Raw genomic sequence first — 118,590 nt, forward strand, 5'->3', positions numbered from 1 at the left:
CAGACTTCTTATTCTACCTAATAGTAATGTAGAGATGTACAGTATGTAGCATCCACACCCACTGAGCACTTTATTAGGAACACCTGTACATCTATTCCCTCGTGCGACAGGAGTGCAAAACATACATATATTGCAGAGACAAGTCAGGAGTTTTCAGTTAGGGCCCGTTCAGACTACAAAATGCGGACCGCAACGCATGCGGACCGCAACGCGTACGAACGCACGCATGTCCGCGTTCGTATGCGTTGCGTGGCTGATCCCATCACTGAAAAGTGAATGGGACAGCCGCGCGTTTTTGTAAAATCTGCGTGCAGCATGCGTTCCCGGACCGCACAGGTCCGGAACGCATGCTGTGTGAACATCAGACATTGCACTCTATGCAATGTCTGATGTCGTGCGTTTTGGCCACCTGCACGCGTTTCCAAAACGCGGCTGGAAACGCGTGCAGTGTGAACGGGCCCTTAATGTTCACATCAAACATCGGAATGGGGAAAAAAACTTTTTCAGGCATTTTGATCCTGAAGTAATTGTTGATGCCAGATGGACTAGTTTGAATATTTTTGTAACTGCTGAACTCCTGGTATTATTTACCCATATTGGTGCAAAAAAGAGGGAAACCATTCAATAAACAACAGATCTGTGCACTGTTACTGCCTTGTTGATTGCCGAGACCAGAATAGAAAAGCCAAACTAGTTTGAGCTGATTGAAAAAAATAGACAGTTGAAGACTTAGAAAAGTAAAACCTGGTCCGGTGAATGCTGATTCTGGCGAGGCACGCAGATAGTAGGGTCACAATTTAGCGCAGAAAACATGAATCCAAGGCACGAGAACATGGCTCTTATCTGGGCGAAACATGCTGGGTTTAGGGTCTCATTTGCACTTATCAGTTTATGTATATTTTGCAATCCCTTACAGCTGGCTGAGCACTGGTACTATTAATTGTACTATGCCACAATCAGATAGATGGGAGAAACTATTTCTTTCCTCCCCTTTCTATTGCATAACAATTGTAGATTTCTGTGCAAGGAAAAATTCATAACATAGATCTATGCTGGTATAGCAGTTTGTTATTTATCTCTTTTCATAAGGACAGTTCTGCTCTGCATTATACACATATGCTCTGTATCCTAGTACTGCTAATATTTTTACATATCATTTACGCTAGCAAATTACCTTTACCATGTATTTTATCATTGAACCGCATTTGTACATTCCCCCACTCCTAGCCTTTGGTTGACAGCTAAGGCCAGTGCAGGGTCTTGGTAGGGAAATGCCACCTATACAGCTAATGGAATGGGAATAACTATAAATCTACCCATAATATGACATGTCTAATAATGATCTTGTTTGCTGCAGGATGACGTTGATGTTATCTACATAATGCCAAAGTTCAACACAGCAGAAAAGACAAAGCAAATTAAAAACACTGAGTGTGAGACCGAATATACTGTCCTGCGACACCTGTGATCCTGATCTGCCATGGAATTCCAAAGTGACAAACTAGTGGATCATTTGATTCAGAACACAGTTTCCCATTCCCCACTTCAACCAGTTTCCAGTGTACTTTATAAAGAGAGCATGAAGAATCTACCTGTTGCCAGTGTTCACTTTCCACATAATCTCACAACACAAAAGTAACTCTTTGTATACAACTCTCAAACTGGACCTCCATCCAAAACATACAGTCTGTCGCTTTAGGAAAGTTGTTTTAATTATTTCCTGCCCCATAACACCCCATGTTCTGCTTTTGAGCCGATCTTCCTGTTATCCCTCTCTAGAGTGCTGTTTTTATATATTGCTGGGCGGGGTGTATTCTCTAGTAAGAATTAATGACAGTGTCATGGACTCCATTGTGGATTTGCTATGTTATATATGTACAGATGATGTGTGGCAGAGTGTGAAAAAAGAGGAATACAGGCACTCTGAATGAATACCATTCCAATCCACCAATCCATCACTGTGTGTTCCAGTCCAGTCCAGAAACAAGTAGTCAAGAATAGTAGTTACAGTATTTTTCGGACTATAAGATGTTCTTGACCATAAGACGCACCTAGGTTTAGAGGACAAAAACCAGGGGAAAAAACATATACTAAACCATGGTGAAGGGGCATCTTGTGGATTATGTCCCCTTTGTACCTCATGCCCCCTTGTACCTCTTGTGTCTCCCTGTGTCCTCCTCTGTCCACCTTGTGTCCTCCTGTGTCTTCCATGTGCCTGCCTCTATCCTGCTTGTGTTCTCCTTTATGCCCCTTTGTGTTATCCATTTGGCCCCGCGTACTCCTCTGCATGGGCACACTACAGGGAGTTCCCGACATTGCGGCGGGTTGGAGGTGCATATTGGCAGGCATTAGCAAGCCAGGAACTCCCTGCATTTGGACTATAATGCTGGGCATACACGGCTCGTTTTTGAACCATTAAGATGGCTCGATAGATAATTTCCAACATGTCCGATCTCCCGACTGATCGTTTCGCCACTCGATTCCGGATTGCAGTGAATGGAAAAAGATAAGAAAAATGAGCCGAACATAAGAGAATTGACTGCGGAATGGAGCAGTGAAAAAATCAAGCAGGAGAATCGAGCTTAAAAAACGAACCGTGTATGCCCAGCATAAGACGCAGTGACCTCCGCCCCCCCCCCCCCCCCCCACACACACACACACACACACACTTGGAGGAGAAAAGGTGAGTCTTATAGTCCAAAAAATACAGTATATAGAGTTCAAAACAACAGTCTAAACTAATAGAAGGATGTAAGACAAGCATAATTGCCTTGAGTGTTGCAATTCCGGCAGGTCCAGTACTTACATTTTATAATAATAATAACTAAAACCAGTTTTTTGTTTTTTTAAAGATACTAAAACCATTTTTAGTGCTAGATTCAAGGCATGGATGTATATTCTAAACTGAGAACTAGCATCATTTGACAGTTCTGCTGAATCAGCCAATGATATGAGCTGTTTGTGATGCGGCTTGCTTCTCCACAGGTTTCACACACAAACTAGCACATCACAATAGCCAACCAAAGGCTAGACTTACAGATGCATGTTGCATTACTGCTGACCACAATCTGTGGTCATTTCAGGTGACATTTTATGCCCCGTTTCAGCTTTCTATTTCTTAATGAATATATTAGTACATTTACATTAATTAGCAATGTATGATGTTTTGTGCATTGCATCTCTGTACTTTTTGCAAGAAATATATTACAAATACAAGCTGATTGAGTTCAGTTTCTTTATTCTCTGTTGAAATTAAAACACAATATTACTGGAGAGAATGTCATCCACATTCCTCACCCTATCTTCTGACTTCTCCCACATCCTCCGTCTGCTGAGATTAACACTTTGTGGCCAGCACTTCTGGTACAGCTCAGTCTCATAATGCTTAGAATCTCCTTGATCAGGAAGCAATATGAGGCTGATGGATGACATTTTTATTAAAGGTATGCTTATCCTTTAAATAAAAATGTACACCGGGACAGAAATCTAACAAGTAACATTTATAAATTCAAGTTGGCATAAAAGGTACATCTGTCTCATTGCTCTTTAGTTTCCGATGTGATAATGTCCTTCCTAGGTCCATGTACTTGCACATAGTGATGTACTGCACAGCAAGTCTTGTACAGGTGAAAAGCTTTTTCTTTACATTGCTGGGTATTTGACCAAAAATAGTGCTTCTTTCAATAGCATTTGAGGACAGTGGTGCTCTGCAAGATTTCGAATATCTGAACTACCCAAATAATCCAAACTTTTTCCACTATCCGAACTTTGAATAGCAATTCGGATATTTTTTAAAATCCGAATAGACTATACGATCAAACTCGGATTTCCCATCTGAAATCCGGGCAGATAGTTAGTTCAGATAACATAGTTCAGAAAAATGTAAAGCCTCTAAGTTTTTTTTTCCTTTCATGTCCCAATGAATCTCTTACTCATTACCTGTTTCAGTGAGCACTGCCATCTAAAATGGAAACACAGATAAATCTCCACAGCAGGAACCCAGACTGTACTTTCTACCTTTCACCATCCTTTCAAAAAAGAAATAAAATTGGTTAGAGTTCCACTTTAAAGTGATACATAAGTGAAAACGTGTAGAGAAAAATAATTGTATCTATCCTCCTACTCCTAAAAATGACTTTTAAATACCCCACAGTTTTATGTTATGTTTAAAGGAAACCTGAGATGAACAGGTACCTGTAACGATTGGGGAATTATTTCCGTGGTCAGCGCACAGGACGCGCGCTGACACTGCGGAAATCCTCCACAAGCGTGTAATTTGATAGAACCCAGCTTGGGTGCGATGCACCTGTAGAGGGCAATTCCCACCGGCAGATGGAGCTGTGGAGTGCAGACAAGCACAGCCTCTGCACGGCCACAGATGCCAGATGGGAATTGTACGAGTGAAGCAATGCAGGGCAAGATAGCCCTTAAAGAGAGAGAACACAGAGACAGAATGTATGTGTGTCCACCAATCTAGTCGCCACCCAGCGACGGTGAACACACAACAACAGAACCGAAGTGGGAATGCAATCACAAGAGTGGCGATTGCAAAAAGTGACACAAGACCGAATCAAAGAGCACAGAGACAGAATGTATGTGTGTCCACCAATCTAGTCACCACCCAGCGACGGTGAACACAACACAACAACAGAACCGAAGTGGGATTACCAAAAGTGACACAAGACCGAATCAGACAGAGCACAAGTGTAGCAAGAAAGACATAGCAAATAACAACGATCAGAACATCAAGGAAAATAACAAACGCTAGCTAAACGCGAACACCGCACTCATTCGCAACAGCGAACGCGTTTAAGACACGATCACCGCGCGTTAGGCGCCCAGTGATAAGCGTGCCACCCTAACTAACCAATGAAACACAAACATGAAATAGAGAACGCGAACGCTTGCTAAATGGTTACCTCACCGAGCCTACAGCAAGCGTTCGTACCAGACAAGACAGGCAGATGGGGCTACCAGTAGCAACCGCTGCTCTGGCTAGCACCCCTAAGGCAGAATACAGAAGGAACCACCGCTGCTACCGCTAGAGCGGATGTGATCCAGACAGACAAACAGATGGGGCTACCAGTAGCAACCACTGCTCTGGTTAGCACCCCTAAGGCAGAATACAGAAGGAAGCACTGCCACTACCACTAGGGCGAATGCAATCCAGACAGATGGAGCAGCCAGTAGCAACCGCAGCTCTGGCCTACACTCCCAGACAGAACGATTTCCTGTCGACCGCCGCTGGCGACAAGACAATCGTAACAGAGAGACAGAACAAGGCAATACAGATAATACAACCTGACTGCACTAGAAGGGATGCCTAGTGCAGTCCCAAGGAATTACTCTAAGATAATCTTAGCAAACTATAGCAAGGCTGATACTCCAGGAGAGTTTGCAGGAACAAACCATCATGACCAGCAAGGAATTCTGGGAGCAAAAGGAGCAGCTAAGCAATTTGCATGACAAGTATATGCAAATTCCTCACCAGCAGAGCAACTCTGAAACTTGCAAAGCGAAGACAGGTCTCTTTTCCAGAGACCTGCAACACTCAGACCTAAAGAATGGACAAACAGCTGTCTGCCCGTGCAGACAGCTGAGCAGATTATTACAGTACCCCCCCCCCCCCACACACCCTCTGGTGATGGCTTCCAGACGTCTCTCAAAACTGAAGACTCATGATGGTCGGGTCAGCCCGACAAGGCCCAATTCCAGAGTCAATCCTCCCGAAACCGACCTTGTTGGAAGCAGAAGCCACCGAAACATGCCCATCAGTACTACGAGTCTCAGCGTAACACCCACCAGAACTGTGAATGCCAGAGAAGAACCCATCGACACCCTCCAAGCAATACCCACCACCTTCCAGGGACCGTCCAAAAATACCAAACCTGCCACAATACCTATTCGAAGTGTCCCGTTCAACACAAAAGCCACTGTTGATCCCATCCAGGGTACCAAGCAAAATTTCTCCCGGAATCTCCCAGGACACCTTGAAGCTCCGCAGAGATCCCAAGAGGCCAGAATGCTCACCAGGCTCACATGGAGAACTATCAAGAACCCCTATGGAACCTATGACAATTCCGGATTCAGGATTACCAGGACAACCATCAAGATCAGGGCTTTCAGGGACCACTTCTGGGCATGCAGGCAGGCAGGCAATATCAGAACATGTCTCCACCGAGGAAGCATCTGGGCATGCTGGTAAACGAGGCACACTTGGGCTTTCTGGGTCACAGAGCACATCGGGGTACACTAGCACAAGAGGAACCTCAGGACATGTCGGGGAACTGCCAACCTCAGAGTCCGACACGACAAGACCAAAACCAGGACCGGGCAGAAAATCATCACGAGTAGTGGTCACAGGTACTGGTCTTTCAAAAGAAGACTTGGACTCAGACTTAGAAGTTTCTGTGACTGTAATTGTATCTAACCAAAACTTATCATTGACTATGCATGACTAAAGCTCCACAAGAGCTGCAAAGGTAGTCAGCATAATAGTAATGCCTACTGAATTGGGCAGTACCTCAGACGGACCTCGGGGGCAGGAGGCATCTCCTAAAAGTTCTGCACCCTTTGGGAGAAACTTGGAAACCTCCAAAACATCAAACAAGACCTCCGAAGTATCATTTCTCAAGTTTTCTGACAAGGATTCTGAACTATCCATGTTACAGGGCCAAACATCAAATACCTTCTGCAGACAGTGCAGATGTCCCAGGAATGGTTCTACCATATGCTGAGACTGAATTTCCTCATCAAGAACAGGATGCACATAATCATCTAGTGAAACTAACTCTGACTCCCTGAGTCTTGCTTCACTGCAGGCAGAATCCTTCATAGCAGTCAAACCAGATTGCAATTCTGAAATGGCAGAACAACAGATGCAATTAGCTGCAATACCTAAAGGAGCCTCTGGGCTCCCTGCAGGAGATTCATTGCAAGGTAATATTGACTCATCCAAAGTACAGGGTGGAGAGTCATCACAAATGTCAGTGTGAGTGAACATCACGGTTTCATTCATGGTGCAGGGCAGGCTAACAGGAACACCTGAAAAGCAGGCATTATATTGCACAGACTCAAACTCCACACAAGCAGAAGAAAATCTTTCAAAATTCACACAGGTGTCCACCACAGTGGTACACCCATTCATTTCAGGTCGCACAGTGTCTAAACTCACTTGCTTTACCCCAGGAAGACAGGAACAATCATCTGATAACGGTGTCTCTTTATTGGAATCAATTGGTTGATGTGTGTGCAATTCATCCAAAATCGTCTGCCACACACAAATCACCGGATCCACAAAACACTCGTCACACTCATCAGATTCAATCAAAGTGTACATACAGGATCTTCTCAAAAAATTAGCATATTGTGATAAAGTTCATTATTTTCTGTAATGTACTGATACACTTTAGACTTTGATATATTTTAGATTCATTACACACAACTGAAGTAGTTCAAAGCCTTTTATTGTTTTAATATTGATGATTTTGGCATACAGCTCATGAAAACCCAAAATTCCTATCTCAAAAAATTAGCATATCACAAAAAGGTTCTCTAAACGAGCTATTAACCTAATCATCTGAATCAACTAATTAACTCTAAACACCTGCAAAAGATTCCTGAGGCTTTTAAAACTCCCAGCCTGGTTCATTACTCAAAACCGCAATCATGGGTAAGACTGCCGACCTGACTGCTGTCCAGAAGGCCATCATTGACACCCTCAAGCAGGAGGGTAAGCCACAGAAAGAAATTTCTGAACGAATAGGCTGTTCCCAGAGTGCTGTATCAAGGCACCTCAGTGGGAAGTCTGTGGGAAGGAAAAAGTGTGGCAGAAAACGCTGCACAACAAAAAGAGGTGGCGGGACTCTGAGGAAGATTGCAGAGATGGACCGATTCCAGACCTTGGGGGACCTGTGGAAGCAGTGGACTGAGTCTGGAGTAGAAACATCCAGAGCCACCGTGTACAGGCATGTACAGGAAATTGGCTACAGGTGCCGCATTCCCCAGATAAAGCCACTTTTGAACGAGAAACAGCGGCAGAAGCGCCTGACCTGTACTTGACACTGGACTTCAGGCATTTTGGCATTTCCCTTTCCCCAGTCTTCCTCCACACTCTGGCACCTTGATTTCCGAATGATGTGCAAATGTTGTTTTCATCCGAAAAAGTACTTTGGACCACTGAGCAACAGTCCAGTGCTGCTTCTCTGTAGCCAAGGTCAGGCACTTCTGCCGCTTGTCTGGTACAGGTGCCGCATTTCCCAGTGGCTTGACCTGGGAAATGCGGCACCTGTAGCCCATTTCCTGCACATGCCTGTACACGGTGGCTCTGGATGTTTCTACTCCAGACTCAGTCCACTGCTTCCGCAGGTCACCCAAGGTCTGGAATCGGTCCTTCTCCACAATCTTCCTCAGGGTCCGGTCACCTCTTCTCGTTGTGCAGCATTTTCTGCCACACTTTTTCCTTCCCACAGACTTCCCACTTAGGTGCCTTGATACAGCACTCTGGGAACAGCCTATTCGTTCAGAAATTTCTTTCTGTGTCTTACCCTCTTGCTTGAGGGTGTCAATAATGGCCTTCTGGACAGCAGTCAGGTCGGCAGTCTTACCCATGATTGCGGTTTTGAGTAATGAACCAGGCTGGGAGTTTTTAAAAGCCTCAGGAATCTTTTGCAGGTGTTTAGAGTTAATTAGTTGATTCAGATGATTAGGTTAATAGCTCGTTTAGAGAACCTTTTCGTGATATGCTAATTTTTTGAGATAGGAATTTTGGGTTTTCATGAGCTGTATGCCAAAATCATCAATATTAAAACAATAAAAGGCTTTGAACTACTTCAGTTGTGTGTAATGAATCTAAAATATATCAAAGTCTAAAGTTTATCAGTACATTACAGAAAATAATGAACTTTATCACAATATGCTAATTTTTTGAGAAGATCCTGTAGAATCAACACAAGGATTAAGAATCTCTTCGCTTTTTGCGATGTAAAAATCGCAAAACGCCTTCCAATCAAACTCAAACTCCTCAATCAAAGCCCCAATCTTCCACGTAGCGAATGGAGGCTCAAACAACCCTGTACCAAAAAAAACACTCATACGGGTTGGGATCAGAAACAAGCATGGACTTTCTTATAGCTTTAATATAATGTATAATTCTGCCTATAATAGGATCCACATATGCTTTTGCCTTGGGCAATGAAATCTGAGACAAATCGAACATTCCCTCTACACTGGGAATTTCGGTTTGGCTGGTCATACTGTAACGATTGGGGAATTATTTCCGTGGTCAGCGCACAGGACGCACGCTGACACTGCGGAAATCCTCCACAAGCGTTTAATTTGATAGAACCCAGCTTGGGTGCGATGCACCTGTAGAGGACAATTCCCACCGGCAGATGGAGCTGTGGAATGCAGACAAGCACAGCCTCTGCACGGCCACAGATGCCAGATGGGAATTGTACGAGTGAAGCAATGCAGGGCAAGATAGCCCTTAAAGAGAGAGAACACAGAGACAGAATGTATGTGTGTATACCAATCTAGTCGCCACCCAGCGATGGGGAACACACAACAACAGAACCGAAGTGGGAATGCAATCGCAAGAGTGGCGATTGCAAAAAGTGGCACAAGACCGAATCAAAGAGCACAGAGATAGAATGTATGTGTGTCCACCAATCTAGTCACCACCCAGCGACGGTGAACACACAACAACAGAACCGAAGTGGAAACGCAATCGCAAGAGTGGCGATTGCCAAAAGTGACACAAGACCGAATCAGACAGAGCACAAGTGTAGCAAGAAAGACATAGCAAATAACAACGATCAGAACATCAAGGAAAATAACAAACGCGAACACCGCACTCATTCGCAACAGCGAACGCGTTTAAGACACGATCACTGCGCGTTAGGCGCCCAGTGATAAGCGTGCCACCCTAACTAACCAATGAAACACAAACATGAAATAGAGAACGCGAGCGCTTGCTAAACGGTTACCTCACCGAGCCTACAGCAAGCATTCGTACCAGACAAGACAGACAGATGGGGCTACCAGTAGCAACCGATGCTCTGTCTAGCACCCCTAAGGCAGAATACAGAAGGAACCACCGCTGCTACCGCTAGAGCGGATGTGATCCAGACAGACAAACAGACGGGGCTACCAGTAGCAACCACTGCTCTGGTTAGCACCCCTAAGGCAGAATACAGAAGGAAGCACTGCCACTACCACTAGGGCGAAGGCAATCCAGACAGATGGAGCAGCCAGTAGCAACCGCAGCTCTGGCCTACACTCCCAGACAGACAGAACGATTTCCTGTCGACTGCCGCTGGCGACAAGACAATCGTAACAGAGAGACAGAACAAGGCAATACAGATAATACAACCTGACTGCATTAGAAGGGATGCCTAGTGCAGTCCCAAGGAATTACTCTAAGATAATCTTAGCAAACGATAGCAAGGCTGATACTCCAGGAGAGTTTGCAGGAACAAACCATCATGACCAGCAAGGAATTCTGGGAGCAAAAGGTATTTATACTGCAAGCCATCAAAGGAGCAGCTAAGCAATTTGCATGACAAGTATATGCAAATTCCTCACCAGCAGAGCAACTCTGAAACTTGCAAAGCGAAGACAGGTCTCTTTTCCAGAGACCTGCAACACTCAGACCTAAAGAATGGACAAACAGCTGTCTGCCCGTGCAGACAGCTGAGCAGATCATTACAGTACCTTTAAAATAAACATACCCCCCGAAAGTGTACACCAAATACAGGCTATTCCTGTAATTTTTGTTGCTCTCCTGTACTTATTTCATTCTTAAATTTTAATTTTTATCCGGTCTAAAATCAATGATGGCCGCCATCTGCTTCCGAGTCAGTGTCACTGTGTGTAAGTTCTCCATCAAATAATGTATGCAGGGATATATATATATATATATATATACCAAAGACAAGCACAGCTGCTGCTGCCAGTGATCTGTGTACAGTTATCACAGCAGAAGAGCAGTGTCCCTGTATGTTCCCAGCTCAGATGAGGAGAGATAAGTGTGTAACTCAAGCCTGGACACTAATTAACTGGGTAGATAAATAAATCTATGTTTACTGAGCTGCTTCTCTCTTCACAGGTACTGCTCTCTGTGATGCCATTCTGCGCACACATAGGAAGAACACAGGGAGATATGAGGGTGGGCTTGAGCAGACTGCTCTCACAGATAGGGAGAACACAGGCAGAGAGGGGGGCGGGATTGAGCAGACTGCTCTCACACATAGGAAGAACACAGGCAGATAGGAGGGTGGGCTTGAGCAGACTGCTCTCACAGATAGGGAGAACACAGGAAGAGAGGGGGGCGGGCTTGAGCAGACTGCTCTCACAGATAGGGAGAACACAGGCACAGAGGGGGGCGGGCTTGAGCAGACTGTTCTCACTGCTATAGAGCTTCCTGATAAAGCAGCCGACTGAGAGATCAGCCAATGGTTTTTACAGGGTGGATTACAAGCTCACTGGGCAGATCAGAATGAAACAGACAGCAGGGTAAGTGTTTGTTCTCATATCCCTACTAGTATAAAGTATTAATTAAATCAGGTTGCTTTGACTTTGGTACACTTTAAAAACTTAAAAAAAGATTTATTGTTTTGTCTCAGCTGAATGTAACAGTCTTTCTCTGTGTCTTATCTATCCTCACCTGGCAGAGAACTGGGCTTCCTAAAGTAAAGTATGTTATGGCTTTAATTCCTTATCAGTAGTCAGACTAGGTACCGACAGGAGAAAAACTGTCAGTTGCATAGCAGAATATTAACTCTTTTAGGCAGAGAAGGAAGAAAAGCATCACAGCATATGTATTTGTGTGCTCTGCACTATACATACACAATGTCTATCTCATTATGTCACATGTCACTTAAAGAGTAACTGTTAGCCCCCAAAGTGAAATTTAAATCTCTACAGCAATGTTTTATTTAGTATTAAAGTGATCCAAAAAGCCAATGCAGAACTTAAAAATCAATATAATTTTGTTACTATGTAGCCTTTTGCCCAAGCTAATGACGCAAAGCCGCATATCTGATACTGATGAGCATGCAGAGCATGCCTATGTCTGCCCGACCCCCTCTCCCCCCTCTCCCCCCCAGGACCAGGTGCCGATCTATTCGCACCACAAACAGCTGACCGCTCTGACAGGGAGAGAGAGCGGCAGCACTTCCAGCGCAGCCACGGCAGAGCAGCCGCCACCGAGTCACATGTGAGACATGTGAGAGAGATGCACGGTGGCGGCTGCTCTGCCGTGGCTGTGCTGGAAGTGCTGCCGCTCTCTCTCCCTGTCAGAGCGGTCAGCTGTTTGTGGTGCGAATAGATCGGCACCTGGTCCTGGGGGGGAGAGGGGGGAGAGGGGGGTCGGGCAGACATAGGCATGCTCTGCATGCTCATCAGTATCAGATATGCGGCTTTGCGTCATTAGCTTGGGCAAAAGGCTACATAGTAACAAAATTATATTGATTTTTAAGTTCTGCATTGACTTTTTGGATCACTTTAATACTAAATAAAACATTGCTGTAGAGATTTAAATTTCACTTTGGGGGCTAACAGTTACTCTTTAAAGCAGTATAAAACCTTGACATTATTTTTTAATAAAAACATGTTTTCCTACTTTTTATTTGCTATACGGTTATTATATTTGCATTTCTGCACAAGTATTATTATTCATTTAGAAATTACGAGTTCCCAAAAGTACAGTTTTTTGCTTTGAGAGCTGCCTTTGCATTTTACTCATAACTGGTTTTACATAGTTACATAGTTATTTTGGTTGAAAAAAGACATACGTCCATCGAGTTCAACCAGTATAAAGTACAACACCAGCCTGCTCCCTCACACATCCCCGTTGATCCAGAGGAAGGCGAAAAAACCCTCACAAGGGTCCAATTAGCCCCTAAAGGGAAAAATTCCTTCCCGACTCCAGATGGCAATCAGATAAAAACCCTGGTTCAACATCATTAGGCATTACCTAGTAATTGTAGCCATGGATGTCTTTCACCGCAAGGAAAGCATCTAAGCCCCCTTTAAATGCAGGTATAGAGTTTGCCATAACGACTTCCTGTGGCAATGCATTCCACATATTAATCACTCTTACTGTAAAGAACCCTTTCCTAAATAAATGGCTAAAACGTTTTTCCTCCATGCGCAGATCATGTCCTCTAGTCCTTAGAGAAGGCCTAGGGACAAAAAGCTCATCTGCCAAGCTATTATATTGCCCTCTGATGTATTTATACATGTTAATTAGATCCCCTCTAAGGCGTCTTTTCTCTAGACTAAATAAACCCAGTTTATCTAACCTTTCTTGATAAGTGAGACCTTTCATCCCACGTATCAATTTTGTTGCTCGTCTCTGCACCTGCTCTAAAACTGCAATATCTTTTTTGTAATGTGGTGCCCAGAACTGAATTCCATATTCCAGATGTGGCCTTACTAGAGAGTTAAACAGGGGCAATATTATGCTAGCATCTTGAGTTTTTATTTCCCTTTTAATGCATCCCAAAATTTTGTTAGCTTTAGCTACAGCGGCTTGGCATTGAGTACGATTATTTAACTTGTTGTCGATGAGTACTCCTAAGTCCTTCTCCAAGTTTGATGTCCCCAACTGTATCCCATTTATTTTGTATGGTGCCAGACCATTAGTACGTCCAAAATGCATGACTTTACATTTGTCAACATTGAATTTCATCTGCCATGTATGTGCCCATATAGCCATCCTATCCAGATCCTGTTGCAATATGACACTATCTTCCTGAGAGTTGATGATTCTGCACAATTTTGTATCATCTGCAAAAATAGCAACATTGCTCACTACTGCATCTACGAGGTCATTAATAAATAAATTGAAAAGCACTGGACCCAGAACAGACCCCTGTGGGATCCTACTGCTAACAGTCTCCCATTTTGAGTACGATCCATTGACCACAACTCTTTGTTTTCTGTCCATTAGCCAGTTCCCTATCCATGAACACAGACTCTCCCCCAGTCCTTGCATCCTCAACTTTTGCACCAGACTTTTGTGGGGAACAGTGTCGAAGGCCTTTGCAAAGTCCAAGTATATCACATCTACAGCATTCCCAATATCCATATTAGCATTCACTACCTCATAAAAGCTGAGCATGTTAGTCAAACAGGACCTGTCTTTAGTAAACATTTGTTGATGCTGAGAAATAAGATTATTTTCTACTATGAAGTCATGTATAGTATCTCTTAGTAACCCCTCAAATAGTTTGCATACAACTGATGTTAAGCTTACAGGTCTATAATTCCCTGGATCTGATTTTTTGCCCTTCTTAAATAATGGGAAAACGTGGGCTGTACGCCAATCCACTGGGACTCTGCCAGTTGCAAGAGAGTCACAAAAGATAAGATAAAGGGGTTTATCTATAACTGAACTTAATTCCCTTAGGACCCGAGGATGCATGCCATCCGGGCCAGGTGCCTTGTCTATTTTTAATTTATTTAGTCTTGCCTTCACTTCTTCCTGCGTTAAGTATTTAATATTACAGTTAGAAGATTGAGACTCTTCCGCCTCTGTAGTTTGCAACAGTGCTGTTTCTTTTGTGAAGACAGAAGCCAAGAAAGCATTTAATAACTCTGCCTTACCTTGGTCGTCCACCATTGAGTTCCCACCCTCATCCTTTAGGAGTCCTATACAGTCAACCTTTCTTTTTTTAGAGTTAATGTACTTGTAAAACTTTTTTGGGTTAGATTTGATATCCTTAGTGATTCATCTTGTATTGAAGGCAGAAATGCTTTAAATGTCTGTCTGTCCAGGAGCTTCTGCAGTCAGAGAATGTGTCACATTCCTCACTTGATACAATTAAGTAAACACAAGATAACATTATCCCCACTTCGGATGCGTCAAGCTGTCTATGCACTGAACTTTCAAGCCCTGTGTTTAACTAATTGGATGCTGTTCTACTAAAAAAAAAAATGGTGGTAGTATATAATATGCTGTAAATATTTTTTTACAGCAAAGAAGAAATGCTGGGTTTCATTCCGCTTTAACCACTTTATGACATGGTGATTTATTAAAACGTCCTGATTGAACCTGTTAACGGCTCCAGGACATTTTATTAAAGTTGCTCACTCCCGCCGCTGCTCTGCACATGTGCACTCCCCCCCCCCCCTCCCCTGCAGCTGTTTACCATCGGTACACCGCGATCTCTGATTGGGGAAGAGGACCGAGTGGTCCTCTACCCAATCGCAATGCTAGGAATGAATAGACATGGCCGCGATCAGCGGCCTCATCCATTCATAAAACAGGAAACAGTTACAGTTTAGTGAAAAGTAAAAAAAAAAATGAACACTTCCTATAAAACAGGAGAGTGTTCACTAGTGCCATCTAGTGACCAGAAAGTAAAATTACACATACAGGCACATACATGCACATACATACACATACACTTATTGAATATTAATCAAATTAATAACTTACACTTCCAAAGCCCCCCTCCCCCCCCAAAAAAAAAAACACTTGTAAAAAAAAATATTACATAAATATTTGCCTTAGGGACTCAGCTTTTAAATCTATATTTTATGAGAGAATATTACTATTACTTTATTGCAGAGGGGCTTGTAGTTATGGACCGAAAGACAAGACAGAGAAATAACACCTATATTTCCAGAGAATAAATTGCCGCCATAAATTGTGAGAGGGACATAATTTAAATGGTTTAATAATCAGGACAACTGGACAAATAAAATGTGTGGGTTTTATCCACAGGAGAACATTTTATTTTAAAACTATAATGGCCGAAAACTGAGAAATAATGCATTTTTTCAATTTTTTTTATTTTTCCCGTTAAAATGCATTTGGTATAAAAACATTCTTAGCAAAATGTACTACCCACAGAAAGCCTAATTGGTGGTGAAAAAAACATGGTATAGATAATTTTGTTGTGATAAGTAGTAATAAACTTATTGGCGAATAAAAGGGAGGAGCACTGAGAGGTGAAAATTGCTCTTGTCTGTTAGAGTAAACGCCCCTATGGGGTGAAGTGGTTAAGGTTCCCTTCAAGTACAACTCATGAACTGCCTCTCTCCTATGAAACTTCCTAATAATGATAAATGAATGACCTGATTGCTGTTTGCTTTTTTCATTATGTTTTGATGATGAATATTTACATTCCACAAATGTATCATATTCCTGGGAAACACCATGAAATGGGCACACCTGTTTGATTACTTCACCACTAAAGTCTACATCTATGAAATCTACACTGAAAACAAATAATAAACAATGCAATCTATTTCATCAGTCTCTCACCAGCAAGATGAAAAGGATTGAAATGTTTGGTTTCCTTTCCCATGCCTTGCCTATAAGCAGTTCCCGCAGTTTGTGAGCCCAGGATCCCTCCTATGAGATGTGTGTCTCCAGCAGGGCTCACAGATTGGACACTTTCTTCTCTCCATAATGGCAAGCTCAGACTGAGTTGTGACTGGATTGTAAATTATGTTCATATAAAAGACTTGCTCTAATGCTTTTCCAATAGCCTCGCCATCAAACCAGAATCGGCTTCTCTGTCAAGCAAGCAGACGCCGCTCATTACTACCATGTCAACTTGTCTTTTTGTTTTTAAATGGCAAACTTTAGTGGTGTCTCTCAGCTCTTACGCTTTTACTGCTTTATACAAAGCACTAGTGAAAGTTTACTGAAGCAACACAACAAGCAAGATTATATTTATTATTACATATGGTGGTAGTTATACAGCACTGATCTGTTTTCCACAGTGCATTACAGAGAACATCAAGCAACTGACACAACCCCTCATTGGGGCTCACAATGTCCCTACCACAGTCTATGGTCGATGTTACTGAAGAAGCCATTATTAATGTACTGGGCCATATGCAATTCCTTTCTACGCCTGAGTTTTCTAGGAGATAATTCTTCATCTTTGAATTAAAATAACTTTTTAGCACCTTGCAAATAGAAAAAAGTACAAAAAGGTTGATGAAACAGTACTGTCAAAAAAATGTCAGTATTCATTTGATTGATGATGGTTTAAAAAGCATTTTATTTAAAAGTTCTGAAGATATCACCTAGGAGAAAACTTAGGTGAAAAAGTGGATTGCATAAGGCCCATTGTGTGTTATAGAAGGAAATAGGAGGTCCCAAGGTAAACCTATGCAAAAAAAAAAATGAGAACTTACAAACACCAGGGTGTTCAACTTGAAGAACCACACTTTCCTGATTCAGTTCCATCAATTAATTTGAACTGGGACAAAAATGTGGAAAGACTTCGGTCCATGAGGATTGGAGTTCAGCATCTCTGGTTTACAGAGTAATAAGGCCCACTTATTACAAATTTGAAGACGTTCTATCCAAGAAAGCATTCATTTTCTGTGGCGGTCATTATCGCTGCACAATGCTAAACAACGTTCACCTGATAGTGCGCATGTACCTATGTAGCAAGATTAAAAAATCGCTGGTCTTCGAAAAAATCGTCAGAAAAACCATGAGGTGGGTACAGGCCTTTAGATGCCAGGCTGAAACTACAAATTCTGTCCCAGGACAGTATTTACGGGGTCTTCCTTTATTCACAACTCCTTCTTGCCTAGTGATCCGCCCACGATCAGCCAGAGGTTATATAACAATTGTGGCCACCATTACACCCCTCCAACCCATAACAATGCAGACACTATGATTTCCCCACAAAACACCAGCCCTGGAGGGGGGCCCCTGTATCAAAGAAAGGGAGGAGGTTGGGAGTGGGACCCCCCAAAACCAACCCCCCCCCCCCCCCCACACACACACACACACACAGAGGATGCTCCTCTAATGAACCAATTGTATTTCAGCTGTTAAATGAAACAAGGAGGATTATGATTGGTTGCTGCACCACTTATGCTTCAGTTTTCTTTGCATTTGTCTTGATAAACTGAAGCCCCATCATATTTTATCAGAGCAAGCTTATACATTCCGATTATCTTTCTGAAGGATCCGCATAATGAAAGGAAGCTCTATGGCTTCAGTAAGTGTTGAATAACCATAAATATGTAAGTCTTCCAGCATAATTCTTCAAAGTCACATTCTTGAAATGCTTGCATGACATTAGTTTCTGTGTTGGCGGGGTGTGACTGTCAGGTGCTAGAGCTAGTCGTTTTTTCCACTTCCTTTTCTCTGCAAATAATCCAATAATTTTAGTGCTGCAAACAGTGACGTAAATACAAATCATGGGACATCCCCAACAAATCTTTAACGGGTCCCCCATATGTCACACTCTCTCCCTTGCCTATCCCTTGGTTGTCCTCAAAGTCTGGGGACCCATCTTGCAAGGGTCATAAAACAAGTGGCCATCGGGATCTTCACATCCATAACAAGTGTAACCACAAGACACCTGATCTAAAGCATGGACCCCTTTATCTGAGGGAGTGAAGCAGTAGTTGGGGCCCCCTTACAGCTCTGGCTCCCCCTGCGGTTGCAGAGGCTGCTCCCCTGTAGTTACGCACCTGGCTGCAGATGTTAGCAAACCGATAAGGGGAGAAAAAAATAAGAAATATAGATGCTTATCTAAGTAGTGGGAAGCCTCTGGATGCTCCAAAAGCTTCCCAGATGTTCAACAAGCCATGCTGACCAAGACCTTCTTCTTCTTTATGGCTGTGCTCCCATCCATATACAAGCATGACCTCAATACACCTACACAAGTATGGTCCACGCATGCCCAGTAGCCCTTAGTATGAATCTGCACATGCATGGAGAAAAATGCCATGCACAAGCAGTTTCATTCTACTGTGCATTCATGGACGTGCTCACGCATGTACAGTAGTCACGCTCATACACGCATGGTTGCATGGCCACGACGGCATATTCGACAATCCCTTGTCAAATATGCTCAGAGGGACCCAGCACTGGAATGGTGAGCACCAGGGGAATCCAGGAAGCCTCTGGACTATCTATCTCTACTGAGGTATCTATTTTTTATTTATTTTTGTGTTCACTATTTAAAGGGAACCAGAGACGAAGCACCCTCATGTATTTTACCATATAGATCAGTGGGAACATTAGAGAAAACACCTACCCTGTTCTCTGTTTCATTCTGCACTGCACAGCTTGCTTCTAATCAGCCGCGATAAAATCCGACTGAGCATTTAGTCTGGCTTTGCTTAGGAATATTTATAGCTCAGTCTGTGTTCTCTCATGTCTTTTCAAGTCCAAGCCTGCCCCCTGCTGGCTCTGCTCAGGAATCATTATAGCTGAGTCATTATAGAAAAGCAAGACTGAATGCTCAGTCGGGGATTTTATCAGGTCTGATAAGAAACAAGCTGTGCGGTGCAGAATGAAACAGAAAGCATGGTAGGTGTTTTCTCTAATGTTCCCACTGATCTATATGGTAAAATACATGAGGGTGCTTCGTCTCTGGTTCACTTTAAAGGGAATATACTGTACGGGAGTAATCCTGTTTTCATCTCCCATTAAAGTAACTAGCGTGAACTGCTATGCTAGTTGCTATGGATAACAGCCCTTTGCCAACAACCAGTGGACTCACACATGTATTGAGATTATACTGAAATAGGTATCTGTTATCATTTATAGTACAGTTGTTCATTTGTACTGACTTAAACCATGTCCAGACTAGCGAGAATGGCAGTGATATATGAGAGACAGAATACCTAGAGTTATGTTCAATCAGGGGGAGGACAAACATGACTGAAGAAGGCTGCAAATGCAATAGAAAAGCTGTACAATGGGGAACTACATATGGAAGCTGCTGCACATGGGAGACAGCACATGAAAGGCTTGGGGGGATATAGAATAAGGACGGCTGAATTAATACATATATGTGTTTCTTCAGCTGGTAAAGGTGGGTGGCTATGCATGAAAGGGGTGCCGCACATGGAAGAAAGAAGCTATTATATATAGAAAGGTGGCGCTCATGGAAGGTACCAGACTGTCTTTATCAAGCCAGTTGTCCTCCTTGCCTCTCCCGTCTGAAACCAATCCATCATGCCATCTTCCTTCCTCCACAGCAACAGAATGCATCATTAATCTGCTGCGTAGCCAGTGGCGTAGCTAAGGAGCTGTGAGCCCTGATCCAAGTTTTACATTGGGGCCCCCCAAGCACTCTATACATAACAATTAATAAGGTTCGCCAAAACCTGCCAATGGCTACTGCAGCGTCAGAGGTGCAAGAAGGGGATGGGGAACAGTTTAATGATTACCACTATTCATTGTACCTATATAAGTGATTTTTATGAGCACAGGACCAATAGAGAGCTAATACTGCAGTTGAGGGAAGGCCCCTCGGGGCGCTCTGGTCCAAGGGCCCTGATATGGTCGCAACCTCTGCACCCCCTATTGCTACGTCCCTGTGCGTAGCGATGTGTCTGTACAGAACTCACCTGAGGGAACAATTCCCAATCACTGCGTGCATGTGTATGCATCTAAAGACTATGCTTGTAGCTAGCTTGTAAAGTGTAAATGCATCTAACAAAGTATTGGCAGATTGACCAAGAGACAGATCCTTCTCCAATCGAATCCGATCAGAATGAGATCTGTTGGCTGCCCATACACCGCAGGCTGATTCCTGGAAGATTTCAACATGAAATCTATCAGGAATCAGCCTTGCGACACTGCAGATTCTGCCCGCATGACCACCCCTCAGATGCATATGTCCCCTCCCTCCCAAAGCCACAACTCCCAGTCTCCACCACCGCCGTCTTCCCCGAGCCCCGCTGTCACACTGAGCCACCACATGGTGGGGCGCGTATACCATGTGGCGCCTGTGACGTCACACACATGCATTTGGTGCCACATGGGGGAGAAAGAGGAGGAACCCGGAAATCTGGCATGGGCACTGACAGCTGGCGAGACAGGTGAGATTTTACACTGCATGGACACCAGGAGAGGACATTTTATACTTGGGCCAGCAGGTCCATTGCGTTCGTCCCAATATAGCACGCCATTACCGCCTCGCAACTAATCGACCATGTCGGACCAAGATTTTCCAGCATGCTCTATCAATACATTCAACCGCTTTCTCATCAGTCGAGTCATCGCTCCTGCATGCTTGTTGTGGCGCCGCTTTTCATTTGATTAAATTGTCGAATCTGATGGTCGATCAAACAACAATATTGGTAGATCTATGGCCACATTTAATACAAAACAATTATTTGTGGTCATGTTTGCTGAAATGTAAACGTGTCCCATAGTGGAGTCACTGCTGCCAAATGAATCAAAATTAACCTCAGAATAACACAAAACACATTAATTTTCGAACTGACATTAAAAAAAATCCCTCCTTGCTGAAAAACTACACTGGGCGTATGAAATAATTAAGACCATGGGAGCGTCCCTCTGCAGTGGATCAGTTTCCCCAGCGGACACCATATGGAGACTGTCTGTCCCCGGGGTCACGCTTCTGCGATCAGCCGAGAAGCCATTGCCCCATACAGGTGTTCATTCCTTCCGAGACTCTGTGATCGGCAGCTGCACGCACCAATCACTCTGCACACAGCAGTCCGCTCTCCAATCAGCAACAGGTGAGCGCTGCTTTTCTATGGAGCCCTAGCAGAGTAGTAGTGACAACAATCCTGCTGTGCACAGCGCTGAAGGAAGGAGGTGATCGCCAGGCTTGAGGCTTGCCCTGTCTGTCCCCAGCGTATGCTGCTCACTCTTTGATCAATGACGATTGTGGCTCGGAACGCTAGCGGTCGCTGTGCTCCCCCAAGCATTGTGTACACATGTCCCCGGGGGCTCCTGCAAAACAACGATCTATAGGGAACACAGCGGACTGGCCATGGCTAGGAGAGCGGCTGCCAACGTCAGCGGGGATGACTTCTCCTTCGTCAGCCCTGTTGTCAAGTACCTGCTATTCTTCTTCAACATGCTCTTCTGGGTAAGTTGTCTCTCTCTACCATGCCTTGTATCGTTATAGAACTTGCCACTGGGGGCACAAGTCCCCTTCTTCACATCCCTAGGCAAAGGTCCTATCTGTCCTGACCCTCCGCATGCCATTCGGGAGAGTTGTGAATCAGGAAGACTCTAATGAAACCTGCTGCATCTCTGCCACTCAAGGGACTGGTCACTGCTGTGTCACTGGCTTGGGGATGGGTGGGGACACTTGCATTGCCCACAGGCTGTCTGTTTTCATAGCCAGGCTGCAGTGATAGGCAATACTGCTTTATTATTTGCTCTTATATTTGTGCTTTTATGGCTTTTGCTATGCTTTCATCTATGCACAATGTTGCATATTTGGTTTCAAAACTCCATAATAAATGAAACAGTTTCCCCTCCTCCCCCCTAAAGAGAATGATTTGCATCAGTTGACACATTATGTTACAACCACAATTGCAGACCATGCCAGCAGTCATCATTGGCTGTTGGTATTACATGCATATGGGAGATTTATCAGGTGATGTGAATAAGATGATCAGTCATCATCTTGTAGGTTAAAAGCAAAAGTGTTGCCCAGACCAACTAGTCAAAATTCTTGTTTAATTTAACCACTGACATCTAATTGGATGCTATAAGCAACTGTTCCACATTTTATTCAGGTTTCTTTGCACTTATCTTAATAAAGCAGCCCTACAGTCATACTAATAATATGAAATGCATCCAATTCACTTTTTGGCAGAGAGCAGTCGGTGGTTAACATCTGCCAGAAATCTTGCATGGTGAAAGAAAAAAATGCAGATGATTGATTATGTTGAATATTTTTGTTTCTGAGACTGTTATTTTCTATCGCACACGCTGAGTTACGCTATAATGTGGATGTTGGGTGGCCGCAATGTGATACAAGTTGAGAGATAGTGTATGTCATCTGCAAAAATGTTCTCAGGTGTGTTACACTGCAAGGAATTGGAACGTGCATTGTACTCTGAGTGGTACCAAGAAAGTCTGTGGAATTGCAGATCGCACACCATGTTTTGTGTGTCAGATGTGACAGCACCTCACAATGTTCTGTGGCCAAAATCGTCATTCGAGATTGTCTCAGCAAAAATGTGGAGTTTATATAACTGATGATGTGTTTTAGATGATCATTAGTGTTTCATTGAGCGGAATTACTACCCTGAGATGGGGGGAACAAGATGACTTTTACTTACCTTGGACTTCTTCCAGCTCCCCTTCCCAGCAAGCGTTGTCCCTGCTGCTTGCCTTCTCGATTGCGCTCCCACAGTTGGCAGTGTTCTGTGCAGTTACAAGTCTATAGAATTGTACATGCGCAGACTGCTCCAGGCTACGGGAGCGCAATCGAGGAGGTGCACAACAGTGCATGTGCAGTAGCCTGTGACTCAATTTGAAACACACTTTAACTAGGCCGACAGCAGCACATCGAGGGGACCTGGAGGACACCAAGGGACCTGAAAGATTACAGGGAGCTGAAGGAGCCCCAGGTAAGTAAAAGTCATTTTTTTCCCCAACTCAGCTACACTTTAGTACCTTTTCTGTTAATCGAGGCTCCTCCTGCCTGTCCTTCCCCACCCCTCTCCCATAGCACAGAACAGTCTCAGCAGTGTGTCCGTACAGGGATCATAATAGCAGCTTTGAACTGTGTTTTTGTTTGCTTCTACAAAAATTGTAGCGCACCACTGTAGTGTTAAGTTAAAGAAAGGATCCTTAAGTGATCAGAAATACGTTTACAATTGTGGGCTGTAGTATGTGTTTCTAAAACAAACCATGTCATGTGTTTCAACAACTCCATGATTTTAGTTTTAGTTTCAAAAGTTTTTTATTTGTCATTGCCAAGGAATCATGAAGAGATTACACAAAAATGTCTATAACAGATACTAACAGATACTAAATAATACTAAGCAGGGATCATTATCAACCCCTGATGTTAGCTTTGATCAGTAATATGATTTGAAATATTTGGGACTGCACATAGATGTCATGTATCAACTCATGTAGTTTTTCTTGTACCCACATATGAACCTGTCTGTATATCACAATAAGAATGGCTTATAAGTTGCCCTGCCTGTAAATTGGCAGGATAAACAAGTCCAGTCTGGAATTGGCTGTGCCATTGTGTTTTTCTTACAGAAGCAGGGGTTGAAGAATTGTATGAAAGCCTTTTTGGAATGTGTCAAGCTCTTTAGCAGTGGTTGCAGGAGAAGAGAGGAGAATACTATCAAATGAACAGCCATGGGTGGAGGTGTAAATGATACTCATGTGATCTCTGTAACTTCCCATCCCTGTTTTCATGCCGTTCACTTACTGCAGGCATTACATGGGTGTTCCTGGTGTTTGAGTTCACACGTAAAATAATCCACTGCACAGTTAAGTAATGGTCTATATGGTATGCATTACATTTTGGTGCCATGGGAAACTACCTACTTTAAATTCAAATTATGTTCTTTTTTGTTGTACATTAAAAGCTTAGCTTACTATATGTACAAGTACAAATCCTACCTAAAAATTGAACTTACACAAAACACTTCTCACCTTTACCATGGCAAATATGTATGTTTACTAAAACTGGACAGTGATTGGCCAATCATAACTGAAGTACCAGGCTTACCTGTTTCTATGTTACTTTACTGGAAGAGGAAGGAGGCAAACTACATGAACGCAGTAAAATTGGTCAGTGATTGGCCAAACATAATTGAAAGTGTGTACCAGGCTTTAGCCCCATTTTTCAAGAAAAAAAAAAGATGACCTGTCCTGTCAAACATTTTAGATGCCTCTTTCCTCTTCCAGTAAAGAAGTAATCATCATAGTGTAACAGTAAAGCCTGGTACTTCAATTATGATTAGCCAATCACTGACCAATTGTTCATCTCCATGTAGTATGAGAGTCAACAGATATTGAATACTAGGAGCAGATTGTGAAGAGAAACCCTACTATATGGAGGTGGGTGTACACACAACCAATTTTGCCACTTCCATGTAGTACACAAGCTTACCTACACCGTCTGTTCATATTATTCAGTATTTCTTGGCTCTCATACTACATAGAAAGTGGTCAAATTGGCCATTCATTGGCCAATCAAAATTGGATATGTGCACACACACTGTGCAGGTTGCATTGCAATACCATTGTGATACCATTGCAATACAACGCTGCCAAAAAGTCGCACCATGCATTTAGTGATGCAGTGCAACTATACAGTAAAGCATACAGTACAATGTTAGTGTGCTTCACTGCCACTGTAAATGTGCATGTTACCTAGTAAATGCACAGTATGCTGTGCTTTACTGTGTTGTAACCTGCTGCACTGCACTAGTATAAATAGTAGTATGAAAGCCCCATAGGAATATCATCACATCATCGCATCACAACAGACTGAGTGTGAAAGGGCCATAAGAAAGGCCCAAATACATTATTTTTGAGTTGTAGCCACCCAGTGACAGAAAAACTCCTTGGTAAATTAGAAGAGGCACGCTTTCCAAACTTCAAACTCCGCCTACCTCTCCATTGATTGCATTAGACTGTGAAAATTGCTGTTTAGAATCTGTTTAGAATCCACGCTCTGCCTTGGTACGCTGAAAGAGAAAGTGAAGTAATGACCCTTTGAACTTTCCTGCATTTAAGCCTCATAAGAAGCCTTGTCTCACTTTCTCAGCTGTTGTAGCATTTATTTACTTTTCAGGAAACCAGATTTAATTTGCCAAACTGACAAGCTCTTGTGCTTATATAACAACTATATAAAAAGTTTTTTTTAGCTCTTGCTGTGCTGGAAAACAGAAAGGGACTTCAGAGAATTTCTTACTTGGGCTAGTATTAGATTTACTTATGTTTAATGCACCCTGTCACATGTCACTTCATGCACTCTTTAAGGTGACTTGAGTTTGTAGTTGCCAGTGATCATCTTGTGTCTTTTATTCACGTTCTTTGCATTTTCTGAATTTTTGTGTTTCCGAGACATGTAAGTCAGTGTTTTTGCTGAACTGTCTTATCACTCAAATACTTGTGCAGCAATAAAACACTGTGACTTTCCTGTGAATGTCATACTATTTTAATATGCACGGCTTACCTCTGCGCAATGCCATAAATCCTGCGGACTGATTAAAAACAAGAATGCTGTTCTCTTCACAAAGGTCAACAATCCACAATGTCCTTTTTAAACCTAACTCCAAAAATCCACATTTAAAAGCATACAAATTCTGCATACAGCAAGACATAATTTTAAATATGTTGGACTCAACCAGCTGTTTTAAGAAGATATTTAATTCACTTTTACAGAGTGCAATATTTATAAGGCATGCTAAGACTCAGCTGTTCTCAGTCTATTAGTAAATGATTTGCAGTTAAGGAAGTAATTTATGGTAATAAGTTCAGCTGCAACAGAATACACTGTGCAGAATTTTAGACATATGTACCCTAAAAATCATGTTTTGTTTGAGTTTTCTATAAATGAATGCAGTGCATAATTATTGGCGGCTTGCCACAGCAGCAGCATCTTATCCTGCTGGCAGCCATGCCAGGCTCCCAAACACAACGTGTTTCAACTGAGAGCATTTTATATCAAAACCTGTACAAAGGGAACCAAATCAAAAGGCTTTTTTTTCATAAATAACGAATCAGATACCTAGTTTCACTTAACGTCTGAAATCTGATTGGTTCATCTGAGCAGCTACTTAATTTCTGCTACAGTATTCTTTACATTGGTCTCCATAAATCAGACTGTTTGTTTTTAAAGCCATATTTTACTCTCCCAGATTTTTCATTGTAGGTTAAATGTGACTAGGGGACTATGCCCTCATTTACACCATTTGTTTTATTTGGTGCAGTTGTTAAAGAACAAGCGACCCCCATGCTAACCTAGAAATAAAAAAACACATATATAAGTAGATAAATACTATTTCTACTTACATAACAGATGTATTGTGCTATCCATGTAACGATTCCTGTGAATTTTATAAAGGAAAAGCAGAAAATCCTATTCTAGGCAGTGGCCATTTTGCCAAGCTAATGCTGACATCATATCATCCCTTCTCTTGTCCCCCCCCCCCACCCCTTCTCTTGCTAATTGCGTATTCATTAGCTGCCCTCCTCCCATAGTCTTCAGACACTCCCACTACAGTGTATACTAGGAACTGCACTTTTTTTTTCTTTTCTTCTCCAATCGCTGAGTCACCTCAGCCTTGCTTGCAAACACAAGTGAGCATAGGTGTTTCAGATAAGAAGCTAGGCAGGAAAATAAATGGAAGAGGAGGAATATATTATAGATAAAAAGAACCCCCAGCATTCAACTGTTTGGCACTGACTACTAAAGGGCCAGTGCTCTTAAAGTATGTGACAATTCCAAATCATAACAACTGGAAAAGTTTTGCAAGTTTTGAATGCAGGATTAGCATCTTTATCACTTAATACACTCAGACCAGTTGCTGTTGAAATTTGATTTTTATGGTGACAATACCACTTTAAAGTGAAATTCCCTTTGGAAAAGTCAACCACAGGACCCAGAGATATGTGCAGAAGGTATAGAGGTGTTAGCAGAGCTGGAGTGTCTTCCTCTGTACAAAGCAATGAATCACCTGACTTTGTCCACCTCCTCCCTTTGCTTCCTACTGTTTTGGCTTCCCTTCCCAGCTCCTCCCTGAATACCTCCTATAAGTGACAATGGGAGAGGGTGAGGAGTTTAAACAGAACACGAACTGCAGTTCAGTCCAGCCAAGCAGTAACTGACATTCACATGGTAATGTAAGATCAGTTGGTCTCAAAGAGAGTCAAAATGAATGAAACAGTAAATTATTACATGTAGTGTACTTGGACTTAACAAAAGCTCTTGATGCTTTTCCCTACAACAGCCTGGCACAGAATATGAAAATGCAAAGAGTAGAGGAAAATGTGTGACTGCAAAAAGAACTGCCTAAGGGAAGAAGGCAAAGAGTCTAGTAGTAGAAAACAGATAATACTGACAATGGTGTCCCGCAAGAGTCAGTACTGGATCCACTACTCGTCAATTCATTTATTAATGACTTTGTAAGATGGAATAAAAAGACATTTTGTTGTTTGCTGTCTTCATAGACGACACTTAGCAATAGTGGCATACAACTCATGCTATAGAAGGATCTACTGTATGCTATGTCATGCACGCAAATTGGCAGATTACATTTAATGTCAACTAATGTAAGGTCATGCATGCCACATATAAACAATATGGACTAAATACAGCTGGGATTATAAGGCTTGGGGAAGGACTTGGAAATACTTGGGTGGTACGGTGTCATAGAGCATTCCTCTCACCTTGCAGCACTGGATTCCAAGTTTAAATATGGACCAGGACACTCTGTATGGAGTTTCTAGTTTTCTCGAGGTTGGCATGTATTTGCTCCAGGCACTCCAATTTCATCCCACATTTCAATTGTTACATGTATATAGTTGTCTGTTCCAACATCTTGTGAGAAAACAGGATTGAAGCCTGACAAAGGCTATACAGCCGAAAGCTTGCTTATTCTTGTTCTGTTAAGTTAGCCAATAAATGGTATTATCCTGATTCCTCTCCCAAAATTGTCCTCAGTCTATGATTGGGGCATTTATTATTATTATTATTGATTTATAAAGGGCCAACATATTGATGTATAAAGGGTCGTGACCCTGTACAGAGTAAGAAACAAACATGGGGTACACAATGATACAGACAATGGTATATGCAAAATATCAACATTGGTACATATTAAAAAATTGCTAGACATAGTAATTACAGTGACAAATGTAACATGATGATCAAAATGTATAGCACATTTCAGGACACAAAATAGTGAGAATACAATCTAAAGGAATGCTTTAGAAGCAAGAAGTGGGGTAATATATAAATATGAATACTAGAGATGGCCCGAACTGTTCACCGGTGAACGGTTCCCGGCAAACTTCCATGGTTCGCGTTCACGAAGAACCGGGAACTTTTCCGGATGTTCGATTCGCCCCCATAGTGCATCATTAGGGTCAACTTTGACTCTCTACATCAGTCAGCAGGCACATTGTAGCCAATTAGGCTACACTCCCTCCTGGAGCCACTTCCCCCCCCCCCCCCCCTTATAAAAGGCAGGCAGCGTCAGGCATTGGACTCACTCGTGTGCCTGCAGTAATTAGAGAAGGGAGAGCTGCTGCAGACTCTCATAGGGAAAGCTTAGTTAGGCTCTTGTAGGCTTCTTAGCTTGCTCCTCGCTGATTCTTATAGCTAAAAAAGCACCCCTCAACAGCTCTTTTGAAAACTAATCTTGTGCTTGTGATCTATTTTTTTTTTTGTTTGTGGCCCACTTGCATTATATACAGCCCTGTCAGTGCAGCTGGCCTTTGGTGTAATTCCTACTGTGCCACTGCCAGGCCCAGCACATTCAGTGACTACCTGTGTGTGTGTGTGACAGGCAGATGCAGATTTGTAATCCCATCCCAATCACTGCACCTGTTCACTGTTCAGTGCACCTACCTTCCTACCTACCTACATGAGCGCACGCATTGTTAATACCACCAGTCATTGCACCTGTTCACGGCGGTACCTGTGTGCGTGTGTGTGTGTGTGTGTGTGTGTGTGACAGGTGCACATTTGTAATACCCATCACTGCATATACCTACCTGTTGTGTTCAGTGCACCCACCTACCTATGTGAGCGCATGCAGCGTGATATTTAATACCACCAGTCACTGTACCTGTTCATGGTACATGTGTGTGACAGGGGCACATTGGTAATACCCATCACTGCATATAACTACCTGTTGTGTTCAGTGCACCCACCTACCTACGTGAGTGCATGCAGTGTGATATACCACTCCGTGCATACCTGTTAACTGCACCTGTGTGACTGCACTTTGTATTAATCAAGTCAGTGCATACCTTTCACTTCATCCCCCCAATATGGACAAAACAAAAGGCAGAGGCAGGCCACCTGGCAGGTCTGTTCGAAGTCGCGCTGTCATGATTTCGTGCGGCCCTCGACCAAAGTACAGTGTTCAGAAGAAGACACGTGCCATCAACCCTCAATATTGTCAGGACGTAGTTGACTATTTAACACAGAACACCTTATCCTTCTCAGCTTCCGCACGGAAGCGTGACATATCTTCCTCCTCCTGCTCTGATTATGGAACCCCACTTAACACTCAGTCGGCCGCCACCACCAAAGTGCCATCACCCCAGGGCTCAGCAGTGTGGAAATTTTTGTGTGTGTCTGCCTCAGATGAGAGCAATGCCATCTGTACTCTCTGCCACCGAAAATGGAGCCGTGGAAAGACCAAGACCCGCGTAGGGACAACTACCTTACGAAGGCACATGATTACAAAGCACAAACTGCAATGGGATGACCACCTGAGGAAAAGCAGCACACAAAAGCAAAGCCACACACCGCAGTGGAAGATACCAGGCCGCAATTTTTTCTCAAAAAAGCCAATACTTAAACTGTACCGTGATGTTGAAAGGCAAGTGGTGACATCTCTGGCACACAGCGTTGGGTCTTGACCACGGATGCCTGGTCTGCAAAGCATGCTTAGGCCTGCCCGAAGACTAAGTCAGTCCCCACACACAGCATCTCTGCCTGCACGCCGTGTGACTGCCTTCCCCAAGACTAAGTCGCTCCCCACACAGCATCTCTGCCCATAAGCCGGTTGACTGCCTTCTCCGCCACCACCAACAGGGTCCAGGACTCCAGGTGGATTCTAGCTGCTAGCAGCGGCCGCTATAAAAAATTTTCTGGTGCGTTTACATGCCTGCCTAATTTTTCTGGCTGCACTGCAACAACAAGACAAAAGGCATGTACATGTGCCAATTCCCCTTCGTGATCATTAACTTGCCGCGGTGAAGGGGCTTGCGTATCACAATGAAGCAATGACCGCTGGCTATATGAGTGTCGCGGGGGGGGGGGGGGGGGGGCACACCCACGATAATAAGGTCATTGTGGACAGACCAAATTTGATCAGCTGGACAGTCACTGTTCTGTCATTCAGCTACCTCAGCCCGGCTTCCACATGGGCTGGAAAGCCGCCATCACCTGCACTCTCGTCATGATGCACACCAGTCCAGCACGGCCGTCACTACACAAACAGCTCTTTGCAGTCACTGCATACCTTTCATTGCATCTTTGACTGCACATTGTATTATACCTGGCAGTCAGTGCATACCTTTCACTTGAATGGATGGCAGACTTGCCCTCCATAACAGATTCTCGTTAAAGGATTTAAAGTTGATTCATCTCATATACAGCTGGGCCTCGAAAGTCCTCCTGTATTGCTATTTTTGGTCACTACCTTGGGACTTGCATGCCATGCCTGCTGCCTTCCTTGGATGTGTGGTAGCTGTTCCTGCTCCTTTGCCCACAGTGTGCCTGCTGCCTTCCTTGGATGTGTGGTGGTGGTAGCCGTTTCTTAGGCTCCCACTCTGGACCAGAATCGAACCAGGATTCCCCGGCCATTACCCATGGTCACCATGGTACTGAGAAAGTACCATCGAAAGTTTCAAACAGTTGAATGAATAGCAGAATTTACCTCCATAACACATTCTTGGTAAATGCTTTTGATTTTATTCATTTTGCGCTAGGTCAAGGGTCCATTTGACCACAGATGCCTGGTCTGCAAAGCATGGTCAGGGCAGGTACATTACTTATACAGCAAATGGGTCCTTACTTGGATGTGTGGTGGTGGTAGCCGGTTCTCAGGCTCCCACTCCGGACCGGAATCGAACCCTGATTCCCCGGCCATTACCCGTGGTCACAATGGCAGACTTGCCCTCCGTAACAGATTCTCGTTACAGGTACTGAATAGCCAGCAGAAAATGTAATTAAAAAAAAATAGATGTAAGCTTTAACAATGGTAGAGAAAGAACCATTGAAAGTTTATAAGGCAGTCAGACATTACCAGATATCACTGAGGAAGAGTAATCTCACCATGGTGCGCACCAGTCCAGCACGGCAGTCACAACACAAACAGCTGTTTGCGTTGCGTTACACAGTTAGTTTGGTGTGTCAGTGTGAAGCAGTTTTCTAATTATACTCCCTGATTGATGTATACACATGAAAGATGTTTTAAAGCACTTTAGGCCTGCAATTTAGCATTCAATGTGATTTCTCCCATTAAAACGCTGCTTTGCGTCAAATCCAGATCTTTCCCCGGGACTTTTGGCATCTATCCCACTCATCCATGCAAAAACTCAGATGTTAGACCCCTTGAAACATCTTTTTCCATCACTTTTCTGGCCAGCATAAGTGTTTCTAGTTTTCAAAGTTCGCCTCCCCATTGAAGTCTATTGGGGTTTCGCAAAAGTTCGCGAGAACCAAACTTTTGCGGGAGTTTTTCGAACCTAAAATCGGAGGTTCGGGCCATCTCTAATGTATACCTAGAGCAGGGTCGGGAACCTATGGCTCGCGAGCCATATATGGCTCTTTTCATGCCCGCATATGGCTCTCTGGCTCGCCAAAATACGTGTGACAGAGCGGCCAGAGAGCCTGTGTTTACTTTTGTAATCTGCGCCGCCGCCCCCTCCTCCATGCCGGGTCTTTATATTTACACGAGTGCCTCCTTCATCGGCACCGCCTCTCACCTCCCCTGCCAGAATTCTCGATCTCCTCCATCTCGCTGGCGCTGGGTGTGTGTGATGTCACACGTTATGTGTGATGCATACACGTCGGCGCAGCCAGCGGGAACAGAGGCAGCTCAGCCATCACGCTTGGCGGGGGGGAGGAGCCCACCCGACGACGTGCGACCCAGAGGCAGCCGCACCCGCACAAGCATAGACCAATCCCCCTTCAACTTCTGACCAAGTTGTGCTTCTTACTAATTATAACCTAAAAAAAAACAGTGCCTCTAGGTCTTTGTCTAAAAAAAAGTGAGTTTTAAGGGAGCACTTATAGATTTCAAAGATTGCAGAGTGATGGGTGTATTTTGGAAGGGGATTTCAGAGGAGCGGTGAGGCTTGTGAGAAATTTTGTATATGTGAATGTGAGGAAGTGATTCTGGGGAGACCAGAAGGTCAGTGCAGAGCAGAGATTGCGGTTGGGTTGGTATCTGGAAACTAGTGAGATGTATGGGGGAGGGCTTTGTGAGCTACAGTTAAAGTATACCTGAGACTAGTAAAAAAAATATTTCATACATACCTGGTACTTCTTCCAGCCCCTTCAAGCTAATTGGTCCCTCGCCTTCTTCCCACGCCGCCTGGATCGATCGCCAGTTAGTGCAGACGCAGTCCGGCCACATGTACTCCCCTTTGCGTTCCTGCAGCCGGGAGTGTTCCGCAGGCACAGAACTCTCCAGGGAACAGGAGCGCAGTGGGGCACGCGCGCATGTCCAGGTTGCGCATGCGCAGTACGCCCTGACTTGAGAAGTTACTGGGCCACCTAGTGGAGGATCCAGGTGGTGTGGGAATACAGCGAAGGACTGATCAGCCTGAAGAGGGCTTGAGGAAGCCCTGGGATTGTATAAAACTTTTTTTTTTTTTAACTCTTCTCAGGTTCCCTTTAAGAGTTGGAAGTCAGGTGGTACTATGTAGAGCGGTGAAATAACACTCGGCACTCAGGCCCAGTCCGTGCACTTGAGGGGCAGGCTCTGCACTTGCTTGATGTACTGTAAACACTTCCCCTTTCCCAAGACACTCAAGTGGATGGCATATAGCTGGAACTCAGGGCGTGCACCGGTATCTAATTCTGTGAACAACAGTCTGGTAATATACATACATGAAGACAGACCGGGCACCAATCCCTATTCCACACAGGACGCAAGCACGTGAGCAAGCGCCAGTTGGGCGCGAGGCTGTAGTGCCGTCCACTATTCCCTGGTCACCAGCATCCCGCACTCCCCGGACACTCATCTATGCAGGTTTGATCCATCCAATGTGAATTGATGTGAATGTACCACTGCAATGTCTTTTGGCAAAATGCTATATTAAAGAACGTAAAAGGGATTGGTGCCCGGTCTGTCTTCATGTATGTATATTACCAGAGTTGGAAGTCAGCTTATAGGTAACCAAATAAACATGTATAAATTCATCAAACTACAATATAAAAGCTTTGCAAATGAGCTTTTTTTCCTTAGTTCTGCATAAAGGACTAGAGACAGTGAACTTTGGAATGCGGGAGTAATTAAGACATGGAATATCTTACCACAGGAACAAGTTACAGCAAACTGTGTACCTGCTTTCCATGTACCCAACCAGGACTCATATAAGAAACCGTGGCTTGGCAGGAGCAATCAACACATGGCAACATACCTACTAACACTTCTATAGACAATGCCCTCAAAATTGTGTATTTTTGAAAACAAGACTTTATCCACTTCAGCATTTAGGAAGTAGCTCCTAAGTCCAAATATGCATGCTGGACATAGGAGCTATGTCCATGAAAAAATGGAGCCGCGGGGATTCACAGGGCCGCAACTGCCAGGGTACACGGGCTGCCCGTTAGCCCGTTCCCATTCATTGATCTAAGTCCCCGTTAGAACGATCATCGCTGGCTTATCATTCTGTTACACATCCCTTCTTCACATCCTGTAAGTACGCTTACAGGAAGCCAAAATTTGTGGCCAAATAGTAAAACTACATCTACATAATTTTTTTTTAAATGAATAGACATTTTTACATTTAAAATTAACGGTTTACCTCCCACACACCCAAAAATACTTAAATCAAATTTTTTATTTAAAAAAATTACAATAATTGAAAAAAAATATATAGTTACCTAAGGGTCTGAACTTTTTTAACCACTTCAGGACCACAGTCTTTTCGCCCCTTAAGGACCAGAGCCTTTTTCTCCATTCAGACCACTGCAGCTTTCACGGTTTAATGCTCGGTCATACAACCTACCACCTAAATGAATTTTACCTCCTTTTCTTGTCACTAATACAGCTTTCTTTTGATGCTATTTGATTGCTCCTGCGAGTTTTACTTTTTATTATATTCATCAAAAAAGACATGAATTTTGGCAAAAAAATGATTTTTTTAACTTTCTGTGCTGACATTTTTCAAATAAAGTAAAATTTCTGTATACATGCAGCGCGAAAAATGTGGACAAACATGTTTTTGATAAAAAAAACCCATTCAGTGTATATTTATTGGTTTGGGTAAAAGTTATAGCGTTTACAAACTATGGTGCCAAAAGTGAATTTTCCCATTTTCAAGCATCTCTGACTTTTCTGCGCACCTGTCAGGTTTCATGAGGGGCTAAAATTCCAGGATAGTACAAATACCCCCCAAATGACCCCATTTTGGAAAGAAGACATCCCAAAGTATTCAGTGAGAGGCATGGTGAGTTCATAGAAGATTTTATTTTTTGTCACAAGTTAGCGGAAAATGACACTTTCTGACAAAAAAAAGGAAAAAAAAAAGTTTCCATTTCTTCTAACTTGCAACAAAAAAAAATGAAATCTGCCACGGACTCACTATGCTCCTCTCTGAATACCTTGAAGTGTCTACTTTCCAAAATGGGGTCATTTGTGGGGTGTGTTCACTGTCCTGGCATTTTGGGGGGTGCCTAATTGTAAGCACCCCTGTAAAGCCTAAAGATGCTCATTGGACTTTTGGCCCCTTAGCGCAGTTAGGCTGCAAAAAGTGCCACAAATGTGGTATTGCCGTACTCAGGAGAAGTAGTATAATGTGTTTTGGGGTGTATTTTTACACATACCCATGCTGGGTGGGAGAAATATCTCCATAAATGACAATTGTTTTATTTTTTTTACACACAATTGTCTATTTATAGAGATATTTCTGCCACTCAGCATGGGTATGTGGAAAAATACACCCCAAAACACATTATACTACTTCTCCTGAGTACGGCGATACCACATGTGTGGCACTTTTTTGCACCCTAACTGCGCTAAGGGGCCCAAAGTTCAATGAGTACCTTTAGGATTTCACAGGTCATTTTGAGAAATTTCGTTTCAAGACTACTCCTCGCGGTTTAGGGCCCCTAAAATGCCAGGACAGTATAGGAACCCCACAAATTACCCCATTTTAGAGAGAAGACACCCCAAGGTATTCCGTTAGGAGGATGGTGAGTTCATAGAAGACTTTTTTTTTTTTGTCACAAGTTAGCGGAAATTGATTTTAATTGTTTTTTTTCACAAAGTGTCATTTTCCGCTAACTTATGACAAAAAATAAAATCTTCTATGAACTCACCATACTCCTAACGGAATACCTTGGGGTGTCTTCTTTCTAAAATGGGGTCATTTGTGGGGTTCCTATACTGCCCTGGCATTTTAGGGGCCCTAAACCGTGAGGAGTAGTCTTGAAACCAAATGTCGCAAAATGACCTGTGAAATCCTAAAGGTACTCATTGGACTTTGGGCCTCTTAGCGCACTTAGGGTGCAAAAAAGTGCCACACATGTGGTACCGCCGTACTCAGGAGAAGTAGTATAATGTGTTTTGGGGTGTATTTTTACACATACCCATGCTGGGTGGGAGAAATATCTCTGTAAATGACAATTGTTTGATTTTTTTTTACACACAATTGTCCTTTTACAGAGAGATTTCTCCCACCCAGCATGGGTATGTGTAAAAATACACCCCAAAACACAATATACTACTTCTTCTGAGTACGGCGATACCACATGTGTGACACTTTTTTGCAACCTAGGTGCGCTAAGGGGCCTAACGTCCTATTCACAGGTCATTTTGAGGCCTTTGGATTCTAGACTACTGCTCACGGTTTAGGGCCCCTTAAATGCCAGGGCAGTATAGGAACCCCACAAGTGACCCCATTTTAGAAAGAAGACACCCCAAGGTATTCTGTTAGGAGTATGGTGAGTTCATAGAAGATTTTTTTTTTGTCACTAGTTAGCGGAAAATGACACTTTGTGAAAAAAAAAACAATACATATCAATTTCCGCTAACTTGTGACAAAAAATAAAATCTTCTATGAACTCATCATACACCTAACAGAATACCTTGGGGTGTCTTCTTTCTAAAATGGGGTCACTTGTGGGGTTCCTATACTGCCCTGGCATTTTACGGGCCCAAAACTGTGAGTAGTCTGGAAACCAAATTTCTCAAAATGACTGATCAGGGGTATAAGCATCTGCAAATTTTGATGACAGGTGGTCTATGAGGGGGCAAATTTTGTGGAACCGGTCATAAGCAGGGTGGCCTCTTAGATGATAGGATGTTTTGGGCCTGATCTGATGGATAGGAGTGCTAGGGGGTGACAGGAGGTAATTGATGGGTGTCTCAGGGGGCGGTTAGAGGGGAAAATAGATGCAATCAATGCACTGGGGAGGTGATCGGAAGGGGGTCTGAGGGGGACCTGAGGGTTTGGCCGAGTGATCAGGAGCCCACACGGGGCAAATTTGGGCCTGATCTGATGGGTAGGTGTGCTAGGGGGTGACAGGAGGTGATTGATGGGTGTCTCAAGGTGTGATTAGAGGGGGGAAATAGATGCAAGCAATGCACTAGCGAGGTGATCGGGGCTGGGGTCTGAGGACGTTCTGAGGTGTGGGCGGGTGATTGGGTGCCCGCAAGGGGCAGATTAGGGTCTAATCTGATGGGTAACCGTGACAGGTGGTGATAGGGGGTGATTGATGGGTAATTAGTGGGTGTTTAGAGGAGAGAAGAGATGTAAACACTGCACTTGGGAGGTGATCTGATGTCGGATCTGCGGGCGATCTATTGGTGTGGGTGGGTGATCAGATTGCCCGCAAGGGGCAGGTTAGGGGCTGATTGATGGGTGGCAGTGACAGGGGGTGATTGATGGGTGGCAGTGACAGGGGGTGATTGATAGGTGATTGACAGGAGATCAGTGGGTTATTACAGGGAATAACAGATGTAAATATTGCACTGGTGAATTGATAAAGGGGGGTCTGAGGGCAATCTGAGCGTGTGGGCGGGTGATTGGGTGCCCGCAAGGGGTAGATTAGGGTCTAATCTGATGGGTAACAGTGACAGGTGGTGATAGGGGGTAATTGATAGGTGATTGATGGGTAATTAGTGGGTGTTTAGAGGAGAGAATAGATGTAAACAATGGATTTGGGAGGTGATCTGATGTCGGATCTGCGGGCGATCTATTGGTGTGGGTGGGTGATCAGATTGCCCGCAAGGGGCAGGTTAGGGGCTGATTGATGGGTGGCAGTGACAGGGGGTGATTGATGGGTGGCAGTGACAGGGGGTGATTGATAGGTGATTGACAGGTGATCAGTGGGTTATTACAGGGAATAACAGATGTAAATATTGCACTGGCGAATTGATAAAGGGGGGTCTGAGGGCAATCTGAGCGTGTGGGCGGGTGATTGGGTGCCCGCAAGGGGTAGATTAGGGTCTAATCTGATGGGTAACAGTGACAGGTTGTGATAGGGGGTGATTGATATGTGATTGATGGGTAATTAGTGGGTGTTTAGAGGAGAGAATAGATGTAAACAATGGATTTGGGAGGTGATCTGATGTCGGATCTGCGGGCGATCTATTGGTGTGGGTGGGTGATCAGATTGCCCGCAAGGGGCAGGTTAGGGGCTGATTGATGGGTAGCAGAGACAGGGGGTGATTGACTGGTGATTGACGGGTGATTGACGGGTGATTGACAGGTGATTGACAGGTGATCAGGGGGGGATAGATGCATACAGTACACGGGGGGAGGGGTCTGGGGGGGGGGGTCTGGGGAGAATCTGAGGGGTGGGGGGGTGATCAGGAGGGGGCAGTGGGCAGGGGGGGGATAAAAAAAAAAATAGCGTTGACAGATAGTGACAGGGAGTGATTGATGGGTGATTAGGGGGGTGACTGGGTGCAAACAGTGGTCTGGGGGGTGGGCAGGGGGGGGTCTGAGGGGTGCTGTGGGCGATCAGGGGGCAGGGGGGGGAAATCAGTGTGCTTGGGTGCAGACTAGGGTGGCTGCAGCCTGCCCTGGTGGTCCCTCGGACACTGGGACCACCAGGGCAGGAGGCAGCCAGTATAATAGGCTTTGTATACATTACAAAGCCTATTATACTATTTCCATGCGGCGATCCGGGTGCTAGTAACCCGCCGGCGCTTCCGAACGGCCGGCGGGTTACTACGAGCGGTGGGCGGAGCCAGTCCCCGGCGGCTGATCGCGTCACGAATGACGCGATCGCCGCATAGCCACCCACGCAGCCGCCCCCGCCGATGGGCGTATTGCGGTCGTTTGGGCCCGGACTTTGCCGCCGCCCATCGGCTGGGGGCGGTCCTCAAGTGGTTAATATGCATGTCAAGAGGTTATATTACTAATATGTTTTAAATTATAAGCTTGTAAATAGTGATGGATGCAAAACTGAAAAAAATGCACCTTTATTTCCAAATAAAATATTGGCGCCATACATTGTGATAGGGACACGATTTAAATGGTGTAATAACTGGGACAAATGGACAAATAAAATAACTGGGTATTAATTATGGTAGCATGTATTATTTTAAAGCTATTATTGCCGAAAACTGACAATGATTTTTTTTCAATTTTTTTCTTAATATTCCCGTTAAAATGCATTTAGAATAAAATAGTTCTTAGCAAAATTTTCCACCCAAAGAAAGCCTTATTGGTTGGGGAAAGAAACAAGATATAGATCATTTCATTGTGATTAATAGTGATAAAGTTATTTGCAAATGAATGGGAGGTGAAAATTGCTCGGATGCATAAGGTGAAAAAACACTAAAGGCGGAAGTGGTTAAACTTCGTAACTACTATAACTTCCTGTATTCAGGCTGCTTCCTTCTAGTAACTTTATTTCTGGTTTAAGTATGTTTTATTTTTTGCCTCTGTAGGTGATATCTCTGGTGATGGTGGGAATAGGCGTTTATGCCAGACTCTTGAAACATGCAGGTAAGCAGAGGAGAGCCTTCAGTGTGGCCTGTTTTGCTTCCTTTCCTTGCTGCATAACTAAACTGGGATGTGTGCAGTGAAATCTAATGACAGTATCAATGTTCTTGAATAAAGCTATCTATTATTTTAAAACAAGAATCTGGAATGCCTTTATGTCATAGATTTGAATCAGTAAATTTTTCTTTCCTTGGGGCGCATTTATACAGAAAATATTTATGGGCTGAGTCTCTGAAATGTCGGAGATTATAAGATTTATTTAGGTATAGCTGAAAGGGTTGTGAAGGCTTTGATCTTTATTCTCTTTTGGAAAATGCTACTTCACTGACTGCTGTGCTGATTATTTGTATATAATGCTTTGAGTCACAGACTCAGAACAGGTATGCAGTCAAGGTGTGTGACTCCACTGGCTGCATGCTTGTTCCACATGTGTGTTCTAATAACTACTGGAGGCCAACAGGCAGAAGGCAACCTCCATATCCCTCTCACATTAAAGTGAGCCTAATGTACAAAATTAATGTGAAATTGCTATAAACAGAGACATGGCAGCTTCCTAACCCTGGTACAATCAGTATGCATGTATATGCACTGTTTTTGCAGCTGAGTTTCCCTATGTCAGCCATCAGTCAGGTGCCGGGTTGTGTCTGGTTGGAACAGATACCTCTTTACTAATCAAATTCATTTTTGGTCTTTTATGACTGTACATATTATCTGGGTAAGATAATTCTCTATGCTTTGTAAAGGCCTGACGAAGGGTCAATAACCCGAAACGGACTAGTGTCGTCGCCTGAACTAAAATTAACTTTTTTCATCAAACAAAGCACACAGTGTCTATGATCTGCTTTTTGTATTGCTTTTTATGTCTGTACCACAAATTCTTCTGCTGCTTTACAAATAATTTTTCTACCTTCTTGAAGAAGAAAAATAATTTTTTGTGAATATAATAAAGTGTGAAACTAAAATTTTGGAAACAGATCGCTATTTTGTGGCTTCACTTGATTTAAATTGATCCTCCTATAAAGAAACCTGTATATGCATCTAACCATGGCATGCATATACAGTACTCTGTATCAGCACTCTGCAGAAAGGTCCCTGCATTGCATTCTGGGAATGTGAGGTGAGGGAACTAACAATAACTAAACTCAGGTTCAGGAGCCACCAGGGTGCTCAGAAAAAGTCAGGGTGCACAGGTAAACCCCACAAGCATAGGAATCCCTCCTGTACCCAACAACAGTGGCCATTGTGCTTTTAGATGACGGGAATTGTATGTTCCACTCCTATGCAATGCACGTCTGCCCACTGCTGACAACTTTAGAGTGCTGATGTGCAGAATAAAGGGAATCCTTATACTCATGCTGTTACACTCTGCTCCTCATCAGCCAGGGAGTGGGGCTGGTATAATAGCCGTAAGGAAGCCATGTGCATGTTTTACTGGCTTTCTGCAGAGCTGAATATATTTAGCTCCATGAAATGCATCTTTAGCAAATATGCTCAACCATCCACAACTCATAGTAAGTAGTGATTACTCAGAACGCATTGGCGGACACGTGAGGTAAATCTTACATTCATTTGCTGAATTAGGCATACAGTAAGCTGATATTTTGTTCACAGGGTACCACAGCTTACTACATGGTTGTTGAATTTTCCCCTTTGTTTCACATTATTTAGTTCGCTGATATTTCAGTCACAGAAAATACAGTATATATTTTTGCAAATATCAAATTTCTGACTAACAAATAATGCAATTCATCAATAACTTAAGGTAGCTTAACCACTTAAGCTCTCAGTCGTTTTCACTTTATGCATCCGAGCAATGTTCACCTCCCATTCATTAGCCTATAACTTTATCACTACTTATCACAATTAACTGATCTATATCTTGTTTTTTCTGCCACCAATTAGGCTTTCTTTGGGGGGTACATTTTGCTAAGAGCTACCTTACTGTAAATGCATTTTAACAGTAAGAATAAGAAAAAAAATGAAAAAATTCATTATTTGTCAGTTTTCGGCCATTATAGTTTTAAAATAATACATGCCTCCATAATTAAAACTCACGTATTGTATTTGCCCATTTGTCACGGTTATTTCACCGTTTAAATTATGTCCCTATCACAATGTATCGCGACAATATTTTATTTGGAAATAAAAGAGCATTTTTTCAGTTTTGCATCCATCACTATTTACGAGCTTATAAAAAAAAATAGAGAAATATTTTATCTTTACATAGATATTTAAAAAGTTTAGACCCTTAGGTAAATATTTATGTTTTTTGTTTTTTTTTATAGTAATGTTTTTTTGTTTTTTTTATTAAACACTTTATGTGGGTATTTTTGGGAGGGTGGGATATAAATAGTGTTTTATTTGGGGAAATATTTGTGTATTGTAATGTTTTTTTACTTTTACTTGTAGTTTTACTTTTTGGCCACAAGATTACTTTTTGGCAATCTTGAGTTTGTTTACATGACGTCACTCTAAGCGTACAATGTACGCTTAGAGGGCCATAGTGTCAGAAAAAGCGTAGCTTCCGAGAGAAGCTGTCGCTTTTTCAGCGGGGGAGAGGAATCAGTGATCGGGCACCATAGCCCGATACATTGATTCCTGGGCTAACGAATGCGCGGCCGGGAGTGCGCGTGCACACGCGCGATCGGCCGCGGGAGCGCGCATGTCCTCCTTGACGTTTTTATACGTCAAGGAGGACAAAGTGGTTAAGTTGGGTAAGGCCACACAAACCATAGCACAAACTGGGCTATTTGTAATTTAAAAATCGCAATGTGTATTTTAATCACTGATCTGATAACATCAGTATCAGCTCCACATAACTAATGAATTTGAAGTGAACATATTGCTATAGCTGTTTCTACGGAAGCCATTCCGGGGCAATGGTATGCTAGCCTCATCAGTAGGGGTGATCAATGAGATGCAAAAATTTCCAAGTTTTGCAAATGTATGTAATTTTTTTATGCAAATGTATGCAGCTTGAAATTGGACCAATCAATTTAAACCTGAGTGGGACTTGATTGGACGATTTTCAAGCTGTATATATCTGCATAAAAATGTACATAAATTTGCAAAAACTTGGAAATATTTGCATCTCATTGATCATCCCTACTCATGAGTTCAGTGTATAAAATGTGTGCTGTGATTTCCAGTTTAGAAGATTGCTGTTTGGACTCCTGCTCATGTGTCCTCACCCTTCAGCAGCATATTACAAAATAGCATTACTTAAAATTGTACTGTTTCCTGCTGCTTAAGCTTGTCATACATCACTCCATATATGGCCAGATTCACTATTAGATAGATCGCTCTTTGATTGCCATTACCACTGGGCACACGATTGAGCCCTTGTAACTGAGATTTTTCCGTCATTCCTGATCGATCCAATTGACTCATTTTGTCTGGAAATCGATTGAAAGATTGGGCGGCCATGTTGCAGCACCCATTCTCTTCCGTTTTAATAAAATAATTGAATTGAAAGGTCGATAAGCCCGCAATATCAAGTAATCTATTGGCACCTTTGCTGTTAAGAAAATAAATGTATGGGCACCCTAAGACTATTATTACTGATTTGATTGTGATTATTCCACAGAGGCTGCTATGGCTTGTCTCGCTGTGGATCCCGCATTACTTCTCATAGCAGTTGGCATTCTCATGTTTCTTATTACCTTCTGTGGATGTATTGGGTCTCTTCGAGAAAACATCTGTCTTCTGCAAACTGTAAGTTTTATAACTTGAGACAGATGTTCACACTTTTTTTATACGTGTTATTTTGCAGTTGTAGTGTAACTCTGGTTTTCTAGCTGGGTAGATCAGGGAAAGGCTAGAATGTCTGTTTCTACATACACACATAACACTTTTCAGCCTTACAGGATCATCTGTGATTATTTCCGGGGATAGTCAAATATCTGTACAGACATACCTGTCCTATACATTTGCCTCCTCAGCAACTGACCATGTTCGATTTACTGCAACAGTATTCTCTGAAATAGGGCTTCTCCTCTCTTAGTAAGACAGTACATGCTACTTGTCAGAGAACCAAGCGAAGCACAGATCGCAAACTTGCATTTGCATGGTTGGATTTGAGACAAGGCCACAAAGGCCATGGCCTAGGGCGCTAGGAAGCAAGGGGCATGCAGCAGGCTGGCACACTCATGCAGTTAAACTGCCAAACATGTAAACCACAGTGGTCACAGACCTGGTCTGCAGCTGCTGTACTTCCACAATGCACATTGTGGCGGTGCCAGCACCTCTGTGTCTCAGCATGTCACTGATGAACCCCTATCATTCCTCCCCATACCTGCTTGACTAAAACTATGCTGTGCTTGATCACTCTGTCAATTGATGAACTGTCGAATCGTAAAATTTGTATTTTGTGTCAAATTGTAAAATCAATCTGAACTTTATTGCTCAGATATGCTGGGTGAACACTGGGTGAACATATTTCTGGAGTTATTTGATCATGAAGATCCAAACTGCAGAAAATATCAATCTGTGTACGGCCTCCTATACAGAAGCTTGGATGGACTGTCATCCGTTAGAATTAACCATTTGGTTTTTAAACTGAATTCCATTCTCCCTTTCCAAACCCTCATGCAAACGAAAATCGTAAACACATATGGCAAAATCTAGAAATATCCAAACGTTACCTTCCTGGTGCTAATGTCTCCATTGCGTGAGAGACAAGTAAATAGAAATGGTGGATTGCATGAAGATACCCAGCTGTTCAGACAACAACTTCAGGAGATGTTTATACCCAATACTCAGGGAGAATAAGGAATAACTAGACCTAAAAAAATAGTTACCCTTTTTATGGCTACCTGAAGGTTCATAGAGCTGGTACAGCTGATGCTGATGTTGTGTGTAAAATGTGTATTTGTTTTATTAGTTGTGTTTTTCCCTGATGTGTTCTATTATTTCTGCGCGTTTTCCTCAGTTCTCCATCTGTCTGACAATCGTCTTCCTGCTGCAGCTGTCCGCGGGAATTGTGGGCTTTGTGTTCTCCGACAAGGTAATATGGGATTCTTCTCTGCATGAATTACTTTTAAATTCCCATCCACTCTGTTAGGTTATCTTTTGCCCGACATGTCTGATATATTGTAAGGACCCCAGTTCTCCCATTCTTCAGTGCTGGACACACAGGTTGCAAACAGCCAATAAGAATTAGCATAAGAAGCTGAGAAGAATGTACTGTAATAATATAGAGGCTGTAACGGGCACACAAGTCACAGATTAGGATAAAAGTAGAGGCAAATGGAAGGTACGACACAAGCTTGAAAAATGTCACCCACAGGGATAATGGCTTGCTTCCTTGGGTGACAGTTCTGGGCTGTGTGCTGTACAGATGCATTGCAAGGCTACGGGGGAGGGAAAGGGAGGGGGTGATGGTGCAGTGCATGACAGATCAGCTTCAAGTGGGCAGGGAGGAGAACAATGAACTTGGCTGAGATGACCCCTGGCACTCCGTATATCTCAGTGATGCATCATGGAGACTGCACACTTGCTAGCTTGTTACCAGACATGGACCCAATTGGATGCTTCAGCCGAGAGCCATCCATCCTGTGTATGAGGCTCTAAAGACAATAAATAAACATGATGATTACGCATCTGTCAATGATCTGACAATCAAACAACATATTCTCAAAAAGGATAGCAATTGTACTCTAGTAATCTCCAAGCACGTCTATAGTGTCTTATCTTAACATTAGCCAATACAGGACACCTAACAAATTATTATTTGTGTGAACCTGAAGCGAAAATATACTTATGAGATCATTGATTGTATATGTTTTACTAATGATAAATAGAACATTAGTAACATAGAACTTTGGGCCTGACTCAATTCACTTTTTCTACTAAGTTTACTCCTAGGAGATGATTTTTCGTCTTCTGTTTAAAACAACTGTTCAATGCACTGCAACTGAAAAAATGCCAACATTTAGGTGAAAAAGTACTGTCCAAATTATTCTGAGTATTTTTTGCTTGCTGGTGGCTTAAAAGGCATATTATTAATAAGATGTGAAAATAGCACCTAGGAGAAAACCTACAGGTGGCTAGGGGGACATCGGGGAGGACCGGAGCTGCGGCGAGGGATCTGAAGGACTTGTAGGGTCTGGAAGAAGCCCAAAGTAAGTAAAGAGAGATTTAATTATTCGTCTCAGGAGTCCTTTAAGGGCTTCACTTTTATTTAAAACCAGATAGATACCTTAAAAGAGGGAAGCATCCAGATCCTATCAAGGCTTCCCTTTCTGCTGTAAAGCCCCCGTTGCAGAGCGCAGCCCCCCTTCACATTGGGGCCAGGCAGCTCTTCTTCCGGAAGCAGGTCAGCGCAGTAGCCCGCAGCTCCGGCTTACTGTGCATGAGCAGGCGGGCTGGGACGGCTATTGCGTGGCCACGCTAGAGCAGGAAGAGCAGTGCAGCCCGATTAGGATTAGGCAAAATGTATTGTCGCTAATCTTCTGGGGGGCCGCGCTCACCCACAGGGAACAACACAGCAGGCAGGGGAGCCTCAATAGGATCCTGATGTTTCTGTCTCTTTATGTAAGTATCTAATTCTGTGTACCCGAGCTTTGGCTTGGGTACTCTATAAGACTGCATTCTAAACAGCAGCTGTGACAGTCTGATGTAAAGTCTGCTTTGTTGAGCTGCAAAACGGAAGTGATCCTATAGAAGCTTCCAATGCCATCATTATGTCCCCTGTTGCCAAACGCAGACCCCCAGAAGATTATTGACAAGGGTTTGTTGGTAACCACATCAGGGCCGCTTTCCTCTTCAGGAAAGAGGGCGGTCGTACTGTGCCTGTGCAAGTCCGTCTGGGCCTGCACAGTAAGCCAAAGCCATTCATTCTCACGCAGGTGCAGTATGGAGGAAGAGAAGCACAGCTTCGTTGTTAAGGAGAGTCCTGGTGGGCGGCTCAATTATGACCCCATGTGCCTGTCTGATCAATCTCTCTCCAATCAGAATCTGTGATCGATTCCTTTCACCCACAGCACTTTGATTTATAAATAGATTGAAGCAGGAAATCTTTTGAAAATCGATCAAGCCGCTGTTCGATAAAGTGCAGGCTATGGCCCATACATCCAATCTGCTGGGAATGGAATGGGAAAATCGATGTGTGTAAGTAGAACTAGTACAATATATACCCGTGTTTATCTCATCATGTCACTTCTGGTATGGTTTAAAAGCTTAACCCTAGGCATACATCCAGATATGGCTAGACCACAGTATAGTATTTGGAATATCTTACCTGTGATTCAGACAGTCCAGCAACACAGAGCAGCTAACACAATCATCACAATCATTATGTGCAGTCAATATTATCCCATCTACAGTCGACCAAACCACCTGTACAATGTTCCTTTCCAGGTTAGGCAGATGAGGAGATCAACAATCATATATTTAGGCATTCTATTTATCTGGTATTATTGATGGCAGTACATATGGGTGGTTTGGTTCAGAGATGTCCTGTGTATCAGCTGAAGTCCAGATATCCTAGAAAGCAAATTTAGCATTGCACAGTGTATGAGGGACAAGCATTTCTCCTGTATAAATAAACTCTCAGCATCCGAATTGGCACAAAATGTGACCATCTGTTCGGGGATTTCATACATGAGTACACAGAAATGTCGTTCCAGGTGTCTGCCCTTACCAACAGATCCCGCAGTATTCTCAGGGAGGGATTATAGTGTACCTGAACACTGTATATGCACTTTTCATAAAATATCACAGTACGCAACATCTGTCTGTGAGATCTTTATTACACAGCACAGTACAGCTATAATTTAAGAATAAAATGATTCTGCACTTAGCTTCATTATAAACATGCCTGTGTATAGCTAGCTGCTTTTGTAAATGGTTGCACTAGATTGCAATGGTGTTTATTCTGTCTATTAAACAGTTACATCCTGTGCAAATGTGTCCAGACATATCTCTGCAGGTCAGGGGACGCCCACCTCTTCCACAAATACTTTATGTATGAAACACGCCTTTCCAAAAGTGGCATTTATGATTTACTGACACAAGCTGTACATGAACCCTTCACTTGAAGCCTGACAAGGCTCAACTTATTAAGTGTACGATTTCGTATTTGTATTCTTGTGATTTAGTTCTTCCTGTTTTAAGTATAAAGCATGATGGCAAAACAGATCACATCTGCAACATTTGCTGAGCAGATTATCCCATGCCTGTCAGTTAGGGCCTGGCTCTCAGTAAAAATGCTTTTCTGCAAGCGTGCAACTTCCGGCAGCACTTCCCGTTTGATTTTTGCGTCATGTTTTGACCGCCATGGTTGCCCAATCCTGGATGTACATGTAGTGTCCAGGGAGAAACAAAGCATCGAAAAATGATGTGAATGATCACTGCATTTGTGCCAGTGCTGGTAAACAAACATGCCCAGCAACTGTCCATCCACTTGAAAGGACACTTAAACAACAAGCATCACGGCCGCCGTGTACTGCCACAAAAACGTCCATCTGAACCGATCCTAAATAATATTCTGCTGTAACCTGGGTAGAAAAAATAGACAAATGAGACATAATATTTGTGTTTGGTAGATACTTGAAATCTGGTTCAAATGTTTAAATGCAATGTATGCACAGCTATCAAAATAGTCAGCCACATGGCATGTTCAAATGTAACTGGTATGGACCAGTTTTTTGTTTTGGTTTGAAAGTATTCTTGAAGTGACATGTGACAGGATGAGATAAACATAGGATAATATAATACTAGCTGCTGGCTGATTGCTTTGTGCACACTGCAGGCCCTGTCCGCAGAATGATGTCACATCTGCGCCGCTCCGTTGGCCCTCCGCCTCCCCGCATAGCAACAGAATGCATTGTCAGCTGACTCCATATCTGTACTGGATCCATCCAGCGATGTCGCTCGAGGGATCAGGTCCCAATTTCCGACGGGCGACATAAGTGCAGGAAAGATCAAAGGAACATTACTTTTCTTTCTCTTTCAGCTTACCAAGGCAGAGTGTGAATTGTTAGCAGCAGCAGTGACAGTCTGATGTAATCTTAAAAATAAGAAAATAATAAAAATAGGAATCCATTAAACTGAAAATAAAAATATGAGACTCATTTCCATGGTACTAATGTTCTGTTTATCACCTGCACTACACGCAGAATTAATTATCTCTTAAGTCTGTTTTCACTTCAGGTTAAAGCCTACATCCAGAAAAGTAAGAAAAACATATTCAGGTCTAAAAGCTATTGCAATATGTTTCAGTTTAATAAAGCAGCTACATACCTACGTTGCTTAGTTTGCATTTTTATCACAACAGTAACATTTGTAAAGCACTTCTCTTCCATAGGACTCAAAGACATGTTTACAATTTTGTTGTTTTTATTTTAAATGATGCTTAAAAGGAGGAACTGTATGTGCAGGCAGCAGACAGCATTTGCTTCAAGCTGGGAATGAGATGAGCTTTTTAGGCTGTAGCATACTGTTAGTGGTGACATGTGTCTGAGTAAGGTTGCAGAGCAGAGCTCTAGTGCCTAAGGAACCACCCACTACAATCCATATACTATGCTCCCATCATTTTATAAACCAAAACAGATACTTGACAATGCTGAAATCACCAGTATATTTCATATATTGTTTTGTTTCTGCTTGGACTTGCGCATCATTCATAAGTCACTAAGTCCCATAATTTGGCTTTTAATTATGCAAGAGACTTACAATTGCAGGTAAACAGCAACAAATATCCTTGATTTACTCATTAAACAAAAGATAATAATAATAATAATAATCCGAACATTTCTATAGCGCTTTTCTCCTGTTGGACTCAAAGCGCTCAAGAGCTGCAGCCACTGGGACGCGCTCAAGAGGCCACCCTGCAGTGTTAGGGAGTCTTGCCTTGAACTCCTTACTGAATAGGTACTTGACCTAACCAGGATTCGAACCCTGGTCTCCCATGTCAAAGGCAGAGCCCTTAACCAGTACACTATCCAGCCACTAGATATCAACAGAAATGTGTATTCTAAATGAGGAAAATGTTAGGACACCCTACCCCATAGTAGGTAGGCTGTGTTGCCCACTTTGGCTGAAATAACTGTAGTGAGACACTTCTTGTAGCCATCTATCAGTCTTAAGCTGGCCACTAACGGTCCAATTTCTAGCGAAAAATTGTTAGAGCGATCAGAAATTATGATCGGATTGGTGGTAAATAATCTCCATTGGTGGACACAATCGATTATAGATGGGAAGCAATGATTGGTTAGTTGATGGTGTAGTGAATGATTTTTCGTCCGATCAGAATTTCTGATCGCTCGAACGATTTTTCGCTAGAAATTGGACCGTTAGTGGCCAGCTTAAGGAAAGTTTGCGCCACTCTTCCATGCAGAATTATTTCAGCCTGAGATGTTTGAGGTTTTTTTTACAGGGTGTCCTAATTTTTTCACAGCTGTATAGTGCACTTGTCAAAAATAAATGTATTCAGAATCAGAAATATTCAAAGTTAAAGTTCTGTGATTTGCATAGGAACTGCAAGAAAATATTGGATAATTGAAACTCAAGTGTAGGAAGCCAAAAACAATGCTCATTTTATGTTTGACAATCCTGCAAGGTGTGAGGACATCTCACCAGGAGTAGATGTGTCATTGATATTGCTGACATCCTGTTGTCACTATTTCATCATTCCTTTGTCTATCACCGGAAGTAAATAAGGAGACACTCTCATGTGTTCATCTTCCTCATCAGAAATGCATAAAATATAAATGAGGTTAGCATGTGTTTGCATGTGGTAAGGGTTATATTGATTCCAGTAAAAGACATTCATCTACCATACAATGTGAAGGTATATATTAAAGTGGACTTTCAGAGCAAAACTATATTTGTTTTGGATAGTGTGGAGAAACATTAGAACCCCAGTATTCACTTATTCATTGGCCCAGTGATCAAGTGACAAAAACTGTAAAGAAGGGTACTGGGAACACAGATATATATTTATTTATTTTGCCTTTGTCCCACCTAAAAATACTCTACTCGGTGCCTGTTATTAACAAGGCCTCCTAGAACAGAGAGTATGCAGAAATCTCTAAAATATAGAGACATATACACTTACAGATGTTCTTACATTTTCCACTCTACCCAAATCTACCAAAGAAGTGTGGGGTAGAGGCCCCCTTTATTTGCTCATACTAATAGTGTCATAGTCCTTGTTAAATAAAATTTACAGTGTCCATCTTTCAGTTAGAGCCCATTCATAATGATGATCAAACATAACCCATGTACGACCCCCTGCCTTCTTTGCACCATTTTAGGGGTGACAGTGTTCAACACTGATCTACTTCTTTCAGTTGCCATCTGGAATAAAAGAGTTTCCAAAGAGGGTACTGCATTAGCTGTCTTGCTCATCATAAGAAATCTTTCCAGGGATTAAGGGCTCAGACATAGTATAAGTGCTTTTATGAGAGCTTTTTGGCCTCCAGAACTTTCTAAGAGCTTTTTAAAAATGCTCCAATTGACTTACATTAAAATCGTGGTAAAATCCCGCAATATTACCGCGATCGCAATTTTACCCTGATTGTAATGTAAGTCAATGGGAGCGTTTTTTAAAAAGCTCAAGCTCTGGAGGCCAAAAAGTGCTCAGACAAGTGCTTATAGTGTGTCTGAGCCCCTCTGTAAGATAGAAGATTTCACTTTGTTTCTTTTTTCACAGAGCAACAAAATGTTATCCCATTTTATTGAATGTGTTACTATGTATCATTATTATAATATATAGTGGATGCTGGCCATTCTCTAGTCTAAATAATGTGGAATGTCTGTCTTGTGTTACAGGCTCGGGGAAAAGTGAGTGAAGTAATTGGTAATGCTATCATACACTACAGGGATGATCTGGACCTGCAGAATCTAATAGATTTTGGACAAAAAGAGGTATCTTTCCTAAGTATTGTGATATATTTCTCAGATTTCTTTTGTGAAACATGTCTCAGATTTGAGCTGTTATGTGAGCGTAGAGGTGGTCAATGCCATACAAATAATTCCAACTTCCTTGCACATTTTATGCAAATGGTACACAGCTTTAAATTGGACCAATCAGATTCACTTTCTGCTTAAACTGATTGGACCCATTTTCAAGCTGCATGCAGTTTGTTTAAAATTTACATGCAAGCCTGAATTGCTTATATCTCATTGGTCATCTCTATTCAGCAATGTGTTTTATGCTGGGAATACATGATTCGTTTTGTAGCTGATTAGATGGTTCGATAGATAATTTCCGACATATCCGATCTCCTTTTCGATTCTTTTGCCGTTCGATTTCTGATACAAGTGAATGGAGAAAGATAAGGAAAACGAGCAGAAGATAAGAGTATCGACTGCAGAATTGAGCGGCAAATACGATCGAGAGCAGAAACGCACGGCAGAAACGAACCGTGTATTCCCAGCATTACGGAAAAAAGTGCACTCATTCTGCTGCCGCTGTGCAAACAATGCACATTTCTCTGTACAAGTGTGCACTGCCTTTTGGACTACCTTTGATACTTTTTGGTACTGTTTTACTTGCAGAGTGCAAAAGCTATTTTGAAATGAAAAAGAAAGATTGAAAATAATTCTTGTCAATGCAAAATTGCAAAATATTGTTGGATTTTATCAACAGTATACAATATAACACAGGTCTACAAAAAATAATAATTTGAGAGCTGTTTTGGTCATTTCACCTAATCTTTATGTTTTTTGGTGCTGTGAATCTGAAAATTACCTCCATTTTGTCATAGGACATCACATTTCCTGACAATTTATGTAACCATCTTAACTAAGGCAATACCTCAAAATAAATGGAAATAGACTTATAAAATTAAAGTTTTATTACAATTTTTTCATGAAAATCCTTATTTGAACTGAAATGAGTTCACCAACACACACTAAACTCGATTCTTGTTCCCTGTGAGGCTCCTCTTGGTGCATTTACGCTTGTGAGTAGCATCTGCAATGTCTCTCTGAAGCATCCAACAGCAGTCTGCCATCATATTAAGGCTCCATTTTCCCTGGTGTCTCCTTTCCATCTCTTTAATGTCTTGGTGGAATTGTTCACCTTGTTCCTCACTCACAGCTCCCAAATTTTTAGGGAAGAACACACCTCCCAACTTATTGAGATAAGAAAGTGGGACACTTAAGCAACGCCCCTGCCACACCCCTAACCACGCCCCTGGCACACCCTTTGTTACGCATACCATAAAGATTTCATAAGAAAAATATTTTTTTTCCTAATTCAAGCCACACTGGTTCTTTCTATCCTGGTTCAGTGTCCTTCATATTAACATTTGGAAATACAAAATATATTCATTTACTGTAAATGAAGGGAGAGTCAATTAAAGTCTTATTAGATTAGAGTCAATTAAACACATATTTCAGTAGATAAAATTCATATATTTACATAGATCTGTGCATGAGTCCTGAAAGAGGGACACATGAAGCAAAAAGGACAGAGGGATTGGGTTCCCAAAGAGGTACTGTCCCTCCAAAAGAGGGACAATTGGGAGCTATTAAAGTAGTCAAGGTGGAACTGTAAGAAATGCACTTTCAAACTTATCGGGCAACCTTAAAGGAGTTATCCAGATAAAACGAGTAAAATGAGCTTTACTTACCTGGGTACTTTCTCCAGCCCCTCGCAACCGACTGTCCCACGGCGACCGCTCCCCGCTGCTGCCCGGGTCTCCGTGATCGGTATTCATGCCGACCGTGCAAAGCGCCGCTGTCAATCATGGCATCGTGGGCTTGCGCAGTTCACCGCGACCCACGAGGGCATGATTGACAGCGGCACTACGGTAAGGCCGACCCCGCTGAATACCGATCACGGAGACCCAGGCAGCGGCGGGGAGCGGTCAGCGTGGGACAGTCGGCTGCAAGCAGCTGGAGAAAGCCCCAGGTGAGTAAAGCTCATTTTGCTCATTTTAGCCTGATAACTCCTTTAACCATTTTACCCCCAGTGGTACGGATTTCTCCATCCCTTTTTACACCTGTTAACACCAAGGGATGGAGAAATCCGTACCTGACGCCGCTCCCGCCGCTGTCCGCGCTCCCGTTTGCCCGTCCGCGCGCCCCTGCGCTCGTGCACGCTGCCGCCGCCCGCTCGCCCGGAGATCAATGAACAGGAAAAACCTTCTACAAGAAGCAGCAATCATTGTGAGGAAAAAAAAACAGTGTCCCAGCCTCCTAACCCTTCCTGCAAGCGTACTTCTTGTACGCTTTCAGGACGCATAAACAAAAAGTTACTGTGGCCAAATCGTAAAACTACACCCTAAAGCATTTTTCATATACAAATACATTACTTTTACACTAAAAATTAACTCATTACCTCCTACACTCCCCAATTATTATTTTTATGTAATTAAAAAAAAAAATTACAATTAAAAAAATACATAAATAGTTACCTTAGGGACTGAACTTTTTAAATATTTATGTCAAGAGGGTATAACACTGTTACTTTATAAACTATGGGCTTGTAATTAGGGATGGATGCAAAACTGAAAAAAATGCACCTTTATTTCCAAATAAAATATTGGTGCCAAACATTGTGATAGGGACATAATTTAAATGGTTTTATAACCGGAACAAAAGGGCAAATACACTTCATGGGTTTTAATTACAGTAGCATGCATTATTTAAAAACTATAAAGGCCGAAACTGAAAAATAATATTTTTTTTCCCCACATTTTTTCCTATTTTCCCATTAAAACACATTTAGAATAAAATAATGCTTGGCATAATGTCCCACCTAAAGAAAGCCTAATTGGTGTCGAAAAGAACAAGATATAGTTAATTTCATTGTGATAAGTAATGATAAAGTTATAGACGAATGAATGGAAGGAGCGCTGAAAGGTGAAAATTGCTCTGGTGCTCAAGGGGTAAAACCCCTCAGTTGTGAAGTGGTTAAGCTTGAAATGCTTTCTTTTTGTAGTGAGGATCTTTGTTATTGCCTAAAAATTTCTGTACGACTTCTTTAAATGCAATCCACCCTTCTTTTTGAGGATCCAAAAATGTAAAAGATTTGATAAATTTGAAGACAATTTTGTGGCAAATCATGGCATCTAGGAGTTTTTTCAATATTTTATTTGTTTTTAGCAGGGCTGTGGAGTCGGTGTTGGAATCGGAGTCCGTGGTTTCATAAACTGAGGAGTCGGAATTGGAGTTGGAGTCGGATCATTTTTGTACCGACTCCACAGCCCTGGTTTTCAGCACACCAAAATACAAAGAAATTTGATGAAAATATGATAATCAAACAGCTTTTTAGTCGCAGACCTCTGTAATTTAAAGATTTTGAATATTGAGAAAGCTCTTCATTAAAAGGACAGGGCTTGGGCTTAAAGCCATAATTGAATGGATGGCTATGATCTTCAGACAGCAAAGTCAAGGCTGTCCAAGTGCTCAAACTGCTTGCAGATTTTTCAGTACCAGGCAGTCAACCAGCCTGCACCTGGATCCCACAAGGTGTGAGGATAGACAAAACAGCACAACGTTTCGGCATGCAGGCCTTTGTTGAGTGTCCTTGTCGAAGGCCTGCGTGCCAAAACCTTGTGAGGTTTTTTGAATATGATGCCACTAATAAATTGAGCTATAATTGCTAAATCTAGGTTGATACCCAGTTGATTTATTTCTTGCTATGATCTTCAGGCCCTCAGGAGGACCCTGCATTAAAATTCTACAGAGGCAATTATTGCATGGGCTCAGAAACTTCAAAACCCACTGCCTGCAGACATAGCTCATTACTGCATCTAAGTATAATTGGCCTTTTTTCAAACAGAAAGTATTTGCGATAATTAAGCTTTAAAGAGACTCCGTAACAAAAATTGCATCCTGTTTTTTATCAACCTACAACTTCCAAAAGCTATTCTAATGTGTTCTGGCTTACTGCAGCACGTTCTACTATCACCATCTCTGTAATAAATCAACGTATCTCTCTCTTGTCAGACTTGTCAGCCTGTGTCTGGAAGGCTGCCAAGTTCTTCAGTGTTTTGGTTCTGTTATGAACTCCCCCTTCCAGGCCCCTCTATGCACACTGCCTGTGTATTATTTAGATTAGGACAGCTTCTCTCTTCTCTCTTATCTTTTACAAGCTGGATAAATCCTCCACTGAGCTGGCTGGGCTTTCACATACTGAGGAATTACATACAGGCAGAGCTGTCTGCACTCTGCAGGAAGAAACAGCCTGACACTTCAGTGGATGATAGCTGCAGAGGGAAAGAAACACACAAATGATCTCTTGAGATTCAAAAGGAAGGCTGTATACAGCCTGCTTGTGTATGGATGTATTTTCTATGTGTGGACATACTGTACATCAACCTACTTCCTGTTTTGGTGGCCATTTTGTTTGTTTATAAACAAACTTTTTAAAACTGTTTTTAACCACTTTTAATGCGGCGAGGAGCGGCGAAATTGTGACAGAGGGTAATAGGAGATGTCCCCTAACGCACTGGTATGTTTACTTTTGTGCGATTTTAACAATACAGATTCTCTTTAAGTGAGCAACTGTGGTTTCCCATGATGCATCACTCCTAATTATGCAAATTACGGTATCTCTTTATGCCCCTGAAGCCAGGCTCACATCCAGAACCGCTGGTATATAGCAAGCCTATAGCTTATACATTTTACAGAGCCACATCAATCCCACATGCAGACAGCCTGTTTCTGACTTTTTGGTCCTCATTAGTACATGGCAGCAGGGATTGATATGGCTCTATGGGATAGGGCTCGTACCAGTAGCTATGCAAAGATGAAAGCTATATTTAAATATGTTCCAGAAACACAACTGCCTTCTCTGGTCACAGGCTACTTTACAACTATCCTGTGGTCTGAAAAACTGAAATGAGACATTTTGGGGATAACAGGAATGCTGCATTCTCAAGCTAAACAGAGGGTCCATCTGACTTTTTATCAGCACACAATTGAAAAGGGAGCCTCTATAATGCTACAAGGGTGTATTGGTACACATGGCATAGGCAGCTTGTACATCTGGGGAGGCACCATTAATACTGAACAATATATACAGGCACAATGTATTCTCCCATTCAGATGTCTTTTTCAGGGAAGGCCTTGTTTATTTTTTAGCAAGACAATTTCACACCACAGGCTGAGCATATCACAGCAGCATTGTTATGTACTAAAGAAAAAAATGCTAAAATGGACTGCTTGCAGTCCAGACTTGTCATCCATTAAAAACATTTGGCATGCGATTAAATGAAAAGAACAACAAAGGAGTAGCTGAAATCTTATATCAAGCGAGGATAGATGGGCAAACATCACAGTTCCAAAACTACTGCAGTTAATCTGCTCAGTCCCCAGATGTTCACTAAGTGGTGTTAAAGGAAGAGGTAATGCAACACAGTGCTAAACACGCCCCTCTTCCAACTTAATCTGAAACGCATCTCGCGGGAATTAAATTCAAAAGCAATATATATATATATATATATAGAGAGAGAGAATAGAGAGAGAGAGAGAGAGAGAGAATTTTTTTTTTAAGTGAAAAAGTGAAACTGAAGCAGGGCAAAAATAAAAAGTTGCATACTTAGCTCAGTGAAAAGAGCCTTTGGAAATTCCAGAGGCATCCCTCATTGTCCTCAAACCCATGCATGCATGCTCAGTACAGCTGTGCTCCTACACAGATGGGTGCACAACCTCGAACAAGAAGAGAATCCTAGCCAGTGGTGGTGTGGTCAAGAAGGACATGGGAAGCCTCTGGTCAATCTAGAGGTTTTCCACTACTTAGATAAATATATAACTTTTTTTATTTTGTCAAAGGACCACTCCAGCGAAACAAGTAAGCAGTTAAAATCTGACAGAAATGACAGGTTTTGGACTAGTCCATCTCCTCCTAGGGGATTCTCAGGGTTTTCTTTGTTTTCAAAAGCATTTCAGTAAATCTAACTGACAAAATAGTGTGCAAGTGAGTATTTTAATATGGTATGCCAGACTGTAATTCCACTTTAAGTAATGCCACTTCTATGTTTTTTCTATACCTTATATACTCACGTATAAGCCTAATTCTTCAGCACAAAAAATGTGCTGAAAAGTTACCCCTTCGGCTTATATGCGAGTGAGTGGAGCAGAAGGGATGGTGGAGCAAATTTTGTTACTGGCAGAAGAGTGTAAGGATTGTGCACCAGTGATCCTGCTCTTGTCAGCTGGATCCCTGTTGTGTCCTTCCCCACATCTCCTGCAACATGGTGTGCAGAGTGCACTGCTCAAGATTACCTGTGTCCCCTGGCTTGTGGATCAAGGATTCTTCCTGTGTGGCAATCCCTGTGTCTCAAAACTATGACGCCATCTAGTGGCATCTTGAGACACAGCTGTATCATCCTTGGGGCACATCTGGCTATACGTAGGGGGTTGACTGGTACTGGGGGCACATCTGGCTACTGTGGAGGGGGCTAAATACTGGGGAGGGGGCTTATACACGAGTCAATCACTTTTTCCTAGTTTTTACCTGGGTGGGTCAGCTTATATGTGAGTATCTATGGTATTTATCCTAAAGTTATGAAACATTAGACTCTGCTTTAATGAAATCTAGTAGGTGTAAACAAAATAAAACTGGATATCAAACTGAAAAAAAAGTCTGGCATGTATGGTATGTCATGTTTTTCTGTTATTCCTTGCCCCAGTTTATTAATGTGTCTCCATACCTCAGCAATAATGCATTTATTTTACATGACTAGTGCAGTTAAAGTAAGCAAAAGTCTTGCTTCACAAATTTGAATTTACAACATTATGTGTGAAGGAGTGACAGTCAGCTAAATCCTGGCAGCAGAATTGTTGCCAATAGACAGAGTAGCTGTTGGCAGCTTAACTTTAGTTGGTCTCAGTTTCCAGTGATTGTTATTATATTGCATGCACAATCTGATAAAATTTCCATTTAAAGGGAACCTGAAGTGAGGGGTATATGGAGGCTGCCATATTTATTTTGTTTTAAAAAATACCAGTTGCTTGGCAGTCCTGCTGAGCTTTCTGGCTAGTAGTATATAAATCACACACTTGAAACTAGCATGCAGCTAACCTTGGCAGATTTTTGTCAGAGCCATCTGATCTCCTTGCTTGTTCAGGGTTGAGGCCTCGTTCACATCAATTATCACAGATGGCTGTGCAATCGGAACGCAATGCATACGATTGCACGCTATCTGTGCTGCTGATCCCATTCACTACAGTGAGTGGGTCAGCACTGCGATTCTTGAAAAATGCATGCAGCAGTGCGATTAATTGAATGAGTTCAGTGAACTTCCACCTGGCGTACGTATTAGTATACCGCTGGTGAGTTGGGTGCAGGGTGAGCCGAAAGAAATTCCCAGCGGCGTTAAATACTATTTCCCCTATGAGTCGTAGCGACTCGGAGGGAGAAGTAATTCAGGGTCCCACGATGGCGGGGACCCCAAATTACCCGTCTGCGGGCAGCATAGTATAGCATTGCTGCTATAGTAGCACCCAACTCAGGCGATGCGCTGTCAGCACACGGCGCTGAGATTACCTGCTTTGTTCATGTGGAATAGTCAGTTCCTAAAAGCAATGCATACATTACAAAGTATCTGCACATGTAATGAATTTGTTTTTCTGTGTTTTTTGTTTTTTCATTGAAGTTTAATTGCTGTGGCGGCATCTCCTACAAAGACTGGTCTCAGAACATATACTTCAACTGTTCCTCAGAGAACCAGAGCAGAGAACGTTGCTCAGTGCCCTATTCCTGCTGCCTGCATGCCGAGGATGAGGTACAGTCGGACAATAGCTGATACTGGGGTTTAAAAAAACTGAGGAAGTCAACTTACTGTATGTTAAAGCCCTTAGGTGCAGCCCATCATCACAAAACAGTGACTCATAGGCCCATATGTAATTAACTTTTTCTCCTAAGTTTTCCCCATGTGATATTTCCACAACTTGTCAATAAATTGCTTGTTAAACCATTAGCAAGCAAGAAAATACTCAACATAATTTCTTTTTTTTTTTCAAATTATTTTGAGTAAACATAAATTGTAATAGCGATCAAAAGGTACAATTTGGTGAGTAATTGGAATGCATGTCAAACATCCATCTATAAGAGCTAAGGATCTATATCAGTAGTGTAGTTGTTAAAATTATTATGCATGCATAGGCTAACATTTTTATGCGAATAGTGTATAACACATGTGATAAATGAGATTTCATTAGCATATACTGGTTTACTCATATAAAAATAAAAATAAGTAATACCTGAAATAAACAAAAAAGAAAGAAAAACAAAACAAAACTGAACTATAACCATAACCATGAGTCTCGAGGGTTCCGTAGATACACATAGATGTTTTCTGTGCTCTAGAAAAAGAGGTGCCTAGGTCTCTCTCCCAGGATTTCATATAGGGTAGCGATTCCACATCTTGGTTAGACAGTAATGAGTAAAGTATGGACAATGTCTTCCTAAGAGGTTCCCTGGACATGCACAGCTTTTCAAATTCTGTGGGGCTTCTCAACATAGTAGGAGAAATACCCATGGATTGTGCAAAGTGTTTGATCTGTGTGTAACCCCACCAATCCAAATTGGGATTTTGATATCTGATTTTTAGTTCTTCCAAGGATGCCCATCTATTAAGATGATATAGATCCTGAGGTCTCATGGGGCCCGCCCTCTTCCAATGTCTCAAGTATCCCGAGCCGAAGCCCTGGGCGAATTCCGGGTTATCCCATAGGGACAACAATGGTGTGGGCCAGGAAGAGAGATCAGTCAATGAGCGCACTCAAGCCAATACTTTCAGTGTGTTGTTGACCAGGTCAAGAGAAGACCAATTTCCTTTTGGGGTAGCTAACGACAAGGGAAGGTTAGTTAAAGGGTACAGGGACCGCGATTGTTCAAACTTTACCCATTGTTTAAAGTTGGCATGTCTATGCCAATCAACCAGTCTGGTAAGAATGGCTGCAAAATAATATTTTCGTACATCTGGTAGGCCAAGTCCCCCAGCATGTTTAGGCCTGAATAGTGTCTGTCTATGCACCCTAGCAGGCCTGCTTTTCCAGACATACTTGTTGAATACCATTTGAGCTTTTTGAAGGAACGTATTGGGTATCTGAATTGGGAGAGCCTGGAACAGGTACAAAAGTCTGGGCAATGTTCATTTTAATGATAGCAATACGTCCAAGCCAGGAAAACTGTGGTTTGTCCCATTGTTTGAGATCTGCGGACAGTATGTCTAATAACAGTGGGAAGTTTTTTTGGTACGTGTCTTTATTATCTGGAGCAATTTTAGTTCCTAGGTATGATATATAATGATCATTCTATTTAAAGGGGAAATTTGAGGACAAGGAAAGTTTATGTTCCTGGGAAAGAGTAATTTAAGGGCCTCACATTTATCTAAGTTAATTTTGAACAGTAAAAGCTCACCAAATCTGTCAAATTCTTTTAACAAATTGGGTAATGAGATCAATGGGTTGGATATAGCGAACATAAGCTCATCTGCGTAAACAAAACAAACAAACAAACACAGAACATTTATATCGAGTTTTTCTCCTGGCGGACTCAAAGCGCCAGAGCTGCAGCCACTAGGACGCTCTATAGGCAGTAGCAGTGTTAGGGAGACTTGCTCAAGGTCTCCTACTGAATAGGTGCTGGCTTACTGAACAGGCAGAGCCTAGATTCGAACCCAGGTCTCCTGTGTCAGAGGCAGAGCCCTTAACCATTACACCATCCAGACACTATTTTTATTTTGCAGCTATTTTTATTTTGCAATCTTTCTGGTCAAGCCCTTTAATATCAGGGTTATTTCTAACGTGGCAAAGGAAAGGCTCCAGGGTCAGAGCAAAAATCAGGGGAGAAAATGGACATCCTTGGCGAGTGCCATTGGAAATATGCAAAGATTCTGATAGAGTCCCATTAATCTTGATTCGTGCAGAAGGTTTGGAATTTAAAGCTTTCACACATTTGAGCATCCAGAGTCCCATAGCTATATGCCTTAGGACAGGGGACATCCAGGTCCAGTCCACCTGGTCAAACGCCTTTTCAGCGTCCGTAGAAAGTAGCATCAATGGAGTGGCATCTGACCGGGCGCACTGGACTGCGTTTAGCACTTTGATGGTGTTATCATTCCCTTCTCATCCTGGAATGAAACCTACCTGATCCTAATGTATTAAGTGAGCCATATGACCAGATAATCTATTAGCTAAGATACTCAACATAATTTTGATACTACTTTTCCACCTACTTTTTGCTACCTTTTAATTTACCTTTTAATAAGTACTGAAAAGTTATTTTAACCACTTCCCGACCGCTGCATGTACAAATGGCGGCCGGGAAGTGGATCCCGCAAGGACCGGCTCATGTACAATTGGCGGCGGTCCTTGTACGGGCATGGGCGGAGCGATCGCATCATTCGTGACGCGATCCTCCGCCGGGGACTGGCTCCGCCCCCCTTGCGCTGTAACCCGCCAGCCGTTCAGAAGCGCCGGCGGGTTACTAGCATCCGGATCGCCGCATGCAAAGTGTATAATACACTTTGTAATGTATACAAAGTGTATTATACAGGCTGCCTCCTGCCCTGGTGGTCCCAGTGTCCGAGGGACCACCAGGGCAGGCTGCAGCCACCCTAGTCTGCACCCAAGCACACTGATTCCCCCCCCCATGCCCCCTGATCGCCCACAGCACCCCTCAGACCCCCCCTCTGCCCACCCCCCAGACCACTGTTTGCACCTAATCACCCATCAATCACTCCCTGTCACTATCTGTAAATGCTATTTTTTTTTATTCCCTAAACTGCCCCCTGCTCCCTCCTGATCCCCCCCCCCCACCCCTCAGATTCTCCCCAGACCCCCCCCCCCCCCCCAGACCCCTCCACCCCTGTGTACTGTTTGCATCTATCCCCCTGATCACCTGTCAATCACCCATCAATCACCCCCTGTCACTGCCACCCATAAATCAGCCCCTAACCTGCCCCTTGCGGGCAATCTGATCACCCACCCACACCAATAGATCGCCCGCAGATCCGACGTCAGATCACCTCCCAAGTGCAGTGTTTACATCTGTTCTCTACCCTAAACACCCACTAATTACCCATCAATCACCCATCAATCACCCCCTATCACCACCTGTCACTGTTACCCATCAGATCAGACCCTAATCTGCCCCTTGCGGGCACCCAATCACCCGCCTACACGCTCAGATTGCCCTCAGACCCCCCCTTATCAATTCGCCAGTGCATTATTTACATCTGTTCTTCCCTGTAATAACCCACTGATCACCTGTCAATCACCCATCAATCACCCCCTGTCACTGCCACCCATCAATCACCCCCTGTCACTGCCACCCATCAATCAGCCGCTAACCTGCCCCTTGCGGGCTATCTGATCACCCACCCACACCAATAGATCGCCCACAGATCCGCCGTCAGATCACCTCCCAAATGCATTGTTTACATCTGTTCTCTACCCTAAACACCCACTAATTACCCATCAATCACCCCCTGTCACTGCTACCCATCAGATTAGACCCCTATCTGCCCCTAGGGCACTCAATCACCCGCCCACACCCTCAGACCCCAGCCCTGATCACCTCGCCAGTGCATTGCTTGCATCTATTCCCCCCTCTATTCACACCTTGAGACACCCATCAATCACTTCCTGTCACCCCCTAGCACACCTACCCATCAGATCAGGCCCTAATTTACCCCATGTGGGCTCCTGATCACTCGGCCAAACCCTCAGATCCCCCTCAGACCCCCTTCCGATCACCTCCCCAGTGCATTGATTGCACCTATTTTCCCCTCTAACCACCCCCTGAGACAACCATCAATCATCTCCTGTCACCCCCCTAGCACTCCTATCCATCAGATCAGGCCCAATACAACCTGCCATCTAAAAGGCCACCCTGCTTATGACCGGTTCCACAAAATTCGCCCCCTCATAAACCACCGGTCATCAAAATTTGCAGATGTTTATACCCCTGAACAGTCATTTTGAGACATGTGGTTTCCAGACTACTCACGGTTTTGGGCCCGTAAAATGCCAGGGCGGTATAGGAACCCCACAAGTGACCCCATTTTAGAAAAAAGACACCCCAAGGTATTCTGTTAGGTGTATGACGAGTACATAGATTTTATTTTTTGTCAAAAGTTAGCGGAAATTGATTTTTATTGTTTTTTTTTTCACAAAGTGTCATTTTTCACTAACTTGTGACAAAAAATAAAATCTTCTATGAACTCGCCATACTCCTAACGGAATACCTTGGGGTGTCTTCTTTCTAAAATGGGGTCATTAGTGGGGTTCCTGTACTGCCCATGTGTGGCACTTTTTTGCAGCCTAACTGCGCTAAGGGGCCCAAAGTCCAATGAGCACCTTTAGGCTTTACAGGGGTGCTTACAAATTAGCACCCCCCAAAATGCCAGGACAGTAAACACACCCCACAAATGACCCCATTTTGGAAAGTAGACACTTCAAGGTATTCAGAGAGGGGCATGGTGAGTCCGTGGCAGATTTCATTTTTTTTGTCACAAGTTAGCAGAAATGGAAACTTTTTTTTTTTTTTTCTTCTTGTCACAAACTAATTTTCCGCTAACTTGTGACCAAAAATAATATCTTCTATGAACTCACTATGCCTCTCAGTGAATACTTTGGGATGTCTTCTTTCCAAAATGGGGTCATTTGGGGGGTATTTATACTATCCTGGAATTCTAGCCCCTCATGAAACATGACAGGTGGTCAGCAAAGTCATAGATGCTACAAAATGGGAAAATTCACTTTTTGCACCATAGTTTGTAAACGCTATAACTTTTACCCAAACCAATAAATATAGGCTGAATGGGTTTTTTTTTTTTTTTATCAAAAACATGTTTGTCCACATTTTTCATGCTGCATGTATACAGAAATTTTACTTTATTTGAAAAATGTCAGCACAGAAAGTTAAAAAAATCATTTTTTTTGCCAAAATTCATGTCTTTTTTGATGAATATAATAAAAAGTAAAAATCGCAGCAGCAATCAAGTAGCACCAAAAGAAAGCTTTATTAGTGACAAGAAAAGGAGCCAAAATTCATTTAGGTGGTAGGTTGTATGAGCGAGCAATAAACCGTGAAAGCTGCAGTGGTCTGAATGGAAAAAAAGGGTCTGGTCCTTAAGGGGGGGTAAAGCCCGCGGTCCTCAAGTGGTTAAAGAAAAGATGAAAAATTATCTCAGAGGAGAAAACATTCATTGCATATTGGTCATTTTATGATCCTTCTGATGTATTCTGTGTGCCCTATCCTACTTTGTGTCCTGTACGTGCCAAGACCAATTCCGGGCACGACCCAGTCGTGCTTGGCGAAAATAAAGATTCTGATTCGTGTTCGCCACTGTTCGGGTTCTGCAGAACATCACCCTGTTCGGGTGATGTTCGAGTTCGGCCAAACACCTGATGGTGTTCGGCCAAACCGTTCGGCCACATGGCCGAACTAAGAGCGCATGGCCGAACGTTCCCCGAACGTTCGGCTAGCGCTGTGATTGGCCGAACGGGTCACGTGGTTCGGACCCGAACGCGCTCTGATTGGCCGAACTGTCACGTGGTTCGGGTAAATAAATACCCGAACCACGTCATATCTCCGCCATTTGTCTGTGGGTTTAGCTTTGGGTAGGCAGGCAGGGTAGTTCGCGCTCCAGCCACGCTAGCCAGGGTCCCCCCTGTCATTGTGTCGCTGCTGGGAACAGTAGTACACCGCTCGCTCAGCCACACTATATAGCATTCTGTTTACTGCCACTCTGTGTACCTCGCTCAGCCACATTATATAGCATTCTGTTCACTGTTCTGTGTCTGCTGGGAATAGTGGTACACCGCTCGCTCAGCCACACTATATAGCATTCTGTTTACTGTTCTGTGTCTGCTGGGAATAGTGGTACACCGCTCGCTCAGCCACACTATATAGCATTCTGTTCACTGTTCTGTGTCTGCTGGGAATAGTGGTACACCGCTCGCTCAGCCACACTATATAGCATTCTGTTTACTGTTCTGTGTCTGCTGGGAATAGTGGTACACCGCTCGCTCAGCCACACTATATAGCATTCTGTTTACTGTTCTGTGTCTGCTGGGAATAGTAGTACACCGCTCGCTCAGCCACACTATATAGCATTCTGTTTACTGTTCTGTGTCTGCTGGGAATAGTAGTACACCGCTCGCTCAGCCACACTATATAGCATTCTGTTTACTGCCACTCTGTGTACCTCGCTCAGCCACATTATATAGCATTCTGTTCACTGTTCTGTGTCTGCTGGGAATAGTGGTACACCGCTCGCTCAGCCACACTATATAGCATTCTGTTTACTGTTCTGTGTCTGCTGGGAATAGTGGTACACCGCTCGCTCAGCCACACTATATAGCATTCTGTTTACTGTTCTGTGTCTGCTGGGAATAGTAGTACACCGCTCGCTCAGCCACACTATATAGCATTCTGTTTACTGCCACTCTGTGTACCTCGCTCAGCCACATTATATAGCATTCTGTTCACTGTTCTGTGTCTGCTGGGAATAGTGGTACACCGCTCGCTCAGCCACACTATATAGCATTCTGTTTACTGTTCTGTGTCTGCTGGGAATAGTGGTACACCGCTCGCTCAGCCATACTATATAGCATTCTGTTTACTGTTCTGTGTCTGCTGGGAATAGTGGTACACCGCTCGCTCAGCCACACTATATAGCATTCTGTTTACTGTTCTGTGTCTGCTGGGAATAGTGGTACACCGCTCGCTCAGCCACACTATATAGCATTCTGTTCACTGTTCTGTGTCTGCTGGGAATAGTGGTACACCGCTCGCTCAGCCACACTATATAGCATTCTGTTTACTGTTCTGTGTCTGCTGGGAATAGTGGTACACCGCTCGCTCAGCCACACTATATAGCATTCTGTTTACTGTTCTGTGTCTGCTGGGAATAGTAGTACACCGCTCGCTCAGCCACACTATATAGCATTCTGTTTACTGCCACTCTGTGTACCTCGCTCAGCCACATTATATAGCATTCTGTTCACTGTTCTGTGTCTGCTGGGAATAGTGGTACACCGCTCGCTCAGCCACACTATATAGCATTCTGTTTACTGTTCTGTGTCTGCTGGGAATAGTGGTACACCGCTCGCTCAGCCACACTATATAGCATTCTGTTTACTGTTCTGTGTCTGCTGGGAATAGTGGTACACCGCTCGCTCAGCCACACTATATAGCATTCTGTTTACTGTTCTGTGTCTGCTGGGAATAGTAGTACACCGCTCACCCGCCACTGTATAGCATTGTGCTCTGTGTCGCTGCTGGGAATAGTGGTACACCGCTCACCCGTCACTGTATAGCATTGTGCTCTGTGTCGCTGCTGGGAATAGTGGTACTGTATAGCATTTCTGTACTGCCACTGTACTGCTGCCAGTCAGCGTGTACTGTAAGGATAAGTGAAATGAGGAAGAAATCCGGTGAAAGAGGGAGGGGCAAGGGAAGAGGTGTTTCCCCTGACGGTTCACGTACAGGCCACAGGGGAGCACCCAAGAAAACCCACTTAATACCGCCCATGTTGTCCAGGACAACAACCCTCACAAATCCAAAAGAACAGGACCAGATAATTACTTGGATGACCTCTCAAGCGTCCAGCAGTGGGTTAAGCAGCACCAGCACATCACGCACGAGGTCCGAGTCCTCAGCCAGTTACAAGGAGCCAGTGGGCACAAAGCTGACACAACCGGCAGCGACACCACGCACACAACTGCCAGATAACCAGTCCGATGAATTACCTCAGGACACAATGGGGTATTCGCAGGAGCTATTCCCAGCCCAACAAACTTCCACCTTTCAAAGGTCAATGGAGGAACAGCCAGAAATGTTGTGCCTGGATTCACAACCGTTAACTGTGGGAAATGCACCGCGCACTGAAATACAAGGCGAGTCCGAGGAGGACTCGGAAACCCAAATCCCAGAGCAATTTGGGCAGGAGGGGTTGCAATTGCAGGAGGTCGGCCGACAAGATCTGGAAGACGACGTTGGAGTGTGCTGCGCAGAGGTTGTTGTGGGGAGCTCTACTCCACGGCGGCGGCCCACAATGACATATGACGAGTTTGAGGAGATGGAAGAGGAGGGTATGGACAATGTGGACAGAGACCCAGATTTTGTTTGTGAACGAGAACATCGCCGTCGTAGCAGCAGCACAGATGAGTCTGTTGAAGAACCCACTGCTGCACGAGTTCGCCTTGTGCCACAAGGTAGGCGGCGCGCTATTTCAGGCACCACAAGCGTGGAAGTTCAAGTGAGAGGCAAAAGAGGAGCAAACAGAAATCGCCAGCAAGGAGGCAGGTGCTCCAAAGTCTGGGCTTTCTTTGAAGACTGCACTGAGGATGTTACCATGGCGATTTGCAAGGTGTGCAAGACCCGCCTGAGCAGGGGGAAAAGTATTATATATTATAACAACCTCTCCACCACCAGCATGAGCCGTCACATGCTATCCAAACATCCCACTCTGTGGGCAAACGCGTCAGGACAGGGTACCAGCAACAACACTGCCTCCCTTGGGTTCACCAGACTCACCACCAGACCCGCCTCAGCAGCAGCAGTAGCCCAGCCATTGCGTGGTTCACAACATTCACAAACATCAGACGACGCTGACACTGTCACTTTCCGGAGTAGTGCTCTTGAGGTCTCCCAGTGTTCATCAAACACAACAACCAACAGCCCTTCCGTGTGCAGCGCTACGGTTCAGTTGTCTGTGTCGGAGATGTTTGAGCGCAAGAGGAAATTGCCAGCAAATGACCCCCGGGCCGTGGCAGTAACAGCCAGCATAGCCAAGCTTCTGGCCTGCGAAATGCTGCCATATCGAGTGGTGGAGACAAACAGCTTCAAGGGCATGATGTCAGTGGCCATCCCACGTTACGTGGTTCCCAGCCGCTACCACTTTGCGCGCTCTGCAGTGCCTGAGTTGCATGAGCACGTGGTCAGCAAAATAACCCGAAGCTTGAAGAATGCCGTTGCCTGCAAGGTTCACCTCACCACTGACACCTGGACGAGTGCGTTCGGCCAGGGTCGATACATCTCCCTTACCGCGCACTGGGTGAACCTTGTGGAGCCTGGCAGCGATTCCTCACCTGCTACGGCGCGGGTGTTGCCCACGCCGCAAACAGCTGCACCGCCGTCCCTCCCACTGGATAACAACAGCAGCACCTACCTCTCTGACTCCTTCTCCTCCAACGCATCTCAAAGCTGTACCTCATCCGGAAACGCTAACCCAGCAGCAGTAGGATCGTGGAAGCAGTGCAGCACAGCTGTTGGCATGCGTCAGCAAGCGTTGCTGAAGCTAATCTGCCTTGGGGATAAGCAGCACACAGGGGAGGAAATTTGGAGGGGAATAAAGGAACAGACGGATTTGTGGCTGGCACCGCTGGACCTGAAACCGGGCATGGTTGTGTGTGATAATGGGAGTAATCTCATTCGCGCTTTAAGGTTGGCTAAGCTGACACACATCCCTTGCCTGGCGCACGTGATGAACCTAGTAGTTCAGCGGTTCCTGAGGACATACCCAGGCGTGGCCGATCTTCTGTTGAAGGTGCGTCGAGTGGCCAAACATTGTAGAAATTCCAGTACTGCTTCGGGGGCACTCGCCAAGATGCAGGAGCGCTTCAATCTCCCCCACCATCGCTTGCTGTGTAATGTCCCTACGTGCTGGAATTCTACGCTGCACATGCTAGCCCGCTTTTGGGAGCAGAAGAGTGCAGTGGTCCAGTACATGACGGCGCAGTACCGAGGCGCATCCGGCCAGCTGCCAAGCTTCTGTGGATCCGATTGGGCCAACATGTTGGACCTCTGCCAAGTCCTCCAAAATTTTGAGCAATCCACGTTGCTTGTGAGCAGTGACAACTCTTCAGTCAGCATTACCATACCACTGCTGTGTTTACTGAAGAGGTCGATGTTAAAAATCAAGGAAACAGCTGTCATGATGCAACTGGGGGAATCTGAAGGAGAAAACGATCAGCGTGATGGTACCAACATCAGGCCATCCGCCTCAGGGAACGCTGGCCCCAGCAGCTATGACGAAGAAGAGGAGGAGGAACAGCTGGAGTTGGAGCAGGAATTTCATGCCACCACTGACGAGGGCCAGAGCGGTGCACGTTGGACTTCCGCAATTCAACGCGAATGGTCAGCAGAAACAGACCAGGAGGAAGGTGACGACTATGATGCATCACAACAACTATCACAACGCTCACAAGAGGATGATGAGGATTCTGGTAGGACTCTGGCACACATGGCTCAATTCATGCTAGACTGCATTGAACGTGACCCACGCATTGTGCGCATTCTGGACAACACCAATTACTGGGTTTATACCCTTCTGGATCCACGGTACAAACACAATGTTCCAAAACTGCTTGAAGAAAGAGTCAGACAGGTCAAAATGGAAGAATACCAGCAGGCCCTTGTGGAGACTTTAGAGAGGAGATTGACATCCTCCCCCTCCTCTAGCCAGTTGTACGCAGACAGACTGACTTCCGCAAACCCAGGACGACCAGGAGGGCAGCAAACAACGCAAGCCGCAGCTAGTACCCAAAAGGGAACGGTATCGGCAGTGTCCTTGGAGTGGGAAAATTTTCTGACACCCATGCAGCAGCAGCCCACTGAACAGCAAGCGTGCAGATCCACCTCCAACACCGATCGCCTGGAGAAGATGGTCAAGGACTACATGTCAGATGACGTAGCTGTGTCGAACAATCCATCTGCACCCTTCAACTATTGGGTATCGAAGCTAGACACCTGGCACGAACTGGCAATGTACGCAATAGAGGTGCTGGCTTGCCCGGCAGCCAGCGTTATGTCGGAACGCTGTTTCAGTGCTGCCGGAGGCATCGTCACAGATCGGCGTATCCGCCTCTCTACAGAAAATGCAGACCGTCTGACTCAAATTAAAATGAATCAATCCTGGATTGGAAATGACTACGCAACACTCCAGGACCCCAACCAAGTAACATGACCAATGAACATCTGGGATGGTGTAGCGTTTCCGGTCCCTGTTTATTGAACCTCTCATCTGTATTACATTTATGACTGCATGGCGGCAAAAAGCATTGCTGCTTTATCCGCACGCTTTTTGTCCTCATGCAAGGCCTGGGTTGTTGTGTCTCAAAAACCGTGGCCTTCTCCTCCTGCGCCTGCTCCTGTTCCATCACGTCTGCTGCTGCTGGGTTAGCGTTGCCGCGTGGTCCCTGTTTATTGAACCACTTATCTTTATTACATTTATGACTGCATGGCGGTACAAAGCATGCTATCCGCACGCTTCTTGCCCTCATGCAAGGCCTGGGTTGTTGTGTCTCACAAAGCGTGGCCTTCTCCTCCTGCGCCTCCTCCTGCTCCATCACGTCTGCTGCTGCTGGGTTAGCGTTGCCGCGTGGTCCCTGTTTATTGAACCACTTATCTTTATTACATTTATGACTGCATGGCGGTACAAAGCATGCTATCCGCACGCTTCTTGCCCTCATGCAAGGCCTGGGTTGTTGTGTCTCACAAAGCGTGGCCTTCTCCTCCTGCGCCTCCTCCTGTTCCATCACGTCTGCTGCTGCTGGGTTAGCGTTGCCGCGTGGTCCCTGTTTATTGAACCACTTATCTTTATTACATTTATGACTGCATGGCGGTACAACGCATGCTATCCGCACGCTTCTTGCCCTCATGCAAGGCCTGGGTTGTTGTGTCTCACAAAGCGTGGCCTTCTCCTCCTGCGCCTCCTCCTGTTCCATCACGTCTGCTGCTGCTGGGTTAGCGTTGCCGCGTGGTCCCTGTTTATTGAACCACTTATCTTTATTACATTTATGACTGCATGGCGGTAAAAAGCATGCTATCCGCACGCTTTTTGTCCTCATGCAAGGCCTGGGTTGTTGTGTCTCACAAAGCGTGGCCTTCTCCTCCTGCGCCTCCTCCTGTTCCATCACGTCTGCTGCTGCTGGGTTAGCGTTGCCGCGTGGTCCCTGTTTATTGAACCACTTATCTTTATTACATTTATGACTGCATGGTGGTACAAAGCATGCTATCCGCACGCTTCTTGCCCTCATGCAAGGCCTGGGTTGTTGTGTCTCACAAAGCGTGGCCTTCTCCTCCTGCGCCTCCTCCTGTTCCATCACGTCTGCTGCTGCTGGGTTAGCGTTGCCGCGTGGTCCCTGTTTATTGAACCACTTATCTTTATTACATTTATGACTGCATGGTGGTAAAAAGCATGCTATCCGCACGCTTTTTGTCCTCATGCAAGGCCTGGGTTGTTGTGTCTCACAAAGCGTGGCCTTCTCCTCCTGCGCCTCCTCCTGTTCCATCACGTCTGCTGCTGCTGCTGCTGCTGGGTTAGCGTTGCCGGTCCCTGTTTATGGAACCTCTTATCTTTATTACATTTATGACTGCATGGCGGTACAAAGCATGCTATCCGCACGCTTCTTGCCCTCATGCAAGGCCGGGGTTGTTGTATCTCACAAAGCGTGGCCTTCTCCTCCTGCGCCTCCTCCTGTTCCATCACGTGTGCTGCTGCTGGGTTAGCATTACCGGTCCCTTTTCCTGGAACCTCTTATATGTATTACATTTATGACTGCATGCCGGCAAAAAACATGTTACCTGTGCAAAGAAAACAGACATTTCCCGCATTTAAAAGACAGTTTTCCCTTTGAAACTTTAAAATCGATTTTCTCAAAAACTATAAGCTCTTTTTGCTAATTTTTTTTTCCTCTTGTACCCACTCCCAAGGTGCACATACCCTGTAAATTTGGGGTATGTAGCATGTAAGGAGGCTTTACAAACCACAAAAGTTCGGGTCCCCATTGACGTCCATTATGTTCGGAGTTCGGGTCGAACACCCGAACATCGCGGCCATGTTCGGCCTGTTCGGCCCGAACCCGAACATCTAGATGTTCGCCCAACACTAGAGTTGACTACCACTGGTCTTACACTTCTGCCCCATCCATGGCTTGATTCCTGTAAAAAAAAAAAGGGGGATTTGCTGTGTAACACTGGTAAGGGCCTGTTTCTACTACACGCAGATTTGATGCAGGATGGATGCAGAAAAACTGACTCCAATGAATGCCTATGGGAAGATCTGCATCAGAAAAATCGTGTTTAGTGGAAACGGGCCCATAGGCATTCATTGGAGTCAGTTTTTCTGCATCCATCCTACATCAAATCTGCGTGTAGTGGAAACAGGCCCTAACTGTTAATTACTGCAAATTATTGGTTCAATAAAGCTTTAACCACCTGAGGACCCCCCCCAGCCGATGGGCGGCGGCAAAGACCGGGCCCAAACGACCGCAATACGCCCATCGGCGGGGGCGGCATCAGAGGTGGTTGTGCGGCGAATCGGCGATTGCGTCATTAATGACGCGATCGCCGCTGGTAATAGGCTCCGCCCACCCTGCTCGGAGACCCGCCGGCCAATCAGCAGCGCCGGCGGATTTCAAACTGCGCAATCCCGGCCAATCAGAAAGTATAATACACTTTGTTATTGTAACAAAGTGTATTATACTGGCTGCCTCCTCCGCTGATGGTCACTCGTCGTGCGACCATCAGAGAGGACGGCAGCCCTTACTGTAAGCACAGCAACACACACTTTAGCCCACTCAGACCCCCCGATCGCCCACCCCAGCCCTCAGAACCCCCCCTGACCACCCCAGCACACCACTGGTAGCACCCAATCACCCCCATAAAAACCCATCAATAACTCCCTGTCACTATCTAGCGACGCTATCCCCTAGGTTAGGTCCCTAACTGCCCCCTAGGGTCCCCTGATCACCCCCCCTACCTTCAGATCCCCCCCAGACCCACCCCCCTGTATACTGTATACATTTGTATACAGCTGCCTTACCCACTGATCACCTGTCTATCACCTGCCTATCACCTGCCTATCACCTCCTGTCGCCACCACCCATCAGAGCAGACCCTAAACTGTCCCTTGGGGGCACCTGATCACCCACCCAGACCCTCAGATTGCCCTCAGACCCCCCCCCCCCCTCCTGATAACCTCCCCAGTGCGTTGTTTACATCTATTCTCCCCTGTAATCCCTCACTGATCTCCTATCGTCACCCCCTGTGTCTGCCACCCACCAAATCAGGACCCAGTCTGCCCCGTGCGGGCACCTATTCACCCCCCTACACCCTCAGATCGCCCTCAGACCCCCTCCCCCCCCCCCCCCCCAATCACCTTCCCTGATTGTGCTGTAATTGTATTTGATTGTGCTGACATTCAATTTCATTGTGCTGACATTCAATTTGATTGTGCTGACATTCTATTTGATTGTGCTGTAATTGTATTTGATTGTCCCGTGATTGGCTTTGATTGTCCAGTGATTGGCTTTGATTGTCTCGTGATTGGCTTTGATTGCCCTGTGATTGCCCTCTGATTGGCCTGTGATTGGCTTTGATTGGCCTGTGATTGACTTTGATTGGCCCGTGATCGGCTTTGATTAGCCCGTGATCGGCTTTGATTGTCCCGTGATTGGTTTGATTGCCCTGTGATTGCCCTGTGATTGGCTTTGATTGGCCTGTGATTGGCTTTGATTGTCCCGTGATTGGCTTTGATTGTGCCATGATTGGTTTGATTGCCCTGTGATTGGCCTGTGATTGGCTTTGATTGGCCTGTGATTGGCTTTGATTGTCCCGTGATTGGCTTTAATTGTCCCGTGAATTGAGTGCCCTGTGATTGGCCTGCGATTGCCCTGTGATTGCCTTTGATTGTCCTGTGATTGTCTCTGATTGCCTCTGATTCCCCACTCGCCACCACCCCCCTGTCACTATCCTAGTGATCTAAAAACAGTGATCAGTGAAAACTGTCACTTTTTTAGTATCACTAGTGTTAGCAGTTAGGCCAGTTAGCTAGGCCCTTTTGTAAGTGTCAGTTAGTGCTCAGCCCACTGCACCACAGTCACTAATTAGCGTCATCACTGTCGCTAATCAACATTGGTACTATATAGTATCTGTAAGTGATCATTACTGATCGCAGTCAGATCTATTAGGGTCACTAGGATCCACAAAAAAACGCAGTGTTTGCCCGATCAGGCCTGATCGTTCGCCTGCACTTGCGTTCAAAACTCAGTGACCACAGCTTTCTACCTCTCAAATACTCCCTTTTGTTAGGTAGGTGCTCTTTTTTTCTGGGTAGTCTCAGAGGAATACCCCATAAATTTAGCAGTCCACCATGGCAAGAAAGGGGTATTCCGATGATGAGGTTCTCAGGTACATGGCCCAGTCGGATGAGGACGATTGGGACGCCTCATTCGACGAATCTTCCGGGTCAGAGTTTGAACCTGAATTGAGCAGTGGCTCACTGACCGATAGTGATGACAAGGTTGAGGTCCCGGCTAGAGCCAGGCGTACCACACCCCATGTTGTTGGACCGCAGGTGGCGCAGGATCGGCCTCAAGGGCAGCAGAGTGGTGTTCGTGCTGGTCTGAGATTTCATGGTGGGGCAGGCACCAGCAGCACAACATCTCCTGGACCTAGAACCAGTACTTCCGTAGACCCTGGTGAAGTGGCGAGCACCAGCATGGAAGTTGAAACTGGTTCGGTGGCACGTGCAGTAAGATCCCAGTCGCAGCCACCAAGAAGACGGGCCCGTACTACCCCTAGTTTACCAGAGGTGCTGGCAAACCCAAATTGGCAATCCCCTGATTCCGCCGCACCCGTACTTCCCCCTTTTACCGCCCAGTCTGGAGTCCAGGTGGAGACAGATAATCTAGGATCGGCCCTAGACTTTTTCTATCTGTTCTTCACCCAGGATCTCTTAGACTTAATTGTGGCAGAGACCAACCGTAAGGCCACACAATATATAACCGCCAATCCGGAAAAGTTCCTTGCCCAGCCTTTTCGGTGGAAACCAGTCCAAGTTTCCGAAATTAAAATTTTTTTGGGCCTTCTCCTTTACACGGGACTAGTAAAGCAGAATGTGTTGCGGTCTTATTGGTCTACGGACCCAGCATATCATGTTCCCCTGTACTCTGCTGCCATGTCCAGGACACGATTTGAGAACATCCTGCGCTTCCTGCACTTCAGTAACAACGAAACCTGTCATCGAAGTGACCACCCTGCTTTTGACCGGCTCCACAAAATTTGACCCCTTATCGACCACCTGTCATCCAGATTTGCAGATGCTTATACCCCTGACCAGGATATCTGCGTAGACGAGTCCCTCATACATTTTACCGGGCACCTTCGCATCAAACAGTACATCCCAAGCAAGCGCGCCCGGTATGGGGTGAAACTGTATAAGCTCTGTGAAAGGGCCACAGGCTATACATCTTATTTTAGGGTCTATGAGGGAAAAGACTCAAAATTGGAGCCGGTCGGATGCCCTGACTACCTGGGGAGCAGTGGAAGGTTGTGTGGGACTTTGTGTCACCCTTGTTCCAGAAGGGGTACCATCTTTTTGTGGACAATTATTACACAAGTGTGGCCCTCTTTCAGCACTTAAAAATAGAAAAAATCCGATGCTGTGGCACCGTGCGGCCTAGTCACCGGGGCTTCCCACAACGGCTCATTACCACCAGACTTGAACGGGGGCAGAGGGCCGCCTTGTGTGCTGACGACCTGCTCGCGGTGAAATGGAAGGACAAGAGGGAGGTTTACTTCCTGTCCACCATTCACTCAGACACGACAGTTGAAATTCAACGGCGAACTGAGGTCATTGAAAAACCCCTTGTCGTCCACGAGTATAATACTAACATGGGAGGGGTGAACTTCAATGACCAGAGGTTAGTGCCCTATTTAGTTGCCCGAAAAACAAGACGGTGGTATAAAAAAGTGTCTTTTTACCTCATTCTATTGGCAATTTACAACAGCTTTGTTCTCTACAGTAAGGCTGGGAGAACTGGATCGTCTATTCAATTTCATAAACAGATCGTGATGGAACTCCTGTATCCAGGAGGTGCCGTGGCCCAACCCCAAGATGCAACTAGCCGGCTGCATGGAAGGCATTACGCCTATCCAATTCCGAGTACCCCAGGTCACCGAATCCGAAGAAAACGTTGTCGTGTCTGCAGCAGGGCTGGAATAAGGTTTATGTTTATTGTCCCACCTGTCCTGACCAGCCTGGCCTATGCCTAGGGGAGTGTTTTGAGAGGTACCGCGAGCAGGTACACTATTAGAGAGTAGGGAACTCCAGACACAGCGGTAGGCACACAAGGGTCTCTCAGTGCTATTTCGCACTGCTGCGATGCGTTAGGGCAAAATGCCTAGCGAAAGTCACACTTTGCAGTCCCCCCCTACGCCGGAAGTGCTTGACTTAACGCTAGTGCATGCCTACGTTACTGCGTGGCTTCTGTGGCAATATCGATCGGCCCGGAAGTCATGTTAGTCTATGGCAACGCAGTTCATTACTAGGCCGAATGCTACTCTTGTGGTATTGCCTGAAGGTCTGTTTTGGACGATACGGTGAGGCGGGCTCGACCCACCGGATATGTCAATATGCAGTGTGAAACCAAACATCGGGTTTCCAGAGACCCTAATACACAGGGTTGCCAGAAACCTCTCCTTTCACTTGGGACAAATTGCGTAATGTACTTCGCCACAACTCTGTGCGATTTGCACTTCGCACATTGACCCATGGGGGAGGAGAGGTTTGTCCTTGGGAGGTAAGTTAAAAAAAAAACAAAACAAAAAAAAAAACAGGTAAGCAAAAACGTTAATGTTTGGTTCGCAATGTTAAGGTTTTGATTAAAAAAGTTCAAAGTTTATTAACCTCTTGACCACCAGCTAACGCCGATTGGCGTAAACTGGTTGTCTGCGGGTTTCCATGGAAGAAATCCCCGCTGTTTACATCATACGGCGCTGCTCTCTGCAAATGACAATTTTTTGGTTTTTTTACACACAATTGTCCATTTACAGAGATATTTCTCCCACCCAGCATGGGTATGTGTAAAAAATACACCCCAAAACACATTATATTACTTCTCCTGAGTACGGCGATACCACATGTGTGGCACTTTTTTGCACCCTAACTGCGCTAAGGGGCCCAAAGTCCAATGAGTACCTTTAGCATTTCACAGGTCATTTTGAGAAATTTCGTTTCAAGACTACTCCTCACGGTTTAGGGCCCCTAAAATGCCAGGGCAGTATAGGAACCCCACAAATGACCCCATTTTAGAAAGAAGACACCCCAAGGTATTCCGTTAGTAGTACGGTGAGTTCATAGAAGATTTTATTTTTTGTCACAAGTTAGCGTAAATTGATTTTTATTGTTTTTTTTCACAGTGTCATTTTCCGCTAACTTGTGACAAAAAATAAAATCTTCTATAAACTCCCCATACTACTAACGGAATACACATACCCATGCTGGGTTGGAGAAATCTCTCTGTAAATGAAAAATTGTGTGTAAAAAAAATCAAAAGATGTCATTTGCAGAGATATTTCTCCCACCCAGCATAGGTATGTGTAAAAATACACCCCAAAACACATTATACTACTTCTCCTGAGTACGGCAATACCACATGTGTGACCCCTTTTTGCAGCCTAGGTGCTAAGGGGCCCAACGTCCAATGAGCACCTTTAGGCTTTACAGGGGTGCTTACAATTTAGCACCCCCCAAAATGCCAGGACAGTAAATACACCCCACAAATGACCCCATTTTGGAAAGTAGACACTTCAAGGTATTCAGAGAGGGCTATGGTGAATCCGTGGCAGATTTCATTTTTTTTTTGTCACAAGTTAGCAGAAATGGAATTTTTTAAAATCTTCTATGAACTCACCATGCCTCTTTGTGAATACTTTGGGATGTCTTCTTTCCAAAATGGGGTCATTTGGGGGGTATTTATACTATCCTGGAATTTTAGCACCTCATGAAACCTGACAGGTGGTCAGAAAAGTCAGAGATGCTTTAAAATGGGAAAATTCACTTTTGGCACCATAGTTTGTAAAGGCTATAACTTTTACCCAATCCAATAAATATACACTGAATGTGTTTTTTTTATCAAAGACATGTAGCAGAATAACTTTTGCGCTCAAATGTATAGGAAATTTTAGTTTATTTGAAAAATGTCAGCACAAAAATTTAAAAAAGTCATTTTTTTTTGACAAAATTCATGTATTTTTTAATGAATATAATAAAAAGTAAAACACGCAGCAGCAATCAAATAGCACCAAAAGAAAGCTGTATTAGTGACAAGAAAAGGAGGTAAAATTCATTTAGGTGGTAGGTTGTATGACCGAGCAATAAACCGTGAAGGCTGCAGTGGACTGAGTGGAGAAAAAGGCTCTGGTCCTTAAGGGGCGAAAAGACTGTGGTCCTCAAGTGGTTAAGGTGGCTATACATCAGGCGACATGGCAGCCAATCGACCATCCAATTCGATTATTATAATCGGATAAAAATTGCTGCCGCCAAGTGCATTCCCGACAATGAGACAAATTTTGGACCCAAATTGGTTGATTTAATCGATTGGACATGCTGCAAGATGTAGGGCCGACTTGCTCGATCTGGTGGGTGGCAGTAATGGCGTGCGATATCGGATTGAGCGATGAGCGCGATGAAGCCCCCGATGCATGTGAATGTAATGTGTAAATGTGCTGTAATGTGCATTTACACATTACCTGTCCAGTGTCACAGTGGCTGTCCGTCTTCCACCGCTCTTCTATTAGCCGCATAGCACACCAGCGTGTGAGGTCACACACGTGCTATACCGCTAATTGAAGAGAGGCGGAAGACGGATGGGCAGTCGGGCACCACGACACAAGAAAGGTAATGTATAAATGCACATTACAGCACATTTATACATTACACACATACATACACACACACAGCGGCAAGGCGCAGGATGGAACGATTTCATGCTGAAATCGATCAGGAATCGGCCTGCGGTGTATGGGCAGATGACAGATCTCTCTCTAATCAGATTCCATTAGAGAGAGATTTGTCTCTTGGTGGATCTGCCCATCATCGTTAGACATATGGCTACTTTTAGGGGATAAATTATATACGTCTAAAAATGATCACCACACCTACGTGTACATTCCATGGATAATTAGATATACATGAGAATGAATAGTATTCCTTTTATTTGCAAATCAGATCAAAGTGTAAACCATACCAGTGTGGTTTTGCCCCAATCAGCATGCTCTTACAAATCCTGATTATAGACAGCTGGATTCCTTTTGAAAAGCACATGTGAAATAAAGTTATATATCATTATCATGCAGTATATTACAGTCCAGTATATCCATTATAGTGTGACAGCACTGGTCCATTTCAGACTCATTTAAAGTGGACCCAAATTAAAAATACAAGATTTCAGAAATAAAATCTATTTTCTAAATTATAATAATAAATAGCAGCCTTTTTTCAGCTGCATGATGACAAATATAAAATATTTTACATTTATTGGAGTAACCCCTCCCTTCCTTTCAAATTGCCGGGACAAAATCCGGCAAACTGGTGGAGTAAGGCTGGTTTCACAGTGGGACGTTACAGGCGCACGTTAGAGCAGCCTGTAACGCACCCCCACCGCACAGTAATGAAAAATCAATGGGGCTGTTCACAGTGCGGACGTTGCGTTACATTGTAACGCTGCGTCACAAGGCAACGTACTGCATGCAGTACTTTAGACGTGGCTGAGCCGCGTTAGACTGCTTGCACATGCTCAGTAATGTTGGGGAGGAGCGGAGAGCGGCCAGGCACATGGCTAATTAGTATGCACTGCACGTTATGACGTGCAGTGTTTACTTCCTGGAGCAGCCGCTCTGTGCGGCGATTGGCCGGCGGGACCACGTGATGCCGCATGCGCACAAGAGTGCGCATCACAGCATCACTGACGCCAGAGTGAGCTGCACAATGCGGCTCACTCTGACGTCCAGATCCAGCACCACCAGGCGTTGAGTTAGGGGGACGTTATGCGACCTTAACGCCCCCTCTAACGCAACGTCCTGGTGTGAAATTAGCCTAAATGGTGTCCGGCAATGGAGGAATTGCTAATGGCTGCCCCCAGTATAACCCTAGTTGTGAAAAGAGAAGGGTGAAAAGCATGCACTGAAATGATCATAGGTTTGACAGAGTGTTTATTTATCTTTGTATGTGTCAGAGTGGTGCAACTAAATATTTTTAATTAAAAAAAGGTTTGGTTTGGGTCCGCTTTAAAGAGAACCCGAGGTGTGTTTAAAGAATGTTATCTGCATACAGAGACTGGATCTGCCTATACAGCCCAGCCTCTGTTGCTATCCCAAACCCCACTAAGGTCCCCCTGCACTCTGCAATCCCTCATAAATCACAGCCGTGCTGTGAGGCTGTGTTTACATCTGTAGTGTCAGTCTCAGCTGCTCCCCCGCCTCCTGCATAGCTTCGGTCCCTGCCCCCGTCCCTTCCCTCCAATCAGCAGGGAGGGAAGGGATGCAGGCGGGGACTGGAGTTCTGCAGGAGGCGGGGAGAGCAGCAGACTGACACTATAGAGATAAACACAGCCAGCTCTGACAAACTGTTTGTCAGCAGCGTGGCTGTGATTTATGAGGGATTGCAGAGTGCAGGGGGACCTTAGGGGGGTTTGGGATAGCAACAGAGGCTGGGCTGTATAGGCAGATCCAGCCTCTGTATGCAGATAATATTCTTCAAACCCACCTCGGGTTCTCTTTAAGCCATTTTATCATGCACAGTGGGAGGCTAAAAATATTTAGGAAAATGTATAAAGCACTGCAGCACCATTAGTTTAGGTGGCCTGAGCATGGATGGATAATGCCTGTGCTTAGTAGGATAATTTATATATATGTGTGTCTTTTATATTTTGGTTATAATTATTTTTTTTTTTTTTACAAAGACACCTCCATTAGAAGTATATGACATCAGAGAGAATGCCATGAGAAAACATGGCGGATGGAAATCCCAACTATTTGCCTGTAGCAGTGGCATAGCAATAGGGTTTGCAGGGTTCTCGACCACACTGGGGCTCTTGGGCCTGAGGGGCCCCGTAGGGCCCTACCTCAACTGCAGTATTAGCTCTTTATTGGTCCTGTGCTTGTAATGATCACTTCTATAGATGCTTTGAATGATAATAATCATTACAAGCTGTTTCCTATCCCCTTCTTGCACCTCTGACACTGTGTTGTCCTTGGAAGGTTTTGGTGCACCATGTCAATTGTTATGTATAGAGTGCTGGGGAGGGGGGTGGCCATATAAAACTTGCACCGGGATCCTTAGCTACGCCACTGGCCTGTAGCAAGCATTCTGTAGGTTCTCAACATAAACATCCTGTTAGAAAAGAAAATATATATATGGTATGTTTACAAATATCAGACTATTGTGAAACTGAAGCCTGAATTGAACCTAATTTATTGCTCTGCAGAATTATATTTTTTATTTATATAACTACAGTATTTTTTGATTAATCTGTGTTTTGCAAGTGTAAGTGCTGAGAATATTACCAAAGAATAACTTCATACAAAGGTGTAAAAATAGTTTGTGAAAGCATGTATCCAGGAGCACCCACTTAATGCTCAAAGGTAAAAGGAAGTGTGCCAAGATCCTCACCCCTGTACCAAAGGGTCAATACAGTCTATAATCCACAAAGGATCGGCACCACACGATATGTGTATAAATAGCTCTTAAACTTTCATTGCATAGTAAAAAGTTTGACAGGCAGCGACAGCCCGCTGTTTCGGCCTGAAAGGCCTTTATCAAGTTGCCAGAAATGTCAAATGCATGTATATATCACACAACATCACTTATATATCACTAACTCCGCCCAAAGGCGGACCACCCTAGTGCGTACAGATGGGGAGACAAACCTATATGCGGACCTGATGGGAGACTGAATGGTCACAAATATAGCCACCTAAAAAGAGTGCACAAAGTTTAAATATTTAAACTCACCAATCAGGGATCAGTTCCGCTGCAGAAACCGCCAGCATTATCCACCCAAATCGGCTCATATGAGCGCATCACGGACAGCGCGCCGCCGCCATGCAATCAGCGGCAGCGCCCGCTGTAAGCATTGCCGGTCATGTGACTGAACACATGACCGGCTGTCACCAATCACCTGCGCCCAAGTCTTAGCCAATGGGGAATAGCCGGCCTCGGTCCAATGAAGGCGGGGGGCGTGTCAATACAACGGAGACACGGCTAGCACAACACAGTAGCAGCCGTGCTGTCTCCTAGCAACATGTAAATATAAACATATCACTCACCCAACCAGCCACACCGAATAAAAGGTATTCTGCAGAGGAATATGATCTTTTAATGTATGAATCCCCAAATGTACCTAAAAAAAAACATAAAAACACATATCAATAAAAGATAGAAGCTCAAATACACATATGAATCCATATTAGCAAACGGTTGCCTAACAGTATATACCATAATAGCTACAATAAAAATTAGATACAAAAGCTTAAATCACACTCCCTATTAAGTCCAGCTGGACCCATAGCTCCCAATCTTCTAATCCAGCCCGCCTCTCTCCTCAATAATTCCTTTTGTCGGTTACCCCCCCGCCAATCCTGGGGGACCCCGTCAATGGCCATGACCCTTAACTGTGAGACATTATGTCTACATTTTGTAAAATGTTCAGCAACCGACTGCTCAATGCTTTTGCCCCTGATGGCCGTTTTATGTGATGAAATGCGGTCTTTGAGACGCTGAGTTGTCATCCCTACATAAATAAAGCCACAGGGACACTTTAAAAGGTACACAACATATCGGGAATCGCATGTATAGCGTCTCCTGATCTCATATTTGGTGGCGTTTTATAGACGATGTATTTTGCGTTTGGAGGGGGCCGCGTGAGAGCCTAGATGCTTTTATAACTAATGTCCATGAACAATGCCCTTATATACGTCTTACTGCTCATATAGATCCATGTAGCGTTCCGTTTCTGGATGTCAGGGTGATCCGGGAGGGGGCGGGATTTGTTACCGACCTATACACCAAACCAACGGATCGTAATTCAGTATTACACTTCCAAAGCTTTCACCCTTTGAATACTAAAAGGAGTATACCACAGAGTCAATTCTCGAGGGTGGATAGAATTGTGAGTGATCCAGACACATCCACCTTACGCAAACGTGAGTTGAGTGATAAATTTAGGGCAAGGGGTTATTCTGATTTCCAGGAATGCAGACAGCGTCGTACCCATAGGAGAAATACTGTACCCAGATTGCCATTTATATCCACTTATAATACATGTAGTGATAATGTGAGTCGTATTATACGTCGGCACTGGTATATCCTGAGGGATGGTTTCCCCAGAGTACCAGAGTTCAGATACCCACCCCTTATGTCGTTCCGCAGGGCACCTACCCTGCGTGACAAGTTGCGTGTCAAAAAGAAGGATGTGTCTGGTGACCTTCCAGTTAATAGGGGCATGTATCCATGTCTCACATGCCACATGTGTAGTAGTGTCATTAGGGGCAAAGATTTTTGTCATCCCACCACAGGAAACAAATATGAGATCAGGAGACGCTATACATGCGATTCCCGATATGTTGTGTACCTTTTAAAGTGTCCCTGTGGCTTTATTTATGTAGGGATGACAACTCAGCGCCTCAAAGACCGCATTTCATCACATAAAACGGCCATCAGGGGCAAAAGCATTGAGCAGTCGGTTGCTGAACATTTTACAAAATGTAGACATAATGTCTCACAGTTAAGGGTCATGGCCATTGACGGGGTCCCCCAGGATTGGCGGGGGGGTAACCGACAAAAGGAATTATTGAGGAGAGAGGCGGGCTGGATTAGAAGATTGGGAGCTATGGGTCCAGCTGGACTTAATAGGGAGTGTGATTTAAGCTTTTGTATCTAATTTTTATTGTAGCTATTATGGTATATACTGTTAGGCAACCGTTTGCTAATATGGATTCATATGTGTATTTGAGCTTCTATCTTTTATTGATATGTGTTTTTATGTTTATTTTTAGGTACATTTGGGGATTCATACATTAAAAGATCATATTCCTCTGCAGAATACCTTTTATTCGGTGTGGCTGGTTGGGTGAGTGATATGTTTATATTTACATGTTGCTAGGAGACAGCACGGCTGCTACTGTGTTGTGCTAGCCGTGTCTCCGTTGTATTGACACGCCCCCCGCCTTCATTGGACCGAGGCCGGCTATTCCCCATTGGCTAAGACTTGGGCGCAGGTGATTGGTGACAGCCGGTCATGTGTTCAGTCACATGACCGGCAATGCTTACAGCGGGCGCTGCCGCTGATTGCATGGCGGCGGCGCGCTGTCCGTGATGCGCTCATATGAGCCGATTTGGGTGGATAATGCTGGCGGTTTCTGCAGCGGAACTGATCCCTGATTGGTGAGTTTAAATATTTAAACTTTGTGCACTCTTTTTAGGTGGCTATATTTGTGACCATTCAGTCTCCCATCAGGTCCGCATATAGGTTTGTCTCCCCATCTGTACGCACTAGGGTGGTCCGCCTTTGGGCGGAGTTAGTGATATATAAGTGATGTTGTGTGATATATACATGCATTTGACATTTCTGGCAACTTGATAAAGGCCTTTCAGGCCGAAACAGCGGGCTGTCGCTGCCTGTCAAACTTTTTACTATGCAATAAAAGTTTAAGAGCTATTTATACACATATCGTGTGGTGCCGATCCTTTGTGGATTATAAAAATAGTTTGTGTGAGTTAAACAAGCTGCAGAACAGTTGCTTATCTTGCCCTGATCTCTCAGTGCAAACATTGCCTGGTTCTGCTTGTGCAAATGGAAGGGCTGCTTTCCTTACAAATAGCACTTTTTTTATTTTAAAGCAAATCTGATGTGAAGAAATTCACTTCAGGTTTGATACATACCTGAGCATGGCTGACTCTAGCTACAATGGGGCCTTGGGGCAAAGGTAACTTGCCCCCCCCCCCTCCCAGCAATGCCCCCAGCCTCTGGCCAACTCACAGAACCCATGCCGCCACACTCCCAGCCACACAAGATCATTAGGTGTCCATCATATGCCTCCAAACGCATTGCTGGGGTCCCAATTATTTCCCTACACACATTGGGCCTGATTCACAAAGCGGTGATAACTCAGTTATCACGCCTAAAAGACTTTAGGCGTGATAACCTTTGCACTAGCAAAGTTATCACCGCTTTGTGCTCTAACTCGCGCGAAGCTCCCGCGCGCAAAGTTTTGCGCGCGTACGCAAAGTCCCATAGGGCTTAATGAGCACTTCACGCGAAGCACGATGCTCTGCGCACGTAGCGCACCGCGCTACGCGCGCAAAACTTTGCACGCGGCAGTTCGCGCGAATTCCTTCAGATCACGCCTAAACTAAGTTTAGGCGTGATAAAGGGCTTTTCACAGGCGTGCAAAGTGTTTGCACCGCTTTGTGAATCAGGCCCATTGGATTCTTACTTACATTGGGGTCTTACTTATACCAGACAGGACACAGGAGGGCGGCATACACACCAAGCTTCTCCCCACTGCGCCTCTCTTCCTCGTTCCCTACAGAAATCTATGGGGTCACCATAGCTGGAGGGGAGGGACACACACCTTGGGGACCCCTACAGGCTCTGGGACCCTGGGGCAATTGTCCCCTTTGCCTCTATGGAAGTGCTGGCCCTGTACCTGAGAAAAGGGAAGGCTCTGAATACCATAGAGCCTTTCCAGTTCTCAGACCCTCCTGTCATTTCTGAGCCATCCCAGGTTGAAGTTACGTGACCTGCTAGCTCTTTGGTACTGCTCAGACAGCCTGCAGAACTACTCGCATCCCGTAGTTCCAAAGAAGAGCACATATAGAGCACATGCGCAAGCCCGTACCAAAGAGCTAGCAGGTCACATAACTTCAACCAGGGACGGCACAAATACTGGTAAAAGTTTAAAACCACGTTTACTTGAAACCATGACATCAGTATACAGTGTCATATACCGGACTTCATTAGTTTGTGTTATCAGTTCCCTGCGTCAGCTTACATCTATGTCCAAAGAAGGGGTCTAGCTCCCTGACAATGAGCATTATGAAACTTTTTTTCAGTTAGCCATTTAAAGGTTTCAATTTTCAATACTTTGAATATTCTACCTTTGCAATTAACTTTATTGAGCTAATAGAGAAATATTTTGTATCACTGCTTACTACTTATGGTGATTTAGGATGAGGAGAAAGTCCCTGTATAATCAGGGCTGGATTTAGGCCATGGCCTAGGGCACCACAGGATCAAGGGCACCAAAGCAGGCTAAACTGGTGCAGCATTTGCAAGCTTGCAAATCCTGCAATGCACCGCGGTCCCCAGCCGGTAGCTGAGCCGCTAGCTGCCAGTGCCGCCGCCACCTTGCTCTCTGTGCATGTTTGCATTGTGGCTGGAAGCTATGCACTTGGGCAGCATTGGAGACGGAAAGAAAATGAGTGACACTGACGGCTGCTGCGGTGTGAAGGTGAGCTGGCTACCTATACTGAAAGGGGGCGGGAAAAGGAGGGATTAAGTGAGTCATCTGGCTACTTATACTGGAGGGAAAGGGGGAGGGGTCATCTGGCTACCTATACTGGAATGGAGGGAAGGGGTCATCTCGCTATCTATGCTGAAGGGGAGCGGCTGGTGACAGTGGCCTTGGGCAGTAAAGAGTAGAAATCCGGCCCTGTGTATAATGTCAGCAAACACAAATATATTTGAATATGCTGGTAGGTTAATTGGCTTACCTTTAAAATGGCCCTAGACTTCGATAGGAACGTTAGACAATAACAGTGGTAGGGACTGTAGATTGTGAGCACTTTTGAGGGACAGCTGGTGACGTGAATTATTCATTACTGTATACTCAGTAAAGTGTTGCAGAAGATGTCTGTGTTCCATAAATGTATAATAATGATATGCTGCAAGCTGTTACTTGAGTATCACAAATCACTCCCTGTTCTTTTGAAGGCTGTTATAAATACCATGTGTGGACACGGCATGCAGAATCTAGACTATACGCAAGCAGGAGAATTTATCTACACCAATGGCTGCATTGACAAGCTAGTTAACTGGCTTCACAGTAACCTCTTCTTGCTGGGTGGGGTTGCGCTTGGACTTGCAATTCCTCAGGTAATAAACATAATGATTTATTTTGTCTTTTCTACTTACGTTAGAGAGGGACTCTCCAGCACCCAAGTGTATTCCGTTTAGTGCACTTTCCTTTGCTTCCACAAACCTGGGTAATAAAAAGTGACTGATTAAAATGAAAACTGCAAGTCAAAACACTCTTTAGATCCAGACATATGAGCTGATGATATCTTGTAAAGATAAAAGCAATGTGAATTGAGGTCCAGAGCTTCTCTTTTAGCCAAGAAAGTCATCCATCATACTAAAGGTCCGTACACACGCCGGACTGGAGGCAACGACGGGTCCGTCGTTACCTCCCGCTGGGTGGGCGTGCCAACGACAGTCCGGCGTGTGTACGCACTGTCGGCGGACTGATACGGCTGTTTCAGAGCGATCCGCCGGGCGGATCGCTCTGAAACAGCCGTATCAGTCCGCCGACAGTGCGTACACACGCCGGACTGTCATTGGCACGCCCACCCAGCGGGAGGTAACGACGGACCCGTCGTTGCCTGCAGTCCGACGTGTGTACGGACCTTAAGAATCATTAAAGGGTACCTTAAAGAGAATCTGTATTGTTAAAATCGCACAAAAGTAAACATACCAGTGCGTTAGGGGACATCTCCTATTACCCTCTGTCACAATTTCGACGCTCCCCGCCGCATTAAAAGTGGTTAAAAACAGTTTTAAAAAGTTTGTTTATAAACAAACAAAATGGCCACCAAAACAGGAAGTAGGTTGATGTACAGTATGTCCACACATAGAAAATACATCCATACACAAGCAGGCTGTATACAGCCTTCCTTTTGAATCTCAAGAGATCATTTGTGTGTTTCTTTCCCCCTGCATCTCTCATGCACTGAAGTTTCAGGCTGCTTGTTTTTCTCCTGCAAACAGCTTTGCCCTTGTCTGAATTTCCTTAGTATGTGAAAGCCCAGCCAGCTCAGAGGACGATTTATCCAGCTTGTAAAAGATAAGAGAGAAGCTGCCCTAATCTAAATAATACACAGGCAGTGTGCACAGAGGGGCCTGGAAGGGGGAGGTCATAGCAGAACCACAACACTGAAGAACTTGGCAGCCTTCCAGACACAGGCCGACAAGTCTGACAGGGGAAAGATACATTGATTTATTACAGAGACTGTGATAGTAGAAAGTGCTGCAGTAAGCCAGAACACATTAGAATAGCTTTTGGAACTTGTAGGATGATAAAAAACAGGATGCAATTTTTGTTACGGAGTCTCTTTAAAGGGCACCTAAACCGAAGATAAAACATTTTTTTTTACTTACCTGGGTCTTCGACCAGCCCACTGCAGCCGCCCTGTGCACGTCGTCCTGGAACGATCCTCTGGTCCCCCGCAACGGCTCAGTTTCGATCTCGGCGACTGGGCCAGTCGATGACCACTGCACTGCGCGCATCCTCGGCTGTGCATGTCCTTGTTCAACCTCCTGGCGTGGACAGCGTGGGCACAGGGTGGCTGCAGGGGGCTGATAGGAGCCCCGGGAGAGCGAAACTTTTTTTTTTATCTTTGGTTTAGGTTCCCTTTAAGATACCCTTTAACGATTCTTAGTATGATGGATTACTTTCTTCGCTAAAAGTGAAGCTCTGGATCTCAATTCACATTACTTTTTTCTTTACTAAATATGATCATGTAAAGGCTTACCTCGCCCTGTGGAAGCCACTATAATGTGCATCACACCAATGTCCCTCCTCCCCTTCCCATATTAACAGAATGCATCACTGGACTTTGGCCAAAGGACTTATCTGTATAAGGGTTCTCTATTACAGCTGTGCTGCATTGAAATACAATTATTTCTAAATCGCATAATTTATAGATAAATAGAGACAGCAGGATGTTGTGTATCTGTGGGTGGGTATCCCCAAGCTGCTTATTTTTTCTTTTTTTTTTGTTGTGTGACAACTGTAAAACTATTCCAGTTATAGCCCAAGCTATATAATAGTAATGAAGAGGGTTTGAGTTAATGCTAGTTTCTGAAAACAAATGCTTATTAGAACCTATACATTTATTACTGGGATTTGTCCAGTGAAGGCTGCTTTTCAGAAAATAAGTTTAACAACTGAACAAAATATAAGCATTATATCTCTGAACAGGAAGTATTATTATTATTATTTATTGTATTTATAAAGCGCCAACATATGACGCAGTGCTGGACATTAAATAGTAATACATACAACGTAAACAAGGGGTGACAGACAGAGAGGTAGCAAACAGTTATACAACATAGCACAAGGCTATACATGCAGACAGGGTATAAGGTGCATGAGCATGCGATTTTACAGAGTCCCAGCAAATCAATTCCTAGTTAGTTCATGAGAAGGGTGACATTACTTGCAAGATCAAGAAGGACACACTAAGGGGGGTAGACCCTGCCAAAGGCTTACAATGTTAAATGTGGGTGAGGTAGATGGGGGATAGGCTATTTAAAGAAATGTGTTTTGTGGGCTTGCTTGAAGGTGTTGAAGGAAGGAGCTAGTCTGAGCGGGGGGTGGGGGGTGGGAGCGAGTTCCATAGGGTGGGAGCTACTTGAGAAGTCCTGTAGGTGTGCATGAGAGTGACCCCAGACCTCAACTCCCTCCTCACACGTGTTCCCGACTGCTTGTCAGCTGTATCCTCCTTCATGTCCTCTCGCTTTTTAAAACTTAAAGAAAACCTATACTGAAAATTAAAAGTCAAAATAAGCATACACAAGTCATACTTACCTCCTGTGTAGTCTACTCCTCAATCTATTTTTCCTCTCCTGCGTCCTGTTTGTCCACTGTGATCAATAGAATTCTCCGTCCTCCATTTTGAAAATGGCTATTACCCCATAACAGCTTTCTGGTCAGCACACTGTTAAACTGTAACATCGCCCACTTGAGCCATAGGGAAACATGGACACATCAGTTCTCCTCTCAGCTGTAACTGACAGCAACTGATATATAACTGGCAGAAACTGATATATTTCAGTTCTGACAAAATGTTGTCAGAACTGGAAGAGATCACTGTAAGCAGAAAATGGTGAGCTTCTGAGAGGAACTGATGGCTAGGTAACTATGTAATGTTCATTTGAAGTTACCTCATGTGTTTATTTTAAATAATTTTACTCAGTACAGGTTCTCTTTAATATGAGTAAAACAGTACTAATCATTTTTCCACCGTCTCTGGCCACCTCTCTGCCTGAAATAACAATAAATGTTAATAATACTCCCATAACTTAAGTTCCCAAAGCACGGTACTTAGGGATAATATTTGACTCTTCTCTCTCTTTTATACCTCACATTCACTCCCTAACCAGCTCCTGACCTTTTCTCACTCAAGACACAACTAAAATGTTAATACATGCTCTAATAATATCTCATCTGGACTATTGTAACCTACTACTTTGTGGATTACCAATTAACCGACTGGCACCGCTCCAATCTGTTCTGAACTCGGCTGCTCATCTCATTCATCTATCTTCTCGCTCTTCCTCTGCTGCCCCCGTCTGTCAAGCTCTTCATTGGCTACCAATTACCCAGAGCTTTCAGTTCAAACTCTTAGGGCCCATTCACACTGGGACAATTAGTGGGCTTACTATAAAAACTGCACTTAGGTTCTAACCGGGGATGTAGCAAAAGCCCCTCACCATCATGAGGCGGTGGGGCTAAGGAGGCCTGCTCATCGGATAACATGCAGAATAGAAGCGGCAGTGGGGAGTTATACATTACCTGCTCCCAGTGGCAGGACAGGTACTCCTCATTCCTTTCCAATGTAGCTGAGCGCTGTGCAGCCATTCACTATGAACCTCTCAACATGCAGAGAATGGAAAGGCAAGGTGATTGGCTGCACAGTGAGGCAATGAGCTTCACTGTTGAGGAGAGAGGACCTCTGCTACCACCGGGAGCAATTAATGAATAATGCTTTGCTGCCACTGCAGCTCCACCCAATTGGAGGAGGAGACGACACCTTTCATTGTGACTTTTGAGTGGGGGAGGATTGGAAGCTACTGTAATTTTTGGGAGAGAGCCATTTGGCTGATTTTTGCTGGGGGACCAAAAGAACCATAGTTATGCCCCTGGTTCTAACCCTTTTCCACTCTTAACAAAAACAATACAATATATATATATATATATTTTTTTTATGATCTCAGTAACTACTTTTTTTTTCCCTTCTTTTTTACCTAGCTGGTTGGAATTCTCCTTTCTCAGGTCCTAGTCAACCAGATAAAAGACCAAGTAAAACTGCAGACGTATAACCAACAGCATCGGTCAGATCCTTGGTACTGACAAAAAGACAAGCATGAGTGGGCTACTCTGCTGTAAGCAGCTGTGACTCTGCCTCAGGCAGGGAAGAGCTACAAAGGACTCCAAATACTGTTTGAAGATGTCACCATGCTTAATGGAGGAAGGCAGGATAGTCAAAACTATCCCCTCACAAAAGCATCTGGAGCCAAACTCATACAGACTGTTACTTTGTAATGTTTCAAGGACTACAATTACCGTAATACTTGAAGGTCAAAATGCAAGACTGCAAAGCCTCTTTGGCATAAACTTTGCAGTGTTTGTCTAGTTACATTTACATACCTGTGATTTCAGAATAATTATTTTGCATTTTTAGCTATCATAGTTCCTCAGCTCTTATCAAAGTACAGCCTTGTACACACAAACGAAGGGCGGGGCAGCTGGCCAGGGCTGTCTTTGCTGAGAATCTAGCATATGCACAACCTGCCCGGTGCATTGTCGAGCGAACAGTTGGTCAAACGCCTGCAATGGGTGTGACAGTGTTGGAACAAGGACAACAAAAGAGGAACAGGAATGCCCTATAGGATCCAGAGCCTTCAATCTCCATAGGTGATCATCTGACTTTTTTTTTAAGTCGTTTCAGTATCACTTGAACCAATGGAGACCTTCTTCCTAACACATGGATTAACTCTTTATTATAGCATACTACCCAAGTCTTTATCTGACCACTTCACCTCCCCTGACCCAAGCATATTAATATTGTGTTACTATCATTTGGCACAAAATCTACTGATCTAGCAGGGATCATTTCCAGCCATCACATGACATGGGAGTGGGGGTGTATAACCCTTTGTGTTGTCTAATTCACCTGTATCATTTACTTCACAATATTTGTGAATCATAATATGCACCAGAAACTTTGATACCCTTTTTTGTCTCACCATGTCTATAGTGGCCAGCATAGCTTAGACTCAATGTGTTGTTATTGACTATACACAGCTCAATGAGTTTTAGGAAAGCCAGAGAATGAACATAATGCTGGAAGCCCACTTAAAGCGGACACAAACCAAACATTTTTTTAATTCAAAATATTTAGTTGCACCACTCTGACACATACAAAGATAAATAAACACTCCTTCAAGCCTATGAGCATTTCAGTGCATGCTTTTCACCCTTCTCTTTTCATAACTAGGGTTATACAGGTGACAGCCATTACTTCTGAGCTTAGTAGGAGGTTTTAGATAATGGGTGTGTTTGTCATCAGCTACCCTCCCTCACAGGGGCATCGTCTATGTGAAATCTCACACAAGCTGAGATCACCTCCCCTGTGACATCATCAGTAGCAGCCTGCATTTTGTTTTTGTTTTTTATCTCCTCCACCAGTCTGTCGAATTCTGTCCCGGCAATATGAAAGGAAGGGAGGGGTTCCTCCAATAAATGTAAAATATTTTATATTTATCATCATGCAGCTCAAAAAAGGCTGCTATTTATTATTATAATTTAGAAAATAGATTTTATTTCTGAAATCTCGTATTTTTAATTTGGGTCCACTTTAAGGCAGGTGGTTTGAAAAAAAGGTACAATTTTATAGTTGTGATGGGGTAGTGGATAGCACTCTCACCTAGCAGCGCTGGGTTCCCAATTTCAGATCCCAGCCAGGGCACTATCTGCACAGCGTTTGTATGTTCTCCCTGTGTTTGCATGGGTTTCCTCCCACATCACAAAAACATGCAGATAAGTTAATATGCTTCCCCTTAAATTTGCCCTAGACTACTTACAATGGACATATGTCTTTGAGACAGTTGGTGACATGACTATATAACCTGTAAAGCGCTGCGGAGGATGTTGACATTATTTAAATAATGATAGATACACATTTTTTTTATTCTTCACAAAAGTTACATTTCCCTTTAACAGGGACCAGAGTATTCTTAAATTAATCATTTTGCATCACAAAGTATCAGCCACTGTGGTTGCGATCAGATCAGGGCAAAGTTGATATAAATCCTTTTATTTTTATATAGGATTGTTCCATTTTCTTTAACGCCTGTACACACGCCTGACAGCTGAGATGACTCAGCTGATAATCAGGCGTGTGTACGGCAGCTGGTGACCCCTGACCCCCAAACCACGAGTGATCTGCTGGGCGGATCTACTCACCCTCAGCGATGCCAATCCCATTGTTCACAACTCTCCCCCGCATGACGTTATACACATGCCACTCATCTTCTCTCTGTCCCCCCATAGCAACACAGTGCATCATCATCTACACAGTTCACCTGTCCCTGCATGACGCTACGCACATGCCACTCATCATCGTCCCCTGCCCCCCCCCCCCCCCCCCATAGCAACACAGCGCTTCATCATCTACACAGCTGACCTGCATGCGTGCAGCCCAGCCCAGTGATGTCACCCAAGGGGATCAGGTTCTGATCCCAGACGAATGACATCCGTCAAAGGTGCGTAGGTTTAGGAGAATACGTTACTAAATCTAGTAAAATGGAAAGTTTTCAAGACTAAAGCTTCATTCAGACTTCTCCCTCTTCCCTCTCTACATTGGAATGAGTATGCTAGCCTGGCAGGGACAAGATGTCTGCTGATAGGCTGGTCTGGCTCATGGTTAGTTTAGAAGACAACTCATTAGAACAAAGAATACCTATATTTAGTGAGATATGAAGGATGGCATCTTGACTGCTTTGTTTTATAAACAAAAATGTTTGGTTACAGTGCTGGACCTCTGGTTATGTTATTTTCTGCATCAGTGACCTGGAACAAGTATGCTGATCAGGTGTTTAGTCTACATACCTTGCTAGGTGATCAGCATTACAATCTAGTATCTCTGTAATGACACTGGAATTTTACTCAGCAACGAGTGATCAATATCAATGACTAGACTTTCTTGTGTCATTTTTTACTACCACCGTGTAAATATTCATAGGCATTGCTGTGATAACCTCTCCCTCCACATGGAGGACCAAAGATTTAGAGGCTGGTGCATACAGGATGTGTAATGTTAATGCCAGACAAGTTAGTTCACTATATGAATATCAGCAAACCTGTCATGGAAGGGTGTGCTTTGTCAGCTAGACTGTAGGTTCAGGCCAGGGGCTTCCAAGGCTGGTGCTTGAATTGTTCATTGTCAGTAAGTTTTGCAATTAAACATCTTTAAGTGATGTATAACGAAACCTTCATAAGATTTCTTAGTTCATTAAAAGCATAAATGTTTGAAAAACATTTAATACTTAAAAATCACACATCACAAATACATAGACAGTACAATCTCCGTTAACCAGAACTTTCAAGCAGCCATCACCCACTTCTCCTGATCCTGTCCCAGCTACATTCCTGATGATCCGGATGCAGTGTCTACCCAGTACACAGTAATGTAACCTTTATTAACCACAAAATGAGATGTCCGCATCACCTGCATAAGCAAGAATGAGCTACGGTTAAAGAAATTATCAAAAAGAAAACACAGAAGAATAGCACCACTCAATTGTGTTTAGAAAAAAAATATTTAATATTTACATACGGTCTTTATTTCATATGATCCATCAATTATAGACAATAGACACTTATGATAGTTCAATTAGTTAAAAACATTGAGGGTAGGAAAACACTGGGCAGAATCGCATATGTGTTTTCCATAGCACATAGTGGAAAACGCATTTGCGATTCTGCCTATTGTGTTCCTACCCTTAAAAAAGTTTGTAACCCATAAAACTCATTGCAAAAATATACCATATGCGATATCCTCACATATATTATAACCACTCAATAGTATTAAAATATATCGGCACTGGGAGCTGAACTGCTGAGCCACCAGGTGGTTGAACCCGAGTTTAGTATAGTGCAAATTGGTGATGCTTGTTGTACAAAATTATCTGTGTGCAAATCGGTAGAAACGAAATAGACCATGATAGATCAATCATGACCTTGATTGATATTTGGTAACAGTTAATTAAAGTAAAAAAAATGCTATTGCTTTCAATTACTGTAGTTTTAACATTAATACAGAGTTAATGGTATGGGTATTGTACTGTATTAATAAAGATTATTTTTAGTTTCAAACATTAGGCCTACTTTTAATAGTCAGTATCAGGCAACCAGAAAGTTTATTGATGCAGCATCTTCCAGTCTCTTTAGGTCCAGAATAACTTAGATTCTATCGACTGTGTGTCACGAGATACTTGAGATATACTCGAGATATCGCAAACAGCCTCTTTTGTAAAGAGGTACCGGTACATGCTATAATAATGCTGAGAAACCGTGAGCTAGGGGAGTAGACTGGATCAGCAGGTAATTGCTGTATGATCTTAGAACATGCCTTTTACTGGGTTAGCAGGGATTGCTTTACACTGCATTTTAATACAATAAGAGCAAGTTGTTAGTTGCTAGGTGAGCCATTTAAGAGGTTGTATTGTACAAATAAATACAAGGTTGAAGCCTCCATTCTAAAGGCTGAAGCACACAGTCTTGGTGTGCTGGGCCTGTAAGCTGGCATCAGCAAAGCAGAAAGTTTCATAGGAAAAGATTCTTATTTTTTATACAGCCGACATGGAACAGAAATGGCCAACTAGTCTTGTGTATAGATGTTCTTTAAGTAAGCATGTACCTCATGGTGAGAAGTGTTATCTAGTATTGATGGGGTTCAGTTCTTCCAGTTTGTTCCCATGTCAGTATACCTAAGTAGCATGCAGTCTATGGAAAAAGAACTAGATGGCCACTGAAAGTATAAATCTTGTGTGCCTTAATCAACCCTGCTTCCAGCACCCTCTATCAATATAACAAATACTGGTCCGTGGCTTGAGAAAGGGGCATCTTGAAACAGCGGGCTACCATGACACCGTTTTAATGAATTTTAAACACATTTACTAGTGTGAATGAGCCCTTAGGGGTTCTATAGGTTCATTTACCGACACTTATATAAAATGGATACAGGAGTATATAGTCAGGATGGTTCACACAAAGTGTTGTAATGTTGGAGAAAGCACATGTCTTTCACAGTTATTTCAGAAAGGTGAGACAACCAAATTTAGCAACTCATTAATAAAGTGTAAGTTTATGTTTCACTTATGTTGTATATTTACACAGACAGTATAATACTGTACACGTATGATGTTCAGGGCCGGAGCTACCATAGGAAAAATAGGCAATTGCCCCAGGGCCCCAGAGCCTGTAGGGGCCGCCAAGGTGTCCCTCCCCATCTTAACTGTTGCTCCCCAGGGACTCTGCAGAGTCTTTGGCAGAGTAGCGTGTCATCTGTGCTGGCGGGCAGGTGAGACACTACACTGACATAGACACTGCAGAAGTCCTCATTAAGTTAGGAGGTGATTGGGGGAGGGTCAGCAGCCAGCTCAGGGGCCCAGGAGTGAAATTTGGCTGCAACAAAGGGCCCCTAATGACGCTTTTTGGTCAGGGGGGGTGTCTGTTGGGCAGCCCCCAGGCTAATTTTGCCCTAGGGCCCAATTGTTACTTGAACCGGCCCTGATGATGTTACAGGATGTGCAGCGAAACATTCGGTCTGTATATTTCAGTATTATTCTTTTGATATGTTGTATGAATATTGCTGTTACAGATTTTCATTTTGAACTGATCCAATAAAATTTGAAAATAAATAAAGGCTTCATAGATCTGAATTCCTGGTTTGGAGTGATGCTATGGAGCTCCAGAGCACACCGGACCTGCATTATTAAGATTCTGGTTAATATAAATAACTCTGCACACCTGGACTGAATATTTTAAAAATTGTCTCATATTACCTGGCAAAGGTCTGCAAACTTCTCCTGGGTCACATCAGTCCACTGCAAAGGGTGCTGAAAGGACAGTAAATTTGCTTTTGTACTACTGCAATCAAGTCTCAGAGGTATACCTGCAGTGAGAACTTTGGTTAGAAATCCAGATTCAAGCTACATTCACAGTGGATCAAATACAGGAGAAAAGTAGAATCCGGGCACCATGAGCTGCAGTTACCACACTTTATTACATCCCCAATCACAGACAGATACAGGTGTATAGGGCTGGTCTGACAGCCGTTTCACAAGCAGGCTTGCTTGCTTCCTCAGTCTCTGAGGAAGCAAGCAAGCCTGCTTGTGAAACGGCTGTCAGACCAGCCCTATACACCTGTATCTGTCTGTGATTGGGGATGTAATAAAGTGTGGTAACTGCAGCTCATGGTGCCCGGATTCTACTTTTCTCCTGTATTTGATCTGATGTATTTGGCCTATCCGAGGGCACATTGAACCATCCACCTACCCCCAATTAGGTTGCCGTCAGCTACTAGTGCCGACTCCTTTACTCTTCTAGTTTACATTCACAGTGGGACTGTGGCATTGCGTTGTAATGCGACATTAAAGTCACAATGCAGCATTACAACACAACGCAAAAAAAAGGTAATAGCGCATATTAATGCTGCATTACCGTTGCATGCAGTAGGTACATTAAAGCATACAGGCAAAGAAAAGTATGCTTTCCTGTGCCTGGTAATGTGCATTTAGAGGTAACGCACTGCTGCAGTGCGCTACCATAACACTACATGTCACAATGTTAACATACGTGAACGTCCCATAGGATTATCATTGCAGTGTGGTAAGCTGCGTTTACAGTGCAGCTCCGCAACGTCCCACTGTCAGAGGAGTAGCTATGGGTGGGCAAGGGGGGACACATGGGCACAGCACTGTAAGGGGGCTCAGCACAGCCTCTGCACCTCCACATGGGTGAGAGGCGGATTGCTGGTTGCCCATAGTGCCCCTGCTTCTCTCCCTGCCTCTGCAGAGGAGTGCAGAAGTGTTAACAGCAGTAGAAAAAGTGGGACACGCTTGGCTATCTAAAGGGGGGCACATCTGGCTATCTAAAGGGGGGAACATCTGGCTATCTATAGGGGGGCACATTTGACTTTAAAGGAGGGTACATCTGAACAGGGGACAGGGGCACATCTAAATGGGGGAAGGGGGTAAATCTGGCTATCTAAACAGCATTTCTACATTTGACTCCACCCTTCACCACGTCCGCATTCTGATGTGTGGCCACGTACATTTTGTCCAGGTGTGGCGCACAAAAACTGTCTGCAGGTGATGGTAATTATGCATGTGTTTGTACCTTTAGCTAGCGAGATTTACAACCCCTCTCAGTATTACTGTTACAGTCTGACTGCAGTTTGCAGAGAAACTCACAGCCGCGGGTGTCTTCTGGTTGTCTTACGGAAGTCCGAATGCGGCTGTCTCTGAGTGTTCAGCGGAATTGGATGCGTGCTGCGGAAAACTGCAGCATGCCATCCATCAATTCCCTGGGTCGCATCGCATAACGATTGAAAATTCACATGCAATGTAAACTACTTCATTGAGATACATTAGCCACAGTTTGATGTGATGAGAATTCACAGCTAGTGGGAACAGGCCCTTAGGGCTGATTCAGGCACCCATTTGAAACGGCCCTTACAGTAAGAAAAAAAGGCACACAGCCTAGTTTTAAGCCAGATTGGGCCTGTATCTCATCATGTCAAATGTCACTCCATGTATCCCTTTAAAAAATCTAAAACAAAAGTTTGCTTTCCTAAAACAGAAAGAATTTGCGATAATTCAGGTTGGAGTGAGCTCGAGATGTCTCCCAGGCACCACTGCTGAATATATGCAAATTAACCATTGTACCCTTAGAAGCTAAACACACCTCCAGAACCGCTGGAATGCAATGATGTGTCAGCTTGTTAATATGTACAGAGCCATAATAATCCAAAAATCTGACTGGGTTTTTTGCATGCCAGTCCAATAACACATAAGTCTCACTTATGTTCTCCTGCTCAGGAAAAAAAACCTTATTAATCAGGATCATGGTTACACCTTTACTTAAAATACAGAAAACTGTAACAATGTTCTCAATAAAGTTACATGTAATTTATCATAAGGGATCTTTTTTTATTTTCCCACTGTAAAATCATTCTGTTATCCAGACTGTAGGGGGCACTCCCATCTCAAGTGAAGACAGGCTGCAGCCTCTCCTCCCTTTCCTGTAGCTTGATACTGCAGGTGTAAATAGTGTATTCATAAATGAGTCACTGTATGGGAAAAGTGCAGGCAGCTGGCACAAGAAGCTCAGGGCAAGGCAGGACAGGTTTAATATCATCTAAGAATAAGAATCATTCTTTTCCACAGTCTATTCATGAGCTCAGTGGGTTCTCAGAAGCTTCTATCTCAAATATAATGAATACATCACTAAACACTAAATAACTTTTAAAGTGGATTCTGATAAATTGTAACACAGTTACACTGTAATGCAGTTAATACTTGGTGCAAGAGTGTGCGCTGGAGAGAAAATCTAAATCATTTTCACTTGAATTTAGGCGTAATGCAATTTAGGGTCAGGGATTCAGCTGTGGGGATGGGCACTTGGCTATAGCATAGCTGAGGGGGTTACTATGGGATCTGCTGCAAAGATTGGATGTGGTGCTGGGTGCTCAGCTATAGTATAGCCAAGCACTGGGGGAGGTACTATGGGCTCTGGGGTTTCAGCTGCAGCAGACACTAAAGTAAGGGGGAAGGTTAATGTTAAGCATAGGTAGAGGGGAACATTAGTGTTAGGCGTAGGTAGGGGGAGGGTTAGTGTTAGGTGTAGGTGTGGGGATGGTTAGTGTTAGGTGTAGGTGGGGGGGATGGTTAGTGTTAGGTGTAGGTAGGGATAGGTTAATGTTAGGCATAGGTAGAGGGGAACATTAGTGTTAGGCGTAGGTAGGGGGAGGGTTAGTGTTAGGTGTAGGTGTGGGGGTGGTTAGTGTTAGGTGTAGGTGGGGGGGATGGTTAGTGTTAGGTGTAGGTAGGGATAGGTTAATGTTAGGCATAGGTAGGGGGGAAGATTAGTGTTAGGCGTAGGTATGGGGAGGGTTAGTGTTAGGTGTAGGTGTGGGGATGGTTAGTGTTAGGTGTAGGTGGGGGGGATGGTTAGTGTTAGGTGTAGGTAGGGGGGAGGTTAGTTTTAGGTGTAGGTAGGGATAGGTTAATGTTAGGCATAGGTAGGGGGGAAGATTAGTGTTAGGCGTAGGTACGGGGATTGTTAGTGTTAGGCGTAGGTGGGGGGATGGTTAGTGTTAGGCATAGGTTGGGGGATGGTTGGTGTAAGTGGAGGGGATTGTTAGTATTAGGTGTAGATATTGGAAAGTTAGTGTGAGGTATAGGATAGGGAAGCTGATTTACATTGTTTTTTTAATGCATTTTTTTGTAAGATATGTTCATTTGCCATGCACAAAGTTTTGAAAGTGTTGTGAATTTAGACCATTTCTGTATTATTCATGTTCTATTTACTACCCTGTTAGGTTTGCCAAACTGTCTTTCTGATGCTGCCTCATCGGACTGAACAGTAGTCTGTATTAAACACTGCCTCCCATTTAGGAGCTATTTTTCTTAACACAGGCTCTATGGTGAAATGTATGCTGTCCATATTACATAATTGATGGTGGGTAAAATGGAACAGCATAATTTTCACCATAGTACCCATTTAAATCCTACTTAATAGCGTCAGTTTAGCATGCATTTCTAGAACTGCACTACAGTTAAGAAACGTGCAGATCCATCCCTAAACTGATGCAGATTAAGTGCTTAAAGGACCACTGTCGCAAAAATCTTAAAATGTAAAATATAATGTAAACACATACAAATAAGAAGACTGTTTCTTCCTGAGTAAAATGAGCCATAGATTACTTCTATGTAGCTTCGCTCACAGTAGGTAGTAGAGATCTGACATTACCGATAGGTTTTAGGCTAGTCCATCTCTTTATAGAGGATTCTCAGCATGGCCTTTATTCTTTATAAAGACACTCCCTGAAAAAGAATTATACAAAGATGCTGGCCAGCCTCCCTGCTATCCGTACACTTTTTGACAGTTGGTTGGTGCAAGTGCTTTTGAAAATAAAGAATACCCTGAGAACCCCCCATGAGGAGATGGAGTAGTCCAAAATCTGTCGGTTCTGTCAGAATTCTAATGCTTTCTGTAAGTGACAGCAACATAGGAGAAAAGTAATTTATGGCTCATTTTACTCTGAAAGAAACATACTACTTTATATTTGTAAGTTTATATATATTTTAAATGTAATGATTTTCGTGATACTTTAATAGCACTTCTACAGATTGTGCAGGCTAGGCATGATTGTGAAGTACTCCTCTCCCCTGCTGAATTCCTCACTCAGAGCCGCCTGCTGCCGGGTGTCCTGTGAAGATTTTCTGTGCTTAACCCTTCCAGTGCTGGGCACTGATTCTCTTTGCTAGTCTCATAGTCTTCAGTTCTAATACATTTATATTATATATTTATTTACATTACATCTTGTCAGTGTTGTCAGTCAACCTAAAATAATGCACTGCACTGTCTGAAAAACCTTCCTAACTCCCTCTACTTTAGAACAGTTTAACCACTTTCCGACCGCGTCACGCCGATGGGCGTGGCCGCGGCGGCAGCCCCAGGACCGCCTAACGCCGATTGGCGTAAAGTCCTGGGGCTGTAATTTGCATGAGATCGCGCGCACGCTGCGTGCGCATCTCATGCTCGGAGGGCGGAGCTACGCCCCCTTTTCAGTCTCCGAGCGGCTATTGCCGCTCGGGAGACTGTTAGACGGCGATCACGCCGTCTATTTACACTGTGCAGCGCTGCGATCAGCAGCAGCGCTGCACTAGGGACAGCCGTGCGACACGGCTGTCCCCCTGGGGGACAAGAGAGCGATCGGCTCTCATAGGCAGAAGCCTATGACAGCCGATCGCCGTAATTGGCTGGCTGCGGGGAGGGAGGGAGAGGGTTTAAAGAAACAGGGATTTTTTTAAAACAAAAACGAACAATAATATTTATTATGAAAAAAACAAACATGGGGGGAGCGATCAGACCCCACCAGCAGAGAGCTCTGTTGGAGGGGAGAAAAGGGGGGGGGGAATCACTTGTGTGCAGTGTTGTGCGGCCCTGCAGCTTGGCCTTAAAGCTGCAGTGGCCAATTTTACTGAAAATGGCCTGGTCACTAGGGGGGTTTAGCCCTGCAGTCCTCAAGAGGTTAAGAAGGAAACGGCAGTATTTAGTGATTTCTAATGATGTCTGAGAAAGTTCTGCGTGGATTTCTAAAAACGTACCAATATTTTGTCTCAGACACTCTTGATAAATGTCCACCAGAAAGAGGTGAGAAATGATCACTGGATACTTTGTAATATATAAATATAGCAGTTATGCAACAAAATGTAATGTCAGCTTCATAGCAGATAAATTGTACTTTGGGAACCTTTAAAGAGAACCAGAGACGAAGCACCCTCATGTATTTTATTACATTTATCAGTGGGAACATGACAGTAAACACCTACCATGCTTTTAGTTTTATTGTTCTCTGCCTAATCTGTCTGTTATCAGCTGTGATAAGAATCCCTGACTAAGCATTCAGTCTAGGTTTGACCTGGAATCATTACAGCTGAGTCAGTCTTCTGTGGAGTCTTTTCAAGCCCAAGCCTGCCCCCTCCTGGCTCAGCTTTCCTGCTTTGCATACTTAGAGCTCTGATGACATGGGAGGGGCTGCTGCTGCCAAGAGAGAAGCTCTGAAACAGACAAGTGTATCTGTGTGCAGTGTGCAGCCAGTCATTATCTACTGTATGCAGTTTAATTTCTATGAGAGACACTTCCTACAGGCAGCCACACAGCATGCCAGAATAATAAAGTTGAAAGCACACAGATGAAAGGCTGCAGCAGCCCTGCTTGTCTATAGTCTCATAGAGCCTAGACAGCACATCCAGAACATCTTATAACCTGGAAGCAGAAGTGATATGAGCCGGCGACCATATTGGATTTTTCCTGGAGCAATAATGGATAAAAAAAACACTCAAAAAGGCACACCAGAGTGGCGAAATTATCAGAGCATTTATTCTTTACAAGCTATCAACTGATATGTTTATTTTGTGTGAATCGTTAATCTCTGGTTCCCTTTAAATTGTAAACAGACAATACACTTGCACAAAAAAGCAAATGTGATAACTGGGTATTAAAAAGTATGAAAACACATTTAAAAAAAATGTTATTTCACTTTAAGGTATTTCTGTCATATTTTTATACTAGGTTCATATTGATTATCCCTCTCACACAATTATTGCATTTTTCATTTCTTTACAAAATGTTATAAAGGGGAAGATTTACTCCTCTCTTCTGATCGCAATATTAATTCCTCTTTTGAGAATAGCACTGTAATTCCTAAACCTAAGTGCCTGAGCAGACCACTAAATTCTATCAATTTTACATAACTGACAGTCTCTCTTCCAGCTTCCAATAAAGAGCAGTATATTTCTGGTGAATTCATGTACCATAAATATACTGCACTTTTTCAGCTGGCCTGCGCTCCTGCCTGCCCAGAGAATTCCTAGCATTCTTGCTGTTTGTGAGGGTGAAAGTCAGTCTAAAGTGGATTTCTTCTGAGCTGGCAGCTTGGGGTAACGTTGGTGTTTTTCTTTTTTTTTCCCTTGGCTGCTTTCTGCCCTGCTTGCTCCAAACATAGAGGATTAGTAGCTGAGGCAGGAGGAGTAGAAGACAGTGTGTGTGGTCCCTCTGCATCCCTTCCCTGGTACCTCCTCCTGTCTCACAGGTCCAGCGCCCACCCTCACAGCTGAGCTAAGCTCATGTATGTTAACTCCTTGCTGACTGAGAAGCATACAAAATCATGTGCTGCTTTCTTTTTTTTCTTACTTCTTTACCTCACATTGATTTTTAGTTCTGTGTCCACATTGAACGGTGTGGTTACCATAACAAGCATAAGGTGTCTGTACACAGCTGTCACCTTGAAGATAGGACATCATATTGATAGTAATTTTAAAATGTATCCCCATTAATTTGTACTGGTTAATATTCTTTTGCAGTTTCATAAATTAATATGCCTCATGCCTGCCCTTTCACCTATTTATTCAGCGACACCAATGGCAAGAATCTAATGCTGGGTACACACACTGAGATTTTATGGTCGATTTACTGTCAGATCGATTATTTCCAACATGTCTGATTTGCTTTCCGATTGATTTCCGAGCATTTTCCGATCAATTTCCATTAACTTTAATAGGAAATCGGAAATCGATCGGAAAGCAAATCGGACATGTTGGAAATAATTGATCTGACAGTAAATCGACCATAAAATCTCATAGTGTGTACCCAGCATAAGTTTGGACTAATGAAGCAACAATTATCTCCTGAATAGTAAACAAAACCACAGTGTCACTACTGTCAAGCCAGACATCTGCACACCTCCCAACATTTTGAGATCAGAAAGAGGGACACATAAGCCACACCCCTGCCACACATCTAACCACACCCCTGACACACCCCTAATCACGCATACTATAAAAATTTCATAGGAAAAATATGTTGTTTTTTATTCAAACCACGCTGGTCCTTTCTATCCTGGCTAATTTTCCTTTATATTAAAGCGGTATTAAACCCTGACATAATATTCAATAAAAACATGTTTTCCTACTTTTTATATGCCATACGGTTATCATATTTGCTTTTGTGCATAAGTATTATTATTCATTTAGAAATTATACGTTCCCAAAGTACACTTTTTTTGCCCTGAGAGCTGACTTTGCATTTTATTTAGAACTGCTTTATTCATGTTCTAACTTAAACAGAAATACTTTCTAATTGACTTTGTTCAGCAGAGCCTGCAGTGTCAGAGAAGTATTTATCTCCATTCCTCACTTGATACAATTAGATACAAGATAACATTATCTAAGTTCAGATGTGTCCAGCTTTCCTAGCAGGGAACTTCTAAGTCCTGTGTGTAACCCTTTGAATGCTGTTCTAGTAAAAAAAAATATGCTGGTTGCATATAATATGCTGTAAATAATCTATTAGAGCAAAGAAGAAATGCAGGGTTATATTCCGCTTTAACATTTGAAAATAAGAAATATATCAATTTAGAGGATAGGAATAAAGTTTAGGGTCAATTAAACTAATTTTCAGTAGAAAAATACATCTATTTACATAGATCTGTATATCAGTCCTGAAAGAGGGACAAATGAGGGAGAAAGAGGGACAGAGGAACAGGGTCCCCAAAGAGGGACTGTCCCTCTAAAAGAGGGACAGTTGGTAGCTATGCATCTGGTAGGAATAAAACAGTTCTGACTTGTTACTTTAGCAGTGCTGGCAAAATGGGCCCCTAACGCACCTGGTAATTTGGGTGCCAAATGTGTAATGTGGGCGCCGGAGTGGGCCGGTACCAATTGTGTAATGTGGGTGCCAGAGTGGGCCGATACCGAATGTGTTATGTGGGCACTAGAGTGGGCCAGAGTTCTGCTATAGTATAGCTGTACTCTGGCTAGCAAATTTCATCTGAAAAGGGCGCTTGGCTATAGGATCCATTTACACTTGTCACTTAAAACAGAGCGGAACAGAACAAGAGCGGAATGCACGTTTGTATCCTGCATAATTTTTATGGAGTCCATAGATGCTGCAGTTGCTCATGGAATCTATACAAGCCCCCTAGGCTGTTTTCCCCCTCCATTCCGGATCTACTCACCTGTCTTCTGTGTCTTCTGCCACATTCAGGTTATCCACCACTGCTGGTAACGCTGCTGGGCTCAGGGACAAGCCCCAGTATATCTGTCGGAGTCCTGGCAGAAGCATATGGCTCCCATTGGATTGCACAAGACCAATGGGAATCCTCCCTAGCACCAGGAAGGATACTCATTGGTTCAAGGCGGACCATTTCTGGTCCATTTCTGAATGACATATCAGCCATTGCCATGACAACGCGTCTCTCTTCAAGGGTGAAGGCAGGTGGAGTGAGCTATAAGGAGAAGAGTGTATCTGTGTGGGTCTCGGGTGCTCCCTTCACTATGGAGAGGGTTAACCTTGACCTGTAGGAAAGGTGAGACCGGGAGCCCTTATGGTGCAGTATTGTTAGAATAAATTGGAGGTGTACATTTGTGAATAAGATATACTCACAAAGGTAGGTAGCAGTCCTGCAACCACCGTAAATGCCTGCGGAAAGATAACTGTCTCCGCTTGGTATCCCGGACCCTCTGGATCTGGGTGGTCGCTCTCCTCCTTTAGTCCTATTTCCCGGTAGATAATGTCACCCAGGGATAGGGATGACACCTCCAGGAGGTGTGGAGTATACAAGTGAAGCGCGTTGGTGGAGGCGCCCAAAAGTATGTTGTAGCAACAGCTAGATAATTTTACTCATAAAATTAGATAAATAAAAATAAATAAAAATATATGGTATGATGAGGAGGTCTCTTACCTCCAAAGAAGACTCACGTGGGTAGAAAAATGAGTCTTTATTAAAATAACTGTTATACAGTAGACAACGTGTTTCACGGGACTCAGCCCGCTTCCTCAGGTCAATAAAACAGATAACCTTAGCAATAGCCGTGCGGAGCTCGGGCGCATAGATTTTTTTTTTTTATCTATGCGCCCCGAGCTCCGCACGGCTATTGTTAAGGTTATCTGTTTTATTGACCTTAGGAAGCGGGCTGAGTCCCGTGAAACGCGTTGTCTACTGTATAACAGTTATTTTAATAAAGACTCATTTTTCTACCCACGTGAGTCTTCTTTTTCAACGCGGACATCCTCTACACACTACAGGCGAATGGGCATTGGCTAAGGAAACTGTGATATGCGATTTTAAACACCGGGACGCGTAAGTGCAATTGTAGATGCGCCCGGAACGTTTATGTGACAGGATTACGCTATGTTATGTTTTATGTTTTTTATGGAGCTGATTTTATGGAATTAAATGAAGATTTATGACGAATTGAGGTGATGTTATTGACTGGCAGTGGGCCAAAAGTGAAACTTCCACCTGCAATCTGAGGTGGGCTGCATCTGGTGAGCGTTTTGGCATATACCAGTTGGGGATTTTCACGGAATGAGCACTGAATGAGAGCACTATACACGGATGTGAAGTGTCACCCTGGTGGAGCTTGCATGCAAATTTAGAGACTTGTTTAATGGTATAGAACGGTATCACCCTATGTGAAGTTTTCATTGCAGGTTTGAAGGCACATATCTGCGGAGCGCAGCAGTGATTATACATGCAAGTTATTTTAATAAAGACTCCTTTTTCTACCCACGTGAGTCTTCTTTGGAGGTAAGAGACCTCCTCATCATACCATATATTTTTATTTATTTATTTTTATTTTTATTTATCTAATTTTATGAGTAAAATTATCTAGCTGTTGCTACAGCATACTTTTGGGCGCCTCCACCAACGTGCTTCACTTATAAGGAGAAGAGAGCTTCCTGTAACTCACCACCTTCTTGTATACAGGTACTGCACATGGACAAAGTTAATGCATCTATTTATTAAAAAATGTTGGTGGATAACTATGTTACATTAATACTTTTGTACCTAGCAAGAGGTACAAGAGTTTTCAATTTGCAGTTTCGTCCCACTTACATTTGACCATTTGAACTGGGCAGACACAGTTTACAGCTCAGGACTGAATCTCACTCCATAAACAGGTATAAATACCTGAACTGACATGTGACATGATGAGCTAAACATGGGTACACATAGAGCCTGCCTATGTTAACTTTATTTATTTTTGCTTTGCAAAAGTTAGTAGATTGGTGTTTTATGTAGGAAAATTAGACAAACTTCAGTCAAATGCAGCCCAGTCTCTACTAAAAATAAGTAAACAGAAACAAAACACTTTAATCTGTTTGTGCAAAAATCCTGATCACACCAGATTGCTGAAAATCTCAAAGTTGAATATTTCTTTTTGTTGAGAGTAGAATGAACTAGCTATTATGTCACACTCCCATGGCTGCTGTGCAAAGTTTAGGGATCACATTTAACCTTTCAAAGTCAAAATAAGAATTTGAGACACTAGTTCTTTATAGCACTGCTGCAACAAATAAAATTAATTATCTCTTTAGGTTATTTTCAGTTTAGGTTAATACAGTGCATTGGGAAAATATTCACAGCACATCACTTTTTCACATTTCGTTATGTTACAGCCTTACTCCAAAATGGATTGAATTCATTTTTTCCCCATAATGAAAATGTGAAAAAAAATTGCTTAAGATTTTTGCAAATGTTTGAAAAATAAAAAAATGAGTAAGCACATGTACTCACAGCCCTTGCCATGAAGCTGTACATTGAGCTCAGGTGCATCCAGTTTCCGCTGATCATCCTTGAGATGTGTCTAGGTTCTTGAGAATTGTCCAGCACTCACAATAGGATTGAACCTTATAGGATCTCAGGACTGCTACAGAAAATAAAGGGTATGATACCCCTTTGGAACATATGTAGGCAAAGGCTGGCACATCTTATGCAGTTCTTTGTTTCATAGAAAATGTATTCCCCTAAACAGTTTCCCTGTGTCTAGTGGTCCACCTCCCTCACCTATACAGTTCCCTGGTTTCTAGTGGTCCCCACTCTACCCTATACAGTTCCCTGGTGTTTAGTGCTTTTCCCCTACCTCCCCATATGGCTTCCCTGGTGATCTAGGGCTTCACTTCCAATATAGATTCCCTGGTGGTCTAGAGTGGGCCAAATATAATGTAAAGTGAGGAAACCAATTGGTTGCCAAATGTAATGGCTCTGAGGGCCAGATTTGGCCCATAGGCTGGAGTTTGACATGCATGAAATAGTGTAACTGAATGTAAATTTCATGCAAGTTCATTTTATCAATACTAAAGTTCAACCTATGTGTAGTCGAGGGTCTCCCTTAATTTTGAGGTGTCATTGGGGTCAGTTTAGCCCAGTTTAATATAATTTGGTAGTGCAGTTCGAATGCATGCACTGTGCCTTTAATTGCTGACAGGCTCCTGCAGACCATTTATAAGGTGGGTGCTGCTTGGAAGTGCTCTTTCCTACTGTGTTTTGTACTGTCACTTTGCCACCAGTTTACTCACAGTATTACTTTTACAGGGTTAGGTCCCCTAAATGATGCAAACCACAACAGTAAATAAGGATGATCAATGAGATCCAATCATTTCTCCTAACATTCAAATTTCATGTGAAGTATATGTAGCTTGGAGACCAATTTTTTATTGGTCCAAGGTGCATATAATTTACATTAAATTTTAATGCTAGGAGAAATTAGTTGCATCCCGTTGATCATCCCTAACTGTAAAAATAAGTACTTCTGTGATGCCTGGGGGTTATACTTTCTGACCACCCAGAGCAACAAGGTTAGTGGCTGAATAATGGAAGAGGCTACACAGGTTGCCCAGAGCAACTGCAGCTCTGGGCTTCTGATATCACTACAAATTAGACACAATGGCAGCGCAGTGCGATGTTGCGCTGCCTATGGTCTGAGTAACCAGACAAAGAACGAACAAACAGACTGACTTGACTGACTGACTGTTGCCCAAGGCGAATGCCGTCTGAGCCTCTGGCTAAGTAACAAGACAGATAACAGAAAGACAGACAGTGTTTGCAAGACTAAGCACTGCCCTAGCGATAGCAAGCATTCAGACAGGTAGAAGAAAGGACTATAGATTGGAGCGTAACTAGTAGCAACCGCAACTGACAGTCATGTCCACAGAAGCAGAGCAAGCTGGTTAACAACCAGTCACCAGCAAGCATCCACACAGGCAAGACTACAGGAAAGAACGTAACTAATAGCAACCGCAGCCTATAGTTACGTTCTCAGAAACTAGAGTAGCAGAAATACTACCAGTCACTAACGTGGTGATGGCAGAATCCAAGCTATCAGGATAGTGGACTTCACTGACCCACCGCGGATGCAGCGAACGTCCATTAGGCATGGAAACAAGGCAATACACAATAATACAGAAAAGTAACAAACGGCTCAACTAACGGATAAATATATATTAGCATGTCTGCATATATATTTATCAAGAAACTAGCTAAAGCACAAGTAATAAGGTCGCATAGAACTACAATAACAGATCTATACAGAGTAACAAAGTGCCCAGCAGACCAGCGTACTGACCGCTATGTCGGGCAGAGTCTGAAATTGGAGGCAGACTTTTATGCCGGCATCAGCCAATGGATGCAGGTATGCAAATTTTAACACAGCTGAATGGTAATCATTCAATCCTGAGCTGGCTTGATTACCATTTGCTAGCTGAAAGACTATCATAACAAATGCATGCAGTACTATGTAACAACTTGCATGTAGGAAATCCAGGGCTACCTGGCTGCAGCTCAACTGCCGCAAACCATAGGCGGAATCCTGACAGCATCCTGAACTGCTCTGAACTGCAGAGTGATTGCAAATGACAATAAGATTCACTGCGAATGTGGAACCGAATGCAAGCAGACAAGCCAGAACTGCCCAGTTGCAGCTCCACTGCAAGCAACAGAACATGCTACAGGAGAGATCCTGACAACTTCATATCCCCTCTTCAATTTATCTTCTACAAATTATTAGATTCCAAATTAAAATATAAAAATGTACCATTTTCTGAAAAATTAAAGTTACATCTATAATCGGAAAAGTTCCCTTTGTCCTACAGTTGGAAATGAGACACCATGCCGCAGTGGTGGGTCTACCCTGGTGTTCCTGGCAATTTGCTCAGAATCTGAGGATAGTTAACTAAGGAGTCCAAGTGCCAAAACTTACCAGACTGCTTTTCAAATCTAGGGAGAACACACAGTCTCTGGTTTTATAGACTTGCTTGGGTGTGGCTAGCACATTCTGGAACAGATAGTTGTTATTTTTAATCGTGTTGCGGGAACGTTCTTGGATGGCTTCAAATGAAGCCTGGAATTAAAATGACAATCAGGAGTACAGTAATCCAAAAAAAGAAGCCCTCATGTTTTATCACTTCAGGTAATGCTTTACTCACAAATTTTACTGGATGTTCTGTGTAAATGTTAAAATTTCACCTTAAAATGTAACATCTTCAAATGGACAAATTAAAATCTACTGGAAGTAGCTGCAAACTTACCTCTTGGGTGACAATTTGTGAGCTAATCAATAAACAATTTTTTTATGTTCACTCAGGTCTACTTCTTAAACAAACAATTGCCTGCATGATGCTGAGTTCCAACAGGTCTGAAGACATTCACCCACAAGCCTTCTAATAGATTCATTTTTCATACTTGAAATATTATTATTTTGAGAACTGTAGAGGTGCTAATATAAAATCCTTCATCACAGGAGAAACAGCTGTCTAATGGGAAGCCAACTGAACAATCATGCCTTGGAACAGTTGGTGCATAAACCTGCACTACAGAGACTACTATCATATATCATATAAAAAGACTAAAACTTAATTGCAAAACACAAACCTGTAGAATGGTCAGCCAGTGTCTGTACACAGATGTAAAGAAAGAATGAGATCTAGGCACTGCCTAGATATACTAACCTTTATTCCAGAACTTGCAAAACTTGCATATCAAAATGTGCACCAAGTGAGTGTGGAGATCAGTGAGTGGGTACTGAGGAAGGAGAGCCTGATGGCCATTTTACAAACATGATGCTCCTAAGGAGGCTAGGACATAGAAGCACCTTTCACACAAAACCGCTCTCAGGTCTCTAAGTCCTCAGCACCCACTCACTGATCTTCACACTCACTTGGTGTACATTTTTACATGCAAGTTCTATTATGAAGGTCAGTGCACTCAGGTTGCGCTTAGATGTCCTTCTTTCTATACAACGCCCACATTAGTCATTATTTTTGTGTAATTATCCTAGCCAGCTCTCATCTTCTGCCCCCTGCTGCCATGTTAAGTGGGTGCCCTGACTTCTTTTTTCTCTTTCACAAATAAGTGTACACAGGGCATGTGAGCTCCACTAACATGAGTCCCCCAGTTAGAGAAATTAAACTCTACACTTTTCAATACAGCTGGATTATAATCCAAAAGCCTTTTATTAATTGTAATAGTTTTAACATACCATTTATCCTACCATAGTTGTCTGATGAGCACTGCAGGCATGTTCTATGGTATCTGTTCTGAAATCAAACCATAGCTTGCATCATTCCTGAAAGAACTGTCACAAAACTTCTCATCCCATCTGCCCTATAGATTTATCTGGCTTGCATGTGGTTTTATTTTCTTGAACACAGTTCAGTCACGATGATCGAAAACTAAGACTTTGTAACAGACTAAAAGCAAGAAGTTTTGTATTAGGATGATACCATTTACTGGCTAACTTAAAATAATAAGCGTAAGCAAGCTTTTGGCTCTAAAGTCTTCATCAGGCTTCAATACTGTTTGCTTGCAAGCTGATGGAACAGACAGCTATATACATGCAACATCAAAAGGGGATACATAGATCTTTTTTTCAAGCAATCTAGGTATCCCCTTTTCATGTTGCATGTATACAGCAGTCTGTTTCATCAGCTTGCAAGCAAACAGGATTGAAGCCCGATGAAGGCTTCACAGCCAAAAGCTTGCTTACTCTTATTCTTTTAAGTTAGCCAATAAATGGTATCATCCTGATACAAAACTTCTTGCTTTTATGTAGGCTAACACGGTACAATACACTACTGCTACTAATAGACTAAAAGGAACATTTTCAGGAAGATCCCTCCAGGGCCTCCTGCTTGAACTTTGAGACCTGCTCATTTTTTAGGAAAATCCCTTCCGAAGGTCTTCTGATGCTACTCTAAGGCCACCATAACTTTAAGGAAGACCACTGTAGGAGCCCTCTGTCTTTGCTTTTACGTCAGGGTTATTATTTTTTTTTAAATAAATCCCTCCAAGGGCTTCTTACAGCTGCTAACAACTTTTTGGCCAACTACCAGTTTTGAAATGAGGGTCATGGGCAGCAAGAAAATGACAGATAATGCTGTTTGCTAAACTGGCACCATACTACTGAGCAAAAGCTTGTTACTATAATATGGTGGATATTTTGGGGTTTCATAATAGTTATGCTCTGTGCCAAGCAAAGCGTTTTTTTTAACATATTAAATAATGTATGCACTTACAGCATATGGTGATGTTGCTGAGAACCCCCTGAAATGACCCTTAATAATTCAATAAACAGTGTGAACATCATCAAGGTACCATACAAAGCTGTGAAATAACAATTTGCTTTGTTTCCACTGCTGCCTTCCAAGTTTCATAAAATGTCCCCACTCCAACTCTGAATACATTTTCCAGCTTTACATTTATTTATTTTTTTAAAATAGGAACATGTTCCTCAGACATGGGGGGTTCCCATGTCATTTTGTTTGGCTGCTGTACTTGTGTTCCACAGGTCAGAACAAACTACCAGAAATGTTCTCCATTAACTTGAGTGAGGTCTAAACTTGAGACCTTCAAAGTACAGAAAACTTTACTCAGTTCAGCTGAACAGCTGAGAAACCAGAGGCATATGCAAGTAACACTACCCAGGAATGCTTACAGTATACTGATTCTTCTAACCAAGAATTTCTAAGTACACAACCGAAAAAAATATAATAAAGAAATATAGCTTTCAAAAAAAGTCCTGGATTGTGCAGATGAAAATAAAGATGCGTGGTTTCAAATATGAGCTCATCATTGATGTGTATCTAGTCTAGTGTTGGACGATTGTCCTGCTTTTCCTTGTACATTTAGCAAAATCTTTCAAAATAGAATTGAAGCTTTCTTTTCAGTCATTAAAATGGCCAGGGTTTTGCCATGAATATTAATGGCAATATAAACAGCAGGAGACAGTCTATGGAAGGAATGCAAATTAACATCTTGTGCATGCTGGTCTAGAACAAGCCCCTAGTTGACATCAGTGAGATGACCCTCATCCTGATATTATTATTTAGTATTTATGTAGTGCTAACACCTTCCACAACTCTTTTACAGAGTATGGTGTATTTAGTCGTGTACACATATTCTGTAAGCATTGTATTAATGTAATACATATTTTCTACCTATTAGTTGTGTCTCAAACATGACTGGGCTACAAGCCATTATCACTGCTCCTCCTGCACTACTGTAGCAGATGAAAACAGAGCTTTAAAATGAAAATCTGCACTTACCTGGGGCTTCCTCCAGCCCCGTAACCGGGGAGGCCCCTCGGCGTCGTCTGGGTCCCCTTCCCTTCGTGGTCTCTATGGCAGCCCTGTTAGTAGGCTGGGGACTTCGGCTAAAGTCATGTGCAACTGCTGATGCATAAAGCAGCTGTTAAATTGTAATTTTACTGATACTAATGGCAGGGGGGCAGTGTGCGTTACTAGGGGTTACAATGCTAATGCACAGCACACTCGCAGCGTACCACATCACCATAGCAATATGCATGCCCCCCATGTAACATGCGTTGCACTAATAGGGTAACACACAGCCGCCCTCCCCGCCATAAGTATTAGTAAGACAGCAATTTTATCGCTTCATCAGGCATCAGACCCAAAGATTCTTCTAAATGTGTATCAGTTCTACACAAATCTTTTTATACTTTAATGTTATTAAAATGCTATTTCCATCTCAATTTGCAGCAATTTATAAAGTTTCCAACGTGGGCTGCAAGCACAAATTACATTTCTGTTGTCTTTGCAAAATCAGTGTTTCACTTTATTGTAGCGCATAATCATTTATACAAAAAACCTATTCTATCCTTCATAACTATGAGCGCAAAAATGCTTATCTTTCTAGTGTACAGTGTTTGGATTGGTCATTATGTAGGATGTTACTCAGCTGGCTTACAGTTGTCCTCTAAACATTTCTGTATTGTAAACAATTTCAGTCAGCTGAGGAAGCATTCAATCACAGAGATCCTAGTAGTAGTAGTTGCAGCAGCACGCAAGGGGTGACCTTTTGAGATTTGGTGATTGTTTGTACAATCATATGGAAAATGTATCTATTAACATAATATGCAAGTTTTTATTACAATAGATTTTTATATACTGCTTTATACTAAACTGCTTGTTTTGACATACCATACATATTACAAGCTACTGTAAAAAAAAAATTGAAAAAATAATATAATGTACATGAAAATGAAACCCCTCTTTACTTCACCTATATCTCTACTTCTCAGTCTAGCATCCAGGACTAGAAAACTACAGAACAATGTACAACTGGTCTATATTGCTCAACTGCAAATTATTTTATTTATTGTTTTAGCAAATTCAACATTATGCACATACATACAAATCTATGGACAACTATTTATGCGGAGGTCCAGAAAAATATGGCATTTCTGCCATGATGATTCCTGTAATCAGTGGCTGTTACTGCTGCTGGCGCAGTGGTGGCTGCTAATTAGTGGCTCTTAATACTGCTGGCACAGTGGCGACTGCTAATCAGTGGCTACTGCTGCAGTTGGCATAGTGGCAGCTGCTAAAAAGAGGTGTTTTGTGCTACTGGCACAGTGGTGGCTGCTAATCAGTGGCTTTCAGTGCTGGTGGCTCAGCGGCCACTGAGGTTGTTGCAGTGGTGGCTGATGCTGGCGCAGTGGTGACTGCTTTCAGTACTGTTGACTCAGTGGCCACTAGAAAATGCTTGGCTGGCCGCAGATGGCCAACGGGCTGGACTTTGGACACCCCTGCCCTAGTGTATCTTTTCTCTGCTGTGCCTATTCTGCCTAATGAACTTGTGCCTGTATTGCTGGATGTTATTAGATAATAAAGTGGTGGGGGACATGTTGATTGCTTATTTGGAGAGCCATCGTGATAACTGAACATCAGGAGAGACCTTTGCTTAGCAAAGTTCCTCTTACACATGCTGTTTGCATATTTCACAAGTTTGTCCCAGAATGTTTGAATTTTAACCACTTAATCAAGTCAGCATCCTTAAAAAGAAACCGTGACCAAGAATTAAACTTTATCCCAATCAGTAGCTGATACCCCCTTTTACATGAGAAATCTATTCCTTTTCACAACCGGATCATCAGGGGGGCTCTGTATGGTTGATATTGTGGTGTAACCTCTCCCACAGGAAACTGTGAGGACCATGGTCCCGGCAGTTTCCTGTCTGTGAACGTCGTTGCATTGTGGGGAAATAACTGTTTTTTGGCAGTTTCCAACTGCCAAAAAAACAAGCAGCAGCTACTTCCAATGACATCACCTGCCAGCAGTAAAAATGTCACCAAGTGATACATGTCCAAATGTAAATCAGGGAGAGGAAAGCTTTTACAATGGGCAAACACTGACTAAATCATTTATACATAATTATTTAAAAAATAAGCACTTTTTATTACATTATTTTCACTGAAGTTCTTCTTTTAGGCTACTTTCACAGTAGGACGTTGCGTTTGATGCGACGTTAAGGTCGCACAAAGCAGTCCTAACGCAACACATTTACACTTTCACAGTTCAACGTTAAAGTCGCACGTTAGAAAATGTATTTACTATGGAACGAAAACGGCGCATACGGAACATTGTAAAAAAGGAAAAAAAAACCATTACTGAGCATGTGCAACACAAGTGACGCAGCAGATTAATTGCTAAACGCACAGCATGCAGCACTTTCTAATAACGCTACAAGTTACACACTAACGCAATGTGTGCACTGTGAATGTCGCACAGACTTTGCATTGCTGTGCGTTACTCTGCGTTAAAGTATTTTATAACGTGCGACTTTAACGTCGCACTGTGAAAGAGCCCTCAACCTACATTTTGGACACCAAGGGCCATATGCAATTCTCCTTTTCACCTGAGTTTTCACCTAGGAGATAATTTTTCATATTTGATTTTAAATAACTTTCCAGTACTTTTCAACTAAAAAAGTACCAAAAAATTGGTGAAAAAGTACTATCAAAATTATTTTAAGCATTTTCTTGCCTTCTGGAGGCTTTAAAGGCATTTTATTGACAAGTATAAAAATATCACCTAGGAGAAAACTCAAGAGAAAAAAATGAATTGCATATGGGCCCAAAAGAGCTGTAGGCTGGTGGTAGTTTCCTATACTTTATGTTGAAGGTATATTTGGCCCTATGTATGAATAGTAAATGAGAAGACCTCCATTTCTCATCTTTTATGACTTTCCTAATTCCTATATTGCCTTGCAGTATTTTTTCACCTCTCCTCTCCTCCAGTTTATGAGAATCAAGATCTCTCAAGTTCTTCTAAAATTCCACCAATTACCTGCTAGGTGTCTCCATTAAGCACAAAGTGTCCAGACTGCTTCCATGGATAAAATCACCATCTCTTTATTAGAACATCAATAGAAAAGTAGCAAAAAGGTATGACAGCTGACACGTTTCTGACCCACTGGGCCCTTGGTCATAGCTAGAATGACAACTCACTCTCCCACCTGCCCCACTTAAATAGGTGTTGGCAGTACTTAAAGGAAACTCTCCTATTATGAAAGGGATTTAAAAAACATTATACCTTGAACTTCCCTATGTAGTGACACATGACAGAAAGTCCAGACAGATGAGGGCCTAAACTACTATACTAAAGTGTATGTATAGTCTGGACATCACATGAATCTGAGGGAAAGTGGGAAAAGAAGAGGAAAAGGGAAAAGATCAGGATGATGAAAATGACCTCACATTAGCACCAGAGAGACCTGGAAGTACACCAATAACCCTTCCAAGGAGATTATACAAAAAGACCAGGTAGAGGTGCCTGGGCTTAAAGGGATCTGAGCAGCTCCTGGCTTCAAATAGCTGAAAGGGCTGCCATGTTTCAGAAGTTCAATGGCCTGCTGCTTTTACACTGCAATTATCCAGGCTAGGTGTGAAATTCTTCAAGTGTGGCTAATGTTATCCTTTTGAAGTACAATGGAGAAGACTCAGGGTTTGTTTGTGGTCAATTAAGTCTAATGAGGTGATTTCTTATCAGCCTTCCATCATCTGTTGATCTACGGTCCGCAGTCCTTTCACGGACGGAAGAGGTGCCTATTTTAACCCTTAAATGTAAAAATATGAGGTAAAATGAAAGGTTTTGTTAATAATAAACCACAGTTTTAGAATGCATTCTTAATTTGCTATAGAACTGCCCTGGGTGTTAAAAATGGTGCTCGGTTCACTTTAATAGTTCATAAAACTTTGTTGGCGTCATGATATTTCTAGCTGACTTAAAGGGATACTGTAGGGGGGTCGGGGGAAAATGAGTTGAACTT

At 43.5% G+C, this 118,590-nt stretch overlaps 1 protein-coding gene across 3 annotated transcripts; it reads left to right on the forward strand.

The window, feature by feature from the left end:
- Positions 1-21,447: 21,447 nt before the first annotated feature.
- On the forward strand, positions 21,448-97,310 carry TSPAN33 (tetraspanin 33). 3 transcript variants are annotated; one of them, XM_068275946.1, is made up of 8 exons: positions 21,448-21,845; positions 39,565-39,622; positions 43,206-43,333; positions 44,550-44,624; positions 51,395-51,490; positions 59,179-59,307; positions 87,320-87,481; positions 91,638-97,310. In XM_068275946.1, the coding sequence occupies exons 1-8, from the start codon at positions 21,747-21,749 to the stop codon at positions 91,737-91,739; spliced, it is 849 nt and encodes a 282-aa protein (XP_068132047.1). In that variant the 5' UTR covers positions 21,448-21,746; the 3' UTR covers positions 91,740-97,310. The 3 variants fall into 3 exon arrangements, with proteins under 3 accessions (XP_068132047.1, XP_068132049.1, XP_068132048.1); XM_068275948.1 differs by lacking the exon at positions 59,179-59,307; XM_068275947.1 differs by lacking the exon at positions 44,550-44,624.
- Positions 97,311-118,590: the final 21,280 nt, after the last annotated feature.

Source organism: Hyperolius riggenbachi, chromosome 3 (assembly GCF_040937935.1).
Source record: "Hyperolius riggenbachi isolate aHypRig1 chromosome 3, aHypRig1.pri, whole genome shotgun sequence".
Classification (NCBI taxonomy): domain Eukaryota; kingdom Metazoa; phylum Chordata; class Amphibia; order Anura; family Hyperoliidae; genus Hyperolius; species Hyperolius riggenbachi.

What these genes read in the sequence shown, in the direction of transcription:
- TSPAN33 (XM_068275946.1), top strand. Translation starts at nt 21,747, where the DNA reads ATGGCTAGGAGAGCGGCTGCCAACGTCAGCGGGGATGACTTCTCCTTC. An exon ending in TAGATTTTGGACAAAAAGAG is followed by an intron (nt 51,491 to 59,178) that starts GTATCTTTCCTA and finishes TTTTCATTGAAG; the next exon opens with TTTAATTGCTGTGGCGGCAT. An exon ending in GCCTGCATGCCGAGGATGAG is followed by an intron (nt 59,308 to 87,319) that starts GTACAGTCGGAC and finishes GTTCTTTTGAAG; the next exon opens with GCTGTTATAAATACCATGTG.